This window comes from Colius striatus, chromosome 1 (genome assembly GCF_028858725.1).
Source record: "Colius striatus isolate bColStr4 chromosome 1, bColStr4.1.hap1, whole genome shotgun sequence".
In the NCBI taxonomy this organism is placed as follows: domain Eukaryota; kingdom Metazoa; phylum Chordata; class Aves; order Coliiformes; family Coliidae; genus Colius; species Colius striatus.
In genome coordinates, this window is record NC_084759.1 from 20363743 (window position 1) to 20507921 (window position 144179).

At 41.4% G+C, this 144179-nt stretch overlaps 2 protein-coding genes across 4 annotated transcripts; one reads left to right on the forward strand and one right to left on the reverse strand.

Moving 5' to 3' along the window:
• Positions 1-4250: 4250 nt before the first annotated feature.
• Positions 4251-84070, forward strand: WASF3 (WASP family member 3). Of its 3 annotated transcripts, XM_062020422.1 has the most exons (12): positions 4280-4334; positions 17377-17458; positions 28629-28724; positions 29994-30065; positions 55818-55960; positions 62987-63121; positions 66734-66887; positions 68943-69060; positions 77538-77704; positions 78543-78806; positions 80487-80869; positions 81611-84070. In XM_062020422.1, the coding sequence occupies exons 5-12, from the start codon at positions 55828-55830 to the stop codon at positions 81766-81768; spliced, it is 1512 nt and encodes a 503-aa protein (XP_061876406.1). In that variant the 5' UTR covers positions 4280-4334; positions 17377-17458; positions 28629-28724; positions 29994-30065; positions 55818-55827; the 3' UTR covers positions 81769-84070. The 3 variants fall into 3 exon arrangements, with proteins under 3 accessions (XP_061876407.1, XP_061876405.1, XP_061876406.1); XM_062020423.1 differs by lacking the exons at positions 17377-17458; positions 77538-77704 and adding an exon at positions 75502-75677 and having other exon boundaries at positions 4251-4334; XM_062020421.1 differs by lacking the exon at positions 17377-17458 and having other exon boundaries at positions 4251-4334.
• Positions 84071-116302: 32232 nt separating this feature from the next.
• Positions 116303-117307, reverse strand: GPR12 (G protein-coupled receptor 12). The gene has a single exon (XM_010210275.2). It carries the CDS (start codon positions 117305-117307, stop codon positions 116303-116305), a length of 1005 nt encoding a protein of 334 aa, XP_010208577.1.
• Between the last annotated feature and the right edge of the window lie 26872 nt (positions 117308-144179).

The window sequence follows — 144179 nt, forward strand, 5'->3', positions numbered from 1 at the left end:
TCTAACTGTCCCCTCGACTTTCCCAAAGTCAAAGATGTTAGTGGAGTATAACACTGATGCACTCAATCTTCCGTGTGAACAAGAAGAGAGATTTCTAAAGGTACATAGGGGAGCTAGATGATAGTCTCTTGCTGAAAAGCAGTGGTAAGTGGATGATTGCAGTCTGCCTTGGCAAACTTTACCCATGATATTACATGGGAGACAGATAAAGCTGATGGAGCGAGGCTACCAATAACCACTGGACATTAGGCTAGGAGGAATCAAACATAGTTATCATCAATCTTTCAATATCCATGTCTGCTTATGGGCTCAGTAGAGTGGGAAAGTAGTGAGAGACTTCCCAGAACTCAGCTGCATAAATCCTCTGCCATGGAGCAAAATGCTGCTGTTCCTCACCCTTTCATTTTTATCCAAGAGAGACTAGTAAGAGATTTCCTCTCCCCTTAACGGTTCTGTTATGATTCATGGTCATAATACAATAAGGTACAGAAGTTTAGGAAAGGACTGCTGGGTCTGTAAAAAGCCAGAAGAAAACATAAGGTCATCCTTAACTAATGGACAACTGTCTGGTCTCGTACGATTTGAGATGTTTCACACAGTCCTGTTTGCAGAAATCCAACTATGCTTGTGTGCAGGCATCTCGCCTCCTCTCTCTCTTCTTTCAATCTGTGGTTCTTGTTTCCTGGCTTAGTCTCATTAGTCCTAGCTATGCCCTGCATTGTACAGCTGCTAAACCGACAGTCTATTACTAACTACAGCTTTCTGTACATAGTTTTTTAATCTTTCCAGAAACTTGGGGTCATGTCTTTTGTATATTTATTTTTGTACAGGGAGCTTGTTTAACTGACATTGCTGTAGAACCATTAAGAGAATATGTCCAGTATCACCAATCCCTGCTTCACAGGATATCCTACTATAACCAAAGGGTCAGAGCCAGCAAGGTAAAATGAGTGCTTTGCATAGCAAATAGTTTTTATGGCTTACAGTTAATGGACCTTACTATTAATTGGCAGAATTACGACTCTTGCTTAGTCGATGAAAGCAGCCATCTTGAAAAGTTATTAGGCTTCCTTTTGTTCTTGTTTCCCTGCAATTTTTTCTCAAGATTGATTACACAGGGCCTCTTTGAACTTATATTGAATGTTTCCTTTCAGGATCTGCTTGCATCTTGGCTTCATATACTTTGCTACTCTTTCAGTATTCCAGCGATCCAGGGGCACGAAAAGGAAAACAACAACAAAAAAGAAAATAATTAATAGTCTGAGAAAATATTCCTCAAAAATGTGAATACTATGGAAATGTCAATATATACAAAAAGATGAGTAACACGATAAATATGTACACAGCCTCATCAAGGCTACACAGTTTCACTTTAATGGAAAATAAACTCCAGTAACAGAGATGTAGCAATCCATAAAGCATCTTACGTTGTGCATTGCCTGTTGTGCATAGCCATTCTAAATCAATTAGCCCAGCCAAGACATGGTTCCCCCTTCTCTGGTGTGCGGCTGTGGCTGGAGGGAAAGCAATTTATTTCAAAAGCTGATTCAGCAAGAAACTCTTCAGGGGCCTGTCAATGTCCCATTAATAATCAGAGATGCTGTAATGATTGTCAGTGGCGTTGTAAATCATTTGCGTACCACTATTTATTTTAACATTCTTCAGCAATTTCGTGTTTCCTGAAAGACAAGTGCATTTCCATATCATGAAATATGCTCTTCAGCAGGAAGTAACAAGGGGTGTAACAGACTTTTAAAATATTGCTTTGTCTTATTCTGTACGTTTTGGGGGTTTTTTTTGTGTGTGAAATTAATTATTCAAGAAAAGGAAGTCCTTATAAATTTGATCCAAGTCAGTGATATTATAAGCAGATAGTAAGGAAATGTCACACTCACTTCAGCTAGCTGATCTTGGCTTTAGTCTCCAATAATCCTCCCTTTTCATTACCCTCTGAAGCCCAATTCTGCCTTCAAGTGAAATTAATAGGAGAAAGATCAATCCTGGACATCTCTTAGTGTGTCAGTCCAAACCTGCTTCTACTGCCTTCAGAGGGCTTTTCTGGTGCATGATTTCACTTAATAATTCAGACAAATGTCAATTCAATTATTCCTTGTAGATAATTTAACCACCTTTTTTGTTTGTTTGTTTTTAAATGAAAACTCAGTACAGATTAAACACAGATTCAAAGATCAAAACAGCAGTAATAAAGCTCTGCCTGAGTTCCTTTTGCACAAGAAGCAGATATTATTAAGAAACAGCATTAGCAATGTCATGAATACAGAGGAGAAGAGTGAAAGCTGAGAAGAAATCCAGGAGCCTGGAAAGCCACTGGAACAAAATAAATGTTCATTAATACCTCACATCACACAGGCTACTTACTTGCATTGATGGACTGGAAAAAAAAATACTGGTGGTGATAGCTGTATTTGAAATTCCTATTTTTCAAAGCTCAAGATCCCATTTTCAGCATGAAGAAAGCATTATTGAACGAGCATGAGTGCAGCCGTGTTTTAACAATGCCAGGTCATTTTCTCTCTGTTTTATTTCACAGGCTCTGAAGAGCTTCCTCCTGCTGCATGTGTGTTTTAGGAAAAATACTCTCCTTTTTACTAGAGAACAACTTTTTCTCAAAAGCTAGAGACTTTTCCTCTTATGACTTTTAGTCTTAGTGAGTCTGTAGAGTGAGTAAAAGGATAGCTGCTTCCTTCTTTTAGGGTTATGTTACTTAATGACTTCTTTTCTGTTTGCATTTCTAGTGATCATAAAACTGTCGCCATCTGCACTTCAAAGCTGGCTTGTTGCTTTTGCCTTGTAACCTTGAGTGATTACAGCAGTGGCTCTCAGCTGCTGCTTCTTATGTGTATCTTAAATACAAGTGGGTTTTTTTCCCTCAAATTAATAGCAAGACTATGCATTATTTTTTTGCAAAGAGGAAGTGCTTGTGAGCCCTTGTCTTTGCTGTGTAAGGCAAAGTGTGGACATCCAAGCCTAGTGGGTTTGAGTTCAGTGAAGTTTCAGTTGCCAGAGATGATTGACTCGAGATGGCATTCAATAACCTCTACTTTCAGCTGTGATTATTTATTGAAGTGCTCTGGGCCATTAAAGTTCGTTTGGTGATTGTTCTATCCCCCCTGCCTCCCCCCCAAATCTCATTCACATGATAAAGTTCGACTTATATTTTTTCTAAAGGCTTTGCAACGAATAACAAAAGCCCCCCTTACAGGGATAACCACAAAGGACAAAATCTCAAGCAGAGCTGGAAAGGGCACATTGTTCAGGCTGGGTCAGCAGCTGCAGCCCTCACAATGAGCCCTGCCCAGCGGGGCGAAGGCCCCACGGCCCCGGCGGCATTGGGGTGCACGTCTGTGTAAATACAAGTGGCTCTGGGGTTCGGATGACCAGGAGTGGGATTCAGCAGAAAATGGCTCGCAAGGGCTGGCAACGGGCAGGGGCGGCAAACGCCTGCGGCAGTCTGGAAAGAGGGCAGAGGCGCGCAGCATCCTCTTGCAGGCAGGAAAGGGGCTGTGGAGTGGGGTGGGTGAGACCTCAGGCTCTACGAGAAGCGTGGAAGAGAGGAAAAACGACCCTCATTGCTGAGGGACCGGGCGTGTGTGTGCTGAGGCGCCTGAAGGAGATGGGGCGGCCGCAGAGGTGTGACAGTGACCCCAGCAGCCCGCAGCGCCCCTGTTCCCGCGGGTGACGGGGGCGCGCAGCCCAGAGAGGAGACCCCCTGCTCGAGAGCCAGAGCCGGGGTTAGGCTGGTCCCGTGGCGCGGGCAGGGTGCGAGGCCCGCGGGGAGCGAGCCGGCGTAGCGCCGGGGGCAAAGACAGCTGCCTCTCAGGGGCACGCTGATCTTGCAGGGGGGCACACAGCCCCGCGGCGGGAGTCCCAGGGCAGCCGCTGCTTCCAGGGAACTTGGGCGGGCGCACCGAGAGCCGGCAGCGAGCCCCGCTCACGCCTGACAAGGGAACAGAAGCGCGGGCGGGGCGGACAGCGGCAGGAGACGCCCCTCCCCCGCGCCGGCCGCACGCCAGCCCCAGGTAGGGGCCGCTGACCGCCAGCTCCCCCTGCCCTCCCAGCACCGAGGCTGGCATTGGTCGCTCGTCACGCCCATCAGCAGTGTGCGCGGCGGAGCCCTGGCTCTCATTGGTGAGCTGTTCCCCGCCCCTCCCGGCACAGGCCAAAAGGGAGGCGAGGGGGCGGAGCTGGGGCTGGTGGGGCGGAGCTGGGGCTGGCGGGGCGGGGCGGCGGCTGGGGGCGCCGGGGCTTAGCCCGCGAAGGCGGGCGGCGGCGGCTGGAGCAGCGGCGCGGCATGGGACGGAGCGCGGCGGCAGGTGGGTGCGGGGCCGTGCTCTCGCCGCCCTCAGCCACGGCGGCGTCGGGGTCCCTGTGCGCCCCGGGAGGTCGGCTGCTGCTTGGAGGGGTGCGGGGGGAGGGCAGCCGCTTCTTAACGGTTCCTTATCTCCCGCCCACGGGGATAATCCCGCCGCCGCCCGGTGGGAGCCCCCTCAGCGCGGCGGCGCCGTTCGCCTTACAGCCGCACTGAGGGCAGCGGCGGGTCGCTCCGGGGCTTCTCGCTGTCCTCCGGGCCGGGCTCAGCGGCCAGTCCAGCGGCCCTCTCGCTTCAGCCGGGGTCGGGAGGCGCGGGAGGAGCTTTGTTTCTGTCCCTGCTGCTGGCCTCGGCCCCTCGCCGGTCCCCTGAGATGCGGGGCGCGTTCATCATCCCGGTCTCGGGTGGGGGTTGCGGAGCCTCCCATGTGTGGAGTCGGGGAAGAGGCCCCCGAACTCGCGACTCTCGGGAGTGGGCCCTATCTTCCCACGGTACCCGCTCCGACCGGCGTCCAGCCCCCAGAGCCCCGAGTTTGGAGGCCTCTTCCCCCCTCGTTTTTCCCCCTACTACTGGCCCCAGCACCGCGCCGTGACACCGGCAAGTCTCTTCTGATGTCTAGCGGTCCTCGAGTACTTAAAAATGACCATCTTCGTCTCTGAAGGGTGCTGGGAGTCCTTGACAGCTCGGGAACTTTTGAATCTTTTTTTTTTTCTACTAATATTTTTTTTCAGGCTATTTTTTTCCACTTATTTCTTAAGCGAATCTGTGGCTGAGAGGAAGCTGGGAGCCTTGAGTGAGTGCAGGAGTGTGAAACAGGGATTTGGTGGAACTGCAGAATGTCTAACGCTATCTGAAAAGCAGTTAAAAATGCTTTGCTTACTCTTTTTCTTCTTATTTCTGATACAGTTCAGTAATCGCTGCAGATAACTTACAGAAGGACTGATAGTTTTAGGCTGAGAACCATTTGTGAAGTGGGGCTAGTACTTGAGTGATGGGTTATTGGATGCAGTTGTGAGATTCTTTGATAGAAAATACTTCAAAGCGCAAATGGTTTCGTTTGTGCAGGAATAGGAAAAAGCTGTCTAGCTGTGGTTCTTTGTGCCTCTCTTGTAAACTACAGGGAATGAGGGGAAAGTATTCCTATTAGAAAAAGATGGGGTCAAATTATGAAAGTAGCTGGGAACTTCAAGAGACTTTAGGTCTAGGGATGAGAGGGAGGAGGTTGTTTTGCCTTGCCTGTCTTGCAAGGCTGTCCTTTTGGGTTTTTTTCTTTTATCTTTAAAGTTTTAAATAGGGGATAAGAGAATGTTAAGTTTATAGGAGAGACTGTTGTTTTGTCTCTGCCTGGTACAGTATTTTCCATAGTAGCTAATAGTGTGTGTGCTTGAGGAAGATGATGAAGTAATGGAATAAGGTTGCAGTTCTCATGTGCTCTGCCACACTACAATAACATGTGTCTCAGATATGAAGCTCTGTGGCCTTATATATATATATGTTGACAAGATATGGAATAATTATGTGTACTAATACCCAAGTTGGAAACTTGTTAATTAGAGTTGCAAGTTACAATGCTTGTAAACCTGTATTAAACCCTGTGTTTGAGTTGTGGAACGCAGCTTTTTCAGGTGTTATGTTCAGTTCCTGCTGACTTTTACCTTCAAGTTCCCATTTGAAGAAAATACACAAAGATGGTAGGACAGTTGTCAGCCTGCAGAAATAAAGGCACTAAGTCATTCATACTCAGTAATGTGGCTTTGAGTAAGTGCTGTAAGAAAGATGTTTTATCTGCAGCTCTTCTGTTGAGATCAGGACCCAGACCATGTTTCCCCTTGAGCAATGTAGAGCTTGATTTATTAACAGCTGGATTTTGGGGATGACTTGTGCAAAGCAAACTTTTTATTACTTGCTGGAGGATCATTTTTGTGTTTATATTGCTAGTGGCAGTGTGAATGTAGTTATTAGGCAGTGAGCACAGTGGTTTTGTTGTGCGTGAAGTAATATGTAATTGAGCCAATCCTCTTTCTTCTCCTTTTCCATGGCTATTTACTTCAAATAAAGAAAAAATAAAAGCAATTTAAAGTCAGAGAGGTGCTGAATCAATAGTTATGATTATACTTTGTATAGTTATTGGAATTGCACGGTCTTTGCTAGTTTTGCTGTTTGTCTATGAAAGTAATGAAAGATGACTTGTGTCAGAAATGGAATTGCTTGTGCTTTAAAGAGGGACTTTCATAGCAGGAATAAGTTATTGAGGCGTCATGTTTGATTTATATGGTACAACGCACATGACATTGCATAGTTAATGGTAGCATAGACCTGCTTTGTTTTTCAGTATACGCTTTGTCTGTATAACATGCCTCAAAGAATTATCATTTTAAGAGTAGCAATATAAACTTCTTGCAGACCAGCTGCTCTTTGGTGTGACTACTTTAGCTCAGGTTTATTTACTCTTGTTCTCCAGTAAGAAGATATGTGCCATATATTTCTTTTAAAGATCAGCAATAGTGTCTGTGGGCAATATTCCTATATGGAGGAGAGAAGAAGAAAAGCTGTTGTATGACATGTCGTCTGAATGTTATTTTGAAGTTTCTTATATACAGTGGTTGGCAGGACAGGGTTTCTGAAAATCGAACTGAACTGGAATAGATACTTTGAGGAATTCCAGAGGAGTTGGTGGTAGCCGAGTGTTTAAGTTACTGTATCAGTGTCACCTGGACAGTGAATTAGCTTTCATGCCTTTGCAAGTCTTCCCTTCTTAATTAAACTTCCTGCATGGACAACTCCATCTTGGTGTAATTTGTACTAACTGAAGTGGAAAAGAGCCTTGAGAGAACTGTATTAGAGGACTCATGATATAAAAAGATAAATACATTCATTAAAGCTTTGCTCTTTTGAGCTGTCCCATGGCACTGCCTTCCAGAGCTCCCGTGACTGCTTTCAGTGAGGAATGAGCAAGAAAGGATGTAGCAGTTAATTGCAGTCTGCTCTTGCAGGCCTGTCCTTAGTTGATGTGTACTTGATATGCTCTTGTAACTTAGCTTGAATCTGATAATGGGTTGTATAATACAGCACTTTTATGCCTTTAAAATTCAGTGGTTAGGTATTGGTTTCTTCTTGAAATGTGTGGCACTAACTAAAATTTGTAGACTTCTTGTGGTTGTTATAGTGACTTTATTTTCTTTTGCATGCAAAGAATATTGAGCCCTGAGTGGTGTATCAGGTGAATGGCACTATTAGCATGAGTTACTAACCAGGCAATGTATGCCCACTGGGTCATGGTACTGAGTTTTGTGAATTACCTCAGTACCAGGAAGATATACATTTGCAGTACTGATAGGAAGGAGTTGCTTTTATCAGGCTCGTTTCTTAGTTCTCTAATCTTAAATCCATTCAGTATATGAAGATCATTAATAGGATCAGATTACAAATACATAATGTTTTCCAGTGTTGTATACAACTGTAGATTGTCTTCAGAAGCTTCTTTTTAACTGGTATACTGCGGGTCGCAGATTGTATGTAACTGCTTATTCTCTTGAAAGAATAGATGAAAGAGCGAGGTGGGGGATGTGTGTGAGGATTCTTCTCCATGTGGAAGAATCACATCCAGAATACCTTTAATATAAGAAAAACAGTCACTTGACTGAGAATTAAATTGAGGCATCTTGAGCCTTAACCCTGTAGCAGAAGTGCTATAGTACTCTCATTTTCTCCTGACAACTCAGTCTGTCTTTAAAGGTAATAATAAAAATAACCTGAAGTTGCACCAGGTTTATCTGCTGGACTTGAACCTGTGAGTGCTTTCCTTTGCTGTTACTGTTATTTGGACCTAACTGTTCAGAAGCCAGCCAGTTGTAACAGCTGTTGAAATGTTGCACTGGGATGTTGGTTGTTGTTTTTTTTTTTTTTAACTGGAAAAGCACTGTTGTTTTTTACTGCTCTTTTGGAAACTCAGTTAACTGATGTATTTTTAGCTGCTGGTAGATGTCATTCTCTTTCTTCTGCCAAAAGAGGAAACAAAACTTTTGGGAAGAAGTTAAATTTATGTGTAGAAACAGCTGGAGATGAAAACAGAAGTCCTTGTGCTCATTTAGGCAGTAAACCAAGAGCTGGTCTTGTTTGATTTCTTTGTTTTTGCCAGGTGAGATAGCTGGAGGATTTTTGTTGACAGATTGTTAATAAGGTATTTATTGGATTTACTTTTTTGTTTTTTTAAAATTCCAAATCTATTTGTGTTAGGGATTTATAGATTCTCTGAATGTCAACACATGAATTTTTCTTTTCACATGCAGAAATACTGCCATTAAACTAATGATGTTTTCTGGGTCTAGAATTGTTCACTATATGTGTTAGCTTAACTTTTTTTTTGGTAGACTTCTCCCTTTAGCAGAGTTTTGGTTACTTTTTTTCATGATTGTTGGAGCTCATTCCTAACTGTTATAAATATTGTCTCTTTATTGTTATGGAGATTTGGTCGCCAAATACAGTGATGTGGACAATGTGTGTTTCCATTAAATGCACACCATTTATACCAAATTATATAATATTTTACTTTTGAATACTCACTATACTTGTGTCACTTGAAGGCATGCTTCAGCACTGAGCTAACAATCTTTTATGTTTAAAAAGATATACTTTTGAAACAGGAAAACTGAGTGCTTTTCAGGTTGTCTGTGTTTTACACAGAGGTAGAAGTATAAAAAACCCAACAAAGCTGATTTTCACCTTCCTTGGTGTACTATCAAAGAGACTGTACTTCAGGTGTAGGTTTTCTTCTAAATGTTCAGAACTACAATCCTGCTTGTAAGAGTGTTTTGGTAAGAAGTGCTGGAAAGAACCAACACAGACTATTGAGTGCTGAGTGAAGAGAATTTGCTAAGAATTAGTTAATGTAGTAACAAAAGAAAACTTGTCTTGGACATGGCTGCCATGAAGATATTTTTGATTTAGTTTTTGACTTAATCTTGCATTCAGTAGATACTTAGATTTTATAATAGTCTTTAGAATATGATGCAACCTTTAAAATGCTGGTGAGTGACATAGATAAAGTAGGTATAGGTGTCAGTAGTAATTTGATTCTGTTAAGAATTTATGTTTACAGTCATCATAATTGATACAAATAGAAGTGGTTTGTACTGAGGCAGTTGTAACTTCCATTAATCTGTCAAAACTAGAATTTTTGCTTGACTTAAATGTATTTTTCTCCAGGACAAGAAAAAAAAAAGAGATTTTTCAACTGCTGTGCACAGAATTACAGCCTGGTGTGTTTTCTCTCAAGTTCAGTAAATCAAAACTCTCTTTAACTGTTTCTTTGGCACGAGCTTTTATAGCACATACCTGTTGTTTAAATCTGTCCAATATAGAAACTATAGAGTAATTTCTTGTGAAGAAACTCTATCAAGCATTGTTCATTTGCACAGTAGTATGCACAGATGAATTCACATAAAAATTCACATCATTAGTTTTGCATGAGATGCACTCTTTGGAGGCTTATGCAGTGGTTATGTTGGCTGTTTTAGCTAAGACTTAATGTTTTCGGAGTTGCTTTTTGGTACCTGAATATACACTTGCTTTAGAGTTCTGTATATATTATGATGACTCTCAAGTCCTCTTGTCAACCTAGTGCTTGCTTGCTGATAGAACTTCAGAACTGGGAAGGAAAATTTAAATAATAAATAGTGGAAATGCTTTTTACTGCATGATCTAAATAAAATTAGTAGATAAAAGAATCTTCAGCTTTGTAGCATGTGCTGCTAGCATTTGCAGTTCTTCAGTCATTTGAAACTTTACATAAGCTTCTTATTTGTTACTCTTCATTACATAAAGAATGATTAAATACTAATGCTTTTTTTTCTTGAGATTTTTTTTGAAATTGACTCCTTCAGGCCTTCCAAGGTAATGTCAAGTTTTCAGATGCCTGCCTTGTCTATAAGCATGCGTAACTACTTTGGCTGTTTGCTGAACTGTTAAGTACTAAAACATGGTGCTATTTAGGCTGGGGCTGTGCTGGTGAAGCATAGAGGCTGCTGCATCTTGTTGAGTTGAAGTGCTCTGTTGGGGTGGCTGCCCTCAAAGACTGGTGCCTATTTTCCCACTAGGTTAGCTGTGTGAAAGCCCTAACTGTTTAGGGGCATGACTCTTAATACTGAACACTTACTCTCTTTCTATTAATGTGTCATAGATTCCTCATTCAGGAAACACTTGTGTATCCTTGTAAGTAATTTGGTTTATGTGTTTTTAGTAGGAAGCTGTAATTTGTTACTCGTGCTCATATTTGTCCATGTTCTTTAGCCTCTGGTCCTCTAGGTTGCTGGGTAATTAGTTGGACCTTAGCATACAGTAATATTCTGGGTTACTGAGCTTTCTTCGTGACTTGGAAAGTCTGTTCAATGTTCTTAATGTATTGAGAGATTGTTGAAGGTGGAGTTTGATGGTGTAAAATATACCAGCTCTACAATACAGGAAGGATACAAAAATACTAGAGTGTATCTAAAGGAGGGCAGCAAAGACCAGAGGACATGACTTATGAGAAGCAGCTGAGGATACTGGGTTTGCTCGTCTTGGAGAAGGGGGTATTGAGGGGTGACCTCATCACTGACTACAGCTTCCTCACGACAGGGAACAGGAAAGGAGCTGCTAATCTCTTCTCTCTTGTGTCTGGTGGCAGACACAAGGGAATGACTTCGAGCTACATTAGGGGAAGTTCAGATTGGATATTTGGGAACAGTTCTTCACTAGCATGGTGGTCAAGCTCTGGAACAAGCTCTCCAGGGAAATGGTGGTGGCCTCAAGCTTGTCAGGGTTCAATGAGCATTTGGACAGCACTTCTAGGTATCTGGTTTAACTTTGAGTGTCCAGTGTGGGGTCAGGAGTTGGACTTGAGCCTCATGGGTCCCTTCCAGCTCAGGATGATCTATGATTTTACGATAACACAAAAGCTATAATGTAATAGTACTTTAGAAGCCTTAGAGGACTTGAGTTTCACTCACTGTTTGGAAGATAGTGTGTGCAAAAATGCTTCCTTTTATTGTTGATGTACTCATAGAAACTAAATATGAACAAAGCACCTCATCAGTGAAGACTGGAAGGCTTGCATAATCTCATGATAATGTTTTATTCAAGTCTACTTGCCAGGGCTGTATGTAAAGGGCAGTTAGCATAAGTTTGGAATTATTGCAGCACTGCCATATTTATAGGTGAAGAACACTGTAGAAAATGGGACTGTGGGGACTTTTTTCCAGTACTGGTTAACGACTTACACTGTGACAAGGAGATGATACTACTGACAGTGCTCTTAGGAGGATTCAGAGGTTCAAATTGAATCTGGGATGAAATTTATTCCAGTGCTGAATAATGTAATAACTGTAGTGGCCATCTGAATTTAAGTATTCCCTTATTTGAGGGTGTGTAAGGTAAATGTATACCATAACAGCTGATGTATGCAGCTGTTTTCCACTCCTCTCCATGTGTTTACTTTGCCTGTAACAATAATTGGAGAGCTTGTGTATGTAATGGGTGGGAGGCATTAATGCCTACAAAAATGCTAACAATATTCCAGTGAATGTTGATTTCTTGATGTTTGTTTTGAAATACCATAGTGGAAAAGGTCACAATTTCATGGTGCTGAGGAAAACCATGCATCTGCTCTGATGACTTAGTTTTGTCCTAACAAAGCAACAGACAGCTGTGGGGACTAGTGTGCTACAAGGCAAGGCCTGGGAAACTTGTTTTATTTTGAAACTTCAAACAGTCTTTGGAAAGACTTCTTTGAGATGTTCTTCTGCCTCATTACTTGTGAATGAAGAAATGAAGTTGGAACTTGTGAATCAGGGGGACTTTAGTGAAAGTGTGACTTTTTTTCTTGTACAGCAGTTAGGGCTTCTGCTGAGATATTTTTCTTTATGGAATGTTGAAATTTTCTGGAACTTGTATCAGCACAGGTTTATTGTAGAGTTATTTCCTGGGAAAGTGCTGGTTTTCGTTTTAAAGCTTGGCTGCTGCTTTGAATGCTTAAACAGCTGCAAACATGAAGGATGCAACATCACTTCAAATGAAGCTTACATTTAATTTATGCTGAATGTGAAGACGCTCAAACACTTATTACTGACTTTTTTTTCCCAACACAGTTTGAATATTGAAGTATTTTCTAACCTCTGTATGTCAGCTCAGGAGATGGACCGGAGTTCTAATTAACTCCTATTTAAAGAGAGTGTCTTGGTACATTTATACTAGTGGTTTGGTTACAGTTTCAGATTAGCTAACTGTAGGAGAAGGGTATTTGCCAGGTTGTGCTAGACAAGCAGATGTGCAAGCCATGTATGTGTATTCTATCCACCCTTCTTTTTGCAGAGAACCTGAAATTAGCATTTCAGCAGCTTCACTCTCTTCTTTTGTTTTTCCTAGATAGAGTGGTTCTTGTGTCCTGCAGCTCAGCTTGCTCTCCATTCTTCAAATCCTACAGGTCATAGAATCATAGAATTGTTTCAACTGGAAGAAGCCTTTAAGATCGACTCCAGCCTTTGTCCCAGCGCTATCAACCACTAGACCATTTCCCTGAAAGCAACATCCACCTATCTCTTAAACACTTCTGAGGACAGTGACTCTACCACCTCCCTGGGCAGCCTGTTCCAATGCCTGACAACCCTTTCAGGAAAGAAATTCCTCTTCATATCCAGCCTGAACCTGCCCTGGTGCAACCAGAAGCTGTTTCCTCTCGTTCTATTGCTTGTTACTAGGGAAAACAGACTGACCTCTGCCTTGCTACAACTTCCTTTCAGGTAGTTGTAGAGAGTGCTAAGGTCTTCCCTGAGCCTTCTTTTCTCTCAGGCTAAACAGCTCCAGATCCTTCAGTCATTCCTCATGAGATAAACTCCAAATCCTTTATTAGCTTGTTAGCCTGCCTCTGTATCATTTCCAGCACCTCAATGTCCTTCTTGTAGAGAGGGGCCCAAAACTGGGCACAGTATGTGAGATGCGGCTTCACCAAAGCAGAGTACAGAGGAATGATCACCTCCCTTCTCCTACTGACATCACTGTTATATGTCTTTACTGTAGGAATAATTTTATATTTATAGCAGGTAAAGAATTTTAGAGTTTGTGCATGGCAAGTGTGAAATACTTGAATCTTGAAGTGATGAGGTACAAATGCTTTCAAGAGGAGTGTCTGAGAATGCCCTGATGCATAGTCTTCTACCCCTCAAATGAAATGTAGCTGTTATAACACTTGCCTCAGCCTACAAGAGTCTGAGCAGTGTTTGATGACAATCTTGACATTTCAAACCTCCTTTGATTCAGGGTGGGTAATTCTACACAAATGTGTAGATAAGATTAGGAGCAACACCTAGTTAGAGCTCAAGCTAATAATGCTGTAAAGACAGGCCTTCAGTTCTAGTTTCTGTGCTGAATATCCACTGCTAATGATAGGAAAAGCTTCCATGCTGGTGGAGTAAAAAGCAGTTAGGTTTTTAACCTTAAATAATTGGCTTAAGATAGCTGCATCTGAAATAATACAGTAAGATCATAGGGGTTCTGACCTTTTTTCCAAAAATATTTGCTGTTCTACTGAAGAAGGTACATGGTTTGCAGTGATGTTGTTCTAATTGCCATATTAACAGTTCTGAGGGCCCCTAAGCTTGCATGGATCTGCAGCTTGCTGTATGTAGGAAGATTAGATTCTTCTTGGTCATTTAGCTGACTGAGGTGTCTGACTGCTGGTTTGATGTTGGAACAGGTTTAGGAGCCTTCAGAAAGTGGTAGCATAGCTCTATTCAATGGGATTTATAAATTTATTTTCAAGAGCTGCTGGGAAGTGGTAAGTAAAACTTCACAACTGGGAAAAATTCCAGAACTTTCATTGTCTTAGATGCTTCAAATCAATTAAATATTTTACATAGAATCACAGAATGGTAGGGGTTGGAAGGGACTTCTAGAGATCATCTAGTCCAACACCCCAGCTGAAGCAGGTCCACCTAGATCAGGTCACACAGGAGCGTGTCCAGATGGGTTTTGAAGATCTCCAGAGGAGACTCCACACCCTCCCTGGGCAGCCTGTGCTGGCACTCCGTGTCCCTCACAGTAAAATAATTTTTTTCTTATGTTTAAGTGGAACTTTTTGTGTCTGAGCTTCATCTCATGACCCCTTGCCCTGTTGCTAGATACCATCGAAAAAAGTGATGCCTCAACCTCCTGACATCCACTATTTAGATACTTATAAATATTAATGAGATAGCCCCTCAGTCTCCTCTTCTCCAGACTAAACAGCCCCAGTTCCCACAGCCTTTCCTCATAAGGAAGATGCTCCATTCCCCTGATCATCTTGGTGGCCCTGTGCTGGACTCTCTCCAGAAGTTCTCTGTCCCTCTTCAGCTGAGGAGCCCAGAACTGGACACAGGACTCCAGATGAGGCCTTGTCAGGGCAGAGTAGAGGGGAAGAAGAACCTCCTTTGACCTGCTGGCCACACTCGATGCATCCCAGGATACCATTGGCCTTCTTGGTCATGAGGACACATTGCTGGCTCATGGTTAGTTTATTATCAACCAGCACTCCCAGGTCTCTCTCTGCAGAGCTGCTTTCCAGCAGGTCATCCCCAGCCTGTACTGGTGCATTGGGTTATTCCTTTCGAGGTACAGGACTCTGCACTTGTCCTTGTTGAACCTCATGAGGTTCCTCTCTGCCCAACTCTCAAGCTGGTCGAGATCCCACTGAATGGCAGCACAGCCTTCTGGGGAATCAGCCAGTCCTCCCAGTTTGGTGTCATCAGAGAACTTGCTGAGGGTATACTCTGTCCCCTCATCCAGGTTGTTGATGAACAAGACTGGCCCCAGAACCGATCCCTGTGGAACTCCACTGGCCACAGGCCTCCAACTCAATTCTGTGCCATTGATCACCACCCTCTGGGCTCTGTTATTCAGCCAACTCTTGATGTGCCTCACCATCCACTCATCCAATCCATACTGCCTGAGCTTTTTGATGAGGATTTTACGGGAAATAGTGTCAGAAGCCTTGCTGAAGTTAAAGTAGATGACATTCACTGCTCTCCCCTCATCTAGCCAGCTAGTTATGCCCTTGTAGAAGGTTGGTCAAACAGGACTTCCATAACTTAGTAAATTGGTCCAGTAACTATTTCTGTGAGTAGTTAATGGAGGATTAAGTAAAATATTGTAGCTGATGGACTCCTCGTCTTAAAACTGTAGCTTTCAGAAATGTACAGAAATAAGTCTTATGGGGTATAGTCTAATATCCCATTTTTCTATTCCTTATTCTGTGTCTTAATCTGAAACTATATAGGCAGCAGTGAAATAAGCACCTCTATTGGCAGTATTTTTGTCTATGACAGCAACAGCTGAAACCCCAAATCCATCTCTTTCTCTCCCTGACCTGTTTTAAGATGAAGCTATTAATGTTCTTTTGTGTGCCACTTCTTCATTTGAATTTTCTGTTCTGCTTCCTCCTGCTGTAAACTCTTATGCATTTCTTCTGAAGTTGTCCTTTACTTCCCTTTCACTTGAAAGTCTGTTATATCTAGCATTCTCTGTAAGAAAGAAATGTGTTGTGATGAATTTCTGCTTTGTGGAATTTCTGGTAAAGCCCACAGATTTCTTTCTTTTTTGAGTGAAATGCTTGGATATGTAAAAAAACCCCAAACCACAACAAAAACCCTCCTCACTGCAACATCCATGTCCATAGAAACCTAAAGTGGGGGGAAGTGCATGCAAGACATGAAATGTAAACCCTTCTTCCCTCAGCTGAGTGAACTGCTTACTATCAGATTTCTTTAAGCCACAGAACGTTATTTTTGGCAGGAACATCAGAAAGGGTATTCTTTCTTTTAAACAGTTGTTGTTTGGAAAACAAGCATATGTCTGGCATCATCATGGATTTCTAAAAGAGGAAAAAGTGGTTTTTATTTTCAAAACTTGTAGAAAAACTGTGTTTTCAACAGAATCAAATGTTAAAACTGCTTTTGGAAGAGTAAATGTAATAGTGTGTCCTTACAGTTAGTTGTCAAGGTTGAAACAACAAGCATAGTTAGCCCTTAAGCTGCTAAATGCTAATCATAGCTTGGCAAGAGTTTTCCTCAGCCAAGTGACTGGGCTCCAGAGCAGGAACACATAGGCAGCCTCTAAGAATTTAAGTTTTTCAAAGCTAAACTTAAATGTTGAGGTTTAGATATAAATAAATAAGGCTTCACTTGATACTCATGGTAACTGTGATTTTTAACTTAAGACCCATCTGTAGCTTGATTATCCCCGTTCTTGTTCAGCTTGGTAGAATTATGGCTGTTAATGCCTTGGAATATGAAGTATTAGAAAATACACTGAAATAAATTTTGTGAACCTAAAAGCTGACAGATTAAACAGTGAACAGTTTTGATTTGTTGGTCAAAGATAACTCTCTTTGTGCCACATTACGGAACAATAAATACAGCCTGATACATTTCCAGTTATCCAAGGAAGTTCATCTAGGTGCATTCAGTTGCAGGAATATGTTAAGAGGGGAGAAAAAAAAATCATGTGCTTTAGTACTGAGTACTCAGAGACATTAGGGGAATTTAACTGTGAGGGTAGGAAGTATGGGTATTGAATCTAGATGAATGAATCCAGTGAATTTAATTGAGGATTATGGAAAGTTGTTATAATCTCCTTAAGATGTTTAACCTGATATTTTATAACTAAAATAATATGGAGGAAACATTGAAACAAAAGCTTGAGGGACAAGTGTGGGGTTTTTTTTGTCATAAGTATATTTTTGAGTCTTCTAAGTTGACTTTGAACAAAATGCTGAAATAAATATAACTGTAGGAAAGATAAGACTGTATAAATAATTCAGTTCCACTGTCGATTAATTAATTTGCATATTAGTAGTGTTCTATAAAATATGCCTTCTATGCTTTTTTGCTCATTTCTGCAGGTGTATAATGAAATGTTGATTTTCTTTTCTGGTTCAAAGCATGCAGGCCTTGCTGATTTAAATCAAATTCTAATAGATTGTTAAAAAAAGAATAAACTTGGCCAAAATGGGAAGCTTGAATATTTATGTTTTTCTGTAGGCTTGAAACAACTTCTGGTGATTCTGAGCCGAAATTACTTGACCTATGGGACAACTTGCTCATAAGGATACAGTAACTACAGGTATCCTGTCCTCTCCTCCCTCAAACACAAAATATTAATTGTAAGCTATTTTATGTAATACTGGAATTTACGGAGGTTTTATCCAGAAACAGGTACTGATACTCTAAAGACTTAGGAGAAGGTGAAGTTCTCTTCTTTATTAATGAGTTGTCTCTGCCGGATAGGTCCTTGGTAGGCAAGAAGAGGCTTTATAAATCACTCAATAGATCTAATAACAATCTTCACCTACTCTCTATTTTTTTTTAAATGCACAGATACATTACTTTATAGCTGATTGTGCCTAGAAATGAAAATCATTTGCCTTTAACATATTATCACTTCCAGCCATTAAATCAGTGTTCCCCTGTTATGTAGAAAGCGATGGCAAATAATATAAGTTGCAAACTCTGAAAACACTTCCTGTGTATTCTTAAGTGCTTTTGTTTCAATTCTGGCTAATCCTTTTATTTTACTTCTTATTTCTTCAGAAGTGCATCTGGTACAAGATTAATGTTCAACTTTTTCCTCTTGAGTCTCTTTACTATGGAATAAAAAACCATAATGTAGCAGAGGAGTATTCATCAGCTATTGTAACTGTACAAGAACTTGGAAGGTTTAGTTTCGGCCTAGTTAGTTGTACTTGATTTTATTTGGCCTGGTTTTAAAAAGGTGTCATAGTCTGTCTAGAGGGAAAGGAGGCTTGTGCTAGGGAGAAGATGTATTATGTGGGAAAAGCTATGATGTGGGTTCCTGTTGCAGGTGCAGTATCACTCTGGGTATTTGGATTTCAGTTTAACCTAAACCAAGTCCCAACTCTCCTTTAAGGAAAGTAATTTTTCAAAGAGCAAGAAGCTGGTAGGAGAAGAGAGAGTCCTTCTGGTACCTGAAATCATGTTGACCTGTTGTCCAAAATTCTATGTGGTATTGTGGTACTTTTTGTTATTACTCAAATGATGCTGTCCAAATGAATGTGGTTTTAGTACAAAACAGGTGATCTATTGGCCTGAAAAATACCAGTGGAGTCTTGGTGCTGGTGGATGGTTGTACTTTTATTCTACTTTTATTTTGTTTAATGTCGAGGAGAGGATGTCACAATTTTTGTAGCAGTAAGATTATATCTAGAAACCTGCCTTAATACAAGCTGTAAAGTCTTAAACATCAGTCTTTGTGGACTGCCTGAAGGCAGGGATTGTGTGGGTTATGGTTAGTGTGACCTCTCCCCATGAATGCGTACTTGGTCCTGACTGACGATTATTTGTGTATTTCTTTTTAAGCACTTTTACGTAGGCTTGTAAAAATGTCCACTTTCAAGTTGCAAGATTCCCTTATAAAGTAGAAGTTCTGGTGCAGAACATTTAGTTACATGTTAACCTGATAATAGGCTACTCTCAAATACAAGCATTTTTTAAGGGCTCTGTACTATTGTCCAGCTTGAAAAGGAGGTAGGTAGAAGGCTTTGTTCCCATTTTACGTTCTTCTGTATATGCTAGCGACATGACTAAAACTCACTTTCTGGAAGCCTTGACTTCCAAAAGGCGAAAAAGAAGACATTCAGGATGTAGGTAGCTGACTAATGAAACTGAGGCATAATTAAATGCCAGTTTTACATTTGCACTGTTGTGAATGTCTCAAAAATGGGAAGGGTAACAAAGTTAAAACTTACCGAGTATCTGCATTCCTGAGATGTCACTTTGAATCTTCCATGTGTGTCAAAAGAGGAGAGAAAATAATAATCAAACATGTCAGACCAGGTTTCATTTTTCTGAAGTAGACCTGGTTGTCAGGGGTAAAATTGGCGAGACAGGAATTGTGTTGCCAGTAGTTTATGAATGCCAGTTTATGCTGCTAGTTAATGGAAAATACCATTATTTCTGCAGCTGGTAAACTGTTGTGACAATACAGGATCTTAAAAGTGTTGGGAGCAATAACCTTGTTACCATGGAAATTGCAGGTTTTAAAACTACAATAAGAGCCATTAAAATAAGAAAGCCAGTATGCATCTGTCCTGTGCTGAAAGGAAAGTTATGTGGGGTCAGGTGATAGTTCTAAGTAGTTCCTCATGAAGGAGGCTTTGGAAAAAAAGTCAAACAAAAACAAACCCCAAACCTTCAAACAAACAAGGTTCTATGCCTTCTTGGATACTCTGTTCATTGTACTTGATGCAGAATTTGCCAGGAATTTCCTGAGCTGTAATAACAGGAGTGGTCAGCTTAGATGATTGTGGTGCTTACACCACCTCACCACATGTTGGTTGTAGAGGTCACCCATTAAGAGCAACGTGAGCATTTCAAACCAGAATTACTTGTGGTAGAAGAATAAAGATAAGGCATCAAGTTCTCAGTGTGGTGTGGCTTGCTACCTTTTGTTAATTGGACCAGCCTTTTCAGTAATAGTTTGTTCCTGTACTGCTCTTCTGCCAACTCCAGGCAGCTGTTAAATGAAGAGGAAGCCATGTGTCACGGCTGTGCAGCTCTGGCCTTGTCCTCTGTGGGCTGGAGTCACAAAGCATTGTGCAGTTTCTGCTCTCCTATATGGTGGTGGGAAAAGGTGGCTTTGAAGCTTTGCCAGATTCCCTGCTGTCTATGGTCTCCTCCTTCCCATCCTAGTGCAGAATGGTCAGTAACAACCAAAATATGTTTGCTTCCAAGCACAAGCTACATGTTGTGTTGCAGCTGTCAGCTGCTGCCTGAGCAGGTGTGGCATTACCTTAGGACATGGAACATTTCCTTGCCTGTGATACGTTCTGTGCTGCCACTACTGTCCAGACAGTGTTAAAGAGAACAGCTTTTGCTCTTCAAATTGGAAGGACTTGGGGGCCGGGGGGAGACCAGACTGCGGATTTCTTGGCAGCCTGTGCCTTTGAGCAACCACTTGCCACTGTTTCAAAACATTTAAGAGGGTTTTTTCCCAAAGTCAAGACATTTTGCATCTTATGTAATACATATTTAGTTTTCAAAGTGTTGGATAGAGGAAGGCAAAGAAAATGTAGTCGAAATGGGTATTTTATGGTTGTCGGAAGACTGAGGAAAGGACACAGACAAGAAACAGAATAGGACGGCAAACCTCCAGTCACAGTATTATCAACTGTTAAGAGAGATCTGGGAGAGGTATATATACGTACAGTTTTATATGTATTAAATTTAACATAAACTTAGTTATCAGATCAAGATTTTTTTAATTGTCTCTTCATGGAAATTACATCTGTGGCTACTGTGATTGCTGCCTGCCTCAATAAAAATAGTAAACATGGCTGTGAAAAAGATATTGATGATTTGAAGAACAGATTTTCTTGAATTTGTGAGATTTGGTGGGAACAGGCAAATCAGATCTCTTCATTTAGTATCAACAGCTTGGTCTGATGGTAAAGCAGTAGCTAACCTGCATGGGTTATGTGATTAAGGTAATGAAGTTCATACTTTTCCTCACCCATATGGAATTATAGAATTATTTCAGCTGTAAGAGACCTTTAAGATCGAGTCCAGCCTTTGTCCCAGGGCTATCAACCATGAGACCATTTCCCTGAGAGCAACATCCACCTGTCTCTTAAATACTTCTGAGGACAGTGACTCCAGCAGCTCCCTGGGCAGCCTGTTCCAATGCCTGACAACCCTTTCAGGAAAGAAACTGTTCCTCACATCCAGCCTGAACCTCCCCTGGCAGAACAGGGTAAAGTAGAAGTAATTTTAAAATTCCCTTTTTATGAAAACAGATCTTAATTAAAACTGCAACAATGTCATTGTAACAGCAGGCTTGATGGCTTTAAGCCACTTCAACCTTCATCTTGAAAGAAAGTGGACTTTATTTCATATACTTCTGGATTTCTGTGATTTGTTTGATCTTCCTAAACTGCTAAGCTCTTCTATGTTGAATGAGATTTGAGGTCACAGATCCGTGCAAAACTGCTTTAGTTTAACTGGCTTATAAGTAAAAATGTTAAAAAAAAAAAGACCTAAAAGAAACAAAGAAAATAGCTTATCCTATCTGGCCCTTTAAAAGCAGGAGGGAGGGGGAAAAATTCTTGAGAAATTGGGATGAACTTGAACTGTATAGTTAATTCTGGAGTATGCTAATCTCTTTCAAGAGTAACTCTCTGGCTGGAGTATAAAATGAAATAACTAAATACCTAAGTTTCACCTGCTAGATGCTTTCATTTCTCACCCTCCTTATTTCTTTGTGTAGTTATGTCCTTAACTGAACCCTGGAGGTCAAATTGTAAGGAGTCACTAATGGCTTAATTCCATTGAATTTTAATTTTATAAATGGTGGCTCTTTAATGATTAATCTGCATGATACTTACATCTGTCTAAAAACAGTTTACATGCTTTTTGAGGCTTTCAAATTGGGGAGGGAAAAACACTTCACAAATATCTTCCAGTCTCTGTCCTACTGAAACTTCATAAAGATTTTATATACGTAGAGGGATATATATCTATAGATAAGAAAGGCCACCTCTCTAGGAAGCCTGTTCCAGTGGTTCATTGCCCTCTTGGTAAAGAAACGTTACCCTCTACTTTCCTTCCACAGGAAGATTTAGAGAGCAATGAGGCTGCCTCTCAGCCTCCTCTTCTCTAAACTAGAAAAGCCCAGAGCCTTTAGCTGCTCCTCACGGGACATTCCCTCCAGCCCTTTCAGCAGCTTTGTTGTCCTACTGTGGACACATTCAAGGACATTCCCATCATTCTTAAGTTGTGGAGCCCAGAACTGCAGACTCCAGGTGAGGCCACACCAATGCTGAATACAGCAGATAATCTGTGACTTTGCCTGGCTGGTTATGCTGGGTTTGTACCCCAGGGTGCACCAGCCTCCTTGGCTGCCAGGGCATGCTGCTGACTCCTGTTAAGCCTGCTGCCCACCAGCACCCCCACCTGTCTTTCTGCAGGGCTGCGCTTAAGCCACTTAGCTCCCAGTTTGTTCTTGTGTCCACCATTACTCTGTCCTAGTGCAGAATCTGGCATTTGGACTCAATACATTTCATCCCACTAATCACTGCCTAATACTTCAATCTAATAGATACCTCTGCAAGGCTTCCTGTGTCTCAAGAGAGTCAACTGCACCTCCCAGTTGTGTATTATTTGCAAACTTGATAATAGTGCATTTAACTCCTACCTCCAGTTTATTGATAAATATATTGAACAGGACTGGCCTTTGGAATTGATCCCTGAGGAACGCTGCTGCTGACAGGTCACTAGCCAGGTGTAGCCCCATTTACCAAAACCCTCTGAGCTCAGCCCTTCAGCCAGTTCTTCACCCAGTGCACCATGAACCCTCCCTCCCACAGCTGTCCTGAAGGATACTATGAGAAACAACATCAAAAGCCTTAATAAAATCCAGAAAAACTACATCCAGTGCCTTTCCTTCACCCTCCTAGGCAGGTGACCTTATCATAGAAAGATCTCAAATCAGTTAAACAAGACGTTCTGTTTGTGAAGCCATGTTGACTGTGCCTGATGACTGTGTTATTCTTTAAACACGTTTTAGTAGTAACCAGTATACTCTTTTCCATATCTTTTTTCCAGGAGCTGAGGTTAGAGGAACAGGTCTGTAGTTTCCTGCGTCTTCCATCTCACCCTTTTTGTAAATTGGAACAACATTGTTGCCTGTTCTATTTAATATATTTATCAATAATCTGGATGAGGGGGTCGAGTGCACCCTCAGTAATTTTGCAGATGACATGAAGCTGGTGCGTAGACCTACTTGAGGGTCTTCAAAGGGACCTGGACAGATTGGATCAATGGGCTGAGGCCAATTGTATGAGGTTCAACAAGGCCGTATGCTGGATCATGCACTTGAGCTCAACAACCCCAGGCTACGCCACAGACTTGGGGCAGACTTGGCTGGAAAACTGCCCAGAGGAAAGGGATCTGGGAGTGTTAATCAACAGCCACTGAACATAAGCCAGCGCTGTGCCCAGGTGTCCAAGGAGGCCAATCGCATCCTGGCTTCTATCAGCAGTAATGTGGCCAGCAAGACCAGGGAAGAGATTGTCCCCCTGCACTTGTATTTGAGGTGAAGCCTCACCAGTGACCTTGTCTAGTTTTGGGCCCTTCACTACAGGAGGGACATTGAGGTGGTGGAGCTTGTCCAGATATGGGCAAGAAAGCTGGTGAAGAGTCTGGAGAACAAGTCTGATGAGGAGTGGCTGAGGCAACTGAGAATGTTTAGTCTGGAGAAGAGGAGGCTGAGGGGAGACATGATCACTCTCTAGAACTACCTGAAAGGCTGTAGTGAATTGGAGTTCTGTCTCTTTGCCCCTGTAATGAGTGACAGGACAAGAGGAAATGGCCTCAAGTTGCACCAGGGGAGGTTTAGATTGGAGACTAGGAAGAACTTTTTCACTGAGAAGGTTGTTAGAAACTGGCACAGGATGTCGAGGGAAGTGGTGGAGTCACCATTCCTGGAGACATTTAAAAGATGTATAGCTGAGGTGCTTAGGGGCATGGTTTAGTGATGGGCTTGGCAATGTGAGGTTAGTGGTTTGACTTGATGATCCAAATGAAATGACTCTGTGATTGGCTAGCTCCCACTCATCAGGGACCTCCCAAGACCTCAGGCAGACCATAACATATACTTACCAGACCCTGAGGACTTGCAAACACTCAGCTGATACAGCTATTCCCTCTCAGTTTCAGTGCCCACACACCAGAAGTCACTGTTCTTGCACTTCTGGTCCTCTGGCACAGGGGACAGGGCAACTCAAGTTCTATCAGTGTCATTAAAGACTGAGGCAAAAATTGCACTGAATGCCCCTGCTTTATCTTCATCCTATTAGTCAGATGACGGCATTTAATAATAAGTCCAATGTTTTCTTCAGAACTCATCTTACTATTAATGTACTTAATGAAGTCTTTTAAGAGATCATAGAGCTATTTACAAAGAAAGCAAGCTTCACGTTTCAGATGGGTTTTTGAACAAAGGATTTGGTCTCTGAGGAGAACATAATTACAGGACAGATGAGGTTTGTTTTTTTCCACGAGCTGAGGTCTATACCACAAAGTATCTTTCTGTCTGCTGTGGTGAAGGATGTGCCACTTATTCTTCAAATGTTGAATCTGAATGCTCTTTTGTTTTTCCATTTTTTCTTTCCCTTCCAAGCTGTAGAGGAATTAGCCATAGAGTGACGCGAGTGGTTACTTTCAACTAGATCTACATGTAAAAATGTGTCTTGGCCTTGCATGGATTGGTCTAGGAAGAGCAACTGCTTTCTGCATCCAACCTGTGACCATCTACGTAATTCTGATTCTGTGGAATTGATGCTAGCTGTCAGCTAGGGCAGTGCTGAGTAAGGTACCCTTGAATATGACTTTGCTACTGCCTCTTTCCCTATTGTACTTCTTTATAGATGGGATATTTTTTTTTCTTTTTCAAAAAATTACATCAGTTGTTAAATTTGCCTTTTTCTCTTAGGCATTCTGTACACATGCTATGTTTCATTTATTAATCTTAGTGGTTAGGTGTCTCATTTTACTGGTGTTTATGTGTACATGTGATATTTTTGACTAGCACTTTCCAGTGGGGTTTTGTGTCCTGTGCTGATTCATGCTTCCTTTATTCTGCTACTTCTTAATGTTACGAAACAGTAGGGTACAAGCTGCATGACCCTCTACTACTAATGGAGAACTTTGAGCTAGAGAAAGTCTGAAGTTTTGTTTAGGACAAGGTGAAGTCTACTACTTGCTTCAAATGTGGACTGTTAGCTATCTGACCATATTTTTGTGTTACTTATGTCACCATACCCACTTATTTTCAGTGAAGCATTTAACTTGAAAGCTTGTACCTCTGTCTTTCCCATCATGTTAGCCTTGGACTAAATCCTTTTAACGAGCTCTGTCTGGGGTACTTACATAAAGCATCTGTCTAGATGTTCATGCTTTGTAGCAGTATCTGCCAACCACAAGAAATGAGATTACTCCAGAAATTAAACTTTAAAGGACATTTTGATTTTAAGAACCACTATCTTAAGTCTCATTAGTGGACAAACTCTGCTATATAATGTCTCCTTGGCTGGGCAACAATAGAAGTTCTGGAGGCTTTGTTGAGTAAGGTTCTTTTTTCACTGGGAGTGTAGCTTGGAGGAAGCTCTTTGCCTTTCTGTAAAAATGTATGTGTGAGACATATGGAGAAGAGTGCGGGGCTATATTGGGAGAAGGAGGAGACTGATAAAACAGAAGACTTAGAAGATTAGGATTGTTGCCTGTGAAGACTTAGGGATGGTAAATACTGCCAGCAAACCTTTTCAGGTGTTTGAAAGCATTTTAATACTGGTATCTGAGCTGAAATTTTTTCCTTCTCAGAGATATTTGACTGACTTAAAGTTTAAAGATATTAAACTAGTTGTCTTTGACCAGTCTTATGAAAGCTGCTGAGGATAGGCCACTGAGAGGCCCCTTGGTTCTATGTAGTTGATTATATGGCTCTTTTATAGAAGCCCTCCAGCCCTCTGTAGATGTACTTAAGACAAAGTGGGACCTAAATACTAACTGATGTATGGTTCTGGGCTTCAAAGACTCCAGAAACTGTCTGGGTTTTCCAGACGTCTGCTGTAGAGTTACAGTAGTTTCAAAGATTTTAGCTTCATGCTTTAGAGATTAAACACATACAGGAAGTTAACAAGGCAAATCAGTATTGAGTGTTTAAACTGCTTCCTTTTTTTTTTTTTAGGTATGCATTGATAAAACAGTTTGTAATTCAAACTACAGTAGTAAGCTTTTGCATCTCCATATATAAAACAATATTTTAAAACCCCCATCCCAGAAGGCAGACTTGAAAATAAAATCCCTTTCACCATTTCAGTGATGACCTACCATTTGGATACTTTTAATCCTCAATCTGTATAAAAGTTATGTCTTGCATATTTATCCTTTATGTTTGTGTTTTTTTTTCTGTGGATTTCTGAAGTAATCCTCTGTGTGCTGTATAGCTTGTTCTTCAAATTACATGCGTACAGTCTCCTTGCTTCTAGGCGTATCATTTAGCAAGCTTTAAAACATTAATTTTAAACAAAATTCAGCAGGATAACACATTTGCAACCAGAAGTCATCATTCCACATTCTACATCTCTCAAAACTTATCCTCTTGAAATTGTTCAGTACTTTGTGTATTTTAGTCAGTGGAGCCAAATGGGGCACTTGGCAGAAGAGTCAGTGTTGTACTTGGTAATGAGTGAATCTTTTTACAGTGGCTCTTGTTGAGATTTCTTTCCTCTTGAAGATTTTAAGGGAAAGAAAGAATCCATTCAAAAAGGACTGTGTATACTCAGTTATGCCAGTAGATAGATATTCTGGACTGTTAATAGTATACTGAAATAAGTTTTCCTTTCTCTGTCTTACATTGCATGCATCTGCAGTGGTTTGAGGTTTTTTTCCCATTGTGACTAAGTATCTTTAACATAGAACATGTAGTGAGAGAGTCTAGCATTTCTTCTCTAGTTTATACTGCACCTTTTAAAACCCCTGGAATATGTGTCAGGATAGCTGATCTAATTTCACTGTGAAAGCTGTGCAAGAGTCTCATCCTAAACATTCATATAGTAATTTCAGCTCCCATGCCACCCCATCCCTGTGTGGGTGTTGACCTCCACTGCTGACCTGAGTGGAGAGCTTTTTCATCACAGAATGGATTCAATGAACTGGTTACTGCAGTGCAGTGCTTGCAGACATGTTGATGTAACTGATGGAGGCAGTGAACTGCAGTGCGTGGGCAGGAGTGAGTAGCAGACGCGTGGTACTGAGAACCTCACAAGGTGCCTTTGCTACTGAGACTAATGTAATGTGTAAATATCTCCTTAGCCACCCTGACAGTACAGAGGATTTGAGTTCTAGATAAAGTTCCAATCATCCTGTACTAGGCTGTTGCTCTCAAACATCTGTTCAGTAGTGTTTTTCAATATAGTGCTAATTGCTCTAAAGCAGATTTACTGTTTCTTGAGCCATAGATATACTTGAATAAATCACTGCTGGTTGAAATCATTTAGGTTAATAGGATACTGTCTGACTTAATTTTAGTCAAAACGGAGAATCTATGTTTGGAAGTCACTTTCTTGCCTATGGAGTGTGCCTATCCTGGTGGTAAGGTAGAGGAACCTCTGAATGTGAATGAACTGTCTGTATCTGAGCCCTTTCTAATGTGTAACTTCAAAATAGTTCTTTCTGTAAGCATGTAAACACCTAAATGAGGACCAAGGCTTTGGCCAACTGGTATATCTTGGTAGCAAGCCAACTACCATGTTTGGACTAGGTGGCTACTGCGCCAATAGTTACTGAAATTGAGGTGGGAGCACCATGGTGTTAAAGCTCTAGTATTTTGAAGGCAGATGAAGGAAACTTAGAGTGATTACAGTGAACAAGAGGTGTTGTCTAGGATACTGTCTTGCCTTTGAGAAATCTATGTTGTGACTTTAGTGGTGTCTTGCTCTTCTAGATGCTTTGGCTTTGTGATAAATGCAGTTTCATGAATGTGTCCTTGAAAGAGAGAAGTTTTTTTACCTCTTACAAATTTTTGTTGTCTAAAATGTCTAATCAAGTACTATCAAGGAACTGCTGTACTATCAAGGAAAAGCTGTAGCAACAGCTTTTAAAAATATGGCTGTAGTATTAGTCTCTTATGATTAAATGATCAAGTTTAGAGATCATCTTCATACATTTCTTGCAGAAAGGGCAGCTATATCTTAGCCATAGAAACGGAATTTATAAAAATTTAATGTATGACTAAATGTTCATCAATAAGTCAGAATATTCTCTTGATGCTAGGACCTGTAATGCTTTCATGGAAACACCTCAATATTGAATTTTTGCAAGAGAGTCTCAGTACATTTTTCTTATGTTTATTTCAGTGGGTTTATGATTAGTAATAATTAATTTATGGTGAAGTGCCTCAGAGGTACTCAAACTTTGTGTTTTATTATGCTTTGCTATAGGCCATCATCTCACATTTTTCCATCCTTACAGTCTTTAATTGGGTGTTATCTTTAAATATTTCCAGTTCAAAAAATGGCATTGATTATAAAATTACACGAGCTGTTTTCTTACCTTGAAAAAATTTAAGCTATAACATGAAATAATGTTTGGCTCAAAACTGTTAAGTATGTCTAGATTGCACTTATGCATGTTTAATAAGTTTTTTAATAAACTATTTTTTAATGCCTATTTTTATTCTGTTATTGGAAAGCTAAGTTGAAATTTGTGTTTGTTTGCAGAGAAAGCCACCTGAGTGTGCTAGCAAGTTATGAAACAGTTTGTCTTCTCAAATTTGTAAACAGAAAGGATATTCTCAGCCCCTTTTTTTTTGAATGGTAAGTTGTTCAAGGGAGCTCTTACTGAACATGCCTTCCCACTTACTTTTGCATTTGTGTGGACCTCTTAGAAACAGGTTTTGAAAACTGCAAGTCCTTGCAGTGATGAAGTCTGGAAGTTGTCCACAAGGTTTTGACTTAGCACTGGAAAGGGGGTTTATATTTTTGTGATGTTGAAAGTGTACTGTATTAAGTCTTGAAAGAAATAGAATCATAGAATGGTAGGGGTTGGAAGGGACTTTAGAGATCATCTAGTCCAAACCCCCTGCAGAAGCAGGTTCAGCTAGATCAGGTTGCATAGGAACATGTCCAGGTGGGTCTTGAAAACCTCCAAGGAAGGAGACTCCACAACCCCTCTGGGCAGCCTGTGCCAGGGCTCCCTCACCTGAACAGTGAAATCGTTTTTTCTTATGTTTAAGTGGAACTTTTTGTGTTCCAGCTTCATCCCATTACCCCTTGTCCTGTTGCTAGTTACTATAGAAAAAAGGGATGTCCCAACCTCCTGACACCCACCCTTTAGATATTTATAAATGTTAATAAGGGCGCCCCTCAGTCTCCTCTTCTCCAGACTAAACAGCCCCAGTTCCCGCAGCCTTTCCTTGTACGAAAGATGTTCCATTCCCCTGATCATCTTGGTGGCCCTGCGCTGGACTCTCTCCAGCACTTCCCTGTCCCTCTTGAGCTGAGGAGCCCAGAACTGGACACGGGACTCCAGATGAGGCCTTACGAGCAGAGTAGATGTCAAAATGTCAAAAGCATTGCTGGCCCAGGAGTATAGCATTATTTAAACACTAATATTATTCTGTAGAAAACAGAAATAGATTTACTTTATTCATAGTTGTTCATGAGACTGGATTTATAAATTTGCATTTATTAATTACTTTTACCCTGTATAATCTGTACTTTGCTGATGTGTCATCTTAGAGATTTAAACTAAATCTGCAGAGGTTAAATGTTTGAGTGTTTGCTTCTAAGTGCAACAGATAATAGAAGAGTCACATTTATTGATATTTAAGTACTGTGTTATGGGGATAAAATCCTCCCACCCTCTGGTCTGTCTCAGCAGCAACACACCTGCCACAAACTTTTAGATGAGTGATAGGTGTTGTGTTGTTAGAAGAGTTTGAAAACAGCTGTGTAGCAATTCCTTCACCGTGTGACATAAGATGGGGCCACACTGGGTGGTGCCAGGTAAAAAAAAATGAAGACTCTTGTTTTAGAATCTTAAGTAAATTTGATTTTTTAAAAGATTTTTCTTTTCTTTTTTAGGGTGCTGCAGCTCCTCTGCTTCTGTAGTGGGACAGAGAACTCTTTTGAGTAGGGGAAGAAGCTGGAAAGCAGGTTAGTTGTCCTTTTGTCCGATGAGGTTGAGTAACATTAGCTTCTTAGAGAGATGGCTTACTTCCTGCCATCTTCAGCTGAAACCACAGCCAGTCTTGCTTCCCGGTCTCTGGGAAAAGCGAAGTATGTAGCGGTGTTTTAGGGTACTGTTGACTTTGCCTGTGTCCTATAACCCTAGCTCTGATCCTTTGACACACTTGATCTCCTCAGCTGAAATTCACATATTCCTATTTTCAGTTCTGATTATTTGCTTGATGATATTCAAGATGCTGATCTGTGTATATGTTGTGAAAGAGACTGCACCTGAAAGTAGTAAAAACTCAGGAGTTCTGGTAAACACTATGTACACATACATTCACAATGTCAAGAAAGAAACTTGGAGGGATGAAGGCGTCAGGAAGTTATATGGTGCATACAGAAATGTCTAAGTATGGCAACAACCTTTGAAAGAGAAGGATGAAAGAAAACTCACTCTTCCTCATTCTGCTCCTCCTGCAATTACCATTAGATGGTAAGGTAACTTGATGGTTATGTACTGAAATTCTTTTGGAGAAAAAAAAATCACCTGCCGTAAGTTTCAAAGGCATAGGAATTAGTCCGAAAAAAATTGTTAAACCAAACATGTATCAAAAATGGAAAATATGCTTCACTGCTACATTATTAGTGTATTGCTAATTTAATGGGACAGTGAGATTTATTCCTATTAATATGTATTTACAGGTCACCTGTTATCCATAGGTCTGTGCATACATCAATGCGTGCAAAGGTCTCTCCATAGCTCATACATACCTATGGTGCCTCCAGTAGTTGACTTGAAGACCCCTGGTCTCTCCAGTGTCTGGCCCCCAGACTCTAGTAGCTGACTTCACAGAACTCTTCTCCTGCTTTTGGGATTAAAAAAAGTCACAGTTGTCATATTTTAACTCCCAGTATTTCTTTTTTGGTTTGTTTTTTTTTATATTAGAAGTTTAACATTTGTTACAGCACTGTTACATTTCAGTTGTATTCCATGCTGCACATAAACATCACTGCTTTCCCAGTTCCTGGGAGGTGGAGAGATTGTTTGTTAGAGGAATAAAAACCTAGACATATTTTAATTACCTATATTGCATTTATTAAAACTTAAAAAATGATTGAGATATTTGATGTTCATACTCAGTCTAATATTAACAAATATTTTCTGTTTATGCTAGTCATGTAGAGTTCAATTAAAACATACCTATTTAATGTATTCATGTATCAGAAATGTTCTATAGGATATACAATTTGAGAACTCTATCTGATCAAAAAAATAAGCTTGTATTTTAAAAAATCATTAGTTTCTGCAGGAATATAATTCTTTTCTTAACAGTCTTCGTGAAAGCATTTCACTTACAAATAATAATTAAAAACTTAAATGGTTTAGTTTATTCCTGCATACATAATAAGATACTTTCACTTTCAATCAAGTAATTAATTTTGTCACCTGGATTATAATTGTGCCATGTCTTTTCTTGCTTCTCTGGATTTCCAAGTGTGTTTTATTCATGTAAACATCCACCAAAATGTCAAATACAACTAATAGATGTTCATGAAAGTGGCCAATTCTGTAACGTACACTGGCCATTTTAAACTTCCATTGTAATCCTACAGTACTACACGACAAAATGTCTCCACAAGCCAAGTTAGAATGTGTAGTCAGGAAGAAAATACCAAATGCAGGGCTTGAAAAGAGACCCTGATGCTTACCAGCCCCAAATATCAATTCACTAGACCAGCTGAAAAGCTCCTTTGTCATCACATAAAAGCAATTAAAAAACACCCACATTTGTATTTACACATAGAAAAATGTTGCTTTTTCAGTTATATGTTGTGAAAAAGATGTTAAAATTATGCTTGTGAATGCTTTGTGGATAAGACTGTTTCTGTCTTTAGAAATACTTTTATTGTGAAAGCAGCTTAGATATTTTTAGTCAGGGTCAACTCAAATTTATTTGCAAAGACTTTTGCCAGTACCATCTGACTCTTCAGTCATGTAACTTGTGTCCTTTGTGGTTGGCACATTATTAGAGTGATTTAGTAACTTAAATTCTTGATTTTAAAACTAGTAAGAAAAGTTTCCTCTGAATTTTCTTTAGAAGACTACTGTTTGCTTTTTCCCTGAAGGAAAGAATTTTTTCAGAATAGGGGGGAGAGTGTGAAAGGTAGATTGGGCAGGAGAGAGAAATATTCTTCTGGAGAATGGGGAAGGGTTTTTCTTTTAACTACTTGGCCAACCAAAATATGAAGGTCATTAATTATATAGCAGTGAAATGGGGGAAGAAGTAGGACAATGTTTCCCAAATGGTCTCCTGAGGAGAAAAAAGGCCTACAAGAGAGGAGAAAGTATCCCAGAATCCTTCCATTACAAATAGTAAAACCAAAAAGAGTCACAACTGGTTTACAAGAGACTGCCTTAAAATGTTATAGAGAATCACAGAATCTTAAGGATTGGAAGGTACTCAAAAGATCATCTAGTCCAATCCCCCTGCCAGAGCAGGACCACATAGAGTAGGTCACACAGGAACTCATCCAGGTGGGTATTGAATGTCTCCAGAGAAGGAGACTCGACAACCCATCTGGGCAGCCTGTTCCAGTGCTCCCTCACCCTCACAGTGCAGAAATTCTTCCATATGTTTCTTTGGAACCTCTTCTATTCCAGCTTTTACTTGTTGCCTCTTGTCGTGTCATTGACTGTCATTGAGAAGAGCCTGGCTCCATCCTCCTGACACCCATGCTTTATGTATTTGTAAACATTAATGAGGTTACCCCTCAGCCTCTTCCAAGCTGAAGAGCCGCAGCTCCCTCAGCCTTTCATCATAAGGGAGATGCTCCACTCTCTTCATTGCCTTTGTGGCCCTGTGCTGAACTCTCTCCAACAGCTCCCTGTCCTTCTGGAACTGAGGGGCCCAGAACTGGATGCAATATTGCAGATGCAGGCTCATGAGGACAGAGTAGAGGGGGAGGAAAACCTCTCTTGACCTACTAACATACAGCCCTTGTAACACACCCCAGGATGTCATTGGCCTTCTCGGCCATGAGGGCATGTTGCTGGCTCATGCTCATCTTGCTGTCCACCAGGACCCACGGGTCCCTTTCCCCTGTGCTACTCTCTAAGAGCTCATTCCCCAACCTGTACTGGTACATGGGGTTCTTCTTTCCCAGATGTAAGACTCTACACTTGCCCTTGTTGAATTCCTTTAGATCTCTCTCTGCCCAACCCTACACCTTGTCCAGGTCTCCTTGAATGGCAAGTGCTTCTCAGTGCTGCTCTCAATGCATTCTCCACCCAACCTCTATTTGTGTTTGGGATTATCATGACCCATGTGTAGGACCTTGCACTTGGCCTTCTCAAACCCGTCCAGGTCCCTCTGGATGGCATCCATTCCCTCCAAGCATATTGACTGCACCACTCAGCTTGGTGTCATTGGCAAACCTGTTGAGGTAGCCCTTGCTCCCGCTGCCTGTATCACCAACAAAGATGTTAAATAGTGCTGATCCTAATACCAACCCCCGAGGAATGCTCCTCAGCACTTCTTTGCACTTGGACATTGAGCTGTTGACTGCCACTCTTTAGAGTGCGACCATCCAGCCAATTCCTTATCCACTGAGTGGTCCATTTGTCAAGGTCATGTCATGTGGGACCACATCAGATGATTTTTAGACGTTTTGGACTTAGCTACATGGATTTGAGGAACTTAATATTTTCCAGTTATAGACTGGCAAGATGAGTTTAATGTTAATACAGAAAGAGAAGTAATTTGGTAAAACTGGCATCTGTGCTGTGAGAGCTTTAACATGCCCATCATGTTTTAAAGATAATGATATGAGCACATACAGAAATATTTTTCATTATCACTGTCAGAGACTGGGAAGTTCTGTGCTACTTCAGTACTGCAAATAAATGCAATCATTGGCTGCTTCTCTGAACTTTTGCTATGATTGGCATCGTAATAACTTCCCTTCTGAATTATGCAGCTAATGCATAGGGATCTGCTTGAAGATGAAGCTTAAATTTTGTCTGCCTGTGCAATGATTAACTAAATCAGTTTCTAAATTTAACTGATGTGGTTAAATTGCTTCTTGAACTGTGTGTAGATTAGTCTCTAATGACTTGATTTTTTTTTTTCCATACTTTTAGCCTATAGTCTCAGTAGATTCCATTGACTAGTTTAAAATGTAGTTAAGAGCAATTTAAGTATTGATAGGTTTGAGTTTGGTGGGGTATATAGTGTAGTCACAGGTAAGTTTAATGACTCTTTGAGAATCACATCTTGCTGAGCAAAACCTGGGAACTGTGTTGGAGAACAGAGCTTTTTTGGACTGATAGGCACAAACACATTGACTCCGATTCTCAAACAGCCTCAAGCAGCATGCCAACAACCACCGTATTCCTCCTGGAGCTTCTTCACAGAAGTAGCAATGGGAGTCCTCTTTTTTCCCAGCAGCCAGCTGGTTAGGGCCATAGTCAAGAAATCTATTCCTTTGGGATTGTGAGGTGTTGTCAGCTCAATGGATTTGAAACTGTAATTGTATTTCACAGAAGGAGTAATTACCAGGATAACAGTAACAGCACTGCTGAGATGGGCCAAGTTTCTTCAGAATTTCGCAAGAAAAACATCCTGGGCATTACCGTTCTAGGACTGAACTTTTTTCCATTGTTTTTACTTTAGTATATTGAGGTTAAAAATCTACTTACTGGTGTCAAGAATGAGTATCTACTTCTAGGAAACTGTTTTGTTTAAAACAGTTTAATGATAGATCAATATTAAAAGTATAATGGTCTGATATGGAAAATATTTTGAAGGGAGCTCATCACAAACTTGAGGACTGTTGTGAAAGTGGAGTGGGGAAAATAGTAATTTTTTTTCTAAATAAGTGTTGAAATAGATTTCCAACTACTTTCTGAAGTTCACAAGAGATTGTAGTGATCACTAGGATCTAGATAGTTGTCCTTTCCTCTTTAACCTCAGGAATAAAATGGAAGTCTGCTTTACTCATTGTAGTCATATACCTTTTCTTCTAAGTGAAACATGAACTTGTAAAGCTTCAGCATTTTTTATACGTGCAATTTGTTTATTTTTATAGGATTAAATAGGCTGCTCTTAAACTCCGTTCATCTAGTTGCAGCTATATAGCTTCTTTATGTAGCTGTCTCAGCTATCATGGAATCATAGAATGATAGGGTTTGGAAGGGATCTTTAGAGATCATCCAGTCCAATGTCCCTACTCAAGCAGATCCAGCTAGATCAGGTCACACAGCAACGTGTCCAGGTGGATTTTGAAAACCCCTAGAGAAGTCCTCCTGGGGCAGCCTGTGTCAGGGGTCCCTCACCTGAACAGTAAACCATTTTTTCCTTATATTTAAGTGGAACTTTTTTTGTTTCAGCTTTTGTCCATTACCCCTTGTCCTGTCACTGGATACAACAGAAAAAAGGAGTGCCCCAACCTCCTGACATCTACCTTTTAGGTATTTGTAGATATTAATGAGATCCCCCCCTCAGTCTCCTTCAGGCTAAACAGCCCCAGTTCCCGCATGCTTTCCTCATACAGGAGATGCTCCAGTCCCCTGGTCATTTTGTTGGCCCTGTGCTGGACTCTCTCCAGCAGTTCCCTGTCCCTCTTGAGCTGAGGAGTCCAGAACTGGACACAGTACTCCAGATGAGGCCTCACCACGGCAGAGTAGAGGAGGAGGAGAACCTATGAATAAAATTGATTTAAAAATAGATATTAATGGCTCCTTATACTTTTTAAAAAGGAAAATCTTTGCAGACAACTGCCTGATGTGTGGCCTGCCAGCCTTCAGTTAGGTAGCTAGGTACATTTTCCCTGTGATTTGAGTAGAAGCTGCATTTAGTCATGAGGGCTTGTAGAAGGGCATATGGGGCCTGTATGAGGAGTTTTCATACTCAAATAAGTGCACAAGTGTTTGAGTAAGATATTTTAAGACGTTTTACCCTGATAGTGGGAAAGGAGTTTGGGCTATCTATGGGGAGTGGATTGGAAAGGAAGACTGGTAACTGCTGTGTCCTGTTCTTTTACTTACTGGACTCTTTTGAGAGTAAGAAACAGTCTTTAGAAGATGTCTAGGACTAGTAGACAGTCCTAATAAAAGAAGAGTTAAGAACAAGGTTTTGTACTAAGTAGGCCTTGTAGGCAAACACTGGAATGTAAAACTGCAGGGAAGGAAAAGGGTAGTGGGAAGCATTAGTTTATACCTCACCCCTTAGTTACCAATGCCTCCACCTCTTGTTTGGATCAGCTGTCAGCTTTTAAAGTAGTAGTGAGACATGACATTACTGCAAGTGAGCATACAGAGCAGAGTCCAAGCTGGTAAACTGTGGTAGAGGAAAGCAGCTATAGGATTCATGAAGGATACAGCAGTCTTCCATGCTGTATTGGTAACTGGCTCAGAGAGTATGCAAAGACAGTGATGCTGGAAGTGAAGAAGAGAAAGTCCTGTCAGAAGGGATCCTGTAGAGGAGAAAAGTTTGGACTATGGCTTCAAAATGTGGACAGAGCATCTTACGAGTATAAAACTCATCAGCTTCTTTTCAGGTGTTTGACTACTGAATTTTGATAGATGGGTATTTCTCTCTAAAATAATGAAATATGATCAGTTCAACATATTTAGTTGTATACTCTTTTATGACATTGTGATTTAAGTAATGAGAAACAAGAAAGGAATACTCTGCTCTCTATGAATTGTAAGAAATAAGACGTTTTTGATCTAAAATGTACAGAGAACAGATTCTCTTTTTTTTGTAATGGTTTGTTCTTAATTCCATCTTACTTTCTTGTGAAGGTTTATTTTTTCTTTTCCAATTTACCAGAAGCGAAGAGCAGCTGCTTTTCTTGAGATGTGATGGTACCTGTCATCAGACCAGTGATTTCTTCTTCCTGAGAAGAGGATACCAATTTTTTTCTGAGTTTCTATCCACTCTCCTCTTTTAAAGTACTGTGTATTTATGAAAAAAATGATCCTTTAATGCTTCATGCTTTTGAAATCAATTAGCTCTTAAATATTTATGGGTATATGCTGTGTTTTTTTTTTTCTGTAAACCACAAGAATCAGACATATACCAAGTTAGTATTCACCAAAAGCATCTTTTTATGAAAAAGATGGAAATAATGCAGCAATAAACTACCTCTGTGGCTAACAGAATTTAGTAATGCATGCAATAATGTAATAAGAATTTGTAATGCATGTTTAAGATATCGTGTAATACAGCCCTTGGGACATGACAGATACCTTTCTGAGCCTGAGGAATACATATATAAGAATTATCTAAGGTTCTTGTTGAGCTTCTCAGAGTCCAATGGAACTCCTGTGTGATTTTTGGAAAAAGTGTCAGCAGAGGGTGTCAGAGAATTTAACAGCTCTGAGCTCTTGTGTAGCATAGGCCTGGATTCCTACCAATAAGATGGTGAAAGGAACAGAGGGCATGACTTATGAGAAGCAACTGAGGATACTGGAGTTGCTCATCTTGGAGAAGAGGGTGTTGAGGGATGACCTAATTGCTGACTACAACTTCCTCATGATAGGGAGCAGGAAGGGAGGTGCTGATCTCTTCTCTCTGGTGTCTGCTGGCAGACACAAGGGAATGACTTCAAGCTACATCAGGGGAAGTTCAGACTGGATATTTGTTCTTCACTGAGCACGGTGGTCAAGCACTGTAACAAGCTTTCCAGGGAAGCAGTGGTGGCCTAAAGCCAGTCAGAGTCCAGTAAGCATTTGGATGCTTTTAGATATCTAGTTCAACTTTTAGGGTGTACTTTGGGGAATCAGGAGTTGGACTTGATCTTCATGGGTTCCTTCCAACTTAGGATGATCTATGATTCTATGACTAGAATCCTCTTGAGTCCTCTTTTTGTGACTTGATGTAATTTCTTGTAGAAATCAATTATGTATCTTTCCAGTATAATTACTGCTTTTTAGGTAGTTACTTGTGCTTAACTTGCTATTCACCTATGCAATTAGACATTGTAATGATCTTTTGAATGCTTCTGTTCTGTTTCAGTATGAAATGAGAGGTTAGCTTTAGTTGCTGTTTGTGGGATTTTTTTTGTGCTGAACTGTTCAATCACTTGCATGGCCTCAGCTGTAAAGGGCAGTAATTCCATAAACTTCTTTGACTTCTTTCCTCTAGATTAAGATTCTGCTCAATTCCAATCTGATTCCAGCCCTGGAAGCAGCTCGGCTGCTCAGAAACAGGGAATGGGGAGAGAAACAGTGGACAGAGGTCTTGTGGAGCATGTGGTAGTTGGAGGCTGTCTGGGAAACCATGATCACAAAATTATTAAGTTCTCTGTTCATAGAGGTGTTAGGAGGTGGGGCAGCAAAACTGACACTTTGGGCTTTCGAAGGGCAGACTTTCACTTGTTTAGGAGGTTACTTGGTAGAATCCCTTGGGAATCAGTTTTGAAGGGCACAGGAATCCAGGAAGGCTGAACACTTTTTAAGAAGGAAATTGTAAAGGCCCAGGAACAGGCCATTGCCCATGTGCTGTAAGATGAGCTGAAGGCAAAGAAGACTGACCTGACTTAAAATCAGGTAAAAAGTGAGTTTATGGCCTCTGGAAGAAGGGGCAGACCACTCACAATGAGCACAGGAACGCTGTTAGGTTATGCAGGGAGATAATTAAAGGTCAAAAGCCCAGTCAAACTGGCTTTAGAGGTAAAGGGTAATAAGAAAAGTTTCTATAAATACATTAACAATAAGAGAAAGACCAGGGAGAGGCTCTATCCCCTATTAGATCCAGAAGGAAATTTGGTAATGAAAGATGAGGATAAGACTGAGGTGCTTAATGCCTTCTTTGCCTCAGTCTTTAGTAATAGGAGCATTTCCACTGGAGAAAGTTAAGCCTCTCAAGCCAAGAGACAGGAGCAAGCAGACCCCTACAATTCAGGAGGTCAGTGACCTGCTGGTCCACATTGATGTGCACAAATCTATGGGTCTGGATGGGGTTCATCCTAGAGTACTGAGGGAACTGGCAGGGGTGCTCGCCAAGCCACTGTCCATCAGTTATCAGCAGTCCTGGCTGACTGGGGAGATCCCATCTGATTGGAAGTCAGGCAATATAACACCCATATGTGAGAAGGGACGGAAGGATGATCCAGGAAATTACAGGCCTGTCAGTTTGACTTCAGTGCCTGGGAAGCCGATGCAGAAGATCATCCTAAGTTCTATTATGCAACACATGCAGGACAACCAGCATGGGTTTATGAAGGTCTGAGGTCTTGTTCAACAAACCTGATCTCCTTCTATGACAGGGTGACCCTCTTGTTGGATGAAGGCTGTGAGGGTGTTATCTACCTTGACTTTAGTAAGGTATTTGACACTGTTTCCCACAGCGTTAACTTAGAGAAATTGTCTCTTCTTGGCTTGGCATACACTTTCCTGGGTGAAAAACTGGTTAGATGGTCTGGTCCAAAGAGTCGTGGTCAATGGAGTTAAATCCAGTTGGCAGCCGGTCACGAGTGGTGTTCCCCAGGGCTCAGTGCTGGGGCCACTCCTGTTCAACATCTTTATCAATGATCTGGATGAAGGAACAGAGTGCACCCTTAGTAAGTTTGCAGATGACACCGAACGAGGTAGAAGTGTTAATCAGTTTGAGGGTAGGGAAGCTCTGCAGAGAGATCTAGATAGGCTGGATGTCTGGGCCAAGGCCAATGCCACAAGGCTTCAATAAGGCCAAGTGCTGGGTCCTGCACTCGGGCCACAACAACCCCCAGCAGTGCTACAGGCTTGGGGAAGGGGTGTCTGGAAAGCTGCTAGGCAGAGAGGGACCTGGGAGTGTTGGTTGACAGCTGCTGAATGTGAGCTGGCCAGGTGGCCAAGAAGGCCAGTGGCATCCTGGCCTGTATCAGGAACAGTGTTGTCAGCAGGAGGAGGGAGGTGATCATTCCTCTGTACTCAGCTTTGGTGAGGCTGCACCTCGAATCCTGTGTCCAATTTTAGGCCCTTCTCTACAAGAAGGACATTGAGGTGCTGGAGAGGACACAGAGGCAGGCTGCCAAGCTAGTAAAAGGATTTGGAGCACGTCTCATATGAAGAATGGCTGAGGGATCTGGGACTGTTTAGCCTGAAGAAAAGAAGGCTCAGGGGAGACCTTATCACTGTCTACAACTACCTGAAAGGAAGTTGTAGCAAGGTGATTGTCTGTTCTCCGTAGTAACAAGCAATAGAACAAGAGGAAATTACATCAAGTTGCACCAGGGGAGGTTCAGGCTGGATGTGAGGAACAGTTTCTTTCCTGAAAGGGTTGTCAGGCATTGGAACAGACTGCCCAGGGAGGTGGTGGAGTCATTGTCCCTGGAGGTGTTTAAGAGATAGGTGGATGTTGCACTTAGAGAAATGGTCTAGTAGTAGATAGGGCTGGAACAAAGGCTGGACTTTAAGACCTTAAAGGTCTCTTCCAGATGGAATAATTTCATGACTCTATGAAAGCAATTTAATTACATCAAGACGTGGTTGGCTTACAGCACAATTTCAAGTGGAGTGGGTTCTAAGGCTATAACTGGATTTTGCTTCTGAGAAGGAAACATAATTCATCTTGTGGTTCAAACATTTGTTGCTGAATATTGGTATGATGTAAGTCCAACTTCCAGTCCTACAGGCTTTGTGTGCTGACGAGCATCATCGAGTAGCTTTGTGCCTCTCAGCTGTATAATTGAGATACTGCTTCTTGCCTTTCCCAAGTGGGGAGAGTAAGTTTAATGTCTAGGTGCATGGATATTGTAGTAACACAGTATTATGTAACTTGACTCTAATAGTTGCAGTTGTGACCTTGCCAGGTTTAGGCAATCCGTTACTTCTTCAGTAGATTGTAATAGGCTGTATTGCCAGGAATTGTCTATGTGGTTGACCGTCAGCTGGTGAGGAAGATGAGATCCTTCCTCAAGTGTTGGGTGACTGAGTGCATTATAGAGGAGGAGAGGATAACATGAAGCTGTGACTTTTTTTTGCATAGTGTTTTTATTCTCTCTTTTCGCATAGAGTCTTCATTTGTAAGTACTGGAAGAAGCCATAATTAAAAGATATTATGTGACAAGTTTTCAGCATTATTTTTAACCTGTATTTGCTTCTTTTCTTCCACCTTGTCCTCATAAAATTAAAATGAAATAAAGCCATACTTTTTCAACATTTAGTGAATGAAAAGATACCAACCCAGGCGTTTTAGAGTGCATTGTATTACAGGCTTGGATCCAGCACTATATTTACAATGCACATTCCCCAGTTGTGGGATGTATTAGCTCTTTTCCTTTCCAATAAGTCTAAACCCAAAAGGCACTCACTAGGACAATACTTGATGGTCTTCAGCATCTAATGGGCTATGAAACCAGATGATGGCTAGTTTAGAAGAACTATCCCTGCTTTCCTAACAAAAAGAAGATGGGTACAGGATCATCAGCATCAACTGTTCTGCTCTGCAGGTCCCTGCTCTTATTGTACCACACAATTTGCTAATGCAATCTTTGATCTTAGTTACTGTTCTTCTAAATCCTTTTGAAGTCTTTGCATACGCGCAGAGGTCCACAAATGGAAAACCTCTGGTGGGTGGTGCTGCTGTTTCTTGTGGACTCCACATATTTTGTTCAGTTCTGCTGCTGTTCTACCCTTTAAAACTATTATACTATTTTTCCTCCCAATCTCCCCACACTTGGCAATGACTAAAAGAGAAGAAATACAGAGAGCTGTAAATCAAATGTTTAATGTTAGGTTCTGAAATTTCATAAGCTCTTAAAAAGCTATGTTTATATTTTCAAGACATAAATACATACACTTCTTGAAGAAAGACAGAAAGACTTTCATTTACAAAAGGTTCCACAAAGGACATTTAAAAGCACTTATTTGACATGTTGGAAGAAAGTGGATTGAAAAAAATATTTTATGTTATCCCCAGTAATCTTAGCTAAGGTTTGGTGATTTTAGCTGGGGAAAAAAAGGTTGCTTAAGCCTCTTTTTAAGTGATTGATTCTACATGGTAAGAATGCTTTTCTTTCCCCTTGAAGCTGGTTTCTGGAGCGCTTCTACCGTGCCAGCTCCATGGAGATCTGTTGATACAATGCCAGACTTCATGGAATACAACTTTTCAGCCTTCAAGTCTTGAAAGGGGATTTTTAGAGAAAACTAACTGCTGTATTCGGTCTGAGACTCACTATAGTTTTATAGAAGCTTATTTGTCTCATAATGGGAGTTACTGTATGTGTAATGAGGAAATCTCTTCAGTGCTGCTGTTTTGTAAGCTGACATTACTGTATCAAAACATGTTACTTTTACAAATGCCTGACATTGATTGTAGGCTTTATTTATACCCCCTGCCCCCCAAACAAACAAACAAAAAACAAACCAAAAGAAAAAGAAAAACCTGAAACAAGGATTATACTTTGAATTATTAAGAAGTTAATGGTGACCACAACGTTGACATCTGAATTTGAGAATCTGTCGCAAAAGAGACAAACACCAAGGGAAAATAATATTTTCGATTTGGGGACATGTAGCTGCTTTCAATCTTGATGTGCTTCATGTATTAATAATGTATTGGATATACTAAGTAGATTCAGGTTTTTTTTACTGCAGTTTTATTTTTCTTGATATTCTGTTCCTTGTGAAAGGTACAAATAAATCTCTGTCCATGTAATTTCATTTTTTTTAAAATGTCTTGGGTATTGATAAGGCCACGAAAAAGGTTGTGATCCATCTTGATTTCTGCTGGACCTTGTATTACTTGCTTGTGATTCTATTATTGGGCTATATGGAGCTTCTGTACTTGTGGTAACTAGATGAGCTGCTATGCCATCTGTAACTATTACTGTTTTATTTTATGAACTGGAAAATTCTGAATTGCTGATTTCTTGTGCATCAAACATGAATGGTTTCTGTGATTAAATTGTTTTTAACCATGTGGAAGAGAGGAAGATTACTTGGTAGAGAGAAATTACTTCATTAGTGCTCAAGTCACTGTACCCAGGCAGCTAACATGTAGGAAGGAGACGAAATCCCCATTCTGGGAAAGCTAGTCAAAGCTCAGGTGTCCTAAGGCACCAGAGTAACGTAACTGCAACACACAAAGCTGCATAATCCATGGCTGCATTATTAAAGCTCCTTTTAGGTTTTCTTGGGTGATGGGTTCTTTTTTTGTTGTTGTTTTTTTTCCCCTACTGTCTTGAGTGTTGTGTTGTATCACTCATAGGATCGTTCTTGCTTTATGCACCAGTTCTCAATCACATGGCGCTCTGTGCTAATGCCATAGTGGCAGCCACCACAAGATGGACTTCATGAGAGCAGATGGTGTGCTTGGCTCAAGATGAAAATAGCAGGGTATTTTTATGTTGATTCACTTAGACTCAGCTGTTGAACCCAAACACAACATATTTTGTCAGTTTTTCCTTAAAATACACTCAAAATAAATCTGTTTTTTCCTCTGCATAGACTAGCTGCCATGCCCAGGTTTCTGATAACAGGGAAAATGAAACAGCAGTGGTAGTGTCAAAATTGGGAGAATTAGGCAAATCCTGCATTTCTTGCTGAAATTCCATGACATGGGGGGATAGGAAACGCCACCTTGGGGAATATTAGGAATGTTGATTTATTTTGTATTTGTTTAAATCTTTGTGGATTATCTGTGTGGTTCCGGACACATGCCAGGAAATTGCTGCTGCTGTCTCAAAGAACCTTGTTGTTTAGGTGGACATTGAAGTTGCTTGACTGCAACGTGTTTTAAGGATTGTGGTACACTGTGGTGGCATGATAAAATATCATTGCAGTTGGTTTTGTGTAGGGAAGTCTTCTCTGCCTGGTGAGAACTGAGAGTGGAGGAGGCACATTAGGAGTTGATTGATACAAAGTGGTTTGTTTTTTTTCTTTTGATGTTTGACCTATGTTATTGCTCTCATCCCTCATTGCAGTGTCATGTGTATAATATATATATACATCTGTGTTGGTGTATATATATCTCGAGTATACATTTGCACAAACTATGTACTTGTGTGCTTGTGTATATATGTATAGTGGTTGTTGTAGGCTTTTTGATATGGAACAGAACTATAAAAAACTGTAACACTTCTCTGTGACATTTTAGATTCAAGATTAACTGAACTATGAGAACTTAACACTTCACAGTAACATTTTAGATCAGCTGCTGTAGGGGAAAAAAATTAAGAAGCAGTGGTTTTTTTTTCTGAAAAGTACTGTTTTAAAGGGATTCAATCCTTATCCTATTAGATAGGGGAAATAAGAAACTCTGTGTATTTCCATAAAATGATTATTATTGGACATCCCTTTTGTACTTTTCCCTCCAGTTCAGGGTTAGTTTAAGTTCTGAGAAACAAATTATTTGAATTTGTTTCTGGTTTAACTTGAGGTCATTTGAGGATCTGAATAGCACGTTCTCACTGCAGGTGGGCTCCTGAGGCCATACCAGGCAGCCTTTTGTCACGTGGGCTGTGACCCAGACAGTTATTTCAAGCACTTCAAATCCAGTAAGGCTCTATTAAATAGGATCAATGTAAGTCAGCAAGGCCTAGCTTGCAGCTTAAGTTTTCTTCAAATAATCAAGGCATTTGTTTCTGATAACAGTTACTGTTTGTGAAGGAGGAAGCCTGGAGCAAATGTACTCTAAATGTTCTCCAGGAGCTATTTGTGCATTAGTGTAGTTTAAATGTTAAGAAAAGTCTTGTTCATAGTTACAGACTTTTAATATTCTATTACAAGTTGTTCCAGCATGAAATTGTCTAAAGTAACATAAAATCTCATATAGTAATGATTCCTGTATTGCAGGATTATTCCACTTCTGTAATGCAGATAAAATGTGACTTCCTATAACTCAGACTAAACTATTTGAAAATTGTGTATTAGATATCCAAAACAGGTTTGAAGTAAGTAGTCTAAAAGGTATAAGATCATCACTCAAGAGACTATACTGAAAGAATCATACTTAAAATAAATACTCTCTCAGTATTTTGTAGTAAGTTGGGGTATGAGAAGCCACTCTGTGTCCTCTTATTTCAGTTGTCAGCTGGATGAAGAAGGATTTTTTGTTCGTAAAGATGCTTTTTGCATTGTAGTACAAAAAGAGCCTGGAATAAGCAGATGGTGAACAAGAGGGAAACTTGCTTTAGATGGGAAATGTGGTTGATATAGTTAAGCAATAGTTTTTGTTAAATAGCATTTCACTTGGGTTTTTTTCCCCAATTTTTAATTTTATTTCCCTGTGACAATATTGTGCTTGAAAAAAATCAAGGTGGGAATCACTAGTGTTGAAAGTGCAGAACAATGTGTTTAAACCATGATTTACTTTAAGGCTAGATGGAAATGTCTCTGGTGGTTGAAAGAGTGGCCAGTAGTTTTTTTCTTGGATATCTAGGCTTGATGAGTTTGGCAATGGAGAGGGAGAACTGCACGGCTCTGTGTACACAACTAGCTCTGTGCTCATGTCTGTTAAGATCCAAGCCTAATGACATCTGGAAACGTTTTGACCTGCTATTGAAGGGCTCTTCTTGATCTAATTAGCTTGGTGTTACAGCTAGTTCTCTGCTGCTTTGTGATTTTGCTCCTTTTGACCTCATCCAGTTCATATTCCTCATTGAATGTTACCATTTAGGTCCTAAAGGTTAAAACAAAATTAAGATTTTACGGGATGTCGCTATTCCAATCAGTGTTTCAGTACTTCTAAATTTCCATACGTGCAGTCATTGGTTATTCAAAGTAGAAAGAGCTGAATAATTCAGCAGCAGCTGTATGGTTCGCACATGTCAAGATGATACAAAAGAGGGGAATGATCAATCTGTCTTCTTTCCCTCTGCTGCAGGACAAAGCGGTGCTTCGTCCTCTTTCATAACTGTGCAGAGTTCTTTCTCCTTGTTCTGGCTGAGTGCCTCTTTTCAAGAGATGGTATTTTTAATGGGTAAATGTTACTTGAGAGGTATACTGTGGTAAGATATTTATCTTCTTTATTTCATTTCTGCTTAAAAAACAAAAAGCTCCCTTTATTTCTGTATATGCACAAGGAAAATATTTTTGAGTTGCTGTGCAAAAACTCTTCAACTAGAATTTAAACAAGCTCTAACAAATGCTTAGTGTCTATCTTTTCAGTAAAGACAACAAATAAAACTGAAGGGAAACCAATGACTGACTCAGTTCAGTTCTGTTTGCTTGAATAGGAAAAGGGACAAGAATGAGTTCTTGGAGTATGATACAGATTTCCATAAAGGTCATATGAAAGAAAAATGTGTTTTCAGTGCAGCATAAGTACTTCCTTATTGAAACAAGTCCACTCTTAAGATAGCAGAAACTAAACAAATGCTCTTATGTGACTTCAAGAATTCTTTCCTTTGTCACGTACATGCATAACGTTTAAACCAAATTTGTTGTTAGTCTAATAATATTAGGTTGAAATAGTAAAATTGATACAAATTGACAGTGGCAGTAAGGTTTTTGTTGCCTTTTTAAAAATACAAACACAGTGGAACAGATGTTCAGAACAGTATGGAATATTCCTTCTTCCCCATCCCACCATCCCTTTCACACCGAGCCATCTGGAAGGGACTGTGAGCAGGATGAGCAGCCTTCACGTTAAGAACAAGATTAACATTTCGACATCTTTTGTTGCTACTTTAAACTGTCCACTGTTCATTCAGTGGAAAGCAGCAGCGTGAGTTGGTGTTGTGTTGTATGTGGCTGCATTATCCACATGGATATGGCAAGAAGACAGAAGAGAAAATGTGGTTTACATGTGGGACTGGGACCCACACAGTCATTCAGCAAGCTGTATTGATGTGGCTAGCCACCTTTTACCCTTAAGCACAGTGTCAGGTAAAAACCATTCTGTTAAACCATACTTAAATCTACTTAGGGTAAAAGTTTCTGTGTCTGTTTGTCCAGAGTTTTTCAGTTTATGCACTTGATGTTCTCTTTTTTCTTTGCTGTCATTTTTTTTACAGCAGCAAGTATACCACATGTGGATGTCTTCCAGTTTAATCAGTTGGATTTCTTTAGTAGCCTTTAGCTTTCTATTGAGAGAAAGTGTGATTAGTGCCTTGAGTTCAGGAACAAAACTTTCCTTAAAGAAAAGACAGAAAGACAGTTTAAGATCTGGAAACAAGAGAGTCTAGTCATGTGTGAAGGTGTCCTGGATCATCTGCATTCTGATACAGGATGACTAGAAAAGGGTGGGTGGATCTGATGCTGGCAGAATGATTGGATTCAGTACAGCAAGCTATTTTTTGTGCAGCCTATGAACCTATATTAGATTTCAGGTAAGCAAATCTGTTCTTAAATAGGTATCTTAGTAACATTAAGTGTCCCAAAGAAGATTAAAATGTGTTAGTGAAGGAGAAATCTTGTTTAAAAGCTTAACAAATAGCTTCAGTGGTACCACAGTGCTTTTCTTCCATTGTTTAGTGTTTCTTTCCTTAAAATTCTTTTAATTGAATGAGAATCTGACACAATATTCTAGAAGACTACTTGAGAATGAGATGCTTAAAACCTGGAGCTACTACTACAGTAGTGTGATAAGCTATTCTATGTGAGAAGTTGAATCAGAAGAAAGTGATAAACAAAGATCTCAGCTTGCCAGGGAAATATAAATACTATAGAAAAAGAAGAGACATTAAAACTAGTGGAGGGATAATCACAGTTGCTCTGGGGAGACTTTATCCTGTGGAGTGATGAAATTAAGTAAATATTAGTGTGTTGAGAAAAAAGTACTTCAGTGTGAACAATGTAGTGTGTCTGTGTGTTCCTGTATTTGTATAATAACCATTAGGCACCTTTAGAAAGTATGAAGATTGATGTGATGGAGGGGTAAAAAAATTCAAGCTAATTTACTGGCAAAGTTTTTTGCATGTTGGGTAGTGTTAATATACTATGGACTGTGAATATGAATTTCAAAATTCATTAATTTTAACTTAATACAGGGGGGAAAAAAAAGATATTCCATAAGTATGCTCTGTATTCCACAGATATGTTTTAGTTGGACTTGAAAAGAACTGTAGTTGTATACCCAGAAATAGAGGTAAAACGATACAGTAACCTCAATTATAGGCTGCTGGTTGCACACTTGCTTCATTAGTAGAGAGCAAGAAGTGTCTTTATTTCTTCATTTAACAATGGTGAAGCCATTAATTTGGTGTATATATCCTTTATTTTGGAGCAAAATATTAAACTTTATCTGTCTGTACTTCATATGATGAGGTTTTTATTTCCTAGGAGACTACTGGGGAAAAATATTGTGATGGAGAAAAGTTAGTGGTTGGATTGTAGTTTTGTAGTATTTATTTTCTATTGGGAAGAGAATTAAAGCAATAACTTCAAAGCAGTCCCTAGATCTTGTTCATTGAGACATGCTTATGAGGCAGTAAACTGTAGTCACAAGTACTTAAGCAGCAGTTGATGAGGCCTTTGACATTATTACAGCATGGCAGATGCACAAATGTCTCACTGAACCGGGGTCAAAAGGTAACGTGAGGATGGGGCTATAGAACAAAGGTTAAAAAAATCATCTAGCAAGCTTTAGGGAAAACAAGGCAGATTTTCTGAATTGTCTTCACAGCTACTGACAATATTTTAAAACCTCTTTTATATTACAGTCTACACTTTCATGGAAAGAATAACTACTTAATTTCAGGTTAAAGCGCTCTCAGGATGTTTTCTCCCGTCTTTGTGCATGTCATCTTGTGTAGGCTTGTTTAGAGTTAATGTTATTGTGAAATTTGAGAACTAAATTTTGGGTAAATTGTAAATGGTCAGTGCTGTGGAGATCCACTTACTTTCTTTTCTCCCAACCTTTTAATTAGAGGAAGTTTCAGAATTAATATGTTCACCTTTTAATGGTTCTGAAAACTTGATGTTGCAGGCCCACAGTGTTAGCAAGGGTAACTACCAACTCAAAATTTTTGTTCTACTGCTGCTGGCAATTTTGGAGATGTCGAGGGGTTATCTAGAGAAGCGTATGTTCATAAACTATACTTAGGCTTTAAGTAAACTAAACCAAACACTATCCTTCCCCTGTTATCCATTTTGATTTCTTTCATAATATCACTGGACTGTAAAATCTGCCCTGAAGAGCTCAGCACAGACAAAACCTCAGCCAAAGAAAACTCTCCAAGTAGGTAAACCTTCAGAAATAACTCATTACAATAGACATTAAAATAAGATTTCTATTAAAGAAACACAAGTGCTTTAGGGATTTCTGTGCCTGTTTCATCATCAGTAATACTTAGGTTGGTGTGATGTGAGAGGAAGATTGGAAATGGTGGTCAGATACTAAGAAGAAAAGGTCGGCTTTTATTCCAGCCTTGGCTGTCATGCTTTTGATGTTGATCTGGCAATCAGGAGGAAGATCTGTGGAAATGATGTTTATAGAATTGGCTATATATTAAATCTCAGCTATTCTTTTCTGGTTGTCATTTTCTAGGCATTTCACTTTACATGTATTGTCTTGTTGAAAGATGTGGTTTGCTGCAGATAATAAAAAATCAAGGACAATTTTTTCGTATCCTTAAGGAACAGAATTCTATTAGATTTTGTGCATACTTATAACAAATGTCTGCCCTTCCTTCAGCAAATTCAGTGTCAAAATCAAGACAACTGCATTAAAAATTAGGGGATGAAACCCCTGTATATTAACTAACGAATACACTGTCATACACATGAGCATAGCTTTAACAGAAGTACTTGCTAATCATCATGCTTTAAATACTAAAACTTTATGTTGCTTTGATGTTTGTTTCATAGTAATGTGGCTGATAGAAATTGCATACTTGCTAGAGCTACAGTAACTAGAAGATGCTGTCAAAAATTAGTCTTGTTTAGATGATTTTGCTAAATATCAATTCTGGGCTCTGATTAGAGTGAAACCAGTTTAAACAAAACCCTAGACTTGAAAGAATGACATAGATAAATCATGAACTTAAAGTAATGATTTCCAGATTATATGATTGTTCCAGTTTATTTGTTTTTAACTTGTCATTACAGATAAAGAAGTAAATGATAGTCAGGAAAGATTCACAAATATTGGATTCCCAGTCCTTTCGGACAAAGAAAAACCTGAAAGGGCTGTGCATTAAAGGCATGTGTATGCCTTTCCTTCTGCGAGAAGTGGATAGCAGTGTCTTGCTATTCATATAGCCCCTTCTTTGTGTCCTGTAATGAAGGATGAGGGGCCTTTGGACGACAGGGAGATCTGTGACAATAGTGACTGCATAGAAAAAAATGGGGACAGAGAGCATCTCCAAAACGAGTGTTTGGGGTCTTTCATCATCTGTCTTTACCTTGGCAGATGCACATTTTGCAGGTGAGGCAGTTGCAGACTATCTAGAATTACAAACTTCCATAGGAAGATGGGCAGTATAACCAAATGGAGTGCCACTCAAAGATGAAAATGTGGCATGGTGAACTGAGTCTTAGGAAATTATGTATAGGAAGATATGACTGTCTGCAAACATTTGAAGTGTCAAAATACCCAAGGCATAGAGACAGTGTGGGTAGGAGGTAGTGTGACTTGGCTGAGGGCCTAGAGCTGAGGACGCTAACAGTATTTCTCTGGTTTAGGTGGGTGTATGTCTCTAAATTTAGATGAGTGCATAGCAGATTTTGCACATCTTTGTATCTGTCAATACATGCAGTGATTTTAGTTGCTCTATAGGCTTACGCTGAGCTCCAGGGAGACACTGGGCTCATATATATGTAGTCAAACAAATCTAGGTGCCTGATTTCGAGACCTAGGACTGCTCAGTGAAGAAAAGACTAAGGGGAATACCATTAACACAAGTATTTAAAAGATGGATGCCAAGAGTATGGGGTGGCACTTGTTTTTGTTGTGTCCAGTGACAGGACTAGGGGTAATGGAATGAAGCTGGAATACAAGAAGTTCCACTTAAATATAAGGAAAAACTTTTTTACTGTGAGTGTGAGGGAGCCCTGGCACAGGCTGCACAGGGAGGGTGTGGAATCTCCTTCTCTGGAGATTTTCAGACCTGCCTGGACATGTTCCTGTGTGACCTGATCTAGATGGACCTGCTTTAGCAGGGGGCTTGGACTAGAAAATCTCTTGAGGTCCCTTCCAACCCCTACCATTCTAGGATAATTTTCATGTCCTATCTGGTACTTATGACAAGCTAAATATTCAATCAATCCCTTGGGTTTTTTTTTTTTCTCTCCATAGAAGGAGAATTATGGTACTTTCTTTTTTTAGACGTCTGAGAGATTCATCAATGAAAAGCTCTAAAGCTCCTTGAAAATAACAGAAAATTTAGGATGGATATATCAAAAGTTCTTTTTCATGGTAAAAATCTTCAGCTTTGCTATATTTTAATAGAGGATCTAAGAAGAAACCTCTTAATAGTTTAAGAAAGGGATTGAACAGTCTCTTTGAGAAAATGTAGTAAGGAAACATTCCCAAGTAGAGGGATTTATAATCATTTGGCATTCGTTTCATGGTGTTAATGAATGTATAAAGACCTTACATAGTTGAATTTCATGGTTCTTCAACATTTTATTTTTAGTTATAGTGTAAATTACAGTGCCATTTTGGGGATGTGAAAGGGCAAAAGGCAGGTTTGGGGAACAGATGGTGCTTTGAGTTTTTGCCAGTTGCTCAAATATTTGGAGCTCCAGCATGTCTCTTATAATAGCCATGCTCTGCTGTTGTTTGGGAAGATTGTGCATTGTGTTTGTTGTCTTTCATGTTTGTTACTGTAAATCTGCTTTCTTCTTGATTTCATAAAATTTTGTCTTGCCAAGGCAATGTCAGGCTTCTTGCAGCTGAACAGCTGCTTTCCAGAGGAAGGTGGTCTGAGCGGACCTGGAGCGATTCTTCCGCAACTGCAGGGGAAGTGTGGAAAGAAAGGCAGAAATGCTTTGATTATCTCATTCTGTGCCCTGCTTGCTTCTACAGCAATAACTACTGAGATAAATGCCTTCTAATTTTAAATCAAAAGACAGTTATGCAAGTTGTTGAGGGAAGAAAAAGGAAAAGAAAAAGGGATGTGAGAATACTGAGGGAGCACGCCTAATGTGGATTTGTAATGGGCCACTCTGAGCTAATTCAAGCTTCTGATGTCTTGTCCTTTCAGGATATGCATGGAAATCAAGTTAGGTTAGCTGTGCAGTTGCTGATGCAAGATGAAGACCTCTGTCTGTTTGTGTTCTAGTCAGAGTTCAGTCCGGCCAGATGTTGTGTGCGATCCATGTCCAATGAGGCATGCTTGGATTTAATCAGATGTTAAGTTGACATTTCACCCTCTTAGCTTGCTTCTTCCTTTGAATCCTGCTCTCATTTTTCTGGTGTGATGCTAATGTCTCCTACATTTCTACTGCAGACAGTTCTATATATTCAGTGTAGCATTTTTCTGGATCCTTCATCTCTTGTGCCAGATGCAGCTGGTGGTTTCAGGCCAGCTGTGTTGGGTGTAGGTGACTCCATGCAGGGAGCGCAGTTGGGGCTGTTTATCCTGGCTATGTGTCTGTGGCTGAATGGTGTGCCTAGCTGGGGGAAAATGTGTAAGAAAATGTCAGCTGTAATTGGTCTTCTACACTGATACAGTTTTTGAAAACAATAATTACAGAATCTTATGTTTTCCATTTATTTGGGAATGGAAGGGAAGTTTCTTAACCTGTGTGTTGTAAAATTGAGTATGGTATACCAAATGCCCACGTGTTTAATACAGAGACAGAATATCACAATTAATATTTTGTCTGTTAATAAATTGGAGCTCAAGTGTGGCTTGAAACAGGAAGTTTCAAGAAAACTTGAGATGTGGAAGGCAGTGGAACTGACATTTGCAACTCTTACTTTTCTTCATGTGGTGACATACTATACCTCGGCATGATTGGGCCTAATGAAGCCCTTGTAACTCAGAGGCTTATTTTGTCTTGATTTCATGTTTAACTTCTGGTTACAAAACCTCACTATTCATGAATTTTCTTTAAGAAAGATTAGATTCATCTAACTGAAGTTGTGTGTGTTGAAGAAAAGGCTGGTAGTGCTCTAGTGGCAAGGGTACAGAGTAATAAGAGCTTTTTTATGTGCTAATGGGTTGGTAGCTGAATAGGTCCGTAAGTGTTTGATTCAGATAGCTGAAGATTTTAAATTACAAGAAACTTAAAATTACAATTCCAGGCTTTTTTTTCCCCCCCTATGATCAGGAACAGTTAATACATTGCTTAATCTCTTGCATATATTTACTCATTAGTATTCAGTTTAAATTTTAGAATGAAACATCACACTGAAGTGAGGTGGATATATAATAATTGAAATTTTGCATTCAAAAATGAAAGCTGTTTTTTTCCTCCCCCACTCTTATCACTGCCCTGTGTTTTAGCCTGCTCTTTAAAGAACTGAGTTGTCTTTGATTGGTCTGTTTCTCCCTTGCAGCTCTTGAATCATTGGACCATTTCATAAAGTATTGATGAGAAAATGAAAAACTCAACCTGTGTGTTTTCTTCAGATTAGCTTTTATAGGTGAGAAAGAACATGAAGTGCAGAAGGAACTTAAATTAGTGCTCCTGGTGAAGGGCACTTTGAATATACTTGGTGTGGTAGGCATTTCAAGAAGTGGCAGTTGATCAGCCAGGAAGCTGCAGTCAGATTCCGACTGACCCCAGGGTGTCACATGGGGTGGTCGGGAAAAGTTGGGTTGACTGCAAGAGGTAAGAGGGAAGCAGGCTCTGAGGATGCTAGACAGAAAGTCATGCGAAACCAGGCATTATTCTGCTGGTCTTTACATATAAGAATTTAAGTAAGCTTAAAAAGACCCCATAATTTGAGAGTATGAACATACCTAGCAAAAGATATTCCCAGATAATTCTCTTAAAAAAGCAGAGACTCACCCCAAACCCAGCAGAATGTTTTCCATGTTCACCGGAGTGTTTTACTGATGAATTGCAAGGAAAAATTGGTTCCAAGGAAAGGCAATATTTCAGGAGTTTTGCTGTTGTAGGGAGTCTTTATGCCCTTAGTTTGCACAAGATGTTACAGAGAAAACAAAAAATTGTAGCTTGTGTGTTGGAGCAATACTAAGATTTTGAATTGGCTACTTTAGCACTGATTTATGCTCCTATTAATTTACCTCTTTCTAATTATATTTATGAACACTTTACTGCATAGTGAAAGAGTTCCTCATAATCACCTTTATTTCAAGTTGCAATGCACTAGCCTCTTTACAGTGTGATGTTGCTAGATGTTGCTCTTCAATAATTGTGCATTTCCAGTTTTTACCTATTTTTGATCAAGTTCGGAAAATTGATTGCATTGGATATTAAGTAATATTTTAAAATACATCATCCTGTAGAGGGATATGAAAACAGAACAGAAACAAGAAGCTTTTTGGTCTAACCTGAAGTAAAAATAGTTCCTCACTTGCCTCTGATGTTTAAAATTTAGCAAACGGATCTGACCTTGAATTCTGACGTATTGGAATAAACTGTTTGATATTAGTAGAGATGTAAAAGATAATTCGAGACTACTTCTAGGAATCATGAGATTTTTCTTTTTCCTGGCCTGTTCTGAAAGAATCCTGCAGTTTGCTTTTTGCTAATTACTTAAAAGTTGATAATTTTTTAGAAATGTTCTTGAGAGGAGAATACTCTAAACCTTCAGGGGGAGGTCATTACAAAAATTACTGTGCAACATTTGAAAGGTCTTTTTAATTTGCTAATATGATCTTAATTAGAAAAATGGAAAAGTTATTTCAAGTGCTTTGATGCAAAAAAGAGAAATTTTCAGTTAAGTCTTTTCCAAATGAATTATGTCCTTGGTAATTTCATGCCAGAAAATTTTGGTGACGTATGGTCTTTAAACATAACACTCATAAGTAGTGCATGGACTTTGAATTGTCAGTGCTTAAAAATAGCTAAATAAGTTGACTCATAATTGTGTTAGTGCCACTTTAGAGAAAAATGTTTAAGAACTTTTTACATATAAGCTCTTGTTTCCCTTTTGGGAGAGTTCAGTCCCACGTGGGCATTTTTTGCTCTCAAAGCTTCTCTCTGCAAGGTCATGTTTTCAATGCCATTGTGCCCTTTTTGATGCTTCAGGATCTCTTATTGTATTTTTTCTGCCATCCTAGTTTCTTTTATTTTTCCAAGTAAACCTATTCCAACAAGCTTTCTTCCCTGCCCCACCATTCAGTACCACCTGTGGAAAACCATCTTCCTCACCCTGCTGCTTCTTCCTTACTCACACCCAGCCTATTTCAGTGAGGGCCTTGCCCTTATGTAACAGCTAAGTTTATAATTTTGACTGAGAAACTGTCAGAACGAGGGTCTGATGTGGTCAGAGGCTTGTACAGACAGTGTGTTGGTGGCCTGCTTGCCAAGATGGCAAGCCAGCTTGCTTCAGACAGCGATTCTTCCTGCCATTTCTGTGGGGACTCCCCACTGTTTTATAAATGCCAATGTGTCCTAAAGTCCAGTGATTCTGGTACTGCACCACAAGTCTGTATGCAGCAAATCTTACAGCAAATCCAAGGCAGAAAGTGTACATTATATATGTGGACGGTATCCTCTGTGCTTTTCTGCAGTGCTCTTATGTTCTGGTGTGGGCACATGACTCCATTGCCTCAGTGAGAAGTGTACAGTATCTCACAGCAGGAATGCTGAAGCAAGTGCTTTAAAAGAAAGATGAAGTCTATTTGGTAGGAAAAAACAAACCCTGAATGTGTGCTGTGCAGATTTGTAACTCTTAATTTAATTTTCTGTTAATATAATACACATTTTTCTGTAAATTCCAGGTTGTGAACCATGCCTTTGGTGAAAAGGAACATTGAACCGCGGCATCTCTGCCGAGGAGCTCTGCCAGAGGGAATTACTAGTGAACTGGAATGTGTAACAAATAGCACCCTTGCTGCTATCATACGCCAGCTAAGCAGCTTGAGTAAGTACCTCTAACTTCCTGCAAGTATGTGATTCCTGGTGAAAAACTGAATAAAATAAAAGCTTTAAGACGGTTTGTTTTAAGTAGAAAAATGATTATTGACACTTATCTAACATAATAATATAATGCTACTTCATTGCTTGTTAGCTCTTTTATGTTTTGAAGTTTGCACAAGAGCCTCTTGTAACATTTACAAGTGTTTAAAAAAACAAACCCCATACCAACCAATCCCCAAACCCCAATAAAAAACCAAAGAACTGAAAAACTATGGCATAGGAAACTAAGTATTTTTCTAAGGTGAGAGAAATTGGTACAAGAAGCAAAACCAGTGCTTGTCTTATCTGTGGCATTCAGTTGTAGAAGATGAAGGCAGCAAACCCTTCTGCCTCTTGGCATCAAATGACATTTATCTGAAATTTTAGTTTGTCTTAACATGCTAATATTTCTTAAACCTTTTTTTAATGTATGTGTGTGATCACTTAATGTGAATGAAATTAAGCATATCATCAAAAGAATGGCATTCATGGCACAAACCTGTAGGCTGCTGTGAAGCAAGCTAGTGTCAGCTCCATATAGAGCAGCCTACACAATTCCCTGCCAGTTGACATTACAGCTAGTGATTCTAGAAGTACGCCTGGAGTGCTTGCAAGAAGAATATTTCTTGATGAAGGAGGAGAGATTTCTTCAGAGCGTGTTTAACAGTCAGCAGCTGTTGTTTGTGCTGATAACTCTGGTCCTAGAAAAGAAATTATCCCTTCATCAGTGTCTTCACTTGGTAAATGGAAATGGTTTAAGAATGTAAGAAACTCTGTATGGAGTTTAGACTACTGGTCTCACTTAGTCTGGTGTTCAGCTGGTGATGCTTAGGGAAAGTGCAAGAAATACCACGCGCTCTCCTTTCCAATAGTCAATGATTTGGAGATTTTCTGGGCTGGAGATCTATCTGAACCATCCTATGTAATGAACAATTGTGTAAACCTATCATCTGTGGAATTGCTTGTCTGTGTTCAAATATGGATTGAACTTTTTCTTGCCTAATGACCTGTGGCAGAATGTCGCACAATAGAATCTCATCTGTTTCTACCTTTTGATACCTTTTGAGTCTTGAGTTATGAAAAACAATGAAAGGTGATTGCATCTCGTATATTTCCATAATCAGCTGTGATTTTATGTCTTTATCATGTTCCCCTAGTGATTTTTTGTCCAGGTTGGGGTATCTTGATCTGCTAGTATTCTTTTTGTATTTCTGATCATTGTTATTTCTATTTTGGCGATGTAAATTACAGTATATTGGAGTTTTTTTAGGGTGGAGTAGTGAGGACTTCAGGTCATGATGAAACCAGACTTTTTGTATTTTGTTATCAGTTTCCTAAGGATTTATAAAATTTTGATTGCTGCTAAATGTTGAGTTGGTATTTTCAGATAAGTTTCCCAGTGATTCTCTGATCCTTCTTCCAGTAACTGCTGATTGTCTAACGTATTTATAGTTCATTTTTATGTGTTATTGAGTTTCATGTACTGTTTTATCAGGTGGTTGCTCAGTATGAACATCCTTAAGTTTCAGAAAATTGAGAAGAATGGGTAATGTCCTGCTAAGGTTAATGGATATCTGGCTAGACCTCAGCTTGATATTGTACAATGATTGCCAAAGTGTGTATAATACACTTTTCACTTGTCTGACTTGCTAGGAATGTCTAGCTTTTATTTTTCCATCTTTGGTGTTGGGCCTAATCATCCTTTTAAATTGCATGCTCCAATCCACTTAGGATTGTTGCTGAGGAACTGGCTACTTGACAATCCGTACCCTGCAGTTTTCCCTTAGCAGATTTCTTGGGTCATCAGAAGTCACAGTAGACAGTCTTTTATTACTGTCATGCTAAAGATCTATGCACGTAAATGATGTGTCCTTTGTTTTAACAGGTGAATACATGGTATTTAATGAGTGAAGTCTACCACCAAGCTTGTCAACAGTCTAAAATCTGTCATGTTTGCAGAGGGTTTTTTTCTGCAGACAGCATTTGTTTTGTCTGTGTTTGAAGCCAACTGGGAACAAGGAAATGATCACAGAAAAATGCTCTGCTGGAGCTAATGTAGTATGTCCTGCTGATAGCATCAGAGCTCATTGGTGTTCCCACAGCTTGAAGCATAGAGAGAGTGAGTACAGGTCTATCTTGCAGTCACGCTGTTTTTTAATGTAGCACTGTAAGTTCAGTGTGGATTTTAAAATCTGGCAGATCTGTGCAGTTGCGTACAAATTTGGCTTGATTCTGCCTCTGCTCTTTTCAGGAGACATGAACAAGTTCCTATCCAAAGGGAATGTGCTCTCAGTGGATTTTTTTTCTATTACGTCCTCTGATTTGGGTTTGTTTGCAGCCAGCTGGCTTGGAGCATAGGCAGAATAAGCAGTGTTCTGTATGAAACTGTACACTTTGATATAAGGCAAAAGCTTGACTAGGGGATTTGCCTCTGCTTGGGAGGAGAGAATTGACTGAGAGGGAGGACTGGGAGCATTTTCAGCCCTGTACCTGTGAGGTACTGTGATGCTTTATCTAGTAAAAACTGTCATGGAGTTTTGAAGAAAGCTTCCACAAAATCCTCCCCTGTTTTTGGCAGTGGAGTTTGGTCTGATGGCTGCAGGACTCCAGCCAGTTAAAGGTTCGGTCTTCACAGAATCTGCCCTGTGGTTTTGTTCTTGAGTTTTGCATATTTGTATATAAGAGGAAGAAATAAGTTACATCTGATTGTCATTGAAAGCTAAATCTTAAAAACTGAGCGTTTCCTAATTAGATTTCAGTCTCTACATTGACATGTTACATTTCAAGTTGCATCATGGCTTCTTTCTGTGAATCCTTAAATATTTCTTGCTTTTTGGGGTCTTTGGCTTCTCCAAAACTGTCAGACTGAATTCTTATTTTTACATGGGTATAAGCTGTCTGTACCTGGGTACAGAGATACTTTCTTTGACCCATAAGCAAGTAATATCTTTTTTCTTTTTCTGTAAAATGGAGCAAGTAGGGACTTGGAAGACTTTTTCTTTCATGCCGAGAGCAACGTCCAGTGACTTGGCTTCTATTATTTTCCTGGGTAGATTGGCATTGGCTCAGAATGTCACTAGTTTGCATGCAGGACTGAGCACACTGCATCCAACTTTGTGCCAACCTGCTCTTTATCACTGCTAAATCAGGCTGAGTTGGGAAGTTAGCTTTTTTGGCATTAAATAATGCACTGGAAGTACTATGAGGAGAGGGATGAGAACCAAGACCTGGTCATTAACAGCCTGCCACTTTTGTATATTTAGAAAATAAAAAGACTGGGGGGCAGCATTATTCTAGTGCTAATTATTCTAGTTACAAATGGGTGGGTGGAATTACTGTCTTCTCCAAATGGTGATAAAATTGTGATGTCCCATGTGAATCTCACTTTACAAAACACCATCTAGTTCTGTGGGACATTTCACTTCTTACCTCAGACCGGGAAGAGAGCCTTACTGCAGTGCTTGCTCCTTTTGGTGCAGCCCTAGTGTCATCTTCCTTCCAGTGTTTTGTAGAACTGACACCTGAATTCCAGGTGATGCCATTGCTCTACCTTTTCTCTTTGATAATGCATGTTTGTGGTGTGAAAAATTTTAACTCTTTTAATGCACTGTAAATCTTCTGTTAACTTGGATGTGTCCCTCCATGTACTTGTGCAAATGAAGGTTGTATTTTTTTTGATTCAAATATGCAAAAGGAAACTAGACAAAGTAATAAACCCTGTGGGGTTTTGGTCTTCAGACAAGCCAGCACTGTTGTTGAATTCCTCTTCTGTTCCAGGACTGAGCATTTTGACTACTGACAAAAGATATTTCTGGGGCAACTTGAATCAATGTGTTAACACCTTTTTATGCAGTATGTGAGAAGGAATTGTAATTAACTCGGGTGGTGATCAGTCTCTGCTAGAGATATATAAACTGATGTAGCAAGATGATGTTTCATGTGATTACTATAGAACTTGGATGCAGGTATTATTTCAATTATTTTGTGAAGTACTGATCTGCAGAGATGTCTCACAATGCTTGGAAATTGATTTTACAAGCAATAAAGCAGATAACTCTATGAAGATAACCTGTGGAATTAAAATTTAGGGTGCCTGTATGTTGGGAAGCACCTCATGCTTGTAAATTACTGTCTTGCAGTACCAAAATTAGCTCTTAAGTTGAAAGATACATGCTTGTAACTTCAAGTAGTTTTTCCTGCTTGTGTCTGTACCGTTAAAAGTAAAATTAAAAATATGATAACACAGAAAACACTAGAGAACTATTACTTTATTTCTAAAACTTACTGCATCACGTTAATCAGAATAGCATGTTCCAATATGGCTTTACCTTGTCACTATTTTTACAGACAGGAGATTGACAACTTGTCTTCCACTTGTTTTAGAGTAGCAAGTGTTTAAGGAAAAAAAAAAAGGGATTTCAATATTATAAGTATGTTCCCACAAATCAACTTGGACTTATTTTGCCTCTTGAAAGATAATTGACAAGCACCTGTCTGCTTGACTTCTCTAGGGGTGATGTGTTTAATCCTGGAATGTGGCAGTCCTACCTCAGCAGGCTGATTTGCAATATATTAACATAAACTTACATCCATTAAAATGTATTGGTGTTTTGAGCTCTGAACAGTGCTGGTTGAAGAATGTAACACCTGCTTAATTTAGCTGAAGAGTTCCATGGCTTGGAATAACCTCTTCATTTGCAACAACTAAATTAAGTGGGGATTATAATTGGATCTCAGCTAGATGCTGGGAAGACTTCAAGAACACTTTCAGTGTGAAGATGGTTGAAATCTGGTACAGATTGCCTGGAGAGGTTGTGGAGTCTCTGTTCTTGGAAGTATTCAAACCTCAGCTGGGCATCCTGGACATCCTGCTCTGTCTGAATGCGTTTTGAGCAGGGAGTTGAACTAGATTTTCAACCTCAACTGTTCTATGTTCGTGTGAGTTCTGTTTTGGAGGCAGAGGAGAGTAGGAGCATGTATGCAGCATACCTTACCTATCTACCTTCCACATAGGTATGAAACAGTGCTTGGATACACCAAAATAGCTAACATTTGGGTTAGCTATTGGCTGATCTTATGCTTAATGAAGAAGTCTGTCACTGGTGAAGTCCTCCACTCAAAGCAGGAGAATCAAGTGTATTTTTTTTTCATTTATAATTGACAAACAGTGCTTTTGGATACTGTTTTAATCTTCATGTCATCTTACCCCCAAGTAAATGATCCAAAAAAGAGGCAAGTCCTGTTGACTTCTGAAGTGTGGCTATTTTTTACTTTGAGTTACCGTCTACAGGTGTTTACAGAATGGGATTTTGACTGAAATTTTCATTACATTTTTACTTTTTTGTAAAATATTAAGGTTGGTTATAGGACCCAACTTAAAACATCAATAATTGCTGTTCTGTTGGAAGATACTGCTTTTAGGTAGTGAGTACATCTTCTATATGGTTCCAACTGTTAGACAAAGTTTCACTTTGTATCACTTCCTCTGTGTTTCTACTCTTCAGACTTGTCTTGATACCAGACAAATTTAATTCAGAAGTAGGTTTATAAAATTTATCATGACTAAATGCAGGAGGTAGGATTTTGCTTTCAGCACAGAGAACTGATGGAATATGACTCTCTTGAGGGATGTTGGCTGCAGAATGAAGCAGCAATATCTGGGTAGGAGGGACTGGAGACACAAGCAGGTTTGGTACCGTCAGTTGAGTGACCAGGAGCAACAAATTTGGGTGGAATATGAAATCTGTAAGGGAACTTCTGGGGCAGAGGAAGTGTTACATTGGAGGTTCTGATCCAGACTGGGATCTATTTGGACTGGGAAAGAAGGAGAATCAAACTTTGGACTAGGGTGCCTGGTACTTGGAGAGTTGAACATCTAGGGAAGGAATAGACATGCACAAGTTTCTGTGGACCAAGAGAGAATTGAGTTTATCTTGTGCCTCTCCTGTGTACCACAGCACTTTTAGGGTAGGGCCTGAGTCTGCAGATCATATTAACATTTATAAATACCTAAAGGATGGGTGTCACGAGGTTGGGACATCCTTTTTTTCCTATAGTAGATAGTAACAGGACAAGGGGTGATGGGATGAAGCTGGAGCACAAAAAGTTCCACTTAAACATAAGAAAAAACTATTTCACTGTTCAGGTGAGGGAGCCCTGGCACAGGCTGCCCAGAGGGGTTGTGGAGTCTCCTTCCTTGGAGGTCTTCAAGACCCGCCTGGACATGTTTCTATGCGACCTGATCTAGGTGGAACTGCTTCTGCAGAGGTGTTGGACTAGATGATCTCTAAAGGTTCCTTCCAACCCCTACCATTCTATGATACTATGATCTGTATTGGACTATCCACTCTCATAGAGATTGAGGAAATATGGCAGCTGAAAGACTGAGAAAATGGTAGACTCGTCTTTAGTGCTATACCAAGTCCAAACTGGTCAAAGGTAATGTGGTCAGTGCTGAGTCTTGCAAATTACTCCAGTGACAGCCATATGTTATATAGTGAGCATTTATAGAGGTAAGTAGGCTGCCTTGCATGAGGATCCTGTTTTTTATTTGCTTCACTTTGCTTTCATTTTGAGTTGACTTGTGCTTATGCTTATAATTAAGTCTTTAAGACTGTAGATTGCAAGATTTTAGTTCAGAAGCTTTTGTGGACAGCAGAAACTTTGGACCTTTCTTTTCATCAGAGGCAGGATTTAATGATCAGTTGTGTGTCAGCTGGCAGTAGTTCAGCTACAAAAAGTTTGAAATTTGAAAGTCTTCCTGTTTTTTAAGACTAAGCAGGTTGGCCAGGAGAACAGGCTTCAGGCAGCATTTATGGCATATTTTGAGATTTTTATACAAATATGTTGCCCAAAATTTTGCTGAATAATAAAGTGTGCTGTTATAATCCCACACATAATGTGTTTTATTATAACTTCATGACATTGAAGCCATTTGTCTTATTTTGTAAACCTTCAGTAAAGGGATTTCCCTGTCCATTTTCTCACACAGGCAAACATGCCGAAGACATATTTGGTGAGTTGTTTAATGAGGCCAACAGCTTCTACATCAGAGCAAATTCTCTTCAAGACAGAATCGATCGCCTTGCTGTCAAAGTTACCCAGCTGGATTCAACAGTAGAAGAGGGTAGGTAATTGCATGAAAGCATTGAGCCAGAAGTGATGTTGACAAGACCACAGTATTTAATTACCCAAGAACCTCTGTCTTTTCAAAGTAATCCTGAACCGATATTTCGTCTTGTTTTCTCAGTAAGGCAAACTGGGAAAAATCATGTTAACGGAGCGAGAGAAAAATATTCTCGAGTCATATAACTGTCTTCATTTTTGACACAAGGTTACTTCAAGAAGCCCCTGTAGTAATGGAGCTATTAAACTGCCTTTTTCACAGGGAAAACTTTTAGTTTGTGAGCTTGGTAAATCAAAAGTGAATGGACCTTACTGGAAGTCTAAATATTGGAAAAAGATTGAGATAGTATATCTGTTTGTTTATTTCAGAGTAGAGTGTTCACAAACTATATTAGTAGCATTTGTTCTGCTGTTGTCTAAGATCTTGTAATACCCTTTACCTAAATGATGCATTATGTGTTTCCATCAACTAGGTGAAATTCTTAAGGGAGTTTAAGTCACTAAACCCACTGTTTGTTTGAAAATGCTGTAGTATCCTCACTTGCCTACATTGCTGTCATTGCTGAATAGGTCATTCACTTCTTACATATACAATAGAAAGGATTTAAGAAACTTTATTACGTTGTTCAAAAGCGCTTCTTTGGGTAAGGAAAACATATTTCTCTCTCTAGCTCTAAAAGCTGTAATGTGTGTTGGCTTCCATGTTCAGTTAGGTGCCTGAGCCAGCCACTGCATGTGCTCTGTTTTGGTGATTCCTGACATTCAGTAAAATGTAAAAGCTAGTTACATCAGGGCAATAGTCTAATATTTATGCAGTGGTAGTTAGTGCTATTTGTGATATAATATTAGTATTATTTATATGGTTTACATATTTAATATTTATATATTTTTTACAGTATATATACTTTTATACTACTATTCTAGAATCATAGAATAGTTTAGGTTGAAAAAGGCCTTTAAGATCATCAAATCCACCACTAAACCATGTTCATACGTGCCACATCTACATGTCTTTTAAATACCTCCTAGGAAGATGGCTCAACCACTTCCCTGTGTAGTCTGTTCCAGTGCTTGACAACCCTCTCAGTGAAGAAATGTTTTGTACTATCCAATCCAAACCTTCTCTGGAGCAATTTGAGGCTATTTTCCCATATTCTATTGCTTATTACAGGGGAGAGGAGACCAGCACTCACCTCACCACAACCTCCTTTCAGATACTTGTAGAGAGTGATCAGGTCTCCCCTCAGCCTCTTTTTCTCCATACTGAGCACCCCTAGTTCTCTCAGCTGGTCTTTGTAAAACTTGTGCTCCAGACCCTTCACCAGCTTTGTTACCCGTCTCTGGACATGTTCTAGCACTTTGATGTCCCTCTTGTAGTGAGAGGTCCAAAAGTGAACACAGTACTCGAGGTGCTGCCTCACCAGTGCCAGGTACAGGAACATATGCCAATGTTAAATGTTTCTCTTTATATTTAATAGTGTAATATTTAGTCTTCCTTTTTAAGCTTGTTACTGTCTGAGAATTGTTGTGGGTCTGACTTTCTTCTATTTTTGGGACATGTTAACTGGTAGAGTATCACAATCAATACTAGCATCTTTATTTTGCTGTCTTAGAGGTTAGAGCTATATGGGAACATATAAACCAAGCTGTTATGGGATCACTTTTCACCTTAGTTTTTGAGGCATGTTGTGGTGATAATATAAGCAAACTAGGTGATATTCATAACACTGTATTTGCTCCATGGTGAGGTGGATGATGTCAGACTTCATGACTCAAGTCCAGCATTTTTGGAAACATAGTCTACATCAGAAGCTGGGTTTGCATTTGTTTCTTTTTTTTTTTTGTCTCACTTTGTACTCTGCAGTACCTTCTGGCTAGTTTGCAGAGTGTGTAGAGTAGTTAAAAGCAGTGTGTTGGAAAGCGAAATCAGTGTATGGACCGAGAATTTAATCAGTTTTTTTTTAAATTGACAGCAGTTATTACTCTTGCATTCCTAATCATCTTTCACATTAATAAGCTATGTATACAAACTGCTGTCACTTGAGTGTCAGTAGGAAGTTTTATTAGCTATTTTGCTGTAGTAGTTGAAGCCTCTAGTAATCCATTGTACTGTCACACTAAATATATTTCTGGATAGCTTTGGCATTTAAGTAAAATGCCAGTTGCTAGGTTGACTAAATAACCCCTTTATATCTAATTATATCAGTGATTTCTTACCTTCATAGGTATAACTGAAACCTCTGATTCTGATTCTGTGCATATATAAATATATTTTTTAATATAACTAATACAACTGAAAAAAAAATGAAGATAACTTTTGAAAAGGATTTATGTAACTTAGAGTGAAAAGCCCCAGAAAAATGGGATTTGTGCTCTTTTGAATGTCTTCCTTCAAACAACAATGCAAAAGTGCAGACATCTGAGTGGGATTAGGTTTCTGTCATCACAGAGGATAACAGTGTACCTTTCGGGGCCTGTATCAAACTTCATGCCTTTCTGTTTTTCCAAGTCATCAATATATTGAGTTTTTGCCAGATACCACTCAGTTCTCAGTTGTTGTTGTTGAGACGTGAATAATTAGATGAATGGGTATGAAATATTAGATGAAGTGCCAATGGGAATACAAGGAAAACAAATCAGTATGTTTTCTTGGTGCTACTTCTACAGCTTACACTGTGTAAAACTGTGGGATCAGTTCAAGAAAAAGTGTCATTGTAGACAAGCCAGTGAAGACTTCAGTGCTCCATTCAACTGTATTTCAGGCTGGCGTAGAATGGAAGATAATGTGGAGAGCTTGCTGCCACTTCTAAATTGTGATTGGCATTTTCCGGACCTTTTTAGCCATGATCACTTCATCTCAGGAAATTTTACACTGGGAATGAAAGAAAATGCTCCTAAAGGTGACAGGAACAATTAAAAGCAACTGAAATCTTTCCTTGGGAAAGAAAGAATGAAAAAGCTAATACTGTCTACCTCAGAATTGTGTATTAAAGATAAAACAGAAGTATGTTACTGGACTATATGAAGAGGTTAAGTATTTCTCTATAGAGAGACGAGGAAAACTTAAGATCAAGGGATCTTCAATTATAGAAAGATTTTTTGAGCTGAAAGATGGTAAAAGATGTGGAACTCTCTCTCATGGGAGGTTGTGGAGGCCATAATTTAATTCAGTTTAGAAGGGGATTGAATGTGTGTGGATACCATGTGTAAATATAAAACGTCCTGTGGCAGAAGAATACCAGACCTTGTGTTTCAGGCTCGGAGCCAGTCTTTCTTTCATTAGAAGTCCATGTTAAACTTCATAAAAAGGGGAGACTGTTGAACATCTGCATGTGACAGGATTCTTGCATCATCTTCCAAGACACAGTCCGTGGTCCTATTATTTTAAATGAGGTTCTGGATCAAGTGGAACTTAAATCTGATTTATTATGGTAATTCTTACATGCTTTTGGGCTTATGATTGTGATTCTTTGCTAAAGAAAAATCTTTCAGCTTTCCTTCTATTTTTTTTCTGAAAATATTTTAAATAGCTAGTGTAAAATGGACTTTGTTTATCCACTTGTGTTCATTTCAGACCGATGATTCTATGATAAATGCGTTTTTGGTTCTACAGTATCGTTACAGGATATCAACATGAAAAAAGCATTCAAGAGCTCCACAATTCAAGATCAGCAGGTAGTTTCAAAGAACAGCATTCCTAACCCAGTAGCTGATATTTATAATCAGAGTGACAAGCCACCACCTCTGAATATTCTTTCACCTTATAGGTATGGAAATATTAATTGTTTACATTCTTGTATTTTACCCTTCATCTCCTAGTTGTATGCAGAGAGTAACTAGAGCAGAAGGGAAAAGCTGTACTGGTTATCGAGAGTTGTTTTTGTAGGGACTTCTGCATTCATGGAAAGAAATATTGCTATTACCACACTTAAAATCATAAGTTGTACTTGACAAAAATCAGCATATTATAGCATGAATGTTATATAGCAGCACAGGATCAGAGCACAAGGGCCATTGACTATGTAGGAAGTGAAAAGGAATGTAATAATGTACTACCCTGCTTTCTTTGGTTATTTATGTAAAAAGCTGGATTTGTTGCTTCTGTTGTCTCTCATTTCTCCTTCACACCCGTGCCCTCCCAACACATACACATGGGTGCACACATGATTTTTACCTTTTCTTTTCCTGGTGTACTTACCAGTCAATAAAAGAGCAGCAGGTGGGACTTTATTTCCTGTTTTATTTTTCTACTTCCTTTAAGCTTATTGCTCATGATGTAAGTACAATTTGTCTGTCTGAAGGCTTGTGGACAATGTTTTTTATTGTGTCCTTTAACTTTTGAGAGGTCCTAGATTGTGATGTGTCTGTGTAAAGCAGGCAGTCAATCTGCTGTAAGTTATTTGGAATTTTTTTAGGAGTGACATACCAGAGCATTTGCAGTGTATTTCATTTTTAAGAGTTTCTGCTTGGAAGGTAAAACTGTTAGATTTATAGCTGAGGGATATGTCTTTTCCTGCTGCTACAGACCATGGGGGTGTTTGTTTATGAGCATCCAGTTGGTAAGAGTTGTTATTCATCAGCTGTTCTGCACAGCTATGTCCTAATGTGTATCTGGGTGACAGTGTCAGTGACATATATTGTTCCTGTTTTATCAGGGATAGTTCAGCAAGAAATAGAATTTAAGTAAATGTCTTTTAAGTCTTTTATATCTGCTGAATTAAAATTATTTGTATTTGCCTTGGACAAAGTTTAAATGTACTTCAGAATGTAGTCTGACCAAAGAGAGAGGTGGAAGGGTAGCCGCAGTACCCTCCTTCAGTTGGTTACAAGTGTGTGATGAGGAGATCTATGTCTCTATGGCTAGACACTATATGAGAACTGCTTCAGTGGTTGTAAGGTTTCTGCATGCTGGAGCTCCATCACTCCTGCTCTTGCTGGTAGAAGTTAGTACTCAGTTGCCATCGACATTTGCCTAGGAGTAAATTGCGACTGCAGCCCAAAGGGATTCTGAAGGACATTGTTTTAGCAAGGTGAACTAGGATCACTGCCATACACTGTTTGGACCATGTTGGCTGCCTGCCACATTTATTCCCCCTATACCATTTGCTTTGTAGGAGTTTAGGATATTAGTTTCCCTATTTCCAGGCCATGAGATCAAATTAAGATTTGATAGCATACCTTTTTTATGCCATCTTAGTCTGAGTGTCCCTGGTTGCTGCTGCCTATGGGAGCTGGCAAAGCCAAATGAGCTCTGTCTCAAATCCTCCTAGAACAGTCTGGTACGATTCAACTTTTCAGTTGCTCCCCCTTTCCTAGCCCTTCCCCTAGTCAGAAGACTCCTACTGAGAGTAGTAACTGTCTTGTGCTTCCTGTCATTAGGATGAAGATGGTAATCAGACCTACCTTGCTCCTAAATTCAGATCTTAAGACCCATCTGGATTGAGCTCAGTGTTCCCTTTTCCAGTTTTTTTGAGACAGTTGAGTTCTTACACTCGTCTGTCCTGTCTTGCCTCTGATCATCTTGCAGTACTGGTGCATTTATCTGCTGAGCGGGACCCTAGTCAGCTCCTGCTGAGCTCTGAGGCATGGCCTGGCAGGCACGCTTCCCAAAAGGCTGTGGCTTCCACCCCTTTCCACTGGGGTCCTTGGCATGAGTCAAGCCAGGTGTAAGCTGTAACTGCCAAGAGTGGCATTTAATGCACTGGGCGTGCTGTCATCCTATGATGTAGAAAAGATTAAGGTCATGAAGATAATGAAAGGTGAGTTTTTGGTTGGAAAAATGAATTCATATTTTCTTAACTTTTCTTCTGTTATATTTCCAGGGATGATAAGAAAGATGGGTTGAAGTTCTATACTGATCCTTCCTATTTTTTTGATCTTTGGAAAGAAAAAATGTTACAAGATACTGAAGATAAGCGAAAAGAAAAGAGGAGACAAAAGGTAAAAAACATCATAGCAAATGTGTGCATTACAATTTTGTGTACAGTTGTCTAGGTGTAAATTACTAGGTCATATTTAGGTTGTGTGTGTGGAAAGAGTATTCCTCTCTATACATGGATGTAGATTCAGTTGGTTTAGTTTTTAAAGCTCATACTATTACAGGAAGTTGGCAAATTGAATTTTAGGAGTACTGTGGTTATGCTCCAAGATACTTTCTTTAATCTTTTGCCAGTATTTGCTTATTAGACTCAGCAAAATGGCCCTGTTGTGCTTTGGAGGAAGACGCTGTGATTTATGGAGGGTAAAAAAAAAAAAAAAGGAAATTGAATTGTGGTTTCTTTTCTTTATCCAGCAGCATCAACTCCTGTAGCAAAATGTGATCTTAGCCAGAAATAAATACTTTGTTGTTGTTTTAAATTCCTTCGTAGCGACTCTTCACATTTCAACAGTTGTTACAAGCAAGCAAGGTGTTAATACACAGCTAAGTTATTCTGTGGCTTGGCAACGAGAGAAGATAAATTTTGGGAGTTATATTCTTTGTTTTCTCTTACGTTTAAAACCAACAAAAAAGAGGCTTTCTCATAGAAAAGTGTCTTCAGTCCTTCTGGAGTATCTTCAGCAGTTTGATCAGAGATGTGTATTTCGATGCAATCAAGATATTCTGAATGGATTTTAGTTTTGAATGAAGAAATTAGTTACTAGTTCTGCACCTTCTTTGTAGTCTTTTCTTATCAAATCTCAGGGCTTTAAGATTTTTGAAGATAGTTCTGGGGAAGAAAATGAAAGAGGAAAGTTGGAAGCAATGATTGCTCATCTTATCTGGCAAAAGGTGCTTTTTTACATGGGTTCAGTGAAAGATAAGGGATTAAAAATAAAAGGAACCTAAATAACATGCACAGACTGCAGGGAGGAAGTAGAAGGAAATGTATATGCAAGGTTGTAATCTCACTATGTTCTCAGTATCTAAGTCACAGAAATGATTAAGAGACTGGAAGTAATTAAAGCATTTTTCATTCTGTAGTTGTCTTTTAAAAATTTCATTCAGTATCTTTAATGAAAAATATATAGGGATAATTGTACCCTTTGGGGGTTTTTCGTCCCACCTTTTTCCCCTCACAGTTATATCTTTTTGCTATAGAGGGGGGTAAAAAGAAACTATCAACTGCTATTTTTTAATTCTGATTTTATTTTTAAAAGGCAAAAAATACAAAAGCTTTTTGAAAAATTAGAATGTTGGTTGACAATATGGTGGTGGCTTTAGAGAGATTTTTACAATACCACTTTCTATATTAATTTACTTTTAGGCTATATTTTAGACAACACATCTTGCTTGTTTCTATCCATGGTATATTTTTTGTAGATTTTCTCTTATTAGTCAGTTGCAAAATATGCTCAATTCCAGTCACGCGTGATTATAGCCACACATCACAGAAGTACCCCTTGATAAATTCTACCTGAAGTGCTATTTGATTGAATGTATAGGAAGATCTGCTAAGAGGGAAGCAACACAGGTTTGAGTTTGCACACATAGATGTCATTTTGTGACAGCAAGAAATCTGGTTTTTAGCTTTCCAGAAGCTGGTGTGTAAATGCACATTTTATCGTCTGGAACCTTTAGAGAGGTGAAGGGTTTGGGTGAGATGTCTCACGTGCCCTGTTCATTCCACAGGTTGCTTAACAGGTTGTCATTTTCTTTTGTTCTTGATCTGATGATAGCAGTGACCAGGAATGAATCCAGAGAATCTAGTAACTAATTTGTGGCCCAAGTTGTATTTTAAAATCTACTGAGTGAGAATTCCTTATGTGATTTGTACTCTACAGAAGCACAAAAGAGGAAAGCTGTTGAAAAACTCTGCAGGTGAAATAGATGTGTATTGTTTAGCAAATTATAAACCAGGCATCCAAATCCAGTCCCACTAAGCTGACCAAATGTAGCTAGTCTGTAGCTCCAATTTTTCAGGTGGTCAGTGAAGCCTGAGTGTACTCCTTGCACCGGAGAATCTTATTTTCCAAAGTTATTTTGCTAATTTGCCTTAAATTACTTGAGCTGTTGCAGCAGAAGATTTGTGAGGAGTTTCATTTTCCTGCCTTGAAATATTATAGTTACTCTTTCTGTGTTCAGTTCAGCTAAAGGAATCTAACACAAGCTTTCTCCAATTTGGTTCTTTTGGGTGACATTTTTCTCTTAAGAAAACTAATTTTAATTAAGTTAAAATTGTGTGCTGGAATCTCTTTTTACTGACAAACTCTCAGTAGAGCAGAGTTCAATGAAGCTAGTTTTGGCTCTTGTGTATATTGGTAATAGTCTGAATTGAGTGACTGGTTATTAACTGTTAATGAAAGGAAAGTTGTTCTACTTTGCTTTTTATTGTTCCCCATTTCTTCTGAAGAATCAATAGGCATTTAAATAAGTAGAAATATTTAGCTTTGGAGGGTTTGTATTTCAAAACTCAATATTGATGACTTGTGATTGACAGGATCTTGTAAATTTTTGAAGTCAGGACAACACTCTGGGCTCGTACTTCGAGGTTTTTAGAAGTATTCCAAGTACTTGCTGAAGCTACTTTCTGTTACTAGCTCTAATTCTTTATCAAGACGCTTGAAATACCATTTGCTAACTCTCAATGCAAATATCCAACTTAATTAAATTAACTCTATTTGAGGGCTCTAATATGTTTGTGTGTGCTGAAACTGCTTTCTGCCAACAGCTGAATGAGGTACCTGTTTTCTGGCTTTAACCTACAGCATCCACTTGTCTGCCACAGTTTCTATTACACTCAAAGGAAGTAACTCTCATTAATGTTGCTTAACTTTCCTAAGAAATATTTCTAACTGTAGTTATTCTGAAAGGCTTCAGCTCCCCTAGAACTCTGTTATTGCTCTGGGTACTGAAAGTAGGGCTGTCACCATTGTTTGTTAAGGTAATGAAAGTATCACTGGAACAACTTAAAACTACTCCAAGGTATATGTAGTTAGAGGTGTATATGTAGTTTTGTCCACTGCTAGTACTTGGCCTGCCCCACTATCTGGAAGAAATAAAATGTTTGAGATGTGTTTATGTAATATATAGTAAAAAAAATCAAATCCAGCAGGGTTTGGTACTGCTTGAGTGAAAAGGGTTCCAGCATATTTATTCATTACCACATGTAAAGATGCTGTTCTGGAACAACCCATCCAACTGAAATCTGAACCAATAAAAACAAATCAAGTTTTATTGTTTAGTTTATGTTGTTTATTGGTATGTGCTTAAGTATTTACCTTTTCTCATAAAAAATATAGTGATCCCTTTAAAACTGAACTTTTAAGCAGGTGATTTGTCATAGTTTAGGCCCATCCAGGGACAAAAGATCACAATTAGATTGAAGTAGCACAGGCTTTGGAACTCCAGGGCAGGTAGGGCTTAATTCCTGCTTATGGTTCTGGACAAAACAGACCAGGCTACTCAGCCTGGGGAAGAAAACAGAAAATCATTTAATCCACCACCAACCAAAAACATAACCATAAAACCCCAAGACATAACAAATGGGAAACAACACAGAGTGGTACAGTGATGAAGAGCACAACCAGCCCTTTAAGACCACCTTCTCCCCACCCCTCCCGTCTTCCCAGGCTCAGAGCCCTGATTCTGGTATCTCTACCTCCTCCCCCATGAATGGCTCAGGAGGACAGGGAATGAGGATTTCAGTCAGTCTTTTCCTGATGACTCCTGCCATTTGTCTCTCCTCAAGGCAGATGGGCTTCTTTACCACCCCTCCCAGTTCCTCACAGGCTGGGCAGCCCTGCACAGACTTCTCCAACGTGCGTTCATCCCAAAGGCTGCAGCTCCTCTCTGCCTCTCGTGTGGGTCTGCTCTGTGACCTGCAGGCTCCAGCACGGCCTGTGCCATGGCCACTTCCGCACACAGTCTCTCGCCCATCCGAGCGCACTCACACAGAGCTGCTGGCGGCTCTCAGTCCTGCCATGGCCCTGCATGGGTTGCAGGGGTACAGCTACATTCTCACCATGACTTACAGAGAGGTCTCCAGTCTGTTGCTACTGCTTCCTTCCTCCTTCTCTGACCGTGGGGTCGACATAGTTACCTCTTGTCCCGCTCCTACAGGTGTTTAAATAAGGCATTTAAATACCTCCTCACATAGAAGGTTTAAATAACCTCCTCACAAGCACTTCAAATTCCTGTCCTTAAATAGTGATGGCAGAGGTGCCAGATTGGCCCAGCCTGGCTGGAGGTGGGTCTGAACCCCAGAGCCAGGAGAATATCTGAGAACTCTTTACCTGGTTTGCGCTGGAACCCGCTCCCCCTGTTACCAAGCAAAAGTGGCTCCTCACAAACCCATGACATGATTATATGCCAGCAGTCATGTAAGCACTCCTGATTGTACAGGCATTATGTCAAAAAGGTTGTCTTCTGAGCAGCACCATTCATCCATCAAAAGGTGGATATTTATCAAGAAATTTGCAAGAAATATGTAGCTGTGACCCTTGGCAGATGGAAGTACCATTTTGTGAGGAGGAAAGTGGGAAGTATATTTTCAGTTAACCAAAAAGTTTTCTTGTCCTTCCCTCTCAAATTTAGCACGATTTAGTAACAATCTCGGTAAGTAAAGCAGGATAAGTCACAAATTAAAACAATGTTGCAGCAATCAAGTGAAAAAGAGACAGATGTAAAGCATTCAGCATGGTGATTTAGCAAACCTTCCGGTATTTAAGATAAAGCATGAGTGAATCTGTTTCCCTTCTGCACCACTTCCTGCATTGGGAAATTTTGATGACAAGAAATGCAGTTAAAGGAGGAAGTAGAGCCTTGCACAAACTGGATAGAAGAGGGGTATGATTCTAGAAAGTTTCAGGGCGAAAGAGATTTTATAGGAAGTAATTAAGAACCACGGTGATCTTTACTTAACAGGAGTCAAATCTAAAATCTTCTCACGGCAGGGGCCAAGAATGAGTGAGTATTGTCAGAAAACTTGGATGTTGAACTTCAAAGAGTTTTCCTTGTCATTCTTAACATTAGTAGGTTGCTAATGCAGGTCCCTCACATGGACATGCACGAACAAGCGTGAGGTCTGAAACACGGACAAGCAAGCCATTTGGTAGATTTTGGTTAGTTGTGTAATGCCAAAGACATTATTTCAGAATTATTTATGCAGTGCCTTTTGCCAGTTGGAGTAAAATACTTATGTTCATCCTTGATGTACTTCTTTTTCTCTTTGAGACTGGCTTTCCAACTATTATCCCTTACTTTGAGGGTAGATACTGCACAATAAACTGCTCATACATCAGCATTTTACCAAACTCTTCTCTAAATACGATGGAATATGGCTGCATTCTCAGAATATCAATATAATTCTTTCCTGAGAAGCTTTTTTCTAGCAGCCAAAAGCCTAATACCGACTTACCAATAGATAAAACATTTCCATTTGACCTGTTTATGGATTAGTATTTGGAGATGTGGACTCCTAGAGATGATTAAAAAAAATAAATCCAGCATCCTCATAAATGTTGAGAAAAGAAGTAGCACGTAAATGCCCTTCTCAGTTTGCAGTGAGTAAGCTTGTTTATTTTTCTCCTGAAGCACCAATACATTTTTTATATTCATACCAAGTAGTCAGAAGTAGGCGAGGACAACATTTCAGAGGTGTGGAAGCATTGAATCCCACTATTGAGAGATTGTACTGACAGATAAACACTGACACTGATTGGGCCTGAAATTCTACAGGAAGATTAAAGAAAAAAAAATCTAAGCAGCTTGATTTGTCATGAAGCTATCAGGTTGTAATATATTACTGGTCTGAACATAACTAACACATTGCAGAAAGGATTAGTGTCATTCATTTTTATGTAAGATAATGGTAAAGAATGATGAGGAAAAACTAGGAGGAATTTCAGTAGTTAGGTCTAAGAAGGGAGAGGAAGTTAAAACAAACAAGCAAACAAATTATTTCACATAGACAATGAAATAAGAAAATGTTTGCAACGTTTCCATACTTTCCCAAGACCTCTACTGATTGTGACCTTAATGAATAACCAAAATGACCCTGAGCATATTTAATGTATTCTCATAAGATTGATTTGCAGGGGAAGGAAATTAGAAGTGCTTTAGGATAGTCTAGATAAATGAGACACAATGTCAGAAGAATTTAAACTTTCTGGCTTTTAGAATCAGTCACATTTCTGTGGGAACTGGTAAAACCAGGAGGTTGGTATCGCACTGGCATGTGCATCCTCCAGAAGAAGGGCAAAGCAGCAGTCATGCTCCTAATGAGGTTCGTAGCATAAGGAGATATTCTTGTTTTCAGCGCAGAGAAATTTTATGAAGACTTGGCTTCATCTGTAAATCTGATCTTATTTTCATGCACTCTAACTGCATTTTAACCAGCTTTTTTCCCTTTCCTTTTTTTTTCTCTCTCTTTGCATGCTTTATTTCTTTTGTTTGAACATTAGGAGCAAAAGCGTATAGATGGCACCACCCGTGAGGTGAAAAAGGTTAGAAAAGCCAGGAACAGACGCCAGGAGTGGAATATGATGGCATATGACAAAGAGCTTAGACCTGACAACAGGTTGTCTCAGAGTGTGTACCATGGAGCATCTTCCGAGGGATCACTGTCCCCAGATACTAGGTCTGTTCACGGCAAAGCTGTTTGTTTTACCACAGTTTTATGTTCAGAAATGTGGAGTGCAATTAGGTGTTTTTACAGGTTGGGAATAGTCAGAATAGACAAAACAATGCACGTTTTAAAGTTTGTCTCAAAATTATTTTAAAGCATAAATAGCATAAATTCTGTAATGACTTTTTTCTTCCCCAGCTTCAAATAACTGTTTTGTCATCATAATGTTATGCACTGTAGTGAAATAAGTGTTTGCTGCATGCTTTTTGTTTTATCTTGAGCAGCTGTAGTTACAAAAGCATTTAAGTCTGCTTCTGCTAGATAATGTCAGGACCTCCTCCTTCGTGTCTGGTTTGTCATATGTTACGCAGCTGATAGCTGAATAAATATTTTTCTGTGATCTACTCAGCTGAGCATACTTTTGCTTCTAACAGAATGCTTTAATGGGGGAATAGTTCATCTTTATTGATGTTATTTTTGTCTAAAAAGCAAGCTACAAAACCAGATGCAACATTATTGCTTGAAATAGCAGAAACCTCTACTTAGACACACGGCAGAATTCATCTTCATTGACTGAGATTCCCTTTGAGCTCAGTGGGAGTTACATTCTCCCGGTGTGCACGGAGGTCTGATTTTCTTCTTTTCACTAAGCTGCTCTGACTAGAGGATTTTCCTACTTATTTGCTCTGTTGTGGTTAATTGCTAGCAGTAGTATCAGCAATAAAGAGAATCTGCTGGAAAAAGCAGGTGTGACTGTTCAGCGTTCCAGTTGTTTGAATGGCTGTCGGAGTGGTCAGATGGAGGAAGCAGCCACCAACTACAGCAGTGTGGACTGACACCTTTTGGTCTGCTGTCCAGTGAAGATTAATTTAAAAAAATCTGCTCAGAATCTTGTATATATAATATTTTGGTCTTTGTGGAGCACAATCATCATGTAATTGAAACAAAAAATGTAAAGAAAATGGCTACTGAAGGATATATTTCTGAAGGATGTATTCAGATCTCTTCTCTGTCTAAAATCCTTTCATCAATTTATGTTTTCTACAGTTTCTCATGCAAAATGTTGCCTCTTGTTTGTCAGCCTGTAATACTTCATTAGGGTTATGCATTCCACGGGTTATCTGGTAAAAATGACATTGATGTCCAGATGCTAAGTGCAAGATCTGGATTTTTCCATCATGAGTTCTGTGTTTTACAATTTTGAGTCTTTTCTGGTCCTTAATGCCTCGCTTCCAGCATTCCTGAGTTTAAATAATCAAATTGAAGTGATTTGTTTTTGCCTCCCAGCAATGTCAATGTATATTTCACTGTTTGCAAATATCCATAATATCTGCAATCTGTAGCATTTTAAAAGGAGAAATGGTAAGATGCATCGTCAGGTGGGATATAGATGATGTTGGATGATAATTGTCTTGTACTTACAGGAGACTTTCAAATTTTACAATGTATGGAGAACTTTAAATTTCAACACATCATATATCATTGATTGAATCTTGAACTCCGTGTTTCACATGCATGAGGGGTTAATTTAGTGAGTGGTAATGAGATGGAGAGAAGGCTTTCTATATTTTTTTTTATCTTGGAGTAGTCTCAGCTAAAGGAACTAAGCTCTTAAAAAAAACCTCTATACATATAGAAATAAGTACTGGGTTTAGAGATGTTTTTATGCTGACAGCTGCTGCCTGAGCAGTGTTTTATCAGTCAGGTCCTAAAGAACTGTATTTGGCTAAACTACGATTCTTTTGTAAAGTAAGTTGAAAAACCTTCATGTTTCTTCTTGTTCGCTAACTGTAAGATGCATTAAGCATCCACATCCTGGTGTCCAGACTGTGGCAATTTACAATGTTATTTGTTATACTTATTGTACTTTAGAGGGAGAAACACAAGCTGAATCCAAACAGAAACCAGCAAATTAATGTGAGAAAAGTAAGAACAAGAAAAGAAGAGTGGGAGAGAAGGAAAATGGGCATTGAGTTCATGAGTGACGCAAAGAAAATGGAACAGGCAGGAAGCATGAAAGAGGACAAAATGCCCAAAGGGTTTGTCGTTTTGCTTTGCTCAAAGCCCTGGCTTTTTGTTGCTTACCTTGCTTCCAATCTTACAGATAAGTGCATCAGTTTACTGTGTTCACTAAAAGCCAGGCTGCACGATTGTTCATTACTAAAACAACTACTTGCAGTAATGGGATGAAGAGATCCTTTTGCTCCCTCTCTTGGGCTTATTTGACAGAGCATCCTAGACTTTGTATCTTTATGAACTCTCTGCTCAACTAATTTACACTTCCCAGTTTCTCTAAGCCTTTCCAGCAAAATTAATCATCCAAACAAACTAAAATGCATTTTCTAACTTTTGAAATTGGTTTTCTCTGCTTTGGTAAAATACATTCTTCTGCCTAATTGTGGGTGCTTACAGTATTGCTTTCCTTTTTCTGCTGCCATTGTTGACTTAAGGCAGCCTGATAAGTATTAGAATTTCAAACAATGGACTGTCAAAATCATTAACAAAACCAATATGCCTCCTGATGGCTGCTGAAGAACTCTGAAATCTGGAGGAAGCTCATTTTTTTTGTTTGTTTTTCCTTTTTTAAGGAGGACATCCTGCATGCAGCTAGTGTGCCCAAATATTGAAGGCATTCCATTTCAGTCCTCCTGTGCTGCCTTGTAGGACTATTTTCAAGCTGAACCATGATTTTTCTGTTGCATTTGTTCTTGTGCTTCCTGTGGACTTACAAGGTGGTGGTGCTTGTTAATCAGGGAGTCCCCTTGCAAGAGAAATAATTCTGACTTGCATTCTTTTCAGCTTTTCTTGTGAGCTATTTAGATAATACCGTTACATTCACATAATCTGTTCTTCTGCATCCATTTACTTCAATTTTAGGTCCCATGCATCTGATGTTACAGATTATTCTTATCCTGCTACTCCGAATCATTCCCTCCATCAGCAGATAGCAATGCCTTCATACGGAACAGGAGATGGTCCACAGTACATGGCAGCACCCCAAAGCCATGAGCATGAATACAGACCACCTTCCACCACAGTACGACATGCTACTTTAAACAGACCTCAGCAGCCACCTCCGCCTCCACCCCAGCCTTCAGATGGCCAACATAGCTCAGTACCTGTGGTACCAGCAGAATATGGGTAAAACTCCTGATTTATTCCAGTGCATTCTTGATGAAACTAGAGGGCTGCATGTTTTTCATGACCATCATAACGTGTAGTGTATACACACAAAAAGATCCCAAATATGTTAGTTGTCTCCATGGGGAGGATGGAAAAAAATGGTATAAATTCTGTATATGAACGGGACCTAAGTGAAGAAATGATGAAAGCAGAAATAATGAGCTGTGTATTGAATATGGTGAACTCAGTATGCTTGTAAAATGTTAAGGGTTCCTGATATAGCATTAAAAAAGGGACAGTTTTCCTTTAAAGTGGATAATAGCTACAGTATTATTTGAATAACATTTTAAACTTGAGGATATGTGCTGAAAAAGTATTGCTGAATGTGATTAGCATGGCAGTCTGTACTGCATCCCTGAAAGGGCTTTTTAAAGGAGCTTATGACAGAACTGGAAGGGATCTCCTCAGACACAGAGACAAGTTCCCTACTGCCACAGACACCTCCATAATTCAGGATATGAATCTGTCAAACTCCTGGGTAGATACCTTGCCTGAGTGCATTCTGAGGGAAGGCTTGCTCCACAGTGCTGCCTTTCTCGTGGCAAGAGAATACCTGTTTTCTAACCAGTCTCTGCTTGTTGACTCTTTTGCTTAAATTGCTTAAACTCTCAAGTTGTAACCCTGGGAAAGTTGTAATCATTCTTGCCAATGCTGTTTTTAAACTAAGCAAGGCAAGGTTTTCCAATCTCATTTGCACCCTGGGGTAGCATTTGAACAGCTGATGATTGTGCCACATGGTAGTGGACCTGCTTCTGCAGGGGAGTTGGACTAGATGATCTCTAACGGTTCCTTCCAACCCTACCATTGTATGATTACACTGTGGTCGATAGCTCCAACCTGCATTTTCTCTGTTATTTCCAGTTTATAACAGAAACACTTGTGCATAGTTCCCTGGTACATGACCGTTGTCGGTGTCTCACGCTTGAGACATGTCTCTCACTGACATGTATCACTGAATGTCATTGGTAACTTCCCTTTGGTTCCTGTCATGTAATTCTTTACCTGCTTTGTAACTCTCACATGAATTCCTTCCTGTTTTTTCTTCTAAAGAGTTCTTCTAATGACATTTCAACATAGAAACTAACTCTTCCCTGATCCTCCTCTTAAAAGTATCAATTAAATGTATCAATTGAATTAAGTAATGCTTGAATTGACAAACTTGACTAAAAAAGCACATGAGATGCATGATATACCTTTGGGTAAATCTTTCCACTCATCCTTTCCATTGTCCCCTATGCCTCTGTGTTTCCTTATCTCTTTTGCTCTAACACTTGGTCTTTTGTGGAAGTGATATGTGTATTAAGTTTTCTTGGTCCTTCCTCTCATCATAGGCACTCAAGAGTCTAACAGAGTAGGTGTTCAGTAAGAAACATAGCTTTATACCTAACTAGGCAGACGTGTGTAGGTAAACATCGTGCTTTGTGGAGAGCTGAGAAGACATTCCTTGAACCGGGTCACCTGCCTTAAATCTCAGCGTATGATCAATATTTGCCAATGTGTATATTCGTAATCACTTGCATGTCGAAATCCCTTTTGAGTTTTGCTTTAGCTGAGGTCGGATGAGAGCAGTTTAAGGGGTGATGGTTCTGTAAGCCCTAACTTTCAACACATTAAATGTGTTTGTTCTGTTTTGTATAGGATGCTTCCAGCTCAGATGGTGGATTATTACAATCCTACAGGTCCCCCCCCTCCTCCTCCTCCCCCTATGATTCCTTCAGCACAAACTGCGTTTGTTAGTCCCCTTCAGCTTCCCGTGCCACCTTCCCATCCCGGACTGGTGACTGGCTCTCCGTACGCAGCTGCCCATCATCCTTCTCCTAGCGGTCTCGCCGTGACTGCCCCTCCACCCCCCGGGCCGCCGCCCCCGCCGCCGGGCCCCCCGGCCGCCGGCCCGCCCGTGTCCGTGTCCGTGTCCGCCTCGCCGCTGCACGCCGCGCCCGCCGCCGAGCCCAAGCGGCAGGAGCCCGGCCGCCCGCCCGGCAGCGACGCGCGGAGCGACCTGCTGGCGGCCATCCGCATGGGTAAGCGCCTCTGCTTCGGGCAGTGCCGCCTTCCAGTGCCAGCGCCGGGTGCTACACGGCAATCCCGGAGCGCGGCTCCTGGCCCCAGCGGGGCAGAACGTCCCAGCCGGGAGATGTTAACCACAGATACCATGTGGCTGTAACATCTGTCAGCCCCGGGCCTGAGATCTTTTTCTGATGCCTAAAGGTGTTCAGCTTTCTCAAACATCTTCTAGTGTTTGTGTGGACACCATCAAATGAAAACAATACCTGTGTTCCTGATGCAGAGTGGCCAGTGGATATACATAGATTTTTGCGTCTCCTCAGAACTCGGTTACCCAACATCAGGCTGTGATCTGCCCACTGATTTTTAACCAGTCACTAATGGCTGTTCCTGGCTCTGCTTACAAAATGGAGCTGTAGGTTTTAACAGGGTTTCTGAATCCAGTTATGCAAACTTTCATCCTCAGATCAAAAGGACCCATAGTCTTGAATATTTCATTTTAACATGCTGTTGGCAGTTTTAGGAGTCTAGAAATATTCAGTCTCTGAGCAATGGATTCCAGTCTGCCTTTTTCTCTTCCTCGCTCAGAGAGGTTCTCTAACTCAGTGGTTTCTTTTCTCCTTGAATATGTTGTTAGAAAAAAACACAGAGATCAGAAATGAAATCTGTAGCAGATCTGGAATCCGTATCTCTCGGATAACAACACAAAACCTAAAATCTCTTGTGCGGAAAACTTCTGAGAGTAATTGTCTCTACAGGAATTCAGCTGAAGAAGGTGCAGGAGCAACGGGAGCAAGAAGCCAAGCGAGAGCCTGTCGGCAACGACGTGGCCACCATCCTGTCGCGCCGCATTGCTGTGGAGTACAGCGACTCCGACGACGACTCCGAGTTCGACGAGAACGACTGGTCAGACTGAACCTGCTCCGAGCCCGGCGGCACGTTCCTCCCCTGTTTGGCTTCAGTGTAAAGCAGGACGCTGGACACGTGTTTGGGCTAGTGATGGAAGTGCTGAGATGGAATTGGTATTGCTCAGAACGCTGTAGCTTAGCAACTCTGGTACTAATGATGTGATTATGCTTATGCAGATCAGAAACTTGTCTTACTTTCAGTATTTTACCGCATAAGACTTAAGTGCCACTAAATGTAGCAAATCATGTGCTGCCTGCAAAATATGCTGCAGTTGTTGCACTGTTACAGAACCAGCATTTTGTTTTGCTTTCCTGATCTTGAAGGGATAAAATATATTTTTTTGACTTTACATCTTACACTTTTAGTTACATGGGCTCCTTGGGGTACTTGTGAATTGCTCTGGCTGTTAGTCTTTGAAGGCAGTCAACTCTAGGACTGAGTGAAGCGTTGAGTTCCATAACTATGACTTGTAGCTTTTTTGTTAGTTACTAACTATGCCCATCTCAGTGTATTTTTAATCACTCCTGGGCTTAGGGTTGGGTTTTTTTTTTTGTACAGAGTTGATTTTCTATAATGTTTGTTTTTAGCTTAACAAATGTAGCAGGTGATGAAACGTACGCTTTGAAGAATGAATCCACACGATCCCAAAGGCACGTTTTGTGGGCAGCTTGGCTAAGTTTGTGACAGTACCAGCTCTAGGCTGCTGGCTGCTTGTTGGGCAAAGTGCTGGATGTGGGGGTCTCAGGTAGGTAGCAGATGCACGTCCGTGTCACAAGTGAAGGTTAAAATAGCTGTTAGAGCTCTTCGGTTTTCCCATACACACCAACTAGCTGCAAAGCCTTCAGGATGGACCCGAGAGAAGCCATATGGTTGTTGCAGCATCGAAATGTTACTTTGGTGTTCGTACAGATCGGAACAGTCCAGGTCTAGCAATCAGATACATTTCACAAGTATTAAGCTGGTCTTTATGCCTGTAGGTGTAAGTGTTTGTAAGTAAGTTTGGTTGTGGTTGATTTGTACATATATAGTCATGACAGATCATGTTCTGCTCCCTGTAGCCCATTTACTAGAAACTTGTATTACTTTGAATGTGGTTTTTTTCCCAGTACATCCCATCAATAAAACATTGGCAGTTAAAGCAGTTTTATGGCTGTTTAGGTACTATGCCATGCATACACACACTTGTTTTCTCCTTCCCAGCAACAGTTGCTGCCATACAGTCTGCTTTGGCTGTCTCTGTCTTCTTTCAAAAGAATTCCTTTTTTTCATAGTATTGAAACAGTTTTGGGTTTGGTTCTTTTTTCTCTCCTGGATAGACAGTCAGGCTGCTGCTTTGCCTAACGAGGCTTTTAAAAATGTATTCATAGCAGGGGAAGAGTTCTTTCCTTACCAGGTGACAGTTTTAATCTTTGTAACTAAAGTCTCTGTAATTCCAGGTTTAACATTTGGTAAAGCTCCTTTTGTCCTGTGAGGCCCTGTCTGTTCTTAAAGTACATCAAATAAAGAGAAATGGAAGGCAATTTTCTAACCTGTGTTTACACAAGAAACAGTTTTAGTCCCGAGAATGTAACAGTGTAAGAAGGCGATTGCATGCAAACAGTTGGCTACTGCATTGCTGTTTAATCTGCATATGATCTTTCCACCTGTGGTGGCTGTCTTTATGTGAGGCTGGTGACATGCTGCCTTCATGTTGATGTTGGAATTGATCACATCAAGTACAACCAATCTCTGCACAATGGTGAGCAACTACAGCTCTTGGAGACCAGTGGCAGCTTTGGCTTCAGCTGGAGCTACTTTTGCCTTAAATGCAGAGCTGAAGTCTGCTTTGGCTTGTGCCCTGGAGTCTGCAGGCTGCTGTGTCCACCACAGGGGACAATATATAGGCTGTAGCCTGATGGTGGTTTTCATCCCTCGCTGAGAGAGCGTTTGTGCTGCTTAGGGCGGGTGGGCAAGTGCAAGTGGGACAGCCCTGTCCAGGTGGGGAGATTATTCTCAGTGTTCTTTTAGCACACACTGAAGTGAAATATCTCAGCGGGAAATTCTTTCCAATCTACTGAAACTTCACATGGCCGAAGATATATTTTAGAAGCACAGAAGCTGGGTGTGTCTGAACCTTTGTAGTTTGTGGTAATTTTAAATATCAAGCATTAAGCAAGCCATGGGTTGTGGCCAGTTAAGGTGGTGTGTAGATTTTTCAGTCCTAGTAGCCAACCTGTTTTTCTCAACCTCCAACGTTGTTGTTTTCCTTTTGGTATTTTTATTATTAATAGAATGTGACTTGACTTTAGTGATGTAAACTAACATTATTCTAGGCTATTTTTATCAGTTTTATCATACTTTGGGTTGTAAGTAACAAACCTGAATAAAATCTCACTTTTGAGCCCGTCTTTCTTTCCTTAGATCAGTAAGAATTTGCTGTCAATCTTTATCCCTTTTTGATAAATAACAGAAATTAAAATCTAAGGCTTCCAAATGCTGTCTCTGACCCCAGGCACCATGGTTTTACTGGGATGGAGGCTCAAGTCTACAGAACCAGACTCCTTTAAGGTACTGCTGCTCATCCTGCTGTGCATGCTTCTTTTGTTCTTTTGTCAACCTTGACTCCAGCTCCAAGTTGAAGTTCTTGGCTGGTGTAAAAAGATATTAATATGCCTACAGGTAGCTTTAATTTTTTTTCCAATGAAATGCATTGAACAGCAGCTTTGCTTCCAGAAAGACCAGGGCAGAATGTGTGGGTTGTATTATCAAGTTCCCTTCCCTGCTTTCTTTTAGGAAGAAGAAGTCATAATATTGTAAAGCACAATATTGTAAAATGCAAACCCACATAGAAGGATAGAATGGTAGGGGCTGGAAGGGACCTTTAGAGATCATCTGGTCCAACCCCTCTGCAAAGGCAGGTTCACCTAGGTCAGGTTGCAAAGGAATGTGCCTGCCCATGAGAAAAACACTTTGAATCTTTGAACTGCTAGGTTAAACCCTGCTATCCTGGGGAGAACTTGGATAAACCAGTTGTGTAATGTAGCAGGCTTATTGCTAATTAAACAGGTTTGTTTATGCATCTTGGACTTAGTTGTCTCCTGGGAAAATGAATTAATCTTTACTTGGTTCAGCTGCAAATTCCAGTCCCTCTGGTGCTCGGTTCTTACTTTGCTGTCAGTTTTCATCTGTGATTTCAACTTAATTCAGATAATTTAGAGCAAAGACACCGATTCTACGTGGAAACTGAAGAGAGAAGCTCACCATTTGGTCCAAAGGCTATCCCAGCAAAGCATTTCTCACTGCTCATTGCTCAGTCGGGGCTGGGGTGGGAACTGCCAAGGGCTTGGCCTGCTGCCCCCACAGCTTTTAGGGTTGGCTTTTGAACATTAAAAATGTTGCCACGTGACTAGTCCGGTATCAGGTGGATTTGTAGATATTTCACATATCCCTGTAGCAAGGCAAACTGCATGAGTAAGAAGAAAATGTTTACTGCAAGGAAGGTGGAGGCTGTTCAGAAGAGGCTGTGGGTGGAGCTCACAGCATGCGGTCCATGTGGGGGGGAAGGGCAGGGGCTCTGTGGGAGGTGGGCTTGTGGGATGTTCTGCAGGTGTGTTCTATTGTGGGCAGGGCATTGTTTAAGTAGTGAAGAGATGTTGCCCTCCACTGGAAACCACACACCGAAGGATACAACAAATGCAGAACTTCTAGAAGTGCTTCAAATGTCACAGTAAACTGAGCTGAGTGTGAACCTGTGGATAATGAAAACGTCATTAGAATTCTGTGGCTGTAAGCTGAAGCTGCAGGAATTCAATCTTGAGCTGAGGTACTACTTCCTACCAGCAGAGTAAAATCAATATTACAACAGCTCACCCAAGGTGTCTTTGACAGTGATTTTGATGGTGTTTTTTTAAGGTGATATTTTCTTACTGAAAAAACAAATAAACAGACATCTTAGCCTCCTGTAGCCTCTTGGAGAAAAGGCTCTTGCCTTGTGAGGGCAAACAGCCTCAACTGTTAATTCTGAGTGTGAGTTTGAAGCTTTCCTGATATGAGCACATGCATGCTTGCACTGACATGCACAAGTCTGAGGATTTTCAGCATCTCAAGGCAACTCTGTGTTTAGGTGCTTAAGCAGTGTCAACGTGCTCACAGATACACAGGGAATGAAAATAAGTTTTGATCCCTGCTAGAACCCCTCAGGCCTCGCTCTCTGCCACAGAAGAGGCAGGAGTGACATGAGCTTGTCCCTGAATGCCCTTCCCACTTACCTTGGATTTCAAAGCAACTTTGGGTACTCTGGAGGGCTGAGGGTTTCCAGTTGACCATCATCTTTCACTAAAGAGGTGAAGAGAAAGAATGGGAACAGTGGAAGAAAAACACCCAACAATCCAAATGAATGGAATTTCATTTATTTGCTTTCTCTACTAATAGGTGGAGGCAAAGAGTGGAGTTTTGAGTGCTGTCAGAGACCTGTAGGTTTCCCTGGAGAAATGTGTTCTCATGTGTGGGTGGCAGCTGTGTGCTCCCGTGTGTGGAAGGCAGTCTCCTACATTTGCTGGCCTGGGCCTGTCTTTCAGCTCCATGAGAAAGCAAAGCAAGTAGTCCTGAAGAGATTCTTAGCTAAATATAGTAGTCTCTTTGGAGATTAATTCTTACTGCTGGAGATAAACGGAGAAGTTCTTATCTGATTAGCCAGAGCAGGAAGGAGTACTGCGCTTTTCTCTTGGTGAGGGGTCACACAGAGTGTTTGGGTGATTATTGCTGACAGCAACTGTTCCTGGGATGTCTCAATAGCCTGTCTTGGATGTGCTGCCTCTGAGTCACTTGGCATTTCCAGTTGCTCACGCACTGTGGTGCCATGTGCACAGGCTCTGCCTGCTCCAGCAGTGCCTCCCCTCGCCAGTGCTGGCTGGGCTCAGGGAGGGAGGGCTGGGAACTGGAGGGTGTTGCCCAGAGGCCAGTTCATATCAGGCACTCTGTCCTGTCTGTCTTGAGCAGCAGCTCTGAACAGGAGTCCTACCAATTGCACTGAGGGAATGGCAGAACTCAGCCAAATCGGGCTTTTCCTCTTCTTGAAAATCGGGCTCACTTGATGTCTGGCAGTGCTGATGAATTTCTGAGTAATTCTGCTGTTAATGTTTTATTTCTCTAGTGAATTTATCTTTCTAGTCCAGTTGTCTTTCTCTGCCTTGGTGGATGACCTGCATCCATTGCATAGTCTCAAGAATGACAACCAAAGTATCACTTTCAAGACTGCAAAAGTTTCCCCATGAATTTATTTCTACATGATTTCTGTTTGTGGCACATTTTGCTCTAACAAAAGTTCAGAGGTTTTGCTTAAAGCAGTTAGTGAACTTTTTGGACTGCTTTGAAGAGCTGTTTTGTAGGGTCACCAAAGTGGCTCATCAGACTGTGACAGGAGAACATTAAGGTATATGATGTGTTGCAGTGTGTATATTGAAATACAGCTGGATTTTGATTATATGATATTTTATGTGAGTGGTTCCTAGGGGCATTTGGAGTTTACTTTTAAAATACATGGATCCTGTTGGCTCAATTGCTTCTCCCAGTTACTGACTCACTGTAACTGTCAAACCACCATGGTGACTTCCCACAGGTTTTTAAAGAAATGAGCAAGTGAGCTGCCTTGCACCCAACTGACAAACTCTTATCTGAAAAGTCTAACAATCTCATTTGTGCCCGTCCTCTGTATCATCTTCCAAACCCTCTGCGACTTTCAAGTCACCCTTTGCTTTTTAAATTATTTAAGAGCCATTTTCATTGTTTAACTTGACATAGTCTGTCTAGGAAACTGAATTTAGGTCTACCACATGCTTTAAGTAGAGAATGCTCCACCCCTCTGCTGTGGTGCCCCTCCTGACCTATATTCCTTGCTGTGCTTCTAGGATCGATATGAATTATTTACGTGGTATGATAGACTTACCTCATACTTTGCTGAAAGAGATAATAAATCCTCACTTTAGGGATTTTCAAGCCTAGTTAAAATATACCAAATCATGAGGCAGCTGCTAACAACTAGAATTATTTGAGATAAGAGACTTGAGAGTTGTCTAGCTGTAGCCTTGCTTCTTACTGATGGTGTCACCAGAAAAAAAAAGCAACTAAGTACAGGCTGCCTCACTTAAATGGGGAGGATAAAGCCACAGATCTGTGTCATTCTCCTGTCTCTTAAATGGGAGGTAAGAAAATAGATTTTAGGACAAAGATGGGGAAGAAGAGAAAGGCCAGGATTTCTCTTGTGCTAAACCATAGGTGTTTCAGTGAATAGTTGATGATACTTCCCTCTGTATTTGTTTTGCCTCCATACAGAAATATCCTCTGAGTGGTGAGGCTAAGTTTTAACCTTCTCCCTGAAGATCACCTTTCCTATTTTATTCTCTTCACCTTATCAGTTGCAGTACATAATCACCTTTCTGTTCGATCCAGCTGTCTGCCTGCTTCAGCTTTTATTTCCTTCACTGGGCAGATGAGACAGGAGAGTACAAATGGCACCGGCAGTGCTGCCAGCCTCGACACCTGATTAGGATAAACAGATTTAAGTTGACATTTAAATAGTAAGTAGGTCTCTTTCAAAATTCATGAAGACAAGAATTACTGAAGCAGTGTAGTGAACTGGGAACGTTTTCTGCTCAGGAAGCAGAACATGACTTCAGGGTGGTGGGATATTTAGGGAGTATGTGGGTAAAGCATACTTGTAAAGTGCAGCTCTATTTTAAGGCTTCCAGGTGTGAGCGCTTTGCACAATTGCTGTAATCACCAGTCTGCTGCAGGTATTGCTTCCCTCTGGGCTTTGGGCAGCAGCTGTTGATTCTCACCCATCTCTTGGAACACTAAAGGCAATCCCAGTGCTGTAGAAAGGATGTAGAAAAAATTTGTTGGCTCAAGAAGCATATGTGGAATGAACTGGAGAGGTAGTGGAATGGAGAGAGCAAAGTATCCTCCTGAGAACATCGGTGGTCTTGGCAGGACAGAACCAAAGATGCTGGAGGCACCATTAATTTGCTAGCCCAGAAATTAAGATAACAAAAACCTGAAAGTTCCATGTCTTGAGGTACATGGCATGGAGACTGTCTCACCGCATCAGACTGAATGTGTTTTTCCACTTGGTGTCCAAACTAGAGAGAGGAAGGCAAGGGGAGTCCCTGGCACTGTTGCTTTCCTTCCACTGGAATTGCCTTGAGGTTGAGGGTTGACAAGTCCTCTTCTGGAAACAGGCAAAACCCCAGCCTGAACAGCAGCGGGGCCAGGCTCAGCCCCCGTGGGCCTTGAAGGGAGCAAGGGCCAGGCAGGCAGGTGGTCAGCACTAGCCCGTGCCAACAGACTGGGATGGAGTTCATGCACTGCTCCATGGTGGGAGGTAACGCACGGCACCTGGGTAGCAGCAGATTTGCCTCAAAAGTGCTGTGCAGTCTGAACTCAAACACTGGTGTGGGCTCTGCCACAGTGGCTGTGCGGTGAGACTGCCAAAGGGCTCTGTTTGCAGTCCTGGGTACCCTTCTGTGCCACTCCTGGTTGCTGCTGTCATCCTTCAGCCTCACACGTCGCTCAGCTCAGCTTGGGAGAGGCAAAGCCCTGGGTCTGTGATGCTGGAACGTGTGGGCAGCTACTGGGGAAACATTGGTAAGGAGGGAGCACTTGGCTGCTGGGGAAGCATTGCTGACCAGTGCAGCACCTGCAGCGGCCCCAGCAGGCGCCTTTGCTGCAGCTCACCCGAGTGGGAGTGACCTGATGGTAAAAATCTACCAGCTGGCAATTACACTTCAGTATTATCTAGCAACAGGACAAGGGGTAATGGGATGAAGCTGGAACACAAAAAGTTCTATTTAAACATAAAAAACCCTATTTCACTGTTCAGGTGAGGGAGCCCTGGCACAGGCTGCCCAGAGGGGTTGTGGAGTCTCCTTCCTTGGAGGTCTTCCAGACCCACCTGGACATGTTCCTGTGTGACCTGATCTAGGTGAACCTGCTTCTGCAGGGGGTTGGACTAGATCATCTCTAAAGGTCCCTTCCAACCCCACTATTCTATGATTCTAAGGCTAAGCAATGCAGGAACGTTTGAACATGTTCATTGCTCTGTCAGGAATTCCCTGCTCAAGTAGACACTGACACAAGAGGGGAGCGATACTTTTGGCCCCTACAACACAGCGGAAGGAGAGTTGCAGGAGGGCCCTGGCAGCTTTTGCCCTACTCCAGCCTGCTCAGTATCTGGCCAAACATTGATTTGAGCTTCCTTCAGTTCTTTCTGTGACCATATTAAAACCTTAGCACGACTGAGAAGGGACACACGAGGAGAAGACTTCCTTTGGCAATAATGGACCTGTACTAGGCTTCTGTCTTCATTTTGTACCCAAAGCCTTGGAATCCTCTTATAGGAGAACGAGGTGCTGCTCTAAGATATTCTGTCCTCTGCCGCCACTCCGGGTAAGTGGATTGTCTGTCTGCAGAAGGACACTGACCTCCAGTGGACACACGGGGCAGTCCCAAGAGTGTATTCGCATTAAAATTTACCTGTTAAGAGAATCCGGACAGGAGAAAAGTTAGAAATGGAAAGTTATGCACTTCACTGTTGCCCAGACTCCCATTGCCTTTATTTTTCTAACCAACCACAGAGCAAATATTCCTTAATAAAACACAGAGTCTCCAACTCCCTCTCCCCCCTTTCCCCTCCAACTCCCTCCCCTCCAAGGAGTGTGTTTTCTGTGGAGGCACTGCCCCATGCAGACAAGCATTCAGAAGTAAGAGAAGGCCAGCTATTAAGGCATGCTCTAATGTGAGCTGAGCTCTGTTCTACTCACTTGATAGCTCCAGGAGGACAAAGAGCCCATGAAGTGTCCTCTGCAGATTTTTTTCAGCTGTCTGTTCCTCTCAGTAACACTGCAGTGCTACGGTAAAAGCTGTGCTGACTTCTGGGAGCTGAGTCCCCAGTCCTTGTTGAAGCTGGAACAAGGTGGAGACACCCTGAAATGTAAAAGTGCCATGAAGCTAAAAGCAGTGAAGGAACAAGATATGACAGCTGAGGAAATAGCTGTACCTCTGCTGATCTTCAGCTGCAAATGTCCTCACGCGTCCTCTGCGCCTGCCTCGCTTGTGAGGTGATGTGACTTTGCACAAATGCAGAGGAGGCCCCCAGGGAAGTTGGGAGAGAGGGATGGCTTGCAGCAGCTTCATGTTGGATGTTTCAAGCTTTTTATTCACAGACTCACAGAGAGGTTGAGGAGAAAGAGAGCTCTGGAAGTCATTTAGTCCAAACCCCCTGCTTGAGCAGGGCTACCTAGAGCTGGATGCCCAGACAGCTTCTAAATATGTCCAAGGAGGGAGATTGCACAGCCTCTGTGGGCAAACTGTGCCAGTGCTCAGTCACTCTCGCTGTGAGAAAGTGTTTCCTGATGCTCATAAGGAACCTCCTGTGAGTTTGTGCCCATTGCCTTCAGTGCTGCTTGAGCCCTTGGGATGCGGAACCTCTCTGCTCACCAGCTGTGTTGCTGTAAACACAGTCCTTGAGTAGGAGTCCTTCTTTCTGCAGGGGAGACTGTGTGTGGCTGGCAATGTATGTGCTGTTCTCACACTGTAATAAAAATCACTAAATAAACCAGAGTTAGTTGTACAGACTGCTTTGCACAGCAGGTTTCATCATCAGACTTCTGACAGCCATAGCTGAGCATAAGGTGAAACTAGAAAAGGCTGGTTGTTCCTCTCCAGCCTGGCTCGGGAGGTGTGCTTTCAGTTCCACTGTGCTGAGAGCTTCTGTAATGCCTGTCAGCAGCCTAATTAAAAATAACCTGAGGGCCTCATTGGGCTTGATGAGGCTATTTTTCAAGCAGGAGGAGAGAGTTTTGCTGTTGCCTTTTAGAGAAGGAGCAGAGAGACAGAGTGAGATTTGTGCAGATCTAAGGTTTTCCCCTTTCCTTTGTGAGCAAGCACAGGTTTGGATGGGGAGGTAAATGGGAACCCATTTCCTAGCCCAGAAGGGAAGTATGGTCAGCAGCAAGAGCGAATGCTGTCTCTGTATCCCGTGTGTGGTGGAAATGAATCTTAGTAGAAAGCCTTTCCTCTGCTCTTTCATAGGATCATGGGGTAATTCAGACAGGAGGGGGCTTTGGGAGGTCTCTGGTCCAGCGTCCTGCTGGCAGCAGGCTCAGCTCTGTGGCTGGACCCAGCTGCTGGTGCTTGGTGCCTCTGTAAGATTTTTGATTTTCCCAGTGTGTGACAGGATCTTCAAGATGGGGCTGAGTTTTTCCCCTCCTGAAGTGCAATGACTGATGATGTGGATCACACCACTGCCTCCACCAGCGCTCTGAAGAGGAAAAACAAACATTTCCTGGTCACCAGGGCAGAGCACATTGGGAACAGCCTGGTTGGGGAGCAGAAGAGCTGTTGGCAATGCCTCCCCACTCCCCAGAATGGGGAAGATCTTAGTGTGTTTATGCTGCTGCTTTGCTCCCTCTCTCTTCTAAAACTTCTCAAATATATGAAGGATTTGGTTGGTAGGTGGAAGGTGTTGGTGTCTGGCCTCTGCTGGAAAGAAACAGGATAATTTTTCCACTGGGACAGTGATGATGAGTGATGCTTTTTGCAACATTGCTGTGTACACCACTCCTACCCCCGTAAGAAATCCACCCCAAGCTTCCCTTGGGATGTTTGATGATGTGGCTGTGGGTGCAGCACAATGCAGGATGATGCGAGCGTGCAACGGCCCAACCAGATTTTGTTGGGTGCATTGTTATCTGGCACTTGCCAATAAGTCAGCCCTGCTGGTGGGGAATGCTTCAATAACTAATCTATATTGTGAAATATAGGCTGGAATGTTTAATTTACATAGATATGGAGCCTGCTTACAGGGAGTGGAAATCAATAGTGGCTTTTATCATCCTCTGGGCACAATATTAAATCTGAAACTCCATAAGATCTAAACGGCATTAAGAGATTACAAGCCAATAGTGCTATTAGCATAAAGAGGATCATTTCTTTCCCCCCTTGCTTAATAAACTTGATATATCTGCAGTTTCCAGATGGGGTTTCAGTTCTTTCAGAACAAGAAATGTGTTGCAGGCATTGTCATTAGTGCTATGGGCAGAAGCTTGTGGTCCCAGGTGGTGTATAAACCCAGACAGAAAAGGTGATGCCTGCAACCTAACCTAACCTGAGCTGGAGGGGTAGGTGGTGGGCAGCTGCATTACCTGAACAGGAGCCTTCACTCTTCTGTAGTTAATTTTAATTTAAGATAATTTTAAAGCATAGCCATGAGTGGAGAGATTTGCCACAGACCAAACTGTGCGTGAGGGAAATGGGCAGTGGCGGCCATGCCTCCTAAACAAATCATGGCCATGCCTTGAACTGGAACCACAGAGCTCTTCTGCTGCTGGGAAAGGTCTTGGGAACCAGAGGCAGAGCCCCTTTCTCCCCATGTTGACTAGAGCTGCAGGTGGCCATGGGTTGCTGTGCACCCCCTGCCAGCTCTCGCTGTGAAATGCTGGGGCAGCCTTGCTGGGGATGGCAGGGCTGGGCCTGTCAGGACATTTTGGAAGACTTCTCGGGCAGACTGCTTTAACAGCTTGAAAAATTCCCTTTTCCAGAGTACACAGAATGGTTTCCAATTGAAATTTCCAGTTGTGATTTTTCTAGACCACGGTTTTCTCAGAATCTCCAGGAGAACAGGAATGAAGTGTTAAGCCAGCTCAGTTAATGAGTTTCTGTAACGCAGCTCTTGGGTGTCCAGCAGATGCATGTACAGACAGGCTTCTGTCAAACTGTGTCTCTGCTGCAGCACTTAGAGCCTGTGTCTGCTCTGCATTCCTTACTTCTTGTGCTGTCACAGGGAAGTCACTTGATTTCATTGTTTGTGCCCTATCCAGGCAAATAAATTACGATGGAAGCTTTAGATAGTGCAGATTCCATTGAACAGATGGATGTTTCATTTCTATCAGACATCTTCCCAGAAAAGAGCAGATTCTGATGCTACTTTTTAATTTTTAAAGATGCAACCAATTAAATTAGTTATTTTAATGAATGATTTCTTTCAAGGCAATTTACTTCATTTCGCTCACAGATTGTCCTACTGAAGAGCCTGGAGTCTGCAAATGGTACAATTACCATTATCTTCCCATCTCTGTAGTTCTCAAGCCAAAACAAATGCCAGGGCTGACATTTTAATTTGTATCTGCATTTCAGCTCTGCCAGATGACTGCAGTTTCTTGAAGTGAACTAGACCAAAGAAGAAAACCCCAAACCCTCATGTGAACAGGTGGCAAAAAATACAGCAGCCAGGCTTCTTTTCATCCTTCTGTTCCTAAAGAACCTTCTCGGCAGTGACCCTCTTTTAGGGTTGGATGTGGACGTGCTTTGCTGCGTTTGCATCCCCTTCTAGTGCAGACCCACCTTCTCTGAGGAGCGTCTATCCTGCATGTGGGGTGAACACAGGCACGAGGCCTGCCACAAAGGCTGTGTTTGACATATCCACAGCAATGTAGCGATTCCTCCTGGCCCACCAGGAATTCAAGTGACTCGGGATCACTGTAAGAGTGGGCCTGAAGAGAAGCCTGTGTACATCAAAAGCTGGAAATTTCACTTGTAACCGCTGAAGGTTGGAAGCTTCAGCCATGGAAGCATGGCTTAAGAATAGGCATGGACAAACCTGAGAGTTGGGCTGGGAGGAACCTCAGGAGGTTCAACAAGGACAAGTGCAGAGTCCTGCATCTGGGAAGGAACAACCACATGCACCAGCACAGGCTGGGGATTGACCTGCTGGAGAGCAGCTCTGCAGAGAGAGACCTGGGAGTGCTGGTTGATAATAAACTAACCATGAGCCAGCAATGTGCCTTTGTGGCCAAGAAGGCCAGTAGCATCCTGGGATATATCAAGAATGTGGCCAGCAGGTTGAGGGAGGTTCTTCTCCCCCTCTACTCTGCCCTGGTGAGGCCTCATCTGCAGTCCTGTATCCAGTTCTGGGCTCCTCAGCTCAAGAGGGACAGGGAAGTGCTGGAGAGAGTCCAGCGCAGGGCCACCAGGATGATCAGGGGACTGGAACATCTTTCATACAAGGAAATGCTGCGGGAACTGGGGCTGTTTAGTCTGGAGGAGACTGGGGAGGAAATCTCATTAATATTTACAAATATCTAAATGGTGGGTGTCAGGAGGTTGGGACATCCCTTTCTTCTATAGTATCTAGCAACAGGACAAGGGGTAATGGGATGAAGCTGGAACACAAAAAGTTCCAATTAAACATAAGAAAAAAACTGTTTCACTGTTCAGGTGAGGGAGCCCTGGCACAGGCTGCCCAGAGGGGTTGTGGAGTCTCCTTCCTTGGAGGTCTTCAAGACCCACCTGGACATGTTCCTATGTGACCTGATCTAGGTGAACCTGCTTCTGCAGGGGGGTTGGACTAGATGATCTCTAAAGGTCCCTTCCAACCCCTACCATTCTATGATTCTATGAAACCTGAAGTCAGGAGTAATCTGAAAAGGTAGAAGAGAATCTGTACAATTATAGCAAAGATCTGAAAAGTTCTTGTCACTCAGCACCCACCGAGAATGCGACTGCTCCTGGAAAATCTGACTTCCCTCAGACGTTCTGGAAGCGTTTGGGATAGTCTCCATGTGAGTGTCTAACAGTTGGTGTCTCATTAGGCCATGGGTAGGGGGCACGGCATTGCAGAGCTATCCAAAAGCACAGGATTTGTTATGACACTGCTGACGCAAATATGCCACAAAGCCAAAAAGGGCCTTGGCAGTGGCTCTGGTGGGAGGTACCGCTCTGGCTGGCAGCGCTGGCAAAGCCCAGCGATGGAGGAGCACGGAAAGGGAACGCCGCCCCACTGCTGCACCACTCAAAGAGCACGGGGAGAGTCACAAACCAAGTTCTCTGTGTGTTTCAGGCACACATGTAACTATGAACAAACATGGCACAACTGATTTCTTACCACACTATGTTGGAGAGGGGCTCAGGGCTTTGGCTTAGCTCTTGGTGTGCCGCCTGGTTGTGATGCTCTCACTTCCTGCCCTGGCCGTTGACAGCCCAGGCCCACCACACGGTCAGCGCTTTTCCTTCGTTAATTGTTAACCATCCTGTAGACTTGCCAGGTGTTCCTTCGGCTGCTGGCTCAGGCTGTGACCCAGCTGCCGCTGCAGAGCTGTTCAGCCTGACTCTGTGCTGCTCACCTCACGTAGATGTTCAACAAGACCCGAGAGTTGCCTGTGAAGTGCAAATTATGCTGCCAGGCGGGAGAGCAAAAGCAGAGCAAATGAGGGTGTCTTCTAATTAAATGTAAAGACAAGAGGCCAAAAGACATCCCCTGCTAATTCCTGAACTACTTTGACAGGAGGCAGAGAAGAAGTAGAAACAAGAGAGAAGAGGATATCTGCCAGAATGGGGAAAGAAGAGAAAACCAGCAGGGAGAGGGAGCTTGCAGTGCAGCTTATCCTGCTCAGCCCAGGGGTTGGTCAGGCTGCTGATGCCACGTTGGGCTCCCCGGGCCCTGGTGCTTGGCTTCTCTTAGCCACATCAGTGGCTGCCTCAGCAAGCAAAGCCTCTGGATGAGAGAGCACTGCTACTAGCTGCTCTGGTTTTAATATTTTCCTAATTCTTGCAGGGATGTGTGTGTACCTGAGATAATTTTAGTAATGTATTTTCTCAAATTCCTTTTTATTGGTGCTGTAGAGCTGTGGCAAAACCCTGCTGTCCCAGCAGCTGTGCTCACAAAGACAAACCTTTTCCCTTCAGTTTATTTCAGTTTCTTTTTCTTTCAAGTGAGAAGAGGCTCTGGTGCATCCTAGGACTGGCCCCTTGGTAGGCTGAATTAGCTCATGCAAGATTCCCAGCTACCCCTGAGCAGGAGGCAGGTACTCAACACCCAGCTGGGTGTACATGACAATGCTGGGGGAGCCTGAGCTTCATTTTGTGCACAGACACCACTTGTGGAAACACCAATCCTCAACAGGCTCTCTAGGAACTCCTCCTCAGCTGCTCCTCCTCCTGCCAGGGAGTGGTGATGGATGGGCTTCACCTTTTGGATGGGTGTAAATGCATGCACTATTTCTGGTGCGTCTGTTGTTGGTCTCTGTTGGGAACCCACTGCACACGGAGGGGACTCTCCACACAGCTTCACTTGCACAAGTATTCAGGGAGTGATGTGAGCACACCCCTCCCAAGTCTCATCTTCTGTGGTCTCTCTGGGACTTCCCTCCTACCCAAAGCAGATTTGGCAGCCAATAAAGCAACCAAGCTCAGGGAGCGCAGGTTTCCAAGGCAGGGAGGGATGTTTTTTAGACTGTTCTCTGTGTGTGTTTTTTCCCTTTTCTACGTGAAAAGTTAGGAAAGAATATTTTTCCTTTTGAGATGAAACTCAGCACAGTTTATAACCCACATTCTCCTTAGGACAAGCTTGCCCCCATCCTCCCTCATCCCCATGGTGAGTGATCAACCTCACCAGCAGCCTCATATCCCTCCAAGGGCAAGCTGCTGAGAGTTTGGTGTAGGACAACTTCTGTTGTGTTTCGGGGCAGGCTGATGTTGGCTCAAGAGTCAGTACTCGGGGTTTCCAGTGACTGACCACAAATGAACTGGGAAAATGTTTTCCTCCCAGTCTGGTGTAGATGGAAGCTGCCTGATGAGCAGGTTTTGGCTGGGCAGGATGGTGGTGGGCTGCTCTAATCACTCTGTGTGCTTTCCGTGGAGATTTCCATCCCATGTTTTTGAGTGTGAACATTTTTTAAAGAAGAGACATGCAACACAAGCCAGGAACAACCTCTTGTTGCAGATCCAAAGCTTTCAATGACATTTTTCAGCAGGACAAAAGGTTACAATCTGATGCAAAAGCATTTTGAACAGGACTCCAAGCAAGGGGTCCATACATCCACCTGGGACAGTGAGATGATGTCAGAGATAATATGGAAAATAGTATTAAGGAAGATATATTGGTTTAGCAAAACACCAGCTGCTGTAGAAGATTTTCATTTCATAAACATTAGTGCTTGTGGGATGGGTAATGCTGGCAGTGGGGTGGGAAATGCTGGCAGTGAGATTGGTATAGCAAAATAACTTGCCCTCTCAAGCCTCCTGCTGCCCATAGATGTTCTTTTTCTGACTCGTTCTTACATAAAAGCATTAAATGTTCCTTTTCAGGCTGTGTACTGATGGACTTTTCCAAGCACGGGAACAGACTGGGTTGCAATGTCTGGGGCACAGAGTCGAGTTGGAGGCCTGTGGCCAGTGGAGTTCCACAGGGATTGGTTCTGGGGCCAGTCTTGTTCAACATCTTCATCAACAACCTGGATGAGGGGACAGAGTGTACCCTCAGCAAGTTTGCTGATGACACCAAACTGGGAGGACTGGCTGATTCCCCAGAAGGCTGTGCTGCCATTCAGCGGGATCTTGACCAGCTTGAGAGTTGGGCAGAGAGGAACCTCATGAGGTTCAACAAGGGCAAGTGAAGAGTCCTGCATCTGGGAAGGAACAACCCCCTGCACCAGCATAGGCTGGGGGTCGAACTGCTGAAGAGCAGCTCTGCACGAAGACACCTGGGAGTCCTGATTGATAATAAGCTAAAGATGAGGGAGGTTCTTCTCCCTCTCTACTCTACCCTGGTGAGGCCTCATCTGGAGTCCTGTGTCCAGTTCTGGGCTCCTCAGTTCAAGAGGGACAGAGCCAGGGCCACACAAGATGATCAGGGGACTGGACCATCTTCCTTTATGAGGAAAGGCTTTGGGAACTGGGGCTGTTTAGTCTGGAGGAGACTATGGGGGGATCTCATCAATACCTTTAAATACCTAAAAGGGGATTGCCAAGAGAATGGAGTGACACACTTTTTTCTGTAGTGCCCAGTGACAGGACAAGGGGTAATGGGCACAAGCTGGAACACAAAAACTTTCACTTAAGGAAACACTTCTTCTTGTTCTGGTGAGGGAGCCCTGGCACAGGCTGCCCAGGGAGGGTGTGGAGTCTCCTTCTCTGGAGGTTTGCAAACCTGTCGGGACACGTTCCTGCATGACCTGATTGAGGTGAACCTGCTTTAGCGGGGAGTTGGACTGAATGATCTCTAGAGGCCCCTTCCAACCCTGATCATTCAATGTTTCTATGAAAATCTGACACACTGCATCATTTAAATTTGTCTGCCTTGGCCTCATATCAACTCTGAGCTACAGACTCCTTCAGGGAAGTAGTGCTGAGGGAATGCAGATGACAGGCACCCACAGGGCTGTTGTCAGTGGGTGAAGACACTCTCTAACATCTTTGTGAAGACACAGTAATCAAGGGTGTTTCCCCTTGAAAAAAAAGGGAAACAATGTGGGGAGCTACAGGCTCAGTCCTTAGAAAGATTTTTAACTATGTCCTGTATCAAATCATTTCCAGGTATGCAAAGGACCAGAAGGTGATCAGGAACCAGCAGCACAGCTTTAGCAAGGTCCCAGCAAGCTCCATGGCGGAAAAACTGTTTCTGTGGACATGGGAGAGCAGCCAGGCTGTTTGCCCTGACTTGGGCAAGGCTTTCAAGGCATTTGTTTCCCTTTGGGATGGAGTTGCAGTGTCGGTGGAAAAAGCGGAAAGCCTACCAGCCTCAAAGGGTCATTGCTCTGAAGTTCAGCTGGCAGCAAAGGTCAAGAGTTGTTCTTCAGAGGCTGACAGTGGGGCCCACTCTGCATGTCACTGCCATCAGCAACCCGAAGGGCAGGGCAGGATCCATGGAAGCTCACAGTCAGCACCCAACTGGGAGGAAGAAGCGCTGGGCTGCTTTTCCCAGGGATGCTGGTAAACTGGAGGAATGGACTGACAGAAACCTCACAAGCTCACCAAGGATAAATGCAAATTCTGACACCTGGGATGGAATAAATCCTCACAGCAGTCCAGGCTGGAAAGGTCTGAGATTACTAGGGCACTGTGTGACAGCCTGGATCAATCTTTGCAAAAAAAATCCAAGCAAAAGAAACAAACAAAACCGCTCTTGTCTTATACCCCAGTCTGCCTTTCATCTGCTGCTGGGGAAGGTGGTTGGACACCTACAGGGGTATCTCATTCTCCTTGAGGACTGCAGGATTAAATCAGGTTGGAAGGGACCTCAGGTGGTCTGTAGTCAAACCTGTCTCAAAGCAGGCTCAGATCAGGTTGCTCAGGGCTTTACCCAGTGGAGGCTGCACAACTTCTCTGGCCATCCTGTGCCACTTCCTCACTCTCCTGACAGGGAAATAGCTTCTCCTTTTACCCACTCTCAACCTCACTTGTTTTGTTCATACCTGCTGTCTTTCAGCCCCTCACCATGCACCAGCATGAAGGTGCTGGATCCATCTGTTAGGTCCCCGTTGAGCCATCTCTTCTCCAGGCTGAATGCACCAAGCTCCCCTGGTCCCTCCTCACAGGCCGGTGTTGTGGGACCACTTATGACTTACCGGTCCCATCACCTTCCCTCATGGGAAACTGCTTACAAACAAATCCCTCATGGTCAGAATGCAGCACAAGGTGATGTTGATTTGTTGAATAGTCTGATTGGAGTCATCTGGATGACAATTTGTGTATTTCAAAGCCTTTGTGGGATAAAGCTCAGATGTCTAGATGTCTATATCAATGTCAAAGCTTCCCTTTGGTTCCTCTCTGTCTCATCTGCTAAATTCGAATTTATACATTGGTAAAATGTTGCATTAGGCTACTGGTACCTCCAGGGCCATGCCCTCCTCTCTCCACCTGTCTGCCTTCCCTCCAGCTCAAAGCTCTGATGTCAAGATTAAAACCCTTGCCTCCAGGCTGGTCCAAGCTGGGTGCCTCTCAGCTGCCTTGCTGTTTCAGTCATCTTAAATGTCATCTCCATACCTCACCAGCTTCCCATACCTCTGTCGCTCCTGATGGCAAACCAGAGGGAAAGCAGAGCTATCAAGATGTTTCCACATTGCTTCCTGGATTCTTTCCCAGTGTTCACAGCAGAGAGGATGAGCTCTCACCTGATGTACGCACCGGCTCATGGCCCCATGTCTTCCTGAAACACCATATCATAGCCGTGATGCTGAGCACACAAAGCACGGTCCTGCTCTTCCACTTAGGCATTTGCTCTGGTTTCACCATCAGCAACAAACCCATCATGTCTCCTGGGCAGGATTTTGTTTCTAGTTCTGGTTCTCTTTATCAGCTGCTGCAGCCCGGGGGCAATTACAGTGCTTTACAGGGCTGCTAGGTGGTTACTAGCTGGAGTTTTAAGGACTGGTTTTGACTCAGAAAACGGCAAAGGGCCTGTGACCTTTTGCAGGAAATAGTACCTCTGCTGCAGCTAAACCAATGGATTCTGGCTGCAGAAGGCCTCTTGGGCTCAGCAAAAAATGAAGCCATTCTTTAGCAAGCACCTGGTAAAACCCTACTGGCTTGTGACTGTCACTGGGTGAAGTAAACCATGGGGTTCTGGCAGTGTTTAACCCGATCCACTGCCAGTTGCTGTGTGTCCCCTGGGCTTTGCCGAGCTCAGACTGAGGGAGGCCTCTACTTTTAAGTAGATGTCAAATCCACTGTAATAATTTCTTGTGGCTGTTGATCCTGCAAATGGGCAGTGACAGAGAGCAGCAGGGTTACCTGCCACGTTCTCACAGCAAGCACTCGGACAGGGAGGCGAGCAGGAAGAGCAACACAGATCTGTTGCCACATGCTCGGGATGACCTCTTTCTGCTCACGTTGCCATCTGCTCTGAAGCACACTATGTGTGTGTGCCAAGGCTTCCCTATCTTTGACAACAATATTGATACTTGACTGTAGATGGCCTGAAGTCTTCTGTATGTGCCCCTGCCTCTGCCTCTGTTCCGCCATCCTCATGGGGACTGAGCTGTCTAGGGGCTTTGCTGCTGATTTCCATGATGGGGGGCAGAGCCCTGCTGGCTTCTGTCTCGGAGCAGCTTTCCAGAAGGAAGCTTTCTCTACAGTGGTATAAAATCACATGAGCTATTCACAGGGGAAACTTCACCTATGGCTGCAGTGCAACTGTGCCTGATGTTAAATACAGAATCTGCTGGTATTTTGACACATGGGAGACACCTGTGCTTGGGGGAGTCCTTGATCACACGATTAAGCTGTCATTTAAATGGTGCAAAAATATAACTTCTCAGCAGAGGGGATAGCAGCAGTCTTTCTGCAAATGACTGCTGAAGGTGAGGTGATTGAAAGGGACACAGAGCAGCATTTTGTTCTGCTTTTAACTCGACTAAAAGAAAGTGTTGCATCATTTTGCGGAGCAGAGGAAATGGAGATTCCACAGCTTAGATCTCAGGAGAGAGATGCACGAGTTTAATGAGAGCTCATTAAACAGCCTCTAATAGCATCAAGCAGAAGCAGAAAAATGCTAAAGAGAATAGGGACAGCTACTGGCTCTGATGAATGCTTCATCATCTCTGAAGAAGAACACAACATGCCCTGGTAAGACAAATTAAGTAAGTGTAAATACAAAGGAAACACTGAATGGATACAAGCTGGTAAACCCAAAAGCTGCTGTGGGGCTGTTGTGTATGTACTGCTACCAGCACAGCCTCGCTGCATGTCCATGGCACAGGCCTGGCTTAGGCACAGCCCCTGCTAGCCTGGTGACTCTTCCCTCTAGGAGATGCACCAGGGATCTCTGAGGAGCAAAAGCATCCTTGACAGGCAAATGTCTATTCCTACACCCGCTTGCAAATTGGTACAAGGCATGGACAGTCAGTGTCCCTGAGCAGTGCCTGCTGCTGTCTGCCCCTCACAGCCTACTCTTGCCAGGCCCCAGGGATGTGGTAGCCAGCACAGCAGTGACCAGCATCCTAGACACACTAGCAGAAGTGGCCAAATTCAGCCAGTGCTGTGTGGGGTGCAGAGGCTGGTGGCTGTTGCGGTCTGAGGAGGCTGCTGCTGCTGCTGCTTCTGCTCTGGGGGAAGCAGCAGCTTGCAAGAGCGGTCCCAGACACAGGCAGCTGCTGAAGTCCAACCAGCCCCAACAGCCCTGCAATGGCAGGCACGGGGCTTGCAGGTGTGAAACTAGGCCAGTGTACTGGCAAGACTGACTCTGATGCTGGAATGGCTGTGCACAGGCTGAGCATGGACAGAAGACAAACACTGGCCAGAAAGAGCAGCATAAATGAAACAGATGAAGCGTAAAGGAGTTGTGACATTTTTATGTGACCTCTTCCTAGAAGGGAAGACGAGAGGAAATCAAACCAAAACCAACCTCAGCACACAGGACTCCAGAGGCCCAAAAATAGGCTGTTTAATTAAAAAACAACATCACCAACAAATCCCAGATCGGCTGTTAACTCTCACAGAAAGCTGTCTGAAGAGATCTGGAGGCCAATAAATCCCAGAGTCCGTTTCAACAAGAAACTCGGCTGCAGAACAAGCAAGAGCATCAAGGGAGAGGCAAGCTGCTGCTGCTGCTGCTACTGCTGTGTGGCTCCAGCCCAGGGCAGCATCTGCTGCCTGGCCTGACAGTCCACTCAACCCCAACTGTGGAGCAGTGCCAGGGCACAGGCTGCAGGCCCTGGAGGGACCAGTCGCTCCCAGCCCCTCGGTCAGCAGGAGCGATGCAGCTTGCCCTCGCTTCTCTCCCTAGAGCAGCAGGTCTGTCTGATCTGCTGGGATGTCAGGAAAGAAATGGCTTTTTTGTTGGATTAAATTAGCAAAGAGCAGCCGCTCCCTTCTCCTGCCCCATGTGCTCAGACATGCATGGTGTGGCTAAAGGCAGCTCCCAGGGGTGTCCTTGCACTGCACTGCCTGAGGAGGGCCGTCTCTGGGGGAAGGCTGAGCAGCAACTGGGGGATGTGGCAACGGATGGCATGTACGAGAGAAGGAGGATCATGAAGGCTTCCAGATCACCACCCCCCCATCACCCCTCTTGCAAAGGTAAAAGAATATGCAGAGGAGTGCAGATTAACCTAATCCTTAGGTTGTTTCTGCAACCTTCTCGCTCGCAGTTAGACCTAATTCAGGCCTAATGCCTGAAACTGGGAGCAGGGGCTCTCCCTGCCCTTGGTTTGCCACATCCTCTGCACTCCCCTTGCAAGCTGAATGATTTGGAGTGTGATGATCCTTGTTATGGAAATCTAAGAGGCTGCTTTTGGGCTTGATGGCTTAGAAATATGATGATGGCAAACTCAATGCATCTTAGAAACGTATTTATGTAGGCTCTGTGTCAAGCATCACTTACTTAAACCCCATACATCATGATAAAAAATGATGAGAATAGCTCTGCCAGGCTCCTGGTGAGAAGGGGGTGTCCTGGTACATTACCTTTTGTTGTCAGATAAGAGTGCCCTTCATTGACAGGCCACCATCTTCAGGATGAGCAGGAAATAAGGGGATGAAACATTTTGGCAGGTATGAAAGAACAAAATTAACAAAAGAACAAAATTCCGATAAACCCTCAAGCAGAAGATGCTCAAGTCAGAGCTGATTTGCACAGAGTGACCGAATGAATGTTGGTTAAAGATGCCGTATGGCACTGGGTTTGCTCAGTTCACATCCAAGTCAGAGGAATGCCAAGAGTAACAACCCCAGGGAGCACTTCTGTTATGAAGACATTTTAATAAAAACCCCCTAAAAATAGAACAAATGGGTTTGAGCGGATAGCTTTAAAAGTAATTCTAGAGCAAGAAAATATGATATCCATATGATCCTAGATAAGGTATATATGAATTGGGAGATATTTTTAGAAGCCTGAGTACCTGCAAATGGAGTTGCCCTCGTCATATGTGCCAGACTGTTGGCATTTCCTAAAGTTTTCAGTGATGAACGTAAAATACCCATTAACTGCACTTGGCACATGCACCAAAGTTTCATGCCGTAGGACAATGGTGAGGTTGTAGACACTCTTTGATATCCTGCTATAAGTAAGATGATTTGTAAGAATTTAGTAAGAAGGTAAGACATACTGCACTGGGTCCAACCATCCACCTCACTCAGCAGCTCATCTCTGACGTGACTTACAAGACACTGAAGATGGCAAGAACACGTGCACACACACCTGAAAGGCTGCAGCCAAGCCTCCTCAAACCAAACACTGGACTGCACTCTTGTGGGATTCATCTAAAGAAACTTTCTTTTGCTTCTTGTAGAATTGAAATTATTCGATGTCCTGACAGCTTTCCATCATTTTATCCACTTACGATTGGGCACAGAAGTTTTCTGTTGCATATGCACTGTTAAAAACACTGCCGTTACCCTCTGCTCATCTCCAGCCCTCACTGCCCTACCCCATGGCCAGCCACAGTGCAGGAAGCACTGCCTATATGGCAGGGGCACAGCACAGCTGTTCCTGGGACGTTTGAGCACTGCCAGCATCAGCCATTTCACCCTCTTCATGGTATTTGCCCCTGCAAATGGTATTGTTGGGGTGGAAGGGGCAGCAGCACAGCACGGCCAAGGTTCCCAGTGTATTCTGGACCCTCCTGACCACAGGAGCAGCTGAAACACACGCTCTACGATCCCAAGAGCTTCAGTTTATCGCCCTGCTCTAAACTCCAGCAATTAGCCCAAAGAGACCAAACAGCCCTGGCTGCAGGATTTTAACAGTGGCATCTCTGATAGGTGAGGCATTTCATTCCCCTCCCTCCCTATTGCTTTTGCCCATCAATTTTAATCATCTTCCAGTAGAGCAGACTGGATGGCTGATTGATAGTTCCTAAGGGTCTATACTGCAGCATTGCAGTTCATGTCTAGTTAAGTAAAACCCATTTAGCAAACAGACCCCCATCACTACAGTGGTGTCACCACTGTTCTGTGGTTTAACAACAAAGAGACAAACTGGTGTCTATTCCCACACCACGATATCTCTTTCTTCTTCTCTAGATAAAGTAGCAGGTACCTGATGTCTGATGTGAGAGGAGGAGAGGATAAATGTGGCTGAGAGAAGTAAGCATCTCCAAGGATATGCCTAAGCTGCAGAACTGCGACCCTACACAGTCCAAGGAAAGCAGCCTCACTCTCCATTACTTAACCTGGGTATCTGCCAGTCACTAGTCAAATACTTTCAGAAGTCACATTTTTGCTGGCTGCAGCAGACACCAGTCAGTTTTACTGTTAGAGATGTAGCTCATTCCATCACCTTATACATCTGGAAAATAAGCTGGGCATTCAAGACAACCATTCAGAAGCATTAAAATATACATTTGTAAAAAATAACCTGGAAAATAAGCCAGTCCACCGTTTCCTTTTACCCTGTGTGAAACAGCCAAATTGGGACTCATCATGCATCTAATTTTGCAGTTGCTCAATTGAAGGATCAGGACCAAACTTCTAAAAATATCTGGGTTAACATAGCTTCTTTCAACTCTTGTCTCTCCAAGTTAATGACCACTAACTCAAATGTTAACATCCATTTAGTGAGACCTTCAATATGGATGTATATCCATATGGAATTTCGTTCCCCAAACTGAGCACATACAGTAATAACTGGCAGTATGTTAGAAGTGCAGTAGACTAAATGAGTTCAGGTGAGAAAGGTAGACTTGGAAGGCATCCTGGCCTTCCCTGGCAACTCTACATTCAAGAATCCCTCTTAGCTCTTCTTTCAGACTTTTGGTATGAAACAGTGGTGCCAAGTATTTCCTTCCTCAGTGTTGATGGATATGGAGGATCCACAGAGACCCAGCTGAAGTTTGCACATCTGAATTGAACGCCCCAAGTCCAGTCAGTGTCAGCTGCCATCTCTTTTCATTGCAACACATTTAATTTTATATTTTTTGAGAGAAAATTGTTTTGTTATTTGAAAAAGAATGTGAAATTCAATGACAGGAAACAGACACCCATTCTTTTTTTTAGAAAGGGAAATTTATTTATGGTTACATAGACCACATATAAAATTAACATTTAACTGAAACACGTGATTGTTTCAATCATTTATGACTAAACACTTACAATGTTGACTACAAAACTGTACAGTTTCTATTTAGTAACCGATTCTTACAGCATAGTGCAATTGTAACATTTCATAAACAAAATAATTTGTGCCTTTTCTTTTAAAATAAAGTGCATTAAATGACTACCTTGTATACAACAAGAAGCTCTGTAGTCACAATCCACAGCTTTAATCCTAAGAGAAACTGAGGCAAAGATGTTTTGCTTTCTTTAGAAATTACTTCATATACTGGCAAGCTATGGTTCAAACTTCAACCACAGTTAAACAAAAAAATCCTAAATTGGTATAAGAAATAACCACGGGCCTTTATGCACTCAACCAGTAATTGGTTCTCCTATGAAAAACACAACATGCAGAATTGAAATTACTAGTTTAAAGCCATTTGGCTCTTAATGAGATGTGGAGCATGAGAACTACCCCCATGCAGCCGCTTTTGCTTAAGCTGTTAGAATTCAGCATGGAACCACACCGCAGGCAGCAGCAGTGCCGGGAGTTTACATGAATCGTACCACGTTTCCTAGATAAAGTTATCTCTGGGAATTTCAGGAGGTGAGCACGGTAAACCACAGGTTATCTTTAATTGCATTTGGCAATAAAAAATGAAAATATAGTGGTCTAGTTAGTAAGCTTAGAAAATTACAAGTGCTTCTACTTGCCCAGGGTATTCAACATTTCCCAGCCTGAAGTTCAACACTGGGTTTTACATTTACAGCTTTATTTCAGAGGCACACTCGTAACATTTCATCCTAGGAACTTTTTTATTATCATTCGTAAACACATTTACAATCAACTTTTGTAGGTTTTGGCTGTGACAGTAAAGCTGAGACCAAAGGACAACATGACTGTAGATTTTAGCCCCAAAGACTAAACAAAGATGTAGACACACAAAAGACATAGAGGTCTGATGTGGCTCTTTCTAGAAATAATGACAAAAATAAGAATGCCCATTTCCTTTGGTGGGCTCTGGCTGAGGCCCAACAGAGAAGTCCGTGTTCTTCTCTTCCTCCACACATACATGGGACCACTGTCAGCTTCAACAGAAAATAGATTTGAGCACAAGCAAGTAACTCGAAGAGACTGCTGGTGTGTTTTGCTGTGTATGTTAGCCGGGCAATCTACTTCGGCTGCAATACCCATTCCACACTTTTGGCACAAATCACACACACACTGTTTCCACGTTCTGGAAAAACCCATTTTCCTCCTATACATGTTAACCTGTGAGACCAGCCCAAGCTCAGAAGGAGGCTACTGTACATACAGCTGAACTGCACACAGGGTAAGAGCTGGGTAAGAAGCTGCACACTGGAGCATGCTAATTCCCAGCAATGAGCTACTCTTCTCCTCCCAAACTAAGGGAAGTCTTTGAATGGGAAACACAAAAGAAAGGAGCTCAAATTTAGTTGGAATATGATTGAAGAAGCCACTCTGTGAGCCCTCTGGAGCAAAGGCACCACAAGGTGGACTGAGCATCGCGTGCATATCAAGGGAGGACATTGTGAGAGGGCAGCAAAACAAAACCCCATGGATAGGGCACAACTCCCTGTGCTTCATGAGGACACAATGGGGACACAATGGCACATTCCTTTCAGGATGCAGGTATCTCAATTTTCAAAGGTCAGGCCATGCTGCTTCCATTTGCGTACTATAAGATATCTCTTTCCTGAAAGCAGTGGAAGCTGAATTCCTGATTATTTTGATGAGTTTCATCTTAGCAAACACTACAGTAAGAGTAAAATTCTATGGGGATAAGTAATTAATGCATTAAGAGCTCCATACCTTGGCCAAATTTGTCCAAATTATTGACATGAGCATTCACCTCCCTTTCAAAACCTCTGTACTGTCTTTGTTGAAATATCAATTACTTACCACTGACTCTTTCAGTGTTTGCAATATTCATACAGATCTGGCAATGTTTCTGTTCAATCGTGTGAAACTGCCTCAGCAAAGGGATTACACTTTGACCACTACAATACTGAAGGTATAGAGCATGATATTCAGCATATCACACACATAAAAATTAACTAATAGAATCATAGAACGGTAGTTTTGGAAGGGACCTTTAGAGATCATCTAGTCCAATCCCACTGCAGAAGCAGGTTCACCTAGATGAGAACTAATAATAACAATTCTATATAGGTATTATATTTGAGTATGTAGTTATGCTATTTAGGTGTGATAGCTCATACCTGGACATAGGTATCTCCTTTTAAGAGTTAGTTTATACTTTTTAAGGAAATCTAAATCTATTTTGTCACCAGCTATTCCTTAAAAGTGGGAGGTTCCTCCATTTTCTAAGGTAAATCCTGCAGGATGTAGCACACACAATTAGTCTTGGCTTACTTCTTCCTTGAGAAACTAGGACTAGGCCTGCACTCAGACATCATGGTAGATCACATGGTTGAGATGGAATGGCCTGAGGAAAAACGAGTATCACCAGTGTCAAGAAAAAAGTAGCAGTTCACTTCCCCTCTCCCTCACCTATGAGTTGAATCAGGTACATTTCCAGAGTAAGGCAAACACTCATCAAAGTTTTTTAATGAAAAAGTGCTGCTGATATATTTGAAAAGGTTATAACAAACAAGTAAAACCTTTGTAAATAAGCTTTTACCTAAGAATGCAGCACCATACTTATGAGATGCAGGTTTTAGAATCATAGAATCATTTAGCTTGGAAAAGATCTTCGAGATCGAGCCTAACTCTAAAACAATGTTGGTCCTGAAAGAAAAAGGGCTATGCCAGACATCTTACTACTGTGGAGAAAAAAACTCACCAAATCAAAAGACGACCTGACCCTACCTGCTCCCACCCGCCCCCATAATCCTATGGCTATCATCTGAATTACTCTGAGTCCCTAAATGTGCAGTGAAGGTCCATAAGTACTCTATGCTTTTTAGAGAGGCCTGTTTTACTTGGAGATATCAGAGAAATAAATCAGCTAGTTCTAGTCCCTAACCTGGGAGAGGAAAACCCATACTACTCTCTCATCCAGCTAAATACCCAGTATGTCAGCAAGTTTGTAAAAATTGCCTTGGCACATGTAGAATGAAAAGCAAAAAGTTTGGGGAGGTGAGGACAATTTCCTTAAAGGCCAGTTGAATGAGTTTGAGATGGCAAGTTTAACTGACCTTTGTTTTAAAATGAGCTTTTACTCTCTCAATCCACTTGCAAAGAACTTCCACTGGAAAATCTGCCCTTGTCCTTTCCATGGCACTGAATTAGTTTGCATCACAGCAGGGATGCAATAGTTACCTGCAATACGGTTTCACCTAACCTACATTCAGGTTTGGTGTTTTTTACCCTTCCCTTCTATAAGAAGTTTGCATAGCACAGTGAAATATGCAACTGTTTCTTCTTCTTGTCTGGCTTACAATATCACAATCATTTTCTGAATAAACTGCAGCATGGACTTGTTGAGGTTTTTGGTGTAAAGGTATGTTGTTTTCAAAGAAACACTAACTGCAAAGTTACAGACTTGGCTGCTCCTCAGAAGAAAATCAAAATGACTTACTGTAAAATAACCTGCTATTGGTTCTACTTTCATATTTTCAATATTTTTCCCCTCAAAATCTCTTCTGATTTTAAGTGGAGCCATGTCAGACTATGCTAACAAGACAAGTAATAATCTGAATAAAATAGATGAGGTCCTGTTTTCACAGAAGGAGGACCTCACTTCTGATTATACTTCCTCCTCTCAGTTCTCTGGACACCATTCAACAGGAACAGCAATACTGCCACAGCCTCAAGGACACGAGACTGCTGTGCTACACTGCCAGCAACGGTAGCCCCAGGCCCCTCTCAGCAGCTCTGTGTATACCAGGTAAGGTTCCAAACAGACAGTTCAAAACAGCCTTCTCACAGGGGATGCATTTATTCCAGCATCCTTCCTATCCAAGCTGAAGCACCAAGCTGATTCACCAAGCCATAAAGACTTCCCTCCTCTCATCTTTCATCACCCATCTAACATGGCAGTGGATATCCTTGCAGTTAGATTCCTGATCCACTAAAAGGAATTGCAAATTCTTGGTCAAAAGAAGCCAGTATGGCTTTATGGGATATTTTTCTTTTATACCATAAAAGTATTTCTGGATATGAGACCTTTCAAGTTTACTGGGAGTCCCATCATTCTTTTAGTGACAGATGGGGGAGATATGAATGCCTAATTTATCTTTCCTGTACTATTGCTTATCCATGACATATAAATCACACTCTTTCCTTAGTCCCCTCTCTGTAAGCAGACACTGAGGGATCTTTTTTTTTTCTTCATTGCACATCTCTGGACTACTACTAAGCCAAACTAGCTGTGGCACTGAAAAAGAGGGTAAACCAACACTCTATACAATGCCACTTGAGAACCAGAATCAAACTAACACAAAGTTGAAATATTATTTAAAGTTGTGTTTCCCAATTATACCAATGCACTGTTACCTGCACCGGCCTCTTTTTTTCTGGTTAAGTATCAAATTTGACATGTTTTTGAGTAGCCCTGCTGCATAACCCCAAGCAATTTACAGGGCTTTTTGCTAATATACAATATGCTAAGTGTGCAATGTGCTAAGCATGGGGAAAATATTGTTTTTCTCATTTACTATTGAAGCTATCAAATTATTTTCATAAAGTGTCTTCCTGTGGTATTATTTAAACAACATTGGCTATTTGCAAACAACAATTCTGACTGCAAATAGCTATTTGTATATATTTAACATCATAGATCCAGTTGTGTTCTTGATCTCTCTCAAAAATTACACTACTGTGACACTTTTTCTTGAATAGCTGGCCAGTAGCACTTCAGAATTCTAGGATATTTTACAACACAGGATCTGTATCCAGAGAGAGCCTATCTGATGATATTGACTTCCTCCAGCAGTATGATTTAAAGAAATGCTGTTCACCTTTTTCTGGTGCTATTCCTACACACCTAGGCCTTGATCTGCCTACAGCTGATGTGCAGGTATACTACTCTTAAGCCTATGGCAGCAGAGCTGGTACATGAAATTGTTTTGCACTGGCAACCATGCTAGTCTTCTTACTTTCGCTGCAAAGCTTTGATGCTGACTTGTGGGTATTCAGGATTTTCTAGAAAGCTGATAGAGTTCTTTTCTGTTTCAAGGACTTGGTTTTATTATCTCAGATAAAATGATAGAATATCTGGTGATTTCTTAAACATTGACTCCTCTGCCCAATTCTTATTTTTCTTTCTTGTACATACAAAAGTCAGACCATACATATTTTCTCTCCACAGAAGTCAAAGTCAATATTTTGAAAATACGGTTCCGAATGTTACAGAACCACTTTTTTGTTTATTTGTTTGAAGTAATGGGTATGTAGCTCTGTTTCAGGGGCTTGATTTGTAGCGATGCTATTTTATGACAAATTCTAGTCACACTGCAGTTTGCACCTCATTTTTGAGAAATTAATCCACAAATACCTTCTTTTTGAAACCTAAACAATCTCTAGGAAAATGGGGCACAGAAAAATAGCTCTGGGCAAAAAACAGCTGCTGGACTAAGCAAAAGTTCACTGCTGTTCATGGAGGGTCTTCCCAAGGTGCTTCAAGGCTGGCCCTTGAACATAAACAATGAACTCAGCTGCTTATGTCACTGTCCATGTTAGGAAGGTACAGCAGTGAAAGCAGGCCCTTTGGCTTGCTGTCCAATACCCTGGGTATTGGTGGGAGGGCATTCTTCAATAATACCATAATCTTGTTCCTTTAAAGGACAAACTGTCTTCTGCTTGGGCTAGTGCCATTTATCATATCCATCTTGATGGGCATGACAAATTTGGGTGTTCTCAGGTTTTTTTGGTGAAGAGTATTCTTAATACAAAGTTACTACTGGAAATTCCCAACATGGTGAATTTATCCGTAGAATGATGCACAACTAAATGTCAAGAATAAAAATAATAAAAATCCCCACTGCAGTACATAGTTCTCTTGCAAACTGCACAAATTTAGGATCTAAGAACTAAGGTAAAAGGTTATTGCTGAGTAATTATATTCAGGAACTCAGTAACGGAAACACAAACCAATCAGAAATAATGTCCCACATCAGTCTGATAGTAAGTGTTTAACAAAGGAAGACTTCTGCTTACTTTAAAGTCCTTATGCAAGGTATTATTTTTCGTCTAAAGAATATATTGCTTCCTCTCTATTGCTCTGAGTTTACTCAGCAGTTTATAGTACCTGCAACATGGAGGATTTTATTGCTCTTTTGCTAAAAATGTATTTCCCATTATTGCTGAAATCTTACTTTCAGAAGAAATGGTTAAAAAAAGACAATAAAAAACCCACTAAACCTCCTAAGCTTTGAGGATGAATATATGAAAAAACTGACTTCAGAAAATCTTGCCCATCAAGATACATGATGTTACTGACTTCAAGTCAAGCATGTTAATAAATAAAAATGAACTTCAATTCTTAAACTAAATTACGTGTTAAGAAAAAAGTCTTTTGTCATTTTGTCTGGAAAGATACCTGTGGACAGAATGTTCAGTCAAACACTCCCGGTCTTACCCATAGGTATTGTCTGATGGGGCAAAAAAAAGTGACAGAATCCTACAAGCTGGCTGGATTTATGCCAGTTTCAGAGGGATCTTGGATACCGGCACTTCACCATACAGAGTGGGACCATACAGAGTGGGACCTACACTGTCACTCTGAGGCAGTAGCAGAGAATTGTGTAAATCAGCAAGGTCAGAAAAGTGTCTGTCAGGTGTTTCTTTTGTGCTAGAGGGGAAAGCAGCTTTGTACCCACAGCTCTGCACTGACTCCCAAGAGTTTGCTCACAAGTGTGTTATATAGCATTGATCCAGTATAGCAAACCCTGTTCAAGTTGGGTCTGAGAGCTGTGGGCAAACCTATGCCTTTGACTTCCAGAAGGATTTTTCTGGCCCACGCTGCACAGTCTCAATTTAAGAATGTATTTCTGGCAGAGTCAACATCCTCACTGGAGGTCACAGCCGTATCTTGGGAGGCATAATTATGTTTCTCATCTGTTAGTGGTGAAAGGTACCACGTGCTACTCCTCAATCGAGGGCAAATCACATCCCTGAGAGCTGTAGCTTTGTGGGACTTCTATAATTAATCCTTCTTTCCTCTGTTTGACTGGCACTGTTCCTCAGGAGAGGAACTTCCAATTACAAATCTCTCTGCTCTGGTAGAAGGAGAAGGTTGGCTCCCCTGGTGCTCTGGTGAGCCTCTGGGGATTTGAGCAGCCCATGGAGCGAGGAAGATGACAAGGACACTAGGTGAACCAGCATGACAAGAGGGAATGACATTATCTTCCCCTGTGCTGGTTTCTCTTCTCCTACTACTCGGGTATTGTGGAGAGAAGAAAAGTAGTGTCTGTCAGGTTATCTAGGGGGATGAGAACAGGTCTGCAGAAGCAAAACAAGAGTTGCCCTCAGGACTGAATTTTGGTCACAGTTATAGCTGCTCATCTTCTAGCACTTTAGCAATTTGATATAGAGGAACAAATGGGAGAAAAAAGTGAGTGGGTGTTAAACTTTGCATGCCTTTAACTTATTTTTTGCTTTTGAAAGCGCCATTTCACATTATTCAGCTCATGACTTTTAGTGCCGTTTATTCCCCACACTTTGCATCCATGCAAAACTGCACGCATACATAGCATGGATATTTATGAAGTGATTATTTCTTATACGAAACCACATATCCAAATGGAATGACTAGAGTTTCATTAGCATTCAGAAGTAGATAAAGAACATCAATGCTCTACACTGAGCAGGGGCCATAGTCTAACTTGTGCTGAGCATCTGTAAACCACAGTGAAGCCAAGGGAGCTGCAAGTTCACAGCTCTACTGGACCATGCCATGCAATTATTAAACTGATCAGATTGCAAAGCAAGAGACAAATATCATGAAGGTTGAACCAAGTAAATATTGGAATTTGAACCCAGCATTGCAAATAAAGTCAATTATTGCTCATAAAAATCTCTACAGAGCCTTGTTTACAGACAACTTATTCACATTTGAAACTCAGCTTTGTGTATAGCATGATTCTTAACATCACAGCAACTTTGCCACAAAAAGCTACAGTCATCCAAGTGTCCATGTGAAAAGGACAGATTCATTTGGAAAAACCCAGACCAGCAACACAGTTGTCTCTACTATCTATACTATATAGGTACATTTTTTCATTGAATTGTAAATATTGCTATGTTCACACTCGAGTTGGTTGGGGTTTTTAGAACTGCAATGGAAGATACTGAAGCAACAATACAGTATGCTGACTTTGACGTTCAAGGGAATACAACCTCCTACCGATGCCTTAGCATTAACAGACAGAGCTCCCATCAACACTAACGGAAGCAATATGATGAACTCCCATGCGCTGACAGGAGGGTACATGTTAAAGTTTCACAAAGGCATCTACCAGGAAGATTTTCTCTCTGACAATCAAGTCTTCAAATTAGAAAACAATGTTTTATTTCTAGTGCATTCTAATGTGGCTTCAGTAAAAGGTTAGACAGGGTTTGAAATGTAATCATTTGTGAGAGAAAGCTCTGCTTTTTAGACCAGAACTATCATCCTATAATGAAGTGAATTGACACTTGTACGCAGCAAAGAAATCCCAACCTGTAATGGATGAAACTGCCAGAAAAGGAAAAATATTGTTTCATGTTGCAGTTCTGGTTGCATACAATTATGCTCCAGATATGCTCCAAGAATTTATAAACTTCAGTGTTTTAAATTATATGGCAGAACAAAAACAAGTGGTAACAGCTTTGACTTGATAACAAACTTAAGGGAAACCATCTCATGTAGATGCTAAATTTATCTTGCCAACAATTTGTACCTTGTTTTATTAGATATTTTCTTAAAATGCTTCTGAAAAGATAAACTTGTCTGACAGAGTTACTGTTGCATCTACTACAAATGCAAAGCCAAAAGAGGCCATACTGTTTGATCCATTTCAAAAATTCCCCCCCAGAATCCTTGGCAAAATAGTACAATGAGCTCTGATGTCCCATACCTAAGTGAAAACATATGGCTGACTGTTGAAAAGGAAGGCAAAGTCTATCTTTTGTTTTAACTTCCAGCCAGAACTCAGGACAGAACAGGTAACCCTTTAAAACAGTAGCAAAACGTGTCCACGATAGGAAGATTCACGCTGAGATGTAGAATTAAAAGTTATGCAAATACTTCCTCACTTGGAGCAAATTTTTTGCACTGAGATTATTACAATAAATACCACATAAATCAGTAGAACTGGCCATTATTTTGGAGAGTGTTCTGATGATATACAAATGGGGTAAGAGGACTTGGGTTTAAAAAGAATTAAAACGGGAAAAAAACATAACCTGCCAACAGACTGGAACATGCAGTATGATTAAACGCAAGCACATGAACAGTTTCAAAGGAAGTATGCTGTTTCAATCCAATTTCAATTAGCAACTTAATGTAAAATCATGGCAAACGTGGCCAAGTCTGTGTAATAGAACAAAAAGACCCTGAGCAACATTATAAACCTGTAAGAACGCTGACCATTTTGATTTTGGAATTCTCCCTTAAACCACGCAATTCATTTTGGTCACTGGGTTGGGGTTTTTTTTGTTTACAAAAAGGTCAGTGCATCCTGTGGTTTTTATATGAACTCATCACACACCAATTAATGAATGTATCTAAACCAAAGACAGCATCACAAGAGCATCTGGAAAGTAACATGTTAAGGAGCGTCCTCCTCGCTGCCAGTCAGACATCGCTGGGCGATCTTGCTCTCTGAGAGAGGTTAGAAGGAATACAGCCACAACAGATGAGCCAAAGTGCTTTCTGTATCTCCTGGTTTCTAAAAGCATATATTACAGGATTGATGATGGAATTGTAGGTAGCTGGCAGGAGTGTGGCATAGGTGTATATAGAAGGATAGGTGTAATCTGCTATTAAAGAATAGAGTGTAAAAGGCATCCAGCAAGCAGCAAAAGTCCCCAAAATAATGGCCAAAGTAGACACTCCTTTTCGGGTGGTCACATAGTGGGAAGTGGCCAGGAAATGGTGCTGCAAGGCAATCTGATGGGCATGGCGCATCACGATTTTACAGATTTGAATGTAGAGCTGCAGCATGAGGGCAAACATGAGCAAGAAAGAGACCGAAAGGACAGCTGCATTATTTTTAGTGAGTGGTCTGATAACACTGCAGGTAGATTCATCTCTGAGGCAGTTCCAGCCCATTACAGGCAGCAGTCCAATACAGATAGATGCTCCCCAGAGCAATATAAGCATGACATAGGTAAAAGTGACAGTCCTCTCTGAATTGTAAGTCAAAGCATAATACAGGGAGAGGTAACGATCAACAGTAATAGCCAGCAAGCTGCCGACAGATGCTGAGAAAGAGGCAACAATCAGTCCAATCGTAACCAGTTTCGTAGCTTCTGATTGCAGAAGGTATGCAAAAACAAAATTGATGATCAATCCAATGCCTGCTAAGAGATCTGCCAGCGCCAGGCTGCCTATCAGGAGGAACATGGGAGCACGAAGACTGGGGTTATGGAAAATGATAAGAACCACAATTGCATTTTCGCAGGAGATAAGGGTCCCTGAAGTACACAAGACAATGTCCCAGGGATTTACCAAAAGCTCTGGCTCTGGGTCTACGACAGGAACCAGGGAGGAGCCTGTGGCTGAGGCATTCTCGGCAGAGCTGGCTTCTACATGATCCTGAGGCAGCCAGCTCAAATTAACCTTCAGATCTTCATTCATTTTAACCCCTGTCTTCTTCAACGGAAAGACATTTTTTTTAATGTTCAGACACGGCACTGGATGCAGCACCCCCAGAGCATGCAACGCCCCAGACGGCAACACGGATCTCACGTGCAGGCGGGCACTTGTTACATAAATGTGACAATAAATGGGAAATAAAGGGGAGGGGGGGAACATTTGAAACTGCCTGCGATTATCTGCCGAGGGACCGACGGGCGGAGGCTGAGTGATCTAACGGTAACTTCCTTCACCTGTACTGGGAAGAAGGCACAGGCACGGGAGGCAACCCATAAAACACCTAACACTCACTCCTCCCTCCCCCCCCAGACCGCTGCAATTCGGGGTGGGGTGGGGGCCCGCTGTGGGGAGGTGGAAATCCCGCCATTCATCAGCCACGATTTCCAAGCGCGAGCAATTTTGGCCACGGAAGGTGCGGCCAGGAAGGCAGGTGGGGTAGGGTTATCCTTCACCGGCCCCATTGTGACCAAACCCCGCCTGGGCTGGGAGAAGGGGGGGGGGGGGGGGGGGCGATATCCTCTAAGAACTTACAAACTCGACGCGAACACCCCCTCTCCCGGCCCCCAGCGGCGTTCACCTGGGTTTATCCCGTCGGCGGGTCGAAAGAAGGATGAAAGGAGAAAGGAACAGAGAAGGTGGCCGCTGAGTCCTTCCCAGGCGGCAGCGAGGACCGACCGGCCGCCCGCCCGCCCTCACGGCGCGGCGCGAGGCCGAGGGCGCAGCGCAGGTGCGCGCGCGCGTCCCCGCCATGCGTGTGCGCGCGCGGGGGTGTTGTGGGGGCGCCTGTGGATGTGCGGAGGGAATTGGGGGGAAGGGGGGGGGGGGGGGCTCGGCTCGTGCGCGCGCGCCTGCGCAGGTGCGTCCTGCCGCTCTCGCGGGGGGGGGAGGGTGGGAGAAGGGCGGGGAGGAGCGGGGGGGGGGGGGGCGGAGGCCCCCCCGTTCCTCCCCGCCCTTCTCCCCATCCTCCCCCCGCACTCTCCCCGCGCCTCTGAGGCGATTCTACTCTGAGGCGATCCTTCCCCTCGGGCCTTCGAGGCGGCTTTCCGCGCGGTGGTGGGAGAAAGGAGGGGATGGGCCATCCGTGGGTTTGAGGTACCAGCGAGGAGGTTTTGGGGAGGGTGCCGGCGAAGTGGGTATCAGGTGGTCAAGAGGTCTCAGAGGCTGGTGCTGAGTAAAAACGCTTTGGAAAGCAGCGGTGCTGCTCCCAGTAAGCCCGTCGCTGGTTTTACAGCGTTCAGACAGCCTATCACTTGTAGTAGCGTCCTAAAAATGCTTTACATCAAAATTAGTCGTACTATGGGGGCGGTTGAGTGATTGCATAGAGAAGTTGTGGGGTCTCCATCCCTGGACATACTCAAAACCTGATGACTTGGTGATGAATGACCTACTCTAACTGTCCTGACTTTGAACGGAGCGGCTGGAACTGACCAGCTCCTGAGGTGCCTTAAAGCCTCAGCCATTCTGTAATTCTGTTGCGTATAACCATGTGAAAATTAAAATAGAAATGATTTAAAACAGCATTGCATACTATCAGATCTAGAGCAGGTAACACCTGCCAGTGTGCAGAGAGCCTGCTAGGGAAGCTTGGGCAGGGTGATGCCTGATGTCTTCAGAAGGTGACATAGGGATACATGGCCAGATTTGCAAAGATATTACATACTGGTTTGTGCAGGTAGGTCAATTGGACTTTACTGAATTAGAAACTGAACTTGCATAAAAGCCACTGAGTCAAAGGACTGCACCAAAACAGCTTTGAAAACAGCCATAGGTGTTTGCATGCAGAAGGTCCCAAGGTCTCATATATTTTCAGGAGGAGTGCATTCTCTAGGGCATGTCAAAGTAGTGGGATGAGCTGGTCTTCAGAAGAGCCTGGGCAATTTTAAGAAAACATGCTTTGCCCTCATTTACACCACTATATATCTAAAGCACTTTGGAAAATCTTTCCCTGGGGGCCGTCTGGAATCTGCAGGGAAGATTTCCTTCTCCTTTGTTAAGTAATGTGCCAAGCAAGCATTCATGGTGCCATCTTTCATTCTGATCTACTGCGGTCATTGGGCTAAGCCTTGTGAAACTGTTGGATTTTTCAGGGTGATCCATTAATATTTCTGGTGACCCTTCTGCTTTAAAACAAGGGTTAAAAACAGTTATTGCCTTGCTGCTGATCACTGTCTTCCTGATTCATCCACTGATTTCTTATGTGACAGTGTGATGTACTTTTCTGTGATCTGGGCTACATCTGGTATGCTTTGGCATCTGTTACTCTTACCTTGAGAACAGTAGCATTAAAAATTGCAAAATATTTTCTTCACCCTGTTTTAACAGTTATTTCACAAATACATTCACCAGCATTTCAATTAAATATTTTAATTTAGGACTTTGGAGAGCTGTATTTGTTCACTTAGTTAACTCATGAGTGATTTCCATTCCGGTTACAACACATCACAAACAAACTAATGTTTGTATCCTGTGTTGCCAGTTTGTTCATTTTTAGTGAGCTGGTGGACTGTAGTCATTAGGGCAGATGGCATTGGCATGGATATCGCTCTGTAGTGCTACAGACCAATTGTAATTTAGAGGAAAATCTTTTTTTAGGCATTGTGAAGATTAACAGATGCAAAAGTAGTGATAGGTTGTAGTTAAAGAGCTCTTGTACCACTATTTTGCTGCTGCTATCTCTCCCTCTTACGAGCGTGCTGACACAGATGATGTTTGCTGACCCTCAAGCTGGCACAGAACAGCCTAGTGCTACTGGAACAGGAAGCAAAGGTCAATCTGTGCTGGCTTTGGACCCAAGCTAGGATCCCTGTCTGACGCTGTAACTGCCATGGTGATGTGCAAAGATATTCTGGCCCATCTCAGGTAACACTCTGTGACTTTGCATAATGTTGTCGTATTGTGAGGCATCAGCTGTGAAGTCTAGTGGTGTTATCTATCTCAGGATATAGTTTGGAAGTTACATACTCTTCAGGCAGTCTGTGGCCTGCCATGTCTGGGAGCTCTGGATGAGTTAAGGCACATGGATACTTTCCCTTTAGGTAGCTCTTACTGGTAAATACATGTTAACCGCCCCTCTGGGGCCATGCCCCAGCCATGTACTGAGTCTGCTTCCAGGACCCTGTGTGTCATGGATGGGAAGCCCTTTCAGACAGCCAAGAGATGAAAAATGTCACCCACACAGTAGGAACATCAGGCTTTGGGATGCATCCTGATTTACCCAGTATAGAGCTATCCATAGGAACAAACCAGCCCAATTCAAAGAGGGAAACAGTAACATGTTGACATATTCTTCATGAATACAATCTGGGGCCTTACCAGCTAGCAGGTCTTCCTTCAGAAAATCCAACAGAGGCCCATGGCTCTCTCATTCCTTCCTAAGCACCCTTTCTTCTTAATCGCTTTTTACAGGCCTATAGGCTTTAATCCATGTAATCAAAAGCACCCAAAGGAGCACCTAGTCAAGTGACAGTCCTCAATATAGTTTTACCTGGGGTTATTTTTCCTTTGGATTTTTCCTCTTACTCAGTCTCATAGTACCTTAATTAAAAATATTAAAGAAAGTTCATATTCTAGTAGCAACTCTTGCAGATAGTAACAGCTGTGTAAAGGGAGTATGAAGAACCCAAACGTATGACAGCAGCCTCTATGCATTTAAAATATAGCTTTTGTTAGAATTTTCTTTCAGAGGATTTAAATATCCAGATTGATGTTAAATATGAATTTTACATATAATAAAAAATATTTAAAACTTTGAAAGATGAACTTATTTGTTGAAAGCCAAATATCCAGTAAAGTAGCGGACACACATAGATGGGATCCTGTGTGCAAATGTATAAAAAGTTACTGCATTTTTTTTTTTCTGTGACACAGAGACAGTTCTACATAGTGTTAAAGTCCTTACAGCTCAGGTGCCTTGTTCCTGAACTTTTCTCTATAATTTCTCTATTGCTAGGTGTTAAATATTTTAGATAGCCATAAAAATGCAGGTAAGTTTTACTTTCACACATGCATCCATCTTCTCTCTGCATAGCTTGGGCCTTCCTAAAGGAAGGCTCTCTCCTGCAACATGAGAATTGACTGGAGATTCTGTAAATGTGTTTGTCACCTTTTTTTGCTTCCTTCCTCTTTGCCAATATTTTTTCATTCTGATGGAGAGCCGCCTTCACATTCATTTAATCTTCAGTGTTACGTGAGCGTCATGTAGACACTCAGACCATGTAATGAGCCAAACTCTGCCCATGCACGAAAAGGTGTTGAAGTCTTCACTCATTTTTTTCTGAATTGCTAGGCAAGCTGAAAACAATAACGACCATAACTAAAGAGAGAATTACATAGAGAATGCTCTGGGCTTATTCCCTTATCCCAAATCAGCCCTTTGTGCGTATCTGAAAGAAAGAAGAAAATTGAGATTAAAAGAATACTTACCAATCTGTAGATTTAGTAGGAAACGAGTCTTGGCACACAAGCATGATGTTACTACAATGGGAAGATACATTTTGTTCCTCTGCAGGTGCAACAGTTTTTTTAAAAAGCACTTGTATGTCATTATAACACAGGTGCCAATTTTCCTTAAAATACGTGTGCAGGGGTTTAAAGTCTCTTTTGCTACAACTTTTTAAAACTGTCTTCCAACAGAGCTTGTGCCAGACTTGCAGTGAGTCAATAACCCATGGGACTGCTGTCAAAGAAAGCGCATGTTCTGAAGAGGGATGTAGTGGTGAATGAAGAGGAAGGCAGAGATTGAGAAGGGAGGCTCTTGGTCACACAGCTTGTTCAGACAACTTGTTTTTTGGGACTTGCAGCTACATGAACATTTCTATGAAGAGATGATGTAGTTGTACCTACATCATGGATTACTGAGTACCAGAAAGCATTGGCTATGCACAGGGAATAGTTGGTTGTGTAGTTAACCATGCAGAGCTGTAACAGTGAAGGCTGCTGTGATACAAGTTGATCATGAACACAAACAGTGAGGTAGATGTTACTTCTGGACAGAGAACTGGATCAATATTTGAAAGCTGGAGACAGTTCAGGCCATCATGTTTTTAAAAAGTAATGAAAAATTAGAGAGAATGCAGGAAAGTGTAACAGAAATGATAATGAAGACCAGAGAAAATGTTTCACAGGGAAGGATTTCTAGAAGTTACTCTTTTCAGTTTGTCTAAAAAAAGATCAAGAGATGACTGGATTACAGCATACTTTTACCCGGTTTTTGCATGGCTCCCAAATCTAAGAGGAAAAGGTATAATGTCTGGAAGCTGAAGTTAGAGAATTTTCAAAATTAAGCTCCAACATTTAATAGTAAAATAATGAAGCATTTGAACAACATATCTGGGACAAATAATCATTCCTCTTAAGATCTTTTTGGAAGATGCCCTTGTCAAATACAAGTTCTACACAGGCACGAGCCAGAATAAAAACCTTACCCAGAAGTAACACCAATTTAATTTCTTCATTTTTGCAGGTTATTATTGGAAAATTTTCCTCATAACTCACAGTTTATTCTCTTCAGGTAAAAAACCCATGATACTCTGATAGTCTTACATGTTTGCAAACAACCACTTTTCTCTTGTGCATCAAATGCTGTCAGTAGCCAAGGCTACTCTGAGGAGTTGTCCTTTGCCAGTAGGTTCCTTTCTTTCCTGTCTGATTAATGTCTCAGTATCCAGGGTCTTCAAATTTTTCTGTCCTGGGGAGAAATTTCTCTGCATATACATTTCTCTTTTCTTTGGGGTAGTTACTGTGTCTCTCTCTCCTTCTTCCTTTAACAAAATATGCTGATTTCCTTTTGCTTCTTATGCACATGTATTGTAACTAGCTTCTTTTTTTTGGATTATTTGTCATGGGTAGATTATTCTGGAACTGAGGATATGCACCTTGTTTCTACTTTTGTGCAGCTTTTGGCTATTTTTGATGACATCTGCATAAAGTGTATTCATGCTAGTCATTTTACTAATTGAAGATAAAGCATGAGATGAATGTGAGAGGCACTGAGCTTCTTTAGGCCACCACAAAGCACTTGAGGTTCTTCAAAAGACCACAGAGGATATCAGCATTGTGTTCACTTCTCAGGGTTCTTAGAGCAGAAAACAAGACAACGTAATAAAAATACTGAAAGGTGTATGTTATCCTGGGAAAAGTTTCTACTATGAACCATTGTATTGACCATGCTAAAGTGGAAAGGCTGTCTTGCAGCTATATTTGATTGTTCTGTTTGCTAGTAAAGTAATACCCCACAGCTCAAAATGATTCAAGGCACACTGATAATGATAGTTATTTTAAATGAGATAATGGGCATCATGGTTCTTAAAAGCATGGGGAATATTTCAGAGAACACTTCTGAAAAGTGTGTTCAGCTATGAACAGCTTCTCTGACAGACAGGCAAGTGACTGTATTTCTGTGACACATCAATGCTGATTTAAATGTTCATGCTTACACCTGGGTGGAAATTGTGGTAATGGTACTTAAAGACGCATAGGAACATTTGAACATAGAAACTGACAACTGTTGTAGGCAACACTGTCATGGTGTCTTTATAAACTGTATCATGCCTATGATAATCAGACTGCAAAGGAAAGGAATGGGAGCCACACGTATGTGTGATCTAAGCACGGTGGCTTTGACAGTGTAAACTCACAAATATAGTTTAAAAAATAGCCAAGTGCAGTATATTGCAGTGCAGGACATGGGAAACAGCAGCTGCATGAGGAGGTGGGATGGAGGGGTTGTCCAACCAGATGCACTCCTCTTGCAGAAACTTTATTAGCTTTATTGTCTTATGACAGCTTCTTTTTACACGTGGTTTTCAGTGAAAGGGTTTTAACTGTGAGCTTGGTTGGTGACAAATCCATTGAATGTAAGAGTTCAATTTTGTCTGTTGTTTCAAAGAGGAAAATAGCTTCGAAATTTTTCATGTCTTTCACAGGATTATCACTCATATGAAAGTGATGTTTTATGTAATCAAATGAAAGTTAGAATTTATACTGGGACAAATACACCAGGGAAAAAAAAAGGTTGTAGGTACACTTTGAGATACATTCTGAATGAGCACCATTCTGAATTACATATTTGCTAATACCAGTGTCAGAGATCTGGGGATTCCAAGTGCATAATAGCACAGGTACAATTTTGGGCAGGTCAGACAGAAACTTTGTTAACTATGATCATAGTTAATGATGTGGAGAAGTGAGGAGTTGGAAACAATCTCTGTTGGCTTTTATTTGAAAGGAATGTTCTTTTAGTTAGGATAAACTTCTCAGCCAGACCTCTCAAACTGTAAATATTAATATTTTTTCCACCGTACCAGCAGCGGGTGCCATATATGACCATGTTTATAGAGCAGCACTAGCAGAATTGCTTTTAAGTTTTCTGTCAAGACATCACAACAAAGACAAATTAAAATTCGTGCTTCATTTCACCCAGGCATCATGAAGGAACTATGTGTGTATGTATTCTTTAGGGACTGAGTGTGTGAAGGAAAGAATTCTGGAGAGGAGCAGAAGCTTTTCAGTCCACTTTATTAAAAGGAAGCACATTTAGCAATAATCTAAAACTGCTGTAGATTGACACTGCTAGTCTCCCCTCCTTGCTTGACTTTCTCAGGTACTGATCACCATGATTCTATCCAAGTTCAGCCTCCAGCTAGTATCCATCCTGAATGATGCTTGCAGAGATCTCTTTCCTAGAACAGTGCTTTTGAGCAATTTAATCTCCTCTTTACAAACTACCACTGACTCTTGCCTCTCAAACTTCAGGTATGAGAGGCTCATTTTCTCTTCCAAAACCCTTCAAGAAGTGTTACATTTAGTATTGAGAAGTGTTCATCATCTCTGATGACCTTCTGGAACCAACCTTCGCTATCTATTGATTAAATGTAGTCTCTCCTGTGCTCTCTTTGGCACTTGGCAGATACCCTCCTTAAAACATCTATGCCACCACCTCATTATCCCCTTTCAAGTGACTTGTTAATGCTGTTGACCAATTTACTCAGATGTACAAATTAGTAGATGAAGTCTTATAAAAGTCAGACTTGTTGATCCAGAGATGCCATTTGGTCCTAAATGCTATGAATCTCAAAGATTTCTGAGTTTTAGTTGATGTTTGTGCTGTGAGTGCTTTCTTTTTCCATGCCTGCCATGTTAGTCGCTGGATACACTTGTTATGTTTTACTTTGGTGTATCATGCTTCCAAAAATGTTCTTATTTTCTATAAAACAGAGGTGTTTACTGAACCTTTTCTGTATTTTTAATATAATGAATGTGACATACAATGAAACAGCCTCTTCAGAATCCTCCTACTCCTTTTAATGTCTGTCTAAGCAGCATTTTCACATTGGACTAGTATGGAGCAAATTAATAGACAGATAAAACTGTCACTGATGGTGCTGTACATTAGACAGCAGAGTGGGATCCCAGTGACAAATAATCAAACATCATCACATGGGCTTTTTGATCACTTCCAGAATTCTCTTTGAAAGGCAAAGGTGCTGTAACAAGGAGAAGCTGATTCCTATTGACTGATCTTACGTTCATTTCCACTCTTCTATTAAACAAAAAGCAACAGAATAAAGTTACTAATGTACTTTCTGTTGATGCTCTAAGCATAAATTCTTGCCGTTCTTAGTTGCAATTGAGAAACTATGTGACTCAATTCAGCTTATGATCAAAAAGAGTTAAATGTGCATTATCTTGCATTTTTCATGTTCCAAGGCAATCAGTCTTGCTTGGGCAACTTCACAGACATTTGGTGATTTGTTAGTGATTTTTCACAGAGTCTAAAGGGGTTAAAAACCCTGAAATCAGTCAAAGAATCCGATTGGCCAAACAGGCCCTCCAGAGCTCTCTAGACCAAACCTCAGCCCAACGCAGGTCCAGTTATGCAGCCTGACTACCCAGGGCCGTGTCTCTGGACAACAAATGTGTAAACTGGAATGTCACTGATGTTAAATACTGAAAAAATATAATAAATAAGAATTTGTAATGGGCAACATTACATTGCTTTTTAGCATGGTAAAGAAGCAAATGTTGCTCAGTCTCTTTCAGTGCTTGAAAATATTCTTTGATACTGTTTCAAGTGGTTAAAAAAATGTAAGACACTGCTAATAACTTTTTGGGATTGAAGAGGTAATAATTAGTTTTGAATAATGGAAAAGTCTTCACAGTAGTACCTTTTGTGCAGGCCTAAAAATGCAGTGATCAGGGATGGATTCAAAGTGAAATTTGCCAAGTATGTGTCCATGTACATGAGAAGACAGTAAAATTTTGTGTCTCTTCTTATGTATTTTTCTGCATTAAACATGATTGGCATTTCAATTTACGTGAGTAAAAGCTTTGATATATTACTTGACATTTATTTTTGTTTACATGTGTCATGGTTTGGCCCAGCTAGCACAGCAGCACCACGACAGTCTCTCTCTCTGTGCCCCCAATCACGCCCATCTTTGTTAAGATGGCAGAGGCCCCAGCGAAATGGGAGTAGAAAGATAAGCAAGGTTGTTGTGGATTAAGAAAAGGGCAGGGAGGGCTCGCTGCCAGTTACGGTTCTGGGCAAAACGGACTCCAGTACTTGACTTAGAGAGGAAAGTAGGAAAGTTTATTCTACAAGAACTAGAACAGAATGAAAGCAAAAAGGGAGTAGGACGATGAGAAAATTACAACCAGCACTTTAAGATCTCCCTCCCTCATCCCTCCTTTCTTCTCGGGCCCAGCTCACTGCTCCTGATATCTCTACCTTTTCCTCCCTCAACGGCTCAGGGGGGCAGGGAGTGGGGGATGTGGTCAGTCTCTCACAGATGGGCTCTGCCGCTTCTGTCTTCTCAGATGAGGACGACTCCTGGCATTCCTCCCCTGCTCCAACACGGGGTTCCTCCCCCGGGACGCAGTCCTTAACAAACTTCTCTGGTGTGGGTTGCTCTGAACAGCTGCAGCTTCTGCCGATACAGGGTCCCTCACACGGGACACAGTCCTTGGTGAATCTCTGGCATGGATTCTTTGCCATGGCTGCAGTTTCTGCAGCTATAGGGTCCCTCTCTCAGGACAAGGCCTCTTCTGGGCATAAGTTTAATGAGCTGCTTTGTCATGGGTTCCTTCACACAGTTACAGCTGTGGATATTGAGTCCTTTCCTCAGGACACGGCCTGCTCCAGCCATGGTTTTAAAGAAGAAAATCACTGCCCCTGGCTCAGGGTCTGCAGTGAAGTGGTTGGGTCCCCCCCACGACACACGGCCTCCTCCAGCCATAGTCACTGTCCCTTGCTTGGGGCCTTTGATGAAGTGAACTACTGCCCTGGTCTGTGGCCAGCTTTAGCAAAATGAGTCTCTGCCCCGATATGGGGTCATTATCAAAATGAGTCTCTACCGCAGGGTCTTTAAAGAAATGAAAATAAATCTCAGCTTCACGAGCTCTCTCCATAGAATGCAGGGGAGTCTCTGCTCCAGCACACCTCCTCCTCTCTTTCATCACTGACCTTGGAGTCAGCATGGTTGCTTCTCTCACTGTTCCTACTCCTTGCACCACCACCAGCCAGAAGAAAAAGAAGGGGCAGAGAAGAAGGAAGAAGATGGAGGAAAAAACCTCCTCTTACAGCTTCTTCTTAAAAAGTGATCGTGGAGGCGTCTAATTGGCTCAGCCCCAGAAGTGGGTCTGGCTCAGAGCCCGGGAGAGTTGCGAGCAACTTCTTACAGGAGCCATCTTTACAGCCCCTTCCCCCTTACCAGAAAAGGCTGTCATGTCAAACCATGACAACATATCTCTAGGAGCAAAACAGTTGCAGATACACTTGCTAATGGTCATATGATTTGATTCTGGTTTTCATGCTAATTTGTGCCCTCCCCTTTTCAACATTAACTTTGTCCTTCCTGGACTATCGTCACATCCACCGATGCTTGCCAAAGAACTACACACTCATGGGATGCACTGCTGGGCTTGAGTATTTTAGAGTAAGTGTACTGTTAGTCAAATTGATAATGATTAACTTCTCCTGAATTTTCATGTGATTGTAGCAGTACTGAAATTTTAAACACTATTTATGAATGCATTTTCTTTTGGGGTGCTCATCTCAAACACTAATAATTTATTCACAGTTTCTCAGATTTACAGACAAAATGTTAATCAAATTGTTAGACTTGGCTCTATGAGCTTCAGAGGTCTCTAGAGCAATTTCTGACTCAGGAGGTGCAGGAAAATGATTTTTTATATCTGTAGGGCTATCTATAGCCTATGATGAATTATAAACTAGATCCCAGGCTTCTAATATTTTACTATCCGGACAGTGACCCAGAACAACCTCTTTCTGTGGCCATAAAAGTGATTGATGTTCATGGCTTATTCATCCATAGAAATATTTTCAGCTAAGATGACCAGTCTCTGTAATGAGGATGATTTTGAGTTACAGATTTCTGAAGTTCACAGAGAACACGTCTATTCACAAATCAATTATTCGTAACCAGTGTCAGTTCTTGGTATTTATATGCACTCTTGCTAATGATATACTCATACTTTTGGTTCAGTGATCATGCTTGTAATTCAATTTTTTTATATGAGCAATAGTTCTCATTTAAATTTAAAAATGCTTTAAATTGGTAATTTTAAATTATGTATATTAGAGTTGAAATTAAGGCTTGAAAATTGCATTCTTATTAGCATGTGCTATCTAAAAATTAGTGCATGGTCATAACTTGGGGGCACTGTTATAATGCTGACGTTTCCCTAAATGTCAAATGCTTTATACATCTGACATTTAGAAGCTGTGAAGGAATGGGGAATGGTAAAATATGCAACCGTAGACCTGATAATTGAAAGCTGGTCTTAAAAAGTCAGGTCTATGGGGCTTCTGCTCTGGTCATAGATGCAGAAGGTGTGTCATTAAGTATCTGAACCTGTGAAGATTTATAAGAGCAATCATTCTTCACAGCAGTCAAATGCATTAAAAATAGCACTGGAAAGAAGGATTCAGGATCAGGAGGAAAAGGGTGATGAGCAGAGCTGGTGGTTCATCATCATTTCATTTACACAACTATAAATCTGTAACCACTCGATGTCACTTCCACACATCTGCGTTCAATGACTGACTGGTGTTTAATTATCCCACAGTTCTGCTAGGAACCCAAGGCTGATACACTGACAGTGGAAACAGGGCAGCTATACAGCTGCTGTACACACGTTCAACTCTCTGTCCTGTAGCTGAGACTGACTTGACCTAATGGGACGGTGAACACATGCCCAGGAGATATAGCCAGCATTTCTGTTACAATAAAACATAGACGGAGTTCTTGTACACTGTGTGTATTTAGAGTCCTTTGGAGATCTCTGTCCCTTGCCTCTAAGAGGAATGAATATTCAAGGAATTCTTGAATGATGCTTGATTATCATGAAGGCTCCATCCTTCACTCTGATGGCTTGTGGTGTAATTTTATGTGCTCATTCTGTTAAAAATTGCTCACTGGGGAAATCACAACCACTAAAAGCATTTGAGGATTTCAGGACTGGTAGAATGAGTTTTCTCTCATTTTTCTCTCTCTGGCAGAGGCGGAAATATCACACTCCGTCTCAGGGTTGAGAGGGAAGGGGGGCAGGACAAAAGCCACCACTCCTGAATCTACAGTCATGCTGTTCCAGTGCCTTTGGGTAAAATTAGTCCATAGTGATAGCTCAACCCTCTGTAACAAACTTGTTCGCAGCACTGAAATGTCTAGCTTTGCTTTTTGTATCTTTGTCCCTTATTTAGCTGTATTTCTAACAACTTTGCTACAAAGGCTGCTAAAACCTGTTAGGATTCAGCTGATCTCAGGAGAACTGCTATATGTGCCAATAACCACCCCTGAAATGACCCGAACAGAAGCTATAATAATCCTCTGTCCTCATTTATGGATGCAATGACTGACAAATTTCTTCTTTCCATCTTTTCCTTGTCCTAAACCTCTGTGGCAGAGCAATGGTTTATAGCTCATGAAACAGGACAGAAGACAGCTAAGTGGCCAGATGAGCAAGTACAATGCTGACCAACTGCAACATGGCAAGTTTCTGAATTCCTATATGGTTGCTATTGTATGAAAAAAGTAAATACCTTTGCTTATGCTCCAAGCCATGGACTGTAGGCATTCTAGCTTCCTCTTAGAAGTTTTTGAGTAATTGAGTTGGATATCCATTATCAGCTTGAGACCAGTTTGGTTTTCCATTGTTACTGTGACAAGTTTTGAGTACAGAAGCTGGGAAAGCCCTGAGCTGCAGACACAGGTTAGATCTGTGTCCATCCTGAGAGGTGGATCCAGTGGTAAGACCTTGAAGTTATTGCCGTTGCTTGTCATAGTGCTCTTCAAATTCAGATAGGCATGTCACAGGGGATTTTAATCTTTGTAATGTTTTGTCTCAAGTCTTTTGGTGTCAGAGAGGCTTCTGGGGAAATTTAGGATAGAATTGACAGAGCAGGATTAGCTTCTCCTGATGTAGGCCATGCCAGTTCTCAGTGACATACTGATGCAATGTTGATCTACAATGGGTTTCAAAAATGGTTAGGCTGTGATTTTGTGTTTGCTGAGTACACACAAGACAGGGAGTTCTGGATCCACTGTCTGGCAAACATGAGGCATATGTGCTAGTCTGAAAGACACCCTAATTATGACTGTAATTAGCTGTTCAAAATGGATGCTTGGAAATGTGACAAGTGTAGTCGGTGAGACAAGCAGATATTTTGATTCCTAACTTGCTATGCTTTCTGAATATTCTTCTTTAAGGGTTGAATCTGCTCTTTAGTTTTTGTTTCAGAATGAGTTTGTGGCTAGTGCAAGAGGAAAATTCTGCACCACTCAGTAGCTAGACAAGAGTTGGGAAGAAAGAAGGAGATCTAACAACCAGTACTTGACCCAGTATATTTTCATTGACGCCTGTAATATATTTCCTTGATTTTTACTTTCCCAGTATTTTAGTTTGATTGTTTTTTTCCTAAGTGCATCTTTCTGGATATGTATATGAAAAGACAGGAGTCTAATATGAATCATCAGTACTCATGGTACGAATAGTTAAAACACACTTGCATCCATTTCCAGGAAGCAAATGTTGTCCACTAAAGAGAAATCTCCAAGGATGCACCTACCAGCTTGTACTATTTATGAGATATATATTATTTATTTGACCTAAATATTCTTATATGACTTCTCATCTTGTAAAAACAACTGCAAAAGATTGTATGGCCAGTGTATTTACAAGCTGGCTGGAACTACTTGTCTAAACCATAGGAGTTGTCTGTTACTACTTCTCTTTCTCTGTAGCTGCTGTGGTGTAGCTGTGTATTGATTCCAGAGACTGGCTTCTTTAGCCTTTTTCTTTCAGTGCTTTGACATTTCATTGCCTGTGTATATGTAAACTATGGTTACCAGAGTTAAGCAATATTTAGAATATATTTATTTTAAAGCATTTCAGTTCCTCTTTAAATTAGCAGATACAGGAGCAGGCTGATTGGAATGAGTCAATCTGAATTGATTCCAGAGTGAATATAAATGTTGAAAACCAGCCAGGTTTGGAAAAGAAAAGGAAAAAAAAAGGAAAGAAAAGTGAGGAAAGGGGAGGAGGAGAGAAAAGAGAAAATCTTCCTCCTAGATTTCTCATCTGTAGCATGGCATTCAAAACCAAGCCCAGCAGAAACCAGAATTTTTTCTGAAATTCATGATTGATTACCTTGGGTGTTGTGAAACCACTGCAAAAGTGAAATAAATAAAATCTGTCACCGTGTTAAACCCAAACCACTTTGGCTGCATTTTGGTTTCCAAAATGTGGAATTCATTTAATACTCGTTTGAATAGACCTATGGTTTGGCCACCCCATTTCTGTCTGTTCTAAACACCTGTTTTCGTTTAGCTGTGCAAGACAGACCAAAATTCTGCACTAGCTTTACAGTCCAAATGACTCCATTGAAATCAGCGATAGCAGTTGGTTTTGAACACAATCCACAGTATCACACTTCATTCCTTCTGGAAAAATATATTATGGAAAAAGTACAGTTGTAGCTAGCTAAACTGATGAGAATTATATAAGATGACTATAACATACTTAAAACCCAGCTATGCTCTTGTGGCTCCATTCTCTCCTTTCTCTTTGGATGCTAGCTCACTTTCTCCTGCCCTTGTGTTACTTGAAAGCTGCCACATTTCCTGCAAGAAACTCCAGGAAGGATTTGTGATAGGGGAATATTTTAAGTAAGCAAATGCAAAGTAAAGGAAAACAAGTAAAAATATGTTTAACAAAGAAACTAGATAGTTCTTTAAATATATGTTCCTAGTTGATTGGTACGTTGTAGTCCAAAAATCCAGGCTATTTTTTGACCTTACTTTTTCATTTTCTGTTTCAAAAGAAGAAACAGCTGCATGATCGGTCTATATGTTATCAAACTTGCTCCATGCATTTTTGAAAAGTGTCTTGTAGAGTTCAACCTTGTCACTGGTTTTGCCATTTTTATATGTAATCATTTTCTCCTACCTCATGGTACCTATCAAGTGCTTTTGAACACACTGCTCTGATCTGCATGTGTAATAGCTGTGTTACAAAACTAGTGATAGATGAACGGAATTTCATAATTTCCTGATTGAATCAATCCATTGAAGGAGATTTCTAGCAAATGCTGATATTAGTGTCTTGTTCAGTGTCTTATTTACTCAGTAGTTAAGATGTAGACTTGGCTTTTGAAAAAGATAAGCTCAAAATGCTGTTTTACTGCATACTTTCATTGTAATCTAAATAAGTCCCCATGTGTAGAGGACTAACAAAGTTAGTGTCTTGTATTCTCCAGATGACAAGTTTCTTTCTGTATCTAATGCAGGTTTAGATAACTCCTGAAAATAATTTCAGTTTACTTATTTTAGGAAGGACCAGTCATTCTTTGAAAGTACTTACTTCTCTTTGCCTTCATGATGGGAGGGAGCCCAGATTTTCAAAGTGACTTCAAGTCCAATGAGGTGAACCACAGTCTTTCAGCGTTTCAGCTCCTCTAAAGTAGACATATCAGCATTACCATGCCTCAGGAAGCTGACACAAGGATGTTAATGATGAGACAGTAATGAATTATAATAGAAGTCATGCGACTATAAGTGCTTATCTTTTGGAAAAAGGAGAGCTTATTTCTCCATCCAATTGAGACTTCCTTGTGTTTTGTATTTTACCAAAGGTATTTTTGCTCCAAATCTGATATTAGAAAGATTTTTATATAGAGAGTATGGGAAATATCCATTTTTACATGTTGATATAGGAATGATTTAAAAAGAGCCAAAACAAATGTAAGGGTATATATTTTACCGAGACTTCTGAACAAACTTCTGGCTCTTATGTTACTGCACCTTAGCAAAGATACTGAGCAATCCATTTTACAGCCATCCCCATGAAAAGTTCCAGTATGAGAGGCCACAGCAAAGAGGATTTTGAGGCTTGTTAAGTATAATGTGGAGATTTTGTTCTTGATTGAGGACTTAGAAGGGCATCTGCGTTCTCGAGTGGCATTTCCAACAGCAGGTGAATGTAGCAAAACACAGGCATCTTGAATAGATCATAATGACCTCATGTCACCTTACAACAAAGACAAGCAGCTACATAATCAAAAAGTGTGTTAAGCTGGGGGAAGGTACATCAGAAAGAGCTTTCCTAAGTTTATCTAATCTTTTTTTTATCTCATAAGAGACAGCATGGAAGAGGACTTGGTGAAATGTCTCAGTATAAATCATTATAGCCAGGGAAAATAAGGCATGAAGTGGCAAAACTGATGGTAACCTCACAAGTCTCTCTAATGGACTGTGTTGCTGTTCCATGTAACTTCCTCCCTGTGTATGTGGTAAAGCTGGTCTGTCTGAAGCTGGTTCCTCCTCAAAGTGAATAGTACAGGCTGTGTGTAGGAGGTGAACATTGGTATAGTGCGCTTCACGGGTGACTGCACTCCTGCATATGGTATGGCCTTCCTAGTGCTATATCACTTAGCATTATATCACTCCTTGCTCTTTTTGTCTTACTGCAGCTCAGCAACTGATAAGTCTAGGATTAATGTGCAGCAGTAGCTCCCCATGGAGCAGATATACGAGACCGATATTTTAGTATCAGAATTCCACAGGCACAAATAAAACCTAGTCTTTCCTTGCAAGATTTACAGCTCTCTCTCTGATTAGCAAGAGCTAGACATTGTTTCCTGGACTGTCAGTATTGCTGCAGCTTAGTAATAGATGTGACACTACTTAAAGAAAGCAGAGGAGACAAAAGCTTTCCTGTTGTAACTTTAGCAAAGCTGCAGGCAAATACAGATGTGATGCTAGTGCTGCATTTTGGATACCTGCATAGAGTAATACTTGTATCAGTGCCAGTAGTTTACACGGTGGGCTACTTCTCTTTTACGTGATCTCTTTTGCATTAGGCAGCCATTGGCAATGTCAGAAGCAATTAGCTACTTTTTCATGGAATGAGTATGTGACTCAGGAAAGCCATTTTATTTCATGTATGTTTTCTTACAGAGCAATCTACTCTTTTGTCTTTACAATGAGAATAAAAGAAGGTCCGAAAATCTTGAATTAGAGCCCTGGTTCATAAGAAAAGAAGTGAAAATCTGTGTTACAAACAGGATGGAATGAATGTGAAGGGAAATATTAGAAGGCTGCATGCCCTCACTAATCAAAAGAAAATGGTCTGTACTGCACCATCTCTTAAGGGAACATCCCGTTTCTTTACAGCTAGCTACAAAAAACTTTTTGAAACAACTGGGAGTCTGAGAGACGGCTCTGCCCCACCTAGCTCTTGTTCTGCACTGACCTGGAGCTGTCAAGATGTAAACTGAACCTCAAAAAGTGCCAATAGGTCTGTATGAAAAATGTAAACATGTATCGCAACGTTGCTGTAAGGGAAAATTCACCCAGTCCTTGGAGTCTGGCAGCACTTTGTTTTATCCCCTCTCTCTATTCTGTTCTGAGAAGGTCCCCTGTGAAGTGCTGCTCTAGAAATCAAACCCAGCAACTAGTGAATATTTTTTTGAAGTTGTTGAGACTTGATGCATTGGATAGGCATGTACAAGATGAGGAGATTAAGCATAGCAGTCATGGTGATTTTCCTGATTATTCAGCTTTTGTAGGATACATTCTTGAGCTGGTAAGGGAGTAAGTAATTGGGATTTACTTGGCTGTGACAACAGCCAATGCAAAGTGAAATGCCTGGATGAACATGGTTTCTAGGAAGCTGCTGTGTTTTTCTCACCAGCCTTTTTCAACCTGTCTAAACAGTTGCTTTAGAACTGAGGTCAAAGTTAAGAGAAATGGTTGCTTCCTCCATAAATTAAAGACTTCCAGACACAGTGAAGGAGAAATTCCTTCCTGAAAATGTAATGGGGACGTATAAAAGAAAGAAAATACTAAGGACTTAAGGTCTGTTAGATAAAAGGTGAGGGTTACAGATATTCTGCTTGCTTACTTGGCTCCTTGGCTGTATGGTGGACACTTGACTGGGAGAGATGGTGCAAAGAGGGGTGGTTCTCCATAAATGCTGAGGTAATTACCTGTTTGACTCTATTTAAATATATCTATGTAGACATACCATTGTCTGTAGTATACAAGGGACACTCTTCTGCTTGCTTGAGAAAGAGCCAAGCCCTCCAGTTGTCCCAGAAAGTTCCTCTCCTGCCGTATTCCACACACTCAAAGTGGACACTGTCCTGGTCCAACCCTGTGCAGTTGCATGGGATCCTGATTGCAGCAAGCAGCTGGATGTGAGTTCAATGCTGTGTTCTCTGTAGAGAGATTACAGGGTTAAATATTTTGCTAACTTACTGTCATGTTTTTCAGATTGTCTTCCGGCTGGTGTCATTACTGGTTGTCACAGCATGCCTATTGCAGCATTGTAGGGAGCTGTCACCACTAGGGAGGTAAAGCAAGCCTATCTATTGTTAGCTACCAGGAGGGCAGTGCTGTACTGATTAGTGCTGGAAAAAACATGCTGCTGTGCAGATAAAACTGTTCAGCACTGTCTGTAATGGTAGAAATGGTTAATTGTGCCATGAATAACATTTGTGTATACATAAAAGTTTGGAATAGCATCCTTTGTTTCCTGTAGGTGAGTTCAGCTGCTTCAGGTGAGAACTGTACTGGGCCAAGGTCCTGTAATTATCATGATGCAGCTAACTTTGTAAATACCTCAGTACTGGCAGGTGTCAGTTTGTGCTAGTTACTATACAAAGATGTAGCACAGAGCTTACCAGAAAAGACAGTGGAAGGCACAGATGGATGACATAAAAAGAAACCTAAACCAGATGATCCAGCAAACAGGTGATGAGTGTGAGGAGGGACGAGATGACAGTGCATCAGGATTTTATAAACTTGTTCATTAGATGAGCACACATAGCTGTATACCAGATATGTTGAGATAGACTACATAATAGAACTCACTCTCAAGGAATTTAAGGCCATAATAGCTTGGTAAGAAAGCACTTATGACACATATGAAGAGTAAGATCTGAACAAACTCTGACAAGGTGAAAAATTAATCTTTTAGGCAGATTTTACTCTGTAAATTCTTGAGATGTGTTAGTAGGAGGCAGTGAAGGTAACCTCTGGTTTAGGTGATGAAGGAGATTACCCTCACTCACTATTGGCCTCATACAGCCTTTCTTGCTTGTTGGCAGCTTTAAGTCTTTAGGTTTAATTTTTAATTAATTGCACAAATATTTCATATGTAGATTCATTCCACAGGTTGACTCTAAGTTGGAGTTCTTTTTTCCAGTCCTTTTTATCCCCACAGTTAGTGCTTATGTGACTTTTCCTGGTAGTGATGTGTTCAGGAGCAAAGCACACCTTTCTCCCCTTAACTATGCAGCAGCCCACGAGACAAAGTAAATGGGAAAAATTAGAAGAACAACAGGATTATGAAGCAAATATATGAAGAAAAAGATCCTTTTCCTATATTCAGATCCTAATATGAGGAAATACTCCTCTTTTGTTCGGCCAACCAAGCGAAAATTCCTGAGGGGTGACAAGAAAACAATTCCAACTGTAAATGAACTGTGAATTGTATTTGCAACCATCATTTTTATCTGTGCTTGGCATATCTGAACCTCCTGCTGGTGGAAGCCCAATGCAAGAGCCTGTAAACTAGACACCAATCAGTGTTTGCCATTTATTGTTTCAGGTTACTTTGGCAGTTTGTCTAGCCATTCTCCAAAAAAAGAAAGAGGTGAGAATTTGCCGATTCATACTTTTAAGTGTACAAACTAAAGATGCAGTTCTCCACACCTTGTGGAACAATATAAAGAAGGCTGTCAGTGATGAGACTGCTGCCCCACTCAGAGGCAGCAGTAACAAAATGGAGGGGCAAAGCCTGCAGCCCATAATGTTTGAAACCATGAAACCACACCTCTTAGCCTCACAAGAACAGCCTGCATGATACCAGGTGGTTTTCTGTTTGTTTAATTTAATAATAATTTGGAGTTTTCTTGTATGCCCTTTGTGTCTTTAAGTCATTAAGATTCACAGGACACGCAGCCCACGTTTGTAACATCTGCTGGGGCTTTCACATACAGCATAGAAGCTGAAAATGCACAAAATATGTCTCTGGAGAAGTCCCTAAAAACCTCTAGTTATTTAAGTGTGTACTATCTCTATTTTCCATGGTGGATCCATGCCTAAGAATTTTAAGCCTAAGAAACTGCTGTTTTAAAGGTGATGAAATAAGGCAGAGTAATCGAGATATTTCTCTCTATTTCTTGCTGGCTGTGGTTATGACAGGAAGCTGTATGATGCAGAGAGGACTGTCTTCATCTGTATTGCACTGTGTATAACAGAATGCCACTGCGATGTAAATAATAAACAATGATGATACAAAAATTCAGATAACTAAGTAGCTGCCTCAGCCTTTGGTGATTTGAGAATTTGAGATCTTCATTTTAGCAGGGGAATAAGGCAAGCAATTGAAAGCTGAAGCTTTCTTTTTGAAAGGAAGCTTTGTACCTTATGTTTGAAAGATACTATGGTTATTAAGACCCCAAGAGAAATTAAATTGTGCATGGCTCAATTTGAAAAATTGCTTCTTTAGGCATCCAGAGTGCCAGTGCCAATTGCAGAGATTTTGTTGGTGTTAGAGGAAGGCAGGCAAACAAACAATCAGGAGACACCCACTTACACTGTGAGAAACCCAGGAGACAAAAGAAAAAAAAGAAAAAGAAAACAATATAAATCCCAGAAATACAGAAGATCCGTGGGCTGCTATAGAAACAACGTATTTAAACGGATCACATTTTATAAATAATCCAGCAAATTCTGTAGTGTGTCTTTCCCCATCTGTTGTCCCCATGGGGCTTCGCTTGGCTTGATCTCTGCTGTTGTATGTAGACAACTTGAGTAAGACAGTGCAGTATTTCGACTGAAATCCACATGACCTGCCAGGCAGGAAGGCCTAGGGACAGAATTTTAAGCAAGCAGGACAGTTTAATTTGTGAAAAGCATGTCCAGTTTACAGTGAGAAAAATCCAACACTTTCATACAGTTAAATAAGAAATGCAAAATGCAGGACCTGGAGCTGGGTGTCATTCGGTGCAGATTTGTTGAACTATTGTGCTGGTTACCAGGATAAATACAGATATAATGCATGTTACTGTTTATGTTTCTGGTTTTATTTGGTTCTTTTTTTTTTACCCCTGGGGGAGTTCTCTGACCCAAACATTTTCATAATGCAAGCAAATATCTGCACTAGCTGTTTTCTTGCTGTAACAATTTATTACCAGATTACTGAAAGCATTAAATAAATATATATGGTCCCCAGGCTCTGAATACATGGGAACTGTAGATAGGGAATACTGTGAGCTTTGCCATAAGCTGGTTTGAAATATGGAGTAGTTGTAGAAAGCTTTTGGTTTAGGAAAAGGTGGAAGTGTAGCAGTAAAATAGTTTTGAACTTTAGTCTTGAAGTTAATTCACAGTTTGTTCTCAGAGAAGATACTTCACTGAAATTTCTTTTCAGTGTACTTCTAAATTTCCTATTTCACTGTAGCAGCTTTCATAGAAAAAAAAAAAAAAAGAGGACAACAGGGTTTGTTTCCCTCTTCCTCCCCTGTATCCTTACTGGGAGTGAGCTGAGGGTCCTGCTGGCCATGACAGCTTTTTCTCTTGTACTGAGTCAATACCCTCAGAGCCACAATCACACTATCATTATCTACCAGCCTCTGTAAACCCTTGTTGTCTCCACTGTACGGAGAAGCATCTGCATAATTTTTCTCTCTATATTCCCCGTCTTTCACACCCCTCCCCAGCCACTAAATCACAGTCAGCATTTCCTTCCCACTCCATGGGTGCTTTCCTAGGCCCTCTGCCAACCAGTGACTGCCAGACCCATGTCTGCATACACACTGGCAGGCTGTCCTTCAGATAGGAGGGAGGTGAGAAATTATAGAAACAAGCTTCCAGCCATCTACAGGCTGTGTATACACAGGGCCTGTCAAATCAACCAGCAAAACACTACGGGCCCAGGCAGGATGAAAGTGGAAAAGAAATGACCTCCTATCAGCTGACATGCAGTAACTGGGTACATGCTCAGTCTGTGGTAAAAGCAAATTGCAGAGTCACAAGTCTTTCCTTGCAGACATTTAACATCAGTGCAGATAGCCATTGCAGAGTAGCTGACATACAGCAACTTGTCACCCCATGGGAACTTATCTGTGTGCCTGAGGCTTCTCATTTTCGGTTGTGTTGCGAAGGTACATTCAAGGTTGCCAGCAGCCAGGGTAGGCAAGTAATGTTTATATCCAAAAACACGTTCTGAAAACACAGTCTCTCAGAAAATTGCAGCTAGAAACCTGCCACACAAATTTGCTGCTTTAACCCCCCCAGTAATGAGCTGCATGGGGAGCTCATGTGGGGTATCTGTCCTGGCACAGCAAACCAGGGACAAGGCAGACAGGTGGGATACCAGCCGTTTCAGGGCAGGCTGTGGCAGACAGCAGCTGTGCAGGGAAAAGGGAGTGCGCTTGACCTCTGGGAGGGGATGGGAATGAATGAGGGAGCAAAAAAGCACCGCAGGCTCTGGGACGTTACCTGCTCTGTAGCTCCTTTCATTCCCTAGTGTGAGAGGACTGTGGGAGCTGCCCCTTCACTAACTTAGAATAATGGAGAATTCCTAGCAGTAAATTTTCAGTGAGATGAGTGACCTGTGACTGATGCAATACTAATCTGTCTAGAGTCACCAGCCTGTGCTGAGCACAGCATGCACTTGCTCTGTCTTTTTTACTCTATGTGCCACAGTTTGGCTGTGGATTAGTTTTCCTTTAGAAGCAATCAAATGATAAGACAAACCAAAAAAGTTTATAGCCCTTTTTATGTCTAGACCATGGGGGCACAAAATAATTGCTTGGGCAGTCGGCATCCTTTGGTGCCACCATAGAAACTTACAGCAGGAGAACAAGAAACAGATGTGGGCAGGGGAGAGGAGAGTATCCGATAAGTAGGACTTACTGTTACTAGGAAAGTTTCTATTCTCTATTGCTGATCTCTTTTCAAATGTAATAACCATGAGGTCTCTCATGGTTATTATTCTCACCTTCAGCCCTCACTGTGTTTCTGTCATTCAGCCAAAGATTTCAGTCCTCCAAGTTCTGCTGAAGTTTAAGAACAACTTCTACACTGAGCAAGTGGGTCCTTGCAATAATCTTCTCAGTTTTCCTAATTTTTTGGTTGTGCCCATGTCTTTCAATCTCAAACTCTAGTCTCCATCCCAGTTGGTGAAAATTTTTCACCTTAGAAAATTTATGAAACTGACAGTCTCTGTATTATACAAAGTTTGAAGTGGTTTGATTTCTCTTTCCAGTTCCATTGTATGGTGCTGGAGTCTTCTGTGACTACCTTGGCACTCAGAATAAAAGAGCAGCTCACTACAGTGAAATGTGAGGCGGCCTGATCTTTCCCTCTCGTATTGAACTTATCTTAGAGGTCCCAAAGAGGAAACCTGTTTTCCATTCCTACCAGGAGCATTAAGCTTCTAAACCGAGCAGAGCAGACTGGTGCCTGCAGGCAACGTACCATTGATATTTTAGTTCGGAGTAGGAGTGTGTTTCAGGAGCAATTGTCCCCTTAGCATGCTTTGATTCAGATCAAAAAAGTGGTCTTGAAGCACACAGATTGGATTCCCTTTGAATGTAACTAAACCAAAAGATGCCCTCCAGGAGCACCTGCGTGTGCTGGTACTGCTAATGGGCTGCTTGTGGTGTGGTATGTGGGTGGTGTGTAGGTGTTTCACTCTGTGCACCCGTTCCTTTTGCTCCTCATTATGCCACATGTAGGCATCACATGCATCTGCACAGCCAGTAACAAACCTTCCTAGAGGCTTGTAACATAATTTTCAAGTTACAACTGTGAAACCTGAGGTTTTGGTTTAGGGCACCTTAACGGAAAAGGTCTCAACTGAGAAATCTTGTCAACAAGTTTCAGTTCAAATATCTCATTCACTACCACCTTAGGAGAGGAGGAAAGAAAAACAGCACTACAAAAAAAGGAGGGGCTTTGTCATTAGTACTGCTAAAGTACTACATTTTTTTTCAGGCTTAACTCTGCACTGAGAGGAAGATTAATCAGAATCTTATTGGTGCTCTTCAGAGGTTTATTAAGGTGTTGAATTAATACAATTAATAATAAATAAATCTTTGGCGTCAGAGATGAGGACAAACCCATGGAGTAAATGAAGGAAATCAAGGATATGTTTTAAAGTATAGACTGGATAATCACCTACCTGAAGATATCCTGAAATCAGTTTACTATTGTATAGACTCTATGAAATTTACAGATTCACTTTGAAGCCATATTATTCAATCTTGTTAATTTTAGTTAGGTTCCTAGCTCATCCCTAACATGTCAATGAAATAATTTTCTTTTCCCAGTCTTTTACCAGTATTCCAATAAATTTTAAAGCCACCTGGACACTCTGCAGTTACTTTCAAAAGCTGGCGATAAAGTTTGTTGCATTTCATCTTTCATCTTCTTGTTTGTATATATTGATATTATTTTGACATTTTCTTGTGTAACTTACTTTTCTTTGATGTGCTTTGGCATAACTTTTTGTTTTCCTGAAAGTATCAGGTGCTTCCCATGGATAACAATTAATGTTGTTTTGAGGTTGAGTTTATGACATGACGCAGCTGTTTGTGACAATGCTGTCATCTTCAAGGGAAAGTAAATGAAGGTGGCGTCCAGCTAAGCAATTGTCTACAACTGACCCGGTCACCACTGAAAAGTCAGTCTTTGCTCAGTATGTACCACTGCCACAAGTATTTATTGTTCTGTGCTGAATAAATGAGCATTATTTTGAGGTTACTAATAGCAAAATTGAAGATTTTCAAGTGGGTTTTGAAGGCTGTTTTTTTAAGCGGGTTATCACCATACTCAAAGACAAATTAAAATCAGCTTGCTGTTACATACAGACATTGTAATGTTTCTAGATCTGCCTTGAAGTCATTTTGCTGCAGTGCAGATATTACTGGTCTAGAGTCTTCGTTCACACTGAAGCTCATCTGATGCTGTTTCCTAAATGTATTCAGTTAGCTTTGTCGATGGTTAAGCTAGCAAAGCTCTTACACGCAGGCTCTGTTGGCAGCTCAGCAGTAGTCCGATGGAAACCTATCAGACAACTCACAAATTTAAAACTATTCATTCTTAAGTGCCTTTGTGGAGTGAAGCCTGAAATCACTTTGATAACATCTATCATTTATTATAAATGCCATCTGTCTTTTTCTACTAGCAACTTACACACTTAGAAAATCTCCCTTTGTAAGTAATTTCAAGGGCAAAGGACTCTAATTCGTAGTTATCCCCTCAAAGATCTCTCACTGCAACGAGGCTGGGAGAAGAATTTCTTTTTCACTAGGAATCACTGGGTAAAATTATCCAGCTTCTACACGCAGTAGTTACATTAGAGGTAATACAGGCTAGATGCCAGAAATCCCTTCAGGGTTTCTTAACCTACTGGATAATTTACAAATGCAACCATTTATAGAGTGAAAAATCTGTCTGTTGTGTGTGAGGAAGGAAATGTTAAACTCTGCATCGTTCATTTGGGTAGAGCCCTTGTTTACATAGTGTCTGCATGCTTATTACAAGGGAGCAAGAATAAATTAGTGACGACCAGCAAACGCTAGTGTAGTATTATTCAGGCTATCTATTAGCAAAAGTCTTCTTTAAATTTCATGTTGCTTGTTCATAAATTCCTTCTGCAACCAATGCAGCAATATGGAATATTCAAAAATCAAGTCAATGATAATGAAATATCACAGGGTGGGCAGGATGGGGCCATTGGGTAAAGATTTAGGTAATTGCAGTAGCCTACAGCACTGCAGGTTGGATTCTTCATAGCAAACCATTCTCATGGCTGTTTTCAAGGATCTGTTTAAACCAACATACTTTTACATTTTTAGGAAAGGAGAGCAAGAGACATTGTGAGTAAATATGAGATCATCCCTTTAGGTTTAATGAAATCTGATGAAGCTGGTCTCCTTGAATATTTACAGCTAAGCTACCACCAGGGCCCTGTTGACCCTGCCTGACCTCCCCATGAGCCTCCACTGGCCCTGCCCACACCGCAGGACCCCACTGCAGCCCCCTGGGGCTGTCAGTCCCTGCCCTGGCGATGCAGCAGCATCCCACAGCCCTGCCTGGCCCTCCTAGGGCAGAGTCTGACCCTGGGTAGCCACGCTGGGCCTGATCCTGATTTGCAGGCTGGCCTCTCGACTCAACCTTGGACCTGCCTGATGACCTGAGTGCTTGGTTGACCTCAGCCGCCATCCCCAGATCTGCCCTGCTCACCTGCATAGGCAAGTACCCTAATGAACTATTTTCACTGCCACAGAACTAGATGATTATAGGGAAAAATGATCCGA

Coding starts and splice junctions, on each gene's coding strand:
- WASF3 (XM_062020423.1), top strand. CDS start 55,828: ATGCCTTTGGTGAAAAGGAACATTGAACCGCGGCATCTCTGCCGAGGA. Junction 55,961..62,986: donor ACGCCAGCTAAGCAGCTTGA/GTAAGTACCTCT, acceptor TTTCTCACACAG/GCAAACATGCCGAAGACATA. Junction 78,807..80,486: donor GTGGTACCAGCAGAATATGG/GTAAAACTCCTG, acceptor TGTTTTGTATAG/GATGCTTCCAGCTCAGATGG.
- GPR12 (XM_010210275.2), bottom strand. CDS start 117,307: ATGAATGAAGATCTGAAGGTTAATTTGAGCTGGCTGCCTCAGGATCAT.